The sequence below is a fragment of the Anabas testudineus genome, chromosome 24, assembly GCF_900324465.2.
Source record: "Anabas testudineus chromosome 24, fAnaTes1.2, whole genome shotgun sequence".
NCBI classification, from domain to species: domain Eukaryota; kingdom Metazoa; phylum Chordata; class Actinopteri; order Anabantiformes; family Anabantidae; genus Anabas; species Anabas testudineus.
In genome coordinates this window covers 2843120-2987298 of record NC_046632.1, presented here as the reverse complement: position 1 = coordinate 2987298, position 144179 = coordinate 2843120, and the positions used below count along the sequence as shown (strand labels likewise).

Here is a 144179-nt window from a genome sequence, read left to right as displayed (position 1 = left end):
GTGTGTGTGCACGGCTGTCCGACTGCATCTGTGCCTGTTTGCGTCTGCACAGCGCACCGATTCATCATGCTGTCAAAACCACAGTGTGTGTGCGTCTGAGTCAGTACGAGTGCACGTGTTTGTGTGCACGAGCGGCATAATGCCTATCCGGCCGCTGGCTCCAGATTAAATCGTTAAACTCATCGATAGTGCAGATTCCGTGTCTTCCTCAGCTCCAGACAGAGAAATGACAGGTCACACACACACACACACACACACACACACACGCTCTGTACAGGCTGGTGTACAAATGTGTGCCTGTGCGTGTGCGTGCAAGCGTGACGGACACGAATTTGCTGAATAATAAAACAACTGTTGTACAATAACACACACAAACACACACACACACACACACACACCCCGGGGGGAAGAAAATACAGAGAGAAGAGAAGTGGGAGAAGAGTTGTGATGTGATTTGCATTTATAAACTGCAATTGTTTGTCGCACACTTGGTTTCTCAGTGCGAGTTTTTCCTGTGCAAACACTCAGGAAAGAGTAAAAACCACTCATTCCTGCACCAATCGTCACAAATTAGTTTTTCATAAACTGCCTGAGCGCCAGATACTTGTGATACATTAGTCAAAGCCCTCAGTGTTGGTATATGTTGCAGCTATTGTGATGCTGCAGCTAACACTGGGAATACTCCTGAACTTTGAGGCATAGAAAACTGTGCATATTATAAAGTAGTCAGCTGGCACGTTACCAAAGCTGCAGGCTTTTAGAGAACACTGATGCATATGTATGATCTTGTTTGCAGACACCCTTATCTGCGCTGTCGGTACAGTGCTGTCAGTGAATGCATGTATTTCACATTCGACTGCTTTCCCACCGAATTGTCCAGCTGCCCATGTGATAAAGATTCATTCTAATGCCACTCCACCATCTCCATTCAGTACTAATGCTAATACAAGCAAGACACGCTTCAATATATATGTTAGAATGCCAAAGCAATTAAACGTTAAGGCCAATTTATGCTTCCTTGTACAATATGTGTGGTACAGGTACAGTATGTGATGAGTCAGGACTAACCACCTTCTCTATTCCAAATCCCAATGAAGAAACCTCACCACCAACTAAAAGTTTGAGTGGTGTAATTGTAAACTCCAATTTCACTGGTCGGTGGAGGCACATACTGTAATCACAACGTGTTAATTCTAGTTCTTGATGCCGGGGCAATTTAGAGTTCAGCATCTTGCCTAAGGACACCAGTATGGACTGGAGGAGCTGGTGCCTGCTGACCCTGCAATTAGTGAACACTCCTCTCCACCGACGCCCATAAGTATGGACAGCTATCGACACAATAGATTAGCAGTCCATCGCCTGAACCACTCAGCCGCCACATCAATTGTGAACATTAAAATGAGCTGTGTTGCACCATCCACCATATTAAAACCCTTATGTCAGAGGACAAATTGCTTGACTAGACCAGTATAAGACACACTGATTGTACTGTGCAAACTTAATTCCACATTTTCAATCAACCAAGTGGTTTGCTAGCTGACATCCCATAGTGGGCAAACAGAGACTAGTTCAGATTGGCAAGGTGTGAGACCAAAAGAAAAGAACTACTCTGGCAAGAGACTAGAGAAGCTGAGCTTTACTGTATGTATAGCTGGGAGCTGATGAGGTAACAGGTGTGTAGGTGGGCAGGGCATGTCTGACAGCGGGGGAGGGAAAACAGGTGTGCGGCGAAAAGGGAGGAAGTCAGGACAGTTAGATGGGCAACATAATTAGACATATGGCCGAACTGTGACAGAAGTGATGCACAATGATGAACAAAATACCAGGGTGGAGTAAACACAGCAATAGAGAACGGTGAGAATGATGCTCCAGGAGCTACTGTGACTGACAACTGAGCCAAAGAAAAGAGCTGCCGGAAGGACGTGTCTATTTGTCAAGGCTGACAGTGCGCAGTATTTATGGGTGGTGAAGTGGGCTATATAAGAAACACTCCATCTCACGCGTCCTCTCGCTCTCCCAAATGCATTTTTTTTTTTTGGTGTTTGTGTGTATCAACAAGCAACATTCTCAACCTTTCTGACATTCCTACTTCCTGGTTCTACTTCTGGAAGCAGGGATGAATCATCTTTCAGGATGGACACAGCTATATTAATGTTTGTACATCATCATCATCAGAGCTCATCAGACAAACACAGTAGGTGTACATTTAGATCAGAGGCAAATTGTTTCTTCAGTATCAAGAAAAGGATTTGATTAGACTATTTCTGCCTCAGGCACACACACACACACACACACACACACACACACACACACACACACACACACACACACACACACACACACACACACACACAACTTTTCTGCTCATGCTGCAGATTTTCATATCCAAATGAGCTTGACTAGAACAAATACCCGCTTAGAAAGAAAATCACACTAATTGTCTGAAAGTTACATTTAGATGCTTGAATTTCTGCTAAAATGAAATCAAAGCTGAAAATGTTCCTATTAATTATTTGTATTTTTATAAAATACAAAAAATAACATTTTTAATTACGATGCAGCTCAGCTGTGTACGTTTGTGGAGCATCTCTTCATGCCATCTCCTGCCATCCAATACCAGCTGAGCTCCCCAGATGAGTTGTACGTCAACAATCATTTCATCAGCGCTTTTCAAGCGCTATTTATGGAACCAATATCTCGCCCGCTCGCTGTCGCTTTCCCCTGCTCTATCCCAGTTTCTCTGTTTGGGTTTTCTTGTGTCTGTTTTCCAACCTCCTCCCCGTTCCGCCAGCAGCACACGAGGCAGCCTTGATTGCGACGCTGCACAAAGAGCACAGATGTTGAAATTGTCAGAAACTTTTTCCGTCGAGTGGAAATGAAATTTGACCAATTTGAGGAAAAAGGCTGCTTTGATGAAGGGACTGGATGGGGAACCAATCATGTCTAATTTCGCTAATGAGGCTCTTCACCAGCAGTGTTAAGTAGGGCATACAGCGCTTGGGAATGCGTGCGTATAAAGGGAAATAACAGTGCTGGAAATTCTTGGCAGTGTCACAGTTCATTCATTTAGTCATTCTCTGTGTGCCTTGCCATTCCTCTAAATCTACCACTTCAGGTCCTGCAGCTTGCTGCCCTGCAGTAACCCCAGCTCTTCCTGCCTTTTCTGTCACCTCCTTCTTCGTGCCCACCTGCACGCCTTCTCCTCATTCCCTCATTAGCCCGTCAGTCCACGCAGCCCACTTGTCTTCGTGCCATTCAGCTTTGCTTCTTGGTGTTTGGATCCTGCCTGTTTTGTGGACTTAACCTTTTTGACTTGTTCACTCGGTGTTGTTGCCTGGACGTTGCTGACCTCAGCCAGCTTGTTGACTTTGTTCTCTGAACCTTTACGCAGTGTCTCTGAGTCGGGCACTGCGGTGGGCTTCTGAACCATGTAGAATTGAATTAGCATGGAAAATTAATGTTTTAGATTCTCAACTGTAAGAGTTTTTAAATCACATAGATTTTCTCTGTGTTGTGTAAGAACAAACTAAACAATAACCAGTAGATATGACCTTCCTGTATGAACTGCTCAGTTAAAGACCAGCTAGCTACCAATTGAACCTGCTCCAGTTTCCTCCTTGTATCTTGGCGTGAGCTCCCTGCAAAAACAGATGCTTGATGAGAATCAATATGGCGCTGCCCTGACATGGTGCTCTCAATTCAGGCAGATTATTGTTTATGTGTTAACAGACAGAGAGACAGAACCAAACACAGAGAAGAGTCTTTATAATTATGACCAGTAATACAAACTCCCAGAGCTCTGATTTCTCAATTTGCAAGCAATAACACCGCTGCATCCTCTAGAGATGAAATAACTTTAAGTCTCTTCCCGACAACTGATTTCGAGTGGAGTTATCAAAGTGAGCAGATTTTCTTTCTCATCTGTTAGAAGCTTTGTATCCTTGAGCCACAACCCTTGTGCTGCACACAAGTGAAAGAGGTCATAACTTTTCTGACTTTCCCTGCCATGTGTTTTATAGCCCACTTTTTTGAATCTAGTTTAATTTATAACAGTGTAGTGTAGTTCATAGATAAATTTAGCTGGGTATCATCTGCATAGAAATGGAAATTTGGACTGTTTCTTAGTAGTATTGCCTATAGGAAACTTCAATATATCAGTCCCAATGTAGTTAATAAATATGAATTCATATTCATATATCTTGATCAAAAGGGGTAAAACATCTTTGTGCAGTCCTGATGGGGTTTAAAACACATGCTGAATACTGTAATTAGCTCAATTCACATGGGTTTTGGTTTTGGACAGATTTGATTTTTATCCTGTTATACTGTCATTTACTGTCTGATTTAGACTCAAGCAAAGTTCTTGTGCATCATCTGTTCTGTGGCACATCCCTTTGTCTTAAAGCCTGAAACTGACTCACTCTTTTACTCAGATGTGGATGCTCAACAGTAATACACAGTGTAAAAAGGGTTATAAACCTTTCCTACGTTCCTGTATAGGTAATTTCATCCATACCTTTACCCATCATTATGCAACATCCACCTAATACAGCTTGGGAGGCAAAGATAAAAGGTTATTGATCATCTGTAATATGGGTTTTCTAACTGCCTGAAAAGAAAAAACTAAATGAGGATGGGAGTCAGCATGAGCTGTTGGTTCATATTATTAGAACGTGCAAAGACGAGAGAATAAAAAAACGAAGACAGAGAGAAATAAAATGAAACACGGAGAGTGAGAGGAGATCTGCAACAGAGAAGAAAATCAGTAAGAAGAAGAAGAAAGAAGAATTAAAACAGTTACAATCTGCTTAGTTCTTTTCTGCAGAGGACACCAGAACACCGTGTGCATCCAGTACATCTGCACAGACAGACGCCACATACACACTCACACACATTCACACAATGTGTAAGTAAAGACCAGCATCAGCATTCTCCCACAGATACAGATGGTTGAGGTCAGCATGCATGTCATAGTTCATTCAGAGGATCATCACCTGCACTCTGCTGCACACCAGTGATAAGACGCACACACACACACACACACACACACACTCACACACACAGAGTAAAAGAGATTTTCAAGTAAGCACATATATTTCATAGCTGCAGTGGACGTCACAGGATGCAAATGCTAATCTCACTTCTGCTACTATTTAAACATGAACCGTACATGCTGGGAGAGCATGTTTCAAGTCAGATAATGTCAGACACACACAGCAATGTCCAAACATGTACAGTAAGAAAATGCAAACATCTTTATCAACTGGCTTCATCCACAGTGCAGCAGGTTTTTCATTCAATTTCAGTTTCATTTAATGTATTTGGCACCAAATCACAACAAAAATGGTCTCAAGACAGACGTAATACATAATCAGATGAAGACCTTTTTGGAATTGAGAGAACACTGCATGAGGAGAGGAGAAGACAGGCCCAGGGTGGGCGGCCATCTGCCTCGACCAGCGTGGGTGAGCGCAAGTGCAGTGAAAATGGAGAGAGAAATGAAGAGCGACAGACAGCTTGTGGAAGTCAGCACTTTCAGCTCAACACCTCGCTGGGCTCAAACACACAAAAAAAGCATTTTTGCATCACGCTCATTTCATTAAATTTAAAAGACTGAACACTCCACTTTTCTAAATACTGTAATCTGTCAATTTGCAAGTACTTAATTTTTTATCTCCTCTGCTGAATGACAGATGTGATTAACTGGAGATTCAAATATAATCTCACAGCAAATGTATTTACATGTCTAGGATTTGTGATATGTGGGCTTTAGAGGCAGTTGGCTCAGATGAACATTTAAACTGAAGAATGGGAACAATATGTACCTTAGAATCTCTTGTGAATGTTTTCATTGATACCATGTACTGTATAGTATTACTAAAATGAACAGTGTGATGTGTAAGTGTATAGTGCACTGAAATGATGATTTACCTTCCCAAAGTTACTTGAATAACAACAATATGGTGGGTAAACGGTACCATAAAAATCCTAGGCATAACATTTAACAACATTTAAATCTATTCTTAAAATTTAAGTTGGTAATTCACTCACCCTTCAGTGAAAATAAAATTCCAAACACAGATTAGCAGTGACCAGTGTGACTGCATTGATTTAAACGACTGCATACTTTCTAATCACCTTGTGTTACCGGGAGGGAGCCTTCCCTAAAAGGAGTGATTAGGAGGGACAGAGATGTGATAAAATTGTTGTTGGTGCTGGTAGATAAGCTGTCAGTGTGTCAGCAGGAGTTTCGCTGTGCATGACAAGCATTCACATTCCTGGTAATTGATTATGACACTGTATATGGGAAAACAGCCAAAAATTGCAGCTTTTGCAGTGGGTGGCTGTTATTTTCAAACAGCTATACATTGACAACATGTGATTCACACAGAGATGGCTGAGCTTTTGGAAGATGTAACCAGTTTATATCTATCTTTGTACATGCCAAACGATTATCCTCACTAAATGACCCAGGTAAATAGGAGGTGATAACTAAATTTAATTTAATACAATGCAGTTCAATTTAATTATTTTACATAATGCCCATCACGACAACTATCATCTCAAGGCAATGTGCAACTGCAAACAACTCCAAAATTCCCTTAAACAGAAGAAACCTCCAGTAGACCCAGACTCAGGGTGGGCGGCCATCTGCCTCGACCCACTGAGTGAGTGGAAAAAGAGACAAGAACAGCAGGCAATGAAAGACGGCATCAAGAAGCAGAGGACAAAACACATTGTCTCTACAAAACCTTGAGTCCATGTCTGACTACAGTATCTGCGTCTTTTCTACTGAATGGGCCCATTGCAGCAGCTGGGGGTTAATTGCCTTGCTTCAGGGTACCTTCAACGGTGCACTTGCACTTTACTTCACTTTGCCTCACAGGTTTCAGTAGGGATTACAACTGGCACCCTTCCCACTGCGAGTCACAACTTCTCTTTCCTTTTCTACGACTGTACCTCTCCCTGAATCCACTGTGGACCTCATCATTCTGCAGTGTGTTTTCTTCTGGAGATGATCCATCCCTGGCACAGCTGACACATGTTTTCAAGGACACTGCCTGTTGGGTAATAAAGGAGCAAAAGTCCCCATTCTTAATGGCACACGCCGCTCAATCATAGGAAGACCAAACTGCAATTGAAAAGCCATCGCATACTCATCCAGTGGCAGGAACTGTCTTTTTACTCAACAATCCCCAGTGATTAGAGCCTATTATCCAGCTAAAATATAAACACGTATCCTTAGACAGGCTTTTCCTTTCTTGTGATTGTGATGCCAAATCTTGAATGTAAATAAGTGGGGCACTGCATAACACGTGCGACTGAAAATAAATAGCACTTTAGATTTTGATTTAGGTTTTGTACATTTCCACCTTCAGGCTATCTGTTATTAACTATTTTCCATAGTTATATAGAAAAGTGGTAAAACTACAGGTGGTATTGTACATCTAATGTTATTTCTAATGATGTGTCATGTTTACATTAGGTACTCTAGATGTCCTCTGAATTAACAGCTGTTCATAACTTCCTTCTTTTCTTCCAGTGGGTTAGTTAAGAAATTTCCTATAGGAAACAGCTGGATCCTCAGAGGTCCCTCATAATATTAATAGTAACAGCAGTGATGGTGTGGTAGTTAGCATTGTGGATAAGGAGCTCCAGGGATTCAGGGTCCAGTGTCTTGCCCAGTGACAGTTTTACACATGGCCAGGAACAAATTCCCCAAGGGGGTCAATACAGAATGTCGGGATCATTATTCATTATTATTAACTGGGAATCAACCACCAACACCAGGGTTTGTGGAAAGCAATCCACTGATGTCATAACCTAGTCATTCAGTATATTCAGGTAGTCAGCTGACCTCATTCTTTGACCAAATAACATTGTTGAACCTAGACCTGATCAACAATCTCCTTAGATGTTTTCTTTGCTTAATGCATGCCGATGATTTGAACCTTCTGAAACAGATTAAATAATAATAAAAAATAAAATGATCAAATATAAAAGAGTAATCCATGCAGTAATTGTCCAAAGGGAGGCTCTTACCTGTTTGCTTAGTGGATTTCTCTCCATCTCTCTCTCTCTTTTTTGTTAGTGTCGCAGTCAGCGGCGTGTGTCAGATATCCGAGCATGCCGACTCCTACAGGGTTCCCTTGAGCTGTCTGGCCGTGCTAGAGAAAGCAGAGAGGACACCTTAATCGATTCTTTTGCGACTCGTATTTGCTGCAGAGTGTTCCTGCCATCTTGAGAGGCCCTCTGTGTGTGTGTGTGAGTGTGTGTGAGCCTGACAAATTGTATGTTTGCATTTCCAAAATGTGCTAAGCCACACAAATAGCTGATAGTATATCTACTACAAATGATGAAAGTCCAAATCAAGTGAAGTAGTGAGTTTTGGAATATTTAATATATGTGTGTCCATTCATTAACCCTTAGACAGAACATGTTTACACAGTTGGACAGACAATGATATACTAATTTAGTCTGCTAGTGGCAGAAGAAGAGCCCTGTTCATATCAGCAGTTCTTGCATGAGGTCCCGATGTTGTCGAGCTTGGTGCACTTTAAATGCCAGTATTCAAAGTGATAACATTTGCTCAACAAAAAAGTTGCTGAAGTAAACTTTTCAGCTTCTTAAATAATAATATCTAAGGTGCACTCAGTGACACTGTAGAATATCAATATGCATGTGCTGGTGTGTGTGTGTGTGTGTGTGTGTGTGTGTGTGTGTGTGTGTGTGTGTGTGTGTGTGTGTGTGTGTGTGTGTGTGTGTGTGTGTGTGTGTGTGTGGACAACCTCCTCTGTCTATGCCTGCTCTTCCAGTATGTACATGAACTTTGCTCGTCTTTGCCCATTTCCTCATGCTCAGCTGGCCAGCACCAACACCAACAACCTTGGCCTCACCAGAGGCCCTAATGTAAACACCTTCATCAGCAAAAACACAGAGACAACCATGACATATGCATATTAATGAACCATGAGTCAACATTAGCGTTGCATAGCTCAGTAGGTTGAACACTGACTCATGGGTTCAGAGAGGACCTTTATTTCCGCTGCCCCTCACTGATTCATCAAAGTCTATTCAAATGTAGTTTCTTATTATTCATGTTCATGGTCGCTTAGTCATTTTGGACAATGCTTTGTATTGCTATTGAACAGTTTTGGATGAGCCTTGAGTCAATGCATCAATTTAAAAAAAAAAATGTCTCTAAGGTGTTGCTGACAAATCATGTTTGCAAGAATAAAATGGACAAACAGATAGAGAACTTAAAACACAATGCCTCCAGCCACGGTTGTCGCCGGTGCAGAGGCGTAAAAACAAATATGGTTACTAATATACAATAATTAGCATTGTAAATCAGTGACAGCTAAGGTTTGATTTCAGAGGTTGAGGACAGAGGTTGTTTGGTGCACAGGGAGATTTATTCCTCTTTTGGATCACACTCAGCTGCTGCTGCAACTGTGTCTTTTTAAGTAAAAGCATCAGCAATGACTGACGTATAAATTAATGGAGGTCGTAGTCAGGCCACAACTCTCAGTTAAAGCATTCCCTCCCTCTTTCAAGGTGAATGCTACTAATGCTCAGCGCCTGATTGTTTCTTGCATTAAAAGTTATGTTTCCGTTTCTGCAAAAAAATGAATGGGATCCGAAAAGGTTGAGTGTGATCTCATCAAAATCAAATGTCAAACATGGGATGAAAGTTCAGACGGTGACACCTCTTCTTTTAAAGTCCCACATTCTGCACATCTCTTTGTTCGTATTCTCCAGCAACACATGGGCCTTTACAACATTCTTGCCCCTTGCTATTTTAGCCGTCTGGCACCAAGTGGAAGGCAGCAGAATGTATTTTAATACAAATAATAAAGAAAAATGTATAAGTTTTTATTGTTATGGTTGTTTGCACACAGACAAAACAGCAAAATGACTCTTCAGATGATTTATTTGTTCATTTTCACACAAAGTGGCACAGTGAAATAATGTCAATAAATGACCAAGACCAACACCACGTGACCACGGGGCCATTTAACACACAGGGCCAGATAAACTCACTGTTAACACAGCCAAATTGTATTACACAGTACTTCTCTGACGTCTCCTTCCAGACAGCCACAGCTTCCTTCCTGACTCTTCACTCGAGTCAGTGTAAAGGGGTCAGGGAGGGTTAACAGCCTTCAGCAACACTAGAAATAAGTCAGGCTATTGGTTGCGTGAGAAGTAGGACTTTTCCATCTGATCACAGTAATAAGGCAATATAAAGGTATCCTTACAGTTGTTGTTTTGACTGGTCTTGATATAAAAGTCCATATTGTCAGAGACAAAGACCTTCAGAACGTACTAAAATAATATCATGATCCTATCCAATTAATGTTCATTATAAAGCATTAGAAGTGATGCTTAATGCATTTGCAGTGTTAACAGATTGTTCATGTGTCTGAACGGGGACAGTCATTTCTGTGGTTAACAGCTGCCGGCTGCTAATTACTATGGCGAAGTAGATTGAAGGATCCATCTCATACTGCTGATGCAGGTGGCCGGGACTGACAGTGCAGATCGACAGCAGACAGGTAATTCAGCCGGATGAGGTAGTTAATAAAGCTTGTAAAGTGCCATATATGAAGAGCTGCTCCTGGGCTTCGCCAACGTGGCCGAGGTTGTTTTGCCCGACCAATGAAGTGTGAAAATGATCATTAAGGTGTTCAACCCCCTACATTTCTCGCTATTCTTCCATCTTTGTCACTCCTCGTTCGTTCTTTCCTTTTTTCTTTCTGTTATTTTCTCTTCTCTTCTGGATCACTCTCTCTCTCTGTGCCTCTGTGTAAATAACTGTCCATTTCTGTCTCATCCTTTCTCCATCCGTCTCTCTCCTTGTCTAAAAATAGACAGCATCTGGATAATAGCCCGCTTCCGCTTCCCTCCCCTTCACCTGATTTATGCCGGCAACCAAACAGTTAGGAGCCCAATAATCATTTCATGCTTGGTCAACTGGCGAATGGAGCATGATGCCATCCCATGGTAGCAAGGTCAGGTGAAGTTGATTAGCAGCAGGTGAGCGGGGTCACTCTGTGAGAGGTCACCTAAAGGCTAGTTTTGCTGACAGTAGATACAGTAGATAAAATTGTCAGGCCGTTAAAGTGGAACCACTAAACAATGGGTCAGTACATTTTTATTTGAAACAAACTGAAATTTGAACAGACATAATCCTTTTTGGAGCTCAGCCAATAAAGGAAGGGGTCAAAGAGCATTTGCAAGCACAATCAATGTTTCACACTCACTGTATTTGGTTATAGTGGTTTTGGCTTTATGTTTATTTTGTGATTGCTAGTGGAGCATGTAGAAGCCAAAGAGCCAGAGATTTAGGTCAGGTAAAGCTCCAATGATTCAAGATTCAAGATTTCAAAAAACTTTATTAATCCTAGAGGGAAATTGTTTAATTGATCAGTCAGGTTTTAGAGTAAGCAACAAATTTCTGCCTAGCCTAATTAGCAGTGTTCAATGTAAACTAGACCAACCCAAATGAAACCAGAGGAAAACCCAAGCCCAACAGTAACAGGATAAAAACTGTTAGCAAATGACACCACAGTCACATGCAACATGAGTAGACATGAATATTTTCTGACATAAAGAGCCACATGCTGTATAAAAGCATTTATTTGTGCCTAACGTGCTGATTAATGTTATGACGGCTACTCTTAAAACCCTCTGGATCATACGCCCCTACGCAGCTCACTGTGTCCGAGTAGCCGAACAGCGTGAGTGATGTAGTGTTCACTTAAAATCCACTGGTGCAGTGAGTTGTGAATACAGGAGCAGGGAACTGTCTAGTAATATATTGACAGGAGAAACCTACACATGGTTCAACTGGCCCAGTCAATTCTCTGGAGAAAAGCATGTGGCAGAATTGAGTTCAAAGGTCAAAGGGATACCTAACTTGTGACGGGCACTCCTGTTGATGGTGAGTGAAAGTCTTTTCACATCTCATGTACAGTTTAGCAAAATACGTTCTGGAATCAGCGAACACCAAGAGTTTCATAAGAGCTTTGTTCAAACTTACATGACTTTAGATTCAAGAAGAGTGCATAAGATGCATAAAATACATAAGAAATGTAAGCTCCATTTGCTGTGTATTGCAGAATGACGTATTGAGTTTTTAGTGCTGAGAAAGACTGCTGACCTGGATTACTTCCCTACATACTTTTTTTTTTCACGTATCCATGGACAAAAACATTACAGAACACAAATACACTGCACTGTGCTGTGGGCACCAGACCATGCAGGATGTGTACATTTGGCACCGGAGTGACTTTAGAACACAGGAGTTAAACAAAGACGATGATACAGCATGTTAATGAAAACATTAAACTAGAAAACTGTCTTTTGGCCAAACAAACCTGCAGTTATTAGCAGTATTATGCAGTGCTCTATTCAAGAAGCTGCAGCTCACAAAAACTCCAAAACATATTCAGTGCTAACGAGACCTTGAATTTCAAATGAATGAGCCTCTTTCAGAGAGAGAAGCATTCAACGCGCCGAGTGAATGACAGTGCAGACGTCATGTTAAACAGGCTGTTTGCAGGTTATTTTACAAAGGAGAAGTTAATATGTTCTCGAAGGCTTGAATAGCACGCTCAATCAAAGGTGAAGGTGAAATTGCTGCTTTCTGCGTCTGCAGATCACTCAGGTGTCGTTTGAAATGATAGCATTTTTGGTGCTATCACTTAAGTGCTCCGCTTTAGTGCTTCAAGACTGACATCCCATAAGTACATACGTATTACCAAGATCACAGGCACAGATTGCAGGGATCCATATTCTCTGCACGGTGAGTGTGTATGTACCTGGTTAGCAGCTGGTTGGCATTACAGCAGAGCAGCTGTCCTGGAAACTGTGGCCCGTGCTCAGGAGGAGCCGAGCTGTTGAAATGTCCTTGAGCAACAGAGGCCTAAGCTGACCGAGTGCTCTGACCCCTTAGAATATGGGAGAACCAAAAACGAGAAGTATCATACACTCTCACTTCAAATCTGGGTCTAATTCACATGTTTGCTTCAGTGATCCCCAGGCAGCAGTGAACATTTGAGGCACAGTGACAGCTGTCATTCACACAAATACACGTCGGAGCTGAAAGTGGAAGGTTTTTCTGAAGGACGGCGACTAGAGGCAGTTCAGTACTTGATATGTGCTTCATCAAGGCACCTGAGACACAGTCTAGACGATTACCCCCAGTGGATGTCTGGTACAGATTTAGGTTGTTTTGCTCTGTTTCCAGACATCTGGGTCGCCCATTAATAGACACTGTCCTTATTTTGAATTCTCAGCAGGGAGATGTGATTCCCAGTCACAACCTCTAAACTCTGTGTGACCTAGAAAACAGGCCATCAGAGGTGACTCCACAAAGTTTTTCAAAATAGAAATCTGGCTTTGTTTCACAAAACCCAAATGACTCCATGTGTCATGGATGAAATCTGTAAAAATATACAAAAAACAAAACAAGGGTGAAAACCTGTGATGAATGTGTCTGCAGAAGAAACCGCCATGCTACTGTACTGTGATCTATTTAGCCACATGGCCTTGGCAATATATTGGCAAACCATTGGCATTTTATTAGGCAAGGAGAAAGCCGTACATTAGTTCTGTGCAGAAACGCTGCTGGGTGAAATCATTGGAAATATAATTTTGGTCAGATGAGTTCCTTTTAACTAAAAGGTGTAATTAAACATAATGGTGACGTAACACACTTACATTCAGAAATTATTCAGTACTTCTAATTCTGTTATGTTGTAGTTTGGTGCTACGGTTGTTCAAATGATTTTTTTTCCTCATTAATCTTCACTCAGCACCCCATAATGATGAAGTCAAAACAAACTTTTAGAAATGCCTTTGAATTTATTTAAAAATAAAGCTTGGCACGGAAAGTTTAATTAACATTAAAAAGATATGTGTTGGCAAAAATAAAACATTTCTGTCTCACTTTATTCTAAATCACTTCTTTTATTCTATTATAAGAAATGGACATTATAGCTTTTAATTAGTTTAATCAACATTTACAATAAAATGTTGTTAATCCATCCGGGCATGATCTACTTTCTACATGTCCCTGAGCACCAACACAATTATAACAGTAAGAAATAAGGGATTACAACATGTAGAACAAGTACATAGAAGACACAAGAGCTGCTTGGGGGCATGGGGGAGGTCATCTTGAATCCATTTTAATGACCTGTGTGAAATGCAATGGTGTGTGTAAAGGGGTGAGCGTGACTCCTTCCAGTTCCACAGCTTTAAACACATTCACAGAGTTGCCAAGGATCACTTTTGTATTTTATACACATGATGAGTAACTTTTAATGAATTAAACCAGGACAATAGCTTTGACTGTGGACAGGATTTGATAGATACTCTTAAAATAATGTTTTACCCATTTTACTGGAGTCATGTTTGGTGGTTTATATTATGCAGTTGCTGTTTATAATATCATAACATATCTTCATGGAAAATACTTATGTTTTCTGTAAACAAAGTATCATGTACGAATGTATCTTAAATATGCATTTGGGGAATATTAATCATAATTTTTATCAATTTAACCGTTTGTTTCTTTGGCAGAAATTCTTATCTTTTAGGGAGGAATTAACTGATCTAAAATAATCTGCTGTATTATATACATTGGGGAGCAACAGAGACATTGAATTGAATTTAAGTTCACAGATTTATTGCTACAACTACAAAGTATGTAGATAAGCATAATGTACAACACAAAGACACTAAGCATTGGGTCTGCTAATCCAGGATCTGACATAGCGTATTCGTCTGTGCCAAGTGATGAAAACTATGGACACTGTAGTTGTCAGTTATGTGGATTATTTTAGACGAATTTAAAATAATTGCACCAAACACTGAACTCTAAAAACGTCAGATGATGTTTTTTTATTCTTTAGAATGTGAAGGAATACAGTCTGTGATATATTAGTTTAAGAAAGAAAAGCAGTAAAACATGAGAGTAAGGTACGCTGCATACTGTAGCTGTTGATGAGGTCTCTGAGGAGCATTAATGCTACTCAAGAAACTGATCTAATTATTCTGTATCACAGCTAAGCCATTGATTCAATCAACAGGATTGGTGGTGATTGATTTAATTAGTGTTTGCTTAATGCCTGGCAAGCAAGCTTCCATATAAATAGGTGCTTTGTTTTTGCAGCTGCAGGTATTTTTGTTAATTTAATGAGCGATGCCTCTGACACTGGAGATGTTCCCAGGCTTTGATCTGGTTGATTTTCAAGGAATCTACTTCTACTAGTGCTGGTTTAGACTAAAGGTGGTGGTTTGAAGTGCAGGCGAGACAGAGCTAATACCAAGTTATGGACTAAAGATAAATAACTGGTAGATGATTTAAAACTCCAAAAATGTAAATAATGTAATGTAAAAAAACTAAAGCAATTAATAAGTGATGTTTTAGATATTCCAGTGTTCATGTTCCCCAGATGATGAACCTAAAGACTGTTGTCAGATTGGTGCAAAATGTGGACAATTTCATTTTCCCTAGCTGAAAAAGTTCAATGCATTTTTGTGATGCATTCTCCAGATATTATATTATTTTTTATAATAACAACATCATAAATAAAAAGCGATTGAATATCTGATTCAATAAAATGTACAAATATATGTATGTATATATATTAAACTGCCAAAAATCTTTCACATTGTAATTTTTAGCAGGCATTCTATGTCTGAAAGGCTCATCATGATGGATCAGATCAGTTTTATTTGAGCAGATTTCATATATACGTAACAGAGATTTCTGCCTCGACCCTAATACAATGTAGGTGAATTGCATTCTGTCTGCTGCTGCTCGCGGTATTGAAAGATGACTTTATTCCTTGCCTTACAGTGTAATAATAAATGTTCAAAGGCAGGAACTCAGATGTATAGCCGCTCTGCCCTGCAGCTATTTTAGAAAGTGTTGATAGTGTAATATCTGCTGTGGGGAGCTGAGAGTGACGGGGAATGTGCTCTTATTCCTGTTTAGTTGTTAAAGGTTTCTTCTTTATCGTGTTTCAACATCATTTACATCTAGTCTTTTGGCACTGTTGTCTAAAGTGACTTAAAAACCAAGCAATATAGCGAATGCAGATAGAATACACTGAAAGTAAAGTTCCTAAATATTACTAGATATAAATTCTGTACATGCCCTTTTTTTACACCATGGAGGAAGTTCACATACAGAAAATCTGAGAAGTATTTGAAGACTACATGTTCATCCATTTTGCCTGAAATGGAAGAAAAGAGAGAGTTCTGTGATTTTCCAACGTGGCAGAAGATGGTTTATTAAATGGTGGTTCCATTTGCAGTGGCATCGGTTTTGCTGCATAATTGATTAAGCGTGAAAAGATAATATCTATAACAAATTTCTCACTATTCAATAATTACTAGAAATATGTCATTTCACAGGGCAAATGTTGACCTCACCATGGTGCTAATGGAAAAATCAGTGGGTCAAAGTCATTAGGAGACATCTTCAGGGACCATGAATGTCATGTCACATAATATTTTACAGTTCATAAGGTAGATCTTGAGATATCTCATGAGATAACTGCCATCAACATTTAGTCTTGACCACACTGTCTCCTACATAATATGTTTATACATTCACACAAACATCTGCTAGGTCATTATACTCATCTTGTGCCTTCATAGAGTTTCAGATTTGGCATTGTGTAACATTCAGAATATGTCCACGTATTTGTATTACATCATCAAAAAGACTGGAGAAGAATGGACCTCGAAGTTGAACTGGCCTCACATAATGTTGTTTTTCAGTCTCTGTTGATAGACTCTTTGGATTTAACTTTGACAGTTACCAACATATATTCCAAATGCAAATGTTTATTCCTATACTGTGGTCATTCCTGATGCAATGGCTCTGTTATTTCAGGAATATTTTAGACATATCAGGCTGTTATGTCAGCTCCACTTTTTTATTTGTAAGGGTAATCTCATGTTTTTGATCTCGAGTTTCGAGACAGATCTCCAGCTGCCCACATTTCTTTTTGATTCTATCCTATTAAAATGGAAGAATGTGAATCATATATAACACTGAAATGTGCTCTCTTTGAAGAAACTGCTGTTCAGCCTGTTTGAATGAATCACCCAGTTTAAACCAACAAAAGCTCATTTCTGCAAAGTTTATTGACAATTTCAAGAGAAACACTGATGCCTCAGAGTCATTATAGCAAACAGCGTAACTTACTAATTAGTCCTGATTGAAACACTTCAGGCTGGAATCTTTTGATCACATTATCAGTCTGTGTGTATGTACTGTATGTGCACCTGCATCCTGACATCTGTATCAAGAGTTTAATAATGCAGCCCCAGCAGAATAGCTACATGAAGGCTGTAGCTGCAATGGCTATGTTAGCTACAATGCCAGCTATTAATGCCTAATCACTGAGAGAAGAAGACAGATCATTTATTAATGTGTGTGTTAACACACTACAAGTTCTGTCATAGGAATGAAAACCTCTCTTTTCTGTTTCTCTTTTTAGTTCTGCAGGTGAACATCATCCCACCATGTCCTTCTACCATGACAGAGCCTAATGAGTCACCTCATTATCACCAATATCTGCCTCACAACATTTACTACGGCTAGAGATGTTCTGCAAAGTGTCATATTCAATGTGGAAAAACACCTAAATCCCCGGATTAAAGCTGTTTGGCAGCTAAACAATAGGTGCATATGGTGCACTGTGACCTCAAATCTTATTGTGTAGCTAATAATGATTTTAAAATAGTATTTGTCAATGTACAGAGGCAGTAAAAAGGTTTTTAAAACAAATAATGAGGACTAGCTGGAGGTTTTAGAGATACAGAAAGGCCAAGCAAAAACTGGTAACAGTGTAGGTCCCCAGAAAAACAAGAAGAACTATCTGGCATAGAGCATGTGGAATAGGCTGGTTTAGAAATGGACAACATCAGATGCATCTAGTGGCTGCGTGTTGAAAAAGACAGTTCTGCAGCATTATGACAACTGTCTGCAATGATATGAACAGCCTTTATAGCATGACGGCCACGCTATTTGGCCGCTTATTTATCAAAAATGTTCTTGCTCCCTGAAAACTACATTTTATTTTTGGAGCCAAAATCTAACTCACAGTTAATCAAAATCTCAACAACAGTTGACAAACAGCTAGGGGTGCTGTCAAATGATTGCAGAAGACGGTGCAACAACATTGTGGAATTATTCAGCAGTATGCAATTTTAAAAATTCAGAGCTCTATTGACTTTATCATTTTTGAGTCTTTTTTAATTCTCGTTTTTACCTGTAGGGCTGCTGGGCAGTGATAGAACATCAAGACAAGACTGTTGCAGAATGTGAGTTTAATCTGGGAGTTGGGTTTATTTTACTGATGAGTTACTGGAAAGTGCATGATCATAGAGGATAGATGCAATTCATTTTATATAGCTCTTACTCAATAGTACTCAATAGGTGAGTAAAAGTACAACATCAAAGTCTTTACTAATAACTTCAAATCAATTTGTCAAATCAAAATTTGTCAAATCAAAAATCAAATCAAATTGATCATAATGACAGTTTTGAAATAAAGTAAATTACTATCATAATGTGTTTTTTTGACATCCAAAGCACACAGTAATCCTGTGTCTGTTGTTTGCTGATGAAGTCTAACTGATCATTGTAAAACAATTTTGCAATTACGTGCAATTACAAGTACAAATACTCTACTAAGTATTTCTGATTTCTCTGGACATTAATCTAGCAACTGATTGAAAAGTATTTTATACACAGTTGAACTTGATGCTGTTGATAATATGACGTAGTCTGCAGAAATCTAAAATGTTCAGACCTTGTTAAGTTTGATTCCTGTGGAAATTCAAGAAGAAAACAACTTTTAGAAAACACATGTAACAGCAATTAGCAAGTAAAAAGTGAATTCTAGCCACGATTTGTACTTTATACTTGTACTTGTTAATCAATAATAATAAATACTCATATTTTCTATTAGGAATCTGCATCTGCACAGTAACTGTCAGTCTGTGGACATCCTATGTAATTGTTTTAACATTAACATAATTACATTACATTTGCTACAAAATTAATTGTGGTTGCACCTGAGTTTCATAGGAAGGTAGTTTTCAGGAGACAGGGTTGCTGAAAGTAAAGGTAATAAACTGGAAATCCTCAAGTGAAGTACTTTAAAATTGTATGTTAATTGCAGTGGTGGGGAGAAACCAAGTTCATTTACTTCAGTTCTGTACTTAAATCCGATTTTAAAGTGCAGAGTGAGCTCAGCATGAGTATGTTAAACACAGCAGCAACATTTAGTTCAATAAATAACAGAACCTCGTTATTTACTGTCTCTCATAAGGCAGCTTAAGCAGAGGGGAGGTGTGTGACAATGCTCGGGGTAGATATTGTAAGAGCTTGTACTTTTGAGATGCTATATTAGAATTCCTTCGCCTGCCTCCCTGAAACTGTGCCATTGAAATCGCCAATTTGGCTTGGTTCAGTGCACACAGTAATAGCCATTCTCCATCGATGGCACTGCGCTTTGATTGCGCTGTCAACTTGTCATTATTCCTTTTCATAAAGCAAGCGGCAATTCGAGCTTAAGCCAGCTCACTTATATGAGAACGTCTTTGACGTGCTGTCTCACTGTCTCCTCCATTTGCTTTTATTCTCCTTGTGATTTAATGAGGATCGTTTGTACAAGCAAACAAAAGTTGCGCTCGCTCCTGTGCTGACATTGCTGTCACTTCCAAATCATCTTTTTGTTCTCTTGGCATCTTTAGACTCTCTAAATATAGACTACGATACTCTGAGGACTGTGTGAAGGCATTGATGTCTCATACAGCTTTTAATGCAGTGATATTAGAGCTGAAACTAGATTTTCTCTTCATCGGGCCAATTAAAAACACAAATATCAGGATTAAATGCGCAGTAAGGTCTTGCAAAGACAGCATTTGTCTCTAGTATTATTAGAGTTTTACAACATTTACACAGTCCACAGTGTCTTCCTTCTCTGCCATGTAAACCCTGCTGCCTTCCTGCGGTGATGTGCATAAGCCCTTCTGCCCTGCAGTGAAGCCTTTAAAAACATGCTGTTCTCAGATACAAGCACCTGCTGTCTGTGAGGCCTGACATTCATGTTGGGGAGATGGATTTGGGTAATGGTCCAGCAACAGTCTGGGCATTAAGCTATTGCTTAATGGGAAAGAGAACAGGACCCAGAACTCCCACAGACGTTTGAATGGAAGGAGGGGATTTTTCAAATCATTCTTGTGATCATTTCACTGACGCTGAAAAACATTCAGTGATATTGAAAAGGAAATAAAGGCTGCATAACACTATGAAAATGCCAGGGAGATAAAAATGACAGGAGGTGTTTTCACATTATCCCTTTATCTCTGCGTGTTCAAGCTGAGATGATTCCAGCGTGGGGGTCATCACTGACCGTACAAGCAGTAGAAGTGCTGCATGCATGCCAGATTTGCTGCCTGTAGAAAAAGAGGGGGATGCAGCTTGGAGGTATGACAATTTCATTATGTGTTAGACCAGTCACAGAGACAGCATTCATGATCTGATATGACTCAAGCAACATGGTCGTGTGTCCGTGTGCGTGGTTGGGTTGAGTCTCGGTATAGCTTGGAACCATCAGGCAGGTGTCAGGTGTCAACATGTGTGTTCATGAGTCTACAGCAGGTAAGACATTGAACTAGCAGGGTGCCTGTGACTGACACCACAAAGGGAGCCGCTGCTTTCTAAAAACAACATAGCTGCAAGCCTGAAGTTTGCCAAAGAGCACACTGACACTCCACAGCAGTATTATATTGAAGCGCCTGGTTGAGGCTTATTGCCGCCAAGAGGGAGGAGGTCAACTAGCTATTAGTTTCAAAGGTTCATATACTTTTTACTGTCACTATGAGGTTTATATGGTTGTTCTCAATAAAGACATGAAATATCAGAATTGTTTTGTGTTATTATTTTAGGCCCATCAATACTGTCATGCAGAAAAGCATGAAATTTTAAAAGGTTCACATACTTTTTCTTGCACTATATGAATATGGACTACTGTTTGGATTCTTGCATTAATAGACAGGAGACTTCACCTGAAACAGGAAATCAATGTACAGACACTGTCGTTTTATACAGTGAGCATGTCAACTACTTTACCCATCTAGCAGCTCATCAGTGGGTTTTACATTCATTATATAATATGACACTCTATGACTCTAAGTATACAGAAATGCTTTTGAGACATCTTACTTTCTGTGTATATACGTGTGGGCTTGCTCTCTGGTGTAATATGGCAACGCTTTGGGTCACCAGCTGAATCTTTGCTTCACACAAAGCCCTGTTTCCCTCCACTGAACTGTGAAGTACAGCAATTTATTTTTACTAGAGCCTGATGGCTCATCAATGGGTGTGAAGATAGCGGCTGGGCTATGATACATGGGCTTTCCCTTCGCTCACCTTGGGGTCTCCTTTTCTGCTCCATATCATTACAAGAGCTTCTACATTATCACAGCAGGAAAATGGAACAGAGTTTGTCACAATATGGTTGAAGAGAATAAGAATTAAAAACAGTTTTCCAGCTGCAAAACTGAAACGTGTTCAGTATCAGCTGCTGCATTGCATGTATAATGTCCTTGTGCCATGTAGGCCTGGTGTTTTTGGTTTGTTTGCTACCCTTTATTAATATGCATGTTTTCCTGTGGGACTGTGGCGTTTAAGTTTCAATGGGTTCTTGTTTTGCTGCCCCGATTTCAGAGGAGGGACCTTGTGGGACTGAGGCTGCAGAAGCAAAAATCAATAGCTTTTCAAGCAATAACATTTTACCAGTGACAAAAACATTCATCAAGCAAAACTACTCAGTGAGTGAACCTCGATGTATATTACTCTTTAAACCTGCTAATGTGTTGTGTTATAAACGTAGCCAGTGATAAGCCAGGAAAGTAAAATGCCGCTTTACGTTGTCACCATTGGTAACTTTATGGAGCCCACAGGAATCACACTTGGGTGTGGATGTACTTGCTGTATGTGCCCTATTTATGTGAGAATGGAATTTAATGAGCATTAGAGGCTCTCTGGGGACGTGAGTTGCAGTAAATGTAGAGGCAATGCCGACGGCCCCAGTCTGCAGTAGTACAGACATCTTTGACAGTAAAGCTTCAACACTGATGCAACAGATATGAATGGTCATGTTATACATACAGTAATAGGGTCAGTATGCTGAACACTGGAAAACGCGGGAAAGAGGAGACACAGAGCACCTCATAACACATATCTTGTCAAATCAGTGCAGGAAGCAGAGAAATCTGACTTTTAGTCCCTCGTGTGACTCAGTGTGCAAACATGGCAGTGAAAGCCTGTAGGTACAGTCTTTCACTGCCATGAGCCCACAGTTCATCTTCTTTAACGTTCACTGCTGACGTATTTAAAATGATTTATTTCTCCAGTGATTTCAGAGTTTAACTAAGACATATAGAAGATATTCTCACAGTTAGGGTTAGGGTGAATGGGCCTAAATTTAGTTCAAATGTAATTATGATACAACAGCAAATGCTATTTTACAGTAAGTTTCTGTAAAAACTCTTATATTCCTTAATACCCTGTATGTTCTCCCAGTGATTTTACAGCCCTGTGGTAGAATTACAGATTTGCACCAATGTAAAATCATCTGTAAAATGTAAATAAATACTATAAAAATAAGCAGATGTACAGTAACACAAGAATACCAGTCGTGGTACAACCACTGAACTGCTAAAAAAAAAACAACATTAACAAAAAAGAAAAGATATAAAATAAAACTATGGTCTATGGTTGCAATGTTTAAGCTGTTAAATCAGTGTATAAATTGTTTGAGTGCAGTGTATTGTAGTGAGTAAATTTTATTTAAAAACTAAATTGCTTTGATATGTGTTTTTGGAAGCATAGATATACTATAGTTAATGGTAAAAAGTGTTTTTTATACTGCTGTAAAATAATGTTATATTAAAAGCTGTTTCAAAACTGTAAAAAAAAAAGATTTTAAAAGTGTAAAATTAGACACAGCTTAATTTTAAAGAACATCTATTTAACACAGCAGATTTACTGTATTTCCCTGTATATCCTCTTAGAAAGAAAAAGATGGTAAATATCTAACAAAATCTAAAGTTTTGATTAAAGATTTGGTTAAAGTTAAAGGATTTAGGCATAACTAATATAAAAAAAAACATCATAAGTCCTGGAAGTGGAAGTAAACTCTGCTTTCTTGCATCTTTTCAAAATCTCATTTCAAAATAAACCTTCAAAAATCATTTATTTACTGTAATACTAAACCAGATTGGCTCCGAGTAAATACCACTGCAGATAGCACTAAAGACTTCTCATTACTGTAGTCTCACATTCAGGAATTAATCTCATCAATATTTTCCTTCAGCAAGAGAGAACACACTGGTGTAGTTCCCTGAAAACAAATCAGAGCTGTTAGCTGAGGTCTTCATTACAACTGCTCTACAGACACTTGATTGTTCCTTTTTTTTTTTTTTTTTTTTTTTTTTTAATGAGAGCAGTTGAGAACACTGCTAATTACACTCAGTGTTACTGTAAAGCAATGGAAAGCACATTAGAGGGAGGCAAATTCCTGAATGTGTGTGTGTGTTCTTGTGCGTCGTGTGCCCATTTGTTTGCCAGTGTCACAGTCTATTGACCCACACGTCAGGCAGCTTGTCCTGTAACAGTAGAGTTGAAATATCGATTCTGTCAGCAGCCCATATGTCCTTGAACGCAAATTCTTAGGATGCATCTTCGCATTTGAGCGTCACCCTAATGTGAATGCATATACTGTTTGTCTGTTGTTCCCGCGTGTCACTGTTATTATGCTCAACAACTTTATAGCGGTCATGCGGAGGGTCAAGGGCAGCTATAATAAATGTTTTAGCGTTGCTGCTCTTTCCCAGTAACTTGGCATTGAATAATACGAAGGCTCTGCATTGTGTGGACGACATGTTTGAGTCGACAGCTATACGGCTGACCTTCAGATGAGCACTGGCCAGTGTGATTCATATAAGCCACCACTCTGAACTAAAGACCAATGTAGAGTTGTCCTGAAAAGGGCACTTTGAGAGTCCATTTGTGATATGAGCTGACACTGCTACACTACGCTCTGGCTTTAGTTTATATTTAAAGAAGAGGTCACAACACATCTGATTGGAAATACAAGTCAGATGCTAATGTGGACCCTTCTACCACCGGGCTGCTCGCAGTAATAGTTCGAACAACATGTCGGGAATGCGGCATATGGACACGTTATACAGCCGAAGCTTTGGTTTGATTAGCATTTGCCATTGTTATCATCATGAAAATAAAGGCTGGATAAATTTATGATGCATTTAGAAGAAGCCTTAATTGTTGGGAAGAAAAGGCAGCTCAACAGCCAAAACAACAACCTTTCACATAAAGAATTATTCAGTATCATTTGGTCATCATCTTCTACATGAGTGTGTTTCCCACTCCATTATTCCCGGGCCGAGTGTTCTCCCTCTGCTGCAAAGTCACAGGAGCAAGTTCCAGCTTCGGTTCAGATAAAACCTCAAACAATGGCTACCATCTGTCCTTCTCTTATTATAGGAGAGCATATGTTAATGTAGCTACTGTGCAGCCTTCATATGGTGCTGCTAAGTCAAGGACAAAATTGAATTGCTCCAGGATATTGCATCTTCCCGTATGCTGGGCTTTTCGGCTACTTTATGCGCCCTCATGCCTGTTTTCTCTTTGTATCTTCCACCGGTCTTGGTCGGAAACATTCCTGAGTAATAACAAAACCCTCCTATTTCCTTATCTGTTGTTCATTAATGACTTTCACTATTATTCATGCAGTATATTATATCACAATATGTAGGATGTTGTGTGATGGCTGATGGAATGTTACTAGATTAAGATTGCTGTCCTGGCATCCTCACCTTTTTTCTACTGTATGGCTTCTCTTCAGACACACCCATGTTAGGACTCGTCAATCCTTTGCTGCACTGTATAGAGTGTAAAGGTTTTTAGTTTGGTCATGCAGATGCAGAGTGATTATTGCAAGTTAACATGACATAAAGAAATACAAATGCACTGTGTCTCATAAGACTTCATATACAGTGACATCCCTCCTGAACTGTGAATGAATTGTGTCACTCACTGTATAACTACACCAGCACAGCTCCTGCAGCACCGTTGAGTTTGCTGCTGGTGGACAAAAGCTTTTCAGTTGTGATTCTTGTTATATAACCCAGTTGCTCCTCAGTGACTCATGTTCTTAGTAATGTTTGGTACGTTGCAGAAATCAGTAAGAAGGGTCCACTTTGAATTGCTTTGGTAAAGAGATAAATGCCTGAGAATGTAATGAATTCATTTCCCAACCTGTGAGCTCATCCCGAGCTCATGCACTGTTCATGATGCTGCATTTTTTTCCCCCACAAATGGCGAAAACCACTCTGCAGGGTCCCTACAGCTAGGCTTTAAAGCTCAGCCTGCCTTTAGATCCAGAGACACAGACATGGAGATGGGTGCGTGGGTGCATCTCATTCTTTAGATGTAAGTTAGGGACTGAAACTGTCTATATTTTAGCCACAAAACAGAACAAAAAGCGAAATCATGTTTAGATCGGTTCTAATGGAGAATCAAACAATGGTGATATAATAATCTGTTCTTGTATAAAACTGATTATTTGTTTCCTAATTTCGCTCCTCGAGGGTTGTTTAAAAATGGAAGAACACAGCAGAGATGACAAAGCAATTAACCCCTTAATAAGCCCATCTGTGCACACTGCTCACATCAGACATCTGAGTGCTGGAACAATATATTTGCACTGATTGAGTTGTTTTTGGAATATTGTAAACATGAAAATGTTGTATAGATTCATAATTATTATTGTTTGATATAAATAGTCTAATGATCTTTATAATTATAACTACTACAGGAACTCTGAAAAGAGTTTCAGAAGCGGCTTTTTCATTTACATGACAGTTAGAAGCCCAGATTATTTTAATGCATGTAAAAGTACTCAGTGTCAGTCGAGGTGCAAATACCATAAGTGATGACAATGGCTCACGGAGAGTCACTCTCACTCTTTAAACACACAGTTTTTTTTCTTTTTTCCAACTGAAGTAGTGAACTGAAGAGCCAGGCGGGAGCTTGTGTGAAGTCAGAGCCTGATTAAGTTTTGGTGCAACATTGAAAGTGTGACACACACAATGAAACACACACTGAGATGAAAAGAGGGTATACACACATTTGCGCTAGCGCTTCCACACTCACACATGTGGCTGCACAGTGTAGTGGTACAGTAACTTTGCCGCCCTCCATGCCTACCTACCTATTCCTCCAGCGGGGGTCCTTATGCTTACCCTGCCTTTGCCTCGAATCTGTTATCTCACTAACTTCTATTTCACTTAAGTTGCTTTGAATAAAAGCATCTGCCAAATGACTAAAATGTAAATGCCTACGAGCACTGCATAGACAAAGACAGAGATGCTCACAGTGCAGAGCTGTTTGAAATGCATTGAAGCTGCCCTGCAATGTTCTGGTGTGTTGTGAATTCCACTGTGGGGCTGTGTGCTGTCCTCCAGCAGAACACTCAGATTTATCCAAAGCCTCAGCTTTTCGGTGCATTTTCAAACAGGTTTGTTTGCCTGCATAACTAAGGCTAATATTCCCTCAATCAGCATTTTATTCTCTGTCTCAAGGGCTGAGTAAAAGGATGACCTAGTTTCTGATCTGTGGTCTAAAAACTCAATCATCAAAATTACAGTAGTGGAAACAGAAACGAAAAGAGAGGACTCTTCATACTGACAACATCACATTGACTAAGTGTAGTGTAAATAGCATCCTGTGAGTATTTTTGATTAACCACATAGGGTCACAAAAAGGGACGCTGGACAAAGTCTTCAGCTTCATCAAATTACCACAAGCCCTAAAACAGCTTGAGAATATCACACAATGAATTCCACAAAGAAGCACATTTGTTCTCCAAGTGTCTTCACTTGAAGGTATTACCTCACACTTAACTCCTCTTCTGATGAGGGGGAAAATCAGAGCCTGCGTCCCGTTCAGGTGCTGGAAACTAAGTAGATGATGAGAGGTACTTCTGCCTGAGAGGCACAGAGAGCCGCGCGGGGAAATACTGTACATAACTAAGTAAAGTAAAGGTGGTGTGTGGTGGAGACAACGTGTGAGAGGCAGTGTTGGTTGGAGACGAGACTACTCAGGTAGCCCTTTGACATTTTTTGTTACAATGTTTGACATAACGTTTAATGTAAGCTGTCAGCTGAAAAGAGACATAAGCTGCTTCAGACATGCACTGGAACCCATCTAGACAATTACCATGTGAGAGTCTGATGACCGGGAAATTACCCAGCCTTATTACTGCAAGACCTCTACTACAAATATCAGAAAGTGATGTTATGCCACATGGTCTACATAAGTGACCCCGCCCCTCAGAAATCAAGCCGAGTCTCTCCCCATGTGAGAACACGTCTGACCTGGACAATCTCTACACATGACAGCAACATATCTTAATCCATTTTCTCTTAATTTCTTTAAAAATGTGTCAAATCGTATTTGAAGGCTTTCAACATTAGCTAACATGAAAGCAGGAAACAGCTGAGTTTGTTTACATTTTGAATAATTTGCTACAATCGTGATTATAACTGAGAAAAAATATCATAGAAATTAATTCATTTTGTAAAACAAGCCAACTCATGACAGTATCTTTTCATGTATTCAATTAGCTAATGATGTTCAAGATCATTTTTTTAAATGATGTTGAACAAGTTCACTGACAAGTGCAGTGATGTGACTTGGGATTCCATCATATTTACTACTTTTATTTTTTCTACCAGTGGACCTGTCACTATGCAGGCCTAGCTACAAATCTAATTACTTAGTATTGTCTGACAGCCATGGGTAGAGTTAGTCATCCACTTCACAGCCTTTCTCTTTCCACAAAGAAGACTGATTAATGGGGAAACTGGTCTTTTTTCCATTGTGTCACTGTCTTTATTCATTTCATTGCTTTGTTTCTTTTCTTACTTCGGCTTACTGACTCTTCAGATCTATTCGGTCTATCTCACAGACCATCTCTCTGTTCTTTTATCTGCATCTGTCTGGGGACAAACTTGAAGAGATGTGAGCTCTGATCAGCCGACTATTTCTTATGCCCAGAAATAATCTATGACGTTACAGGAAGACCTTTCTGTGCAGACAAACCTGCCAATCACTTGCCAAAGTTCGTGAAGTTCAGCCTGGTTAGCCTAAACATCATCGCTGTCCCTGGTAAATTGCCAAAAAAGTATTATTACAAATTATCTTTATTCATTGATTCTTTTAGTTCATAGTTAATTTGTTTTTGGAATCATAGTGGTAGAAATGAATTTGAGATAGTGCTGAAATAGAAACAAAACAAATTCCTGGATCAATAAAAAAACTGGCCACAGACACACATGGTAAAGTGGAAGTAATACATTTTCCTTCTTTTCTCCATCATCATCCCCTACAGAATATAAATCCAAGGCAGACACCATACACACCATTTACTATCTCATTTCTTTCAGTATAACACTCCACACAAGCCCCGTAACAGCAACATGCCAGAAAATAAATCCCATAATTGTGGCGAACGTATGGAATAGAAACATCAGATGAATGGTCTATCTGACACAGGAACAATACACATGAAGAATATCAATAAGCAATTCATGTACTTGGATGAAAAGGTTTTCAGGGAGGTAGTTTGGATGGTGAGTGGCAAGTACAGATGGTGTTGTGGATATAAATGCAACTTTGATAGACTTTCATTCCATTCCCATAAGGATGCACTGCATGACACATTGTTCATCTTCCAACAAACAACTGTGCAAGCTGCTATTATCCAACACCAGTCTACACTAATACTAGCTACTTAGCATGTTAAAATACTCATGTTTTAAAAGGCAGGAGTGTTGATCAGAAAGCATCTGATGGCTGGGATAGAAAACAGAATAGGAGCCTGGGAGCTTTGGGATCTCAATGGGGTACTGTGCAGAGACTAAGGCTATGCCAAGCCCTAAGGCTCATTCGTTTGTAGGAGAAGTAACATTAAAATTTCAGTGTGGGGAGATGTAGAGTTCTCCTTTTGAGAGCAAGGCCTGCATAAAATGTGGTGTGATGGGAACAGGTATGCAGAAAAAAAAAAGTGTAGTAGGGGTGTAGTTGGGTGCATATGTACATACCATATATAGTTTGGATTCCTATCATGCAATATGCATATACTAGTACCTGGTACACCGTTATTTTTTATTGTACTCAGCATCATATCTCATAAGGAACAAGACAACAAAACTAAACAGAAGGAATTAGATTGGATGATGCACTGTTTGAGACAGAAAACCAGGACAGAGAAAGAAGGATGTGACATGCAACAAAAGTCCCAACCAGGAATCAAACCATCAGTATCGCAATTTCAGTTACAGTTACAGTATGAACTACAAAATATTTTGACTTCTAATGTTTGGTTAAATGAGACATCACTAAAATACAGGATAATGAGTTGTGATTTGTCAGTGGGAGCTTTTACTGGCAATTATGTACCTTTACGTAGCTGAAACACCTAAACTGAAATTGTAATTATGTTTAAGTGGCAAACAATCATTATGCTGTGATGCTGATATTTTGGTAGATACAAACATGTTGCCTGTTAGTTGATACAGTGGCCAAAAAAAAAAGGTATGTGAACCTTTTGGAATTTCATGTTTTTCTGTTTTTCATGTTTTTTCTAATTTGTCATAAAATGTGATCTGAGCTTTATCTAAGTCAAGAGTATTAACAAATAAAATGTCCCTAAAGTAATGAACACCATAAAATTCTAATCTTGTCTAATCATGTCTGTATTGATAACAACCAAAAAATAGTTTGTACTTACTTTACAATTTATTTCAACACAAAAACACACATTATTGCGGCTTAGTTGTATAGGAATTAAATTTGTAGGAGACTCGGTTGGTTAATTGACTGCATCGGTCAACAGCTGTTACAAGAAGTCTATTGTCCTCCAGCATCAGAAGAACACTCAAGGTCACTTTATTGGCTGTACCAGTGGAGGTGCCCACTCAGATGCAGGGGGAAGCCAGATAAACGAATTCTTCTCAGCTAGATGCTGATAGTAACCTGCATGGATTCTTGAGTGCCACAAAATGGAGAAGAGCAATCCAAGAGAAAGCAATGCAAATATCAACGGGGAGTGTGGAACAGTGTATGAATGTGTTTGTATTAAGAGAGAGGAAAAGAAGTACATTTGCAAGTTGGATACTCCCTAAGAAGAGCCTACAGGCCGGTAGCACTCACTCCAATCATTATGAAGTGTTTTGGGAGAGTGGTGCTGGCCCACATCAAAAACAGTATGCCAGGCACATTGGACCCCCTGCAATATGCATACCGACCCAACAGGTCTACTTCAGATGCTATTGCCGCAGCCCTCCTCTTTTCCCTCTCCCACCTGGAAGATAAGTACACTTAGATCAGGATGCTCCTTATCAACGGCAGTTCTGCCTTCAATACAGTCGTCCCTTGTAAGCTCAATCACAAACTGTTAATACTTGTACTACACCCCACACTCTGTGACTGGCTCCTAGACTTCCTGACTGGCAGACCATGGTCTGTCAGGATTGGAAATAAGGCTTCAGCCACTACCATAACAAACATCGGCACCCCACAGCGTTGTGTTCTCAGTCCCATCCTCTACACGCTGTTCACACATGACTGTGTTGCCTCCCACAAGGACAACATCGTTCTGAAGTTCGCTGATGACACAGCAGTGATAGGAAAGATCACTGGCGGGGACGAAGCAGCCTACAGGAGGGAAGTGGACAGTCTGGTGGCATGGTGTGAGGACAACAATCTCACCCTCAACATGGACAAGACAAAGGAGATGAACTCACCAACCACTGTTTACTGTATCTGAGAGCTTGAAGTGGAAAGGGTGAGCAGCTTTAAATACCTGGGCGTCAACATCAGTGAGGACCTCACCTGGGCACTAAACACCACCCAGCTGGTCAAGAAGGCACAACAAAGACTGTAATTCCCAAGAAGGATGTGGACGTTTAGCATGTCTCCCAAGATCCCCAACAGCTTTTACAGCTGTGTTGTGGAGAGCGTCCTTACGAGCTGCATTACTGTGTGGTACGGCAACACTACTGTGGCAGACCGTAAACGTCTGCAGAGAGGGGTGAAGACTGCTGAGAAGATCATCAGAACTCCACTGCCCTCTCTGCAGACCATTTACCATCGGAGAGTTCACAGGAGAGCTGCTACCATCCTCAAAGACCCCACACATCCCCAACACTGACTGTTGACACTTCTCCCCTCAGGACAAAGGTACAGGAGTGTGACATGCAGGACTTCCAGACTCAGCAACTCCTTCTTTCCCTCAGCCATCAGACTCTTAAATGGATAACATTACACAATCATAGGAATCTCATGCTGCTACTACCTCATTGCCATCTGTTAATATGCTGCTACCATTATGTCATTGCCATGCTAATGATTCATCTGCTGTTGCTGCACTACTTGCACACTCTATTTATTTTTAGTAATATTACTCTATTTTATTTACATATCTTGTTCTATTTCTAAGTTGTATATTGTATTCTTTAAGTTTCTAAGGCATTCATGTGGACGGCAAAGAAAGAATGTCATTCTACAAGGAAATTTGTTTCTTCACTGTGCATATGACAATAAAGACTTTGAATCTTTCAACCCTGAATCTGTGTCTTCCTTGATGTCATTTGGGTACAACTGTACTTGGACACTATGGATGTAGTGATTTGGTTCTAGGGTACAAGAAAAATGTAGGAATAGGCCACTAGGAACCTGTCTCTAGAGTTAATACTCCAAGTCAAATAGACCAAATGCAGCATGCAGACAGCATGTGCTGATCAAAAGAAATATTATTCCTCATTTTCTGGAATGTTCAATTGTATCAACTGTGTGAAAGTCAGTACTGTACCCTGGTGAGCTGATGCATTAAGATGTTGCAATAATAGATACAGGTGTTTTATGATTCACATACCATCTGTGCTGCCTCTCAGAGCCCTGGCTGGGAGTACCTGGAGCCGGGGGCAGAAGACCAAAAGACGTTGTCCTCAAGGTTGTGGGATCCAAGACCAATGACAGACTGGATCCCATCCTCTTGAACGGACTTACGACCAAAGTAAATTTGGCAATTGAGCAATCCACCTGCTTTGCCAAGTTGAGGTCACGCTTTCCCTTTGATGTTGATTCCAAATGGAAGTTTCAATCAATCTTAGGAACAGCAGGACAATAGCTACAAGTGCAGTAGTTGTAGTTACAGTCAAGTGTAAACGTACCATTGTGTACTCTCTTTATTGCAAGGTACTGGAAGGATTAGTTCAGATGCTGCCTTTCTGAATATCCTTCCTACCTCCTCATACATACGTACATACAGCATACTCAATATCTCTTAATCTGTTTTCATCAATTTTCATCTACTTAAATGCCCTCCTGATGTGACTAACAGCATGTACAATCGAACATCTCCAGGTGATGCAAAGTGCAGCAGTACCACTCATTCAACCAGATGGGACACAGAATCAAAGATCTGACAATCTCCTTCAAAGTAGTTGACTTAATGGCATTTCCCTGCCTGAATACCATCATCCAGGTCTACAACCGATCTGAGAGGTAGCAGTGGTTCCTGTACACACAGCAAAAAACTAGATATTTTTATTTTTTAGCACTCCAAAACTAAATCACTACATGTTCCAAGTTACCCACACGGCAAATTATGATTTCTATAAGTAGACTTAATATAATTATTTAATTACTATTTAAATGCACATACAGTATCAACTATACATAATATTTTAGGTAGTATTTCTGCTAACATCAGACAAAAACTTAGCTTTAGCCAAAAAAAAAAAAAAAAAAAATCAATAGAGCCTTTGACAAAAGTCAGGCCTGCAGATGCTCTTCTCCTTTTATCGGTACCATCAATCATCCATTGTTGCTTGCTCGCTCTCTCCTCGTCCTCGTTTGTCTCTCTACCTTAATCTCCTCATCTTTTTTCTATTGCGGAAGCCTCGCGAATTGTATGAATTTAATTAGAGTATTTTAATATCCCTGCTGTAAATATAGAATTGGTGCATTCCCCTGCACTTATAGCAATCATTGGTATGGTGGCATTTTGTCAGCTTCTTCAACTGTTTTACAATAGTTTATTGTACATACCCAATTTAAACATACTTACATACATTATTACACAGTAAAGTATGACTGATTTAGTGACCTGCCTCCTTAAGCTTTCTTAAAGTTAAGTTCATTGGTATTCTGCAGAGTGAACATGAAGTCCTAGGAGGCTACGATCCCACTGTTTTGTTTTGTTTTGTTTTTTGTTGGTGAAGTCCTTGGGTAGGGCAATTGCGAGCCCAGATGTACATGGTCCTCAGTCTGTTGTCATCAGTGTTACGGTGCATGAAGTTGGTTGATTACATCTGGCCTTTCTCCACCACATTCTTTTATAGTTGTTCTGTTGAGACTACTATCATCCTCTGCCACCAGTGTGCCATCCATTTCTATGGGGAACAGAGTGTTCATCTATCTTTGACACCTTTGATTCCAGCTGAGCTGCACTTAAGCATTGTGCAGTCATGGTTTAAGGATTCATAGTCATCATCATTAGCATTCATTTTATCGTTTCCATTGCCTTGTGTATGGAGCCAGTGGCCAATCTTCCTAAAGGAAAAATAGTAAGTTTGTGTCTTTAGACTCATATTGTTCTATTGCAGCTGATCCTCTACCATCCTATTATCCATCCATCCATTATCTTGACTGCTTGTCCTGTCAAGGGTCACAGCAAAGCTGGAGGCAGCCTACGCCCTGGACAAGTCGCCAGTCCATCGCAGGGATGAAATACAGACACAGACACATCATTCACACCCTCAACCAAACCTAACATGCATGTCTTTGCAGGTGGGAGGAAGCTAGAGTACCCAGAGAGAACATTCAAACTCCACGCATAAAGGCGTGGATTTGAATTGAGAGCAACCGTAACAAAGCAAAACTATTTCCCTCTGGGATTACTAAAGTTTTTTTAATCTTGAATCTTGCTAACAGTTCTTACACTTTAAGTCCAAGTCTCTATTTCTACTGCTTTTGAAGGCTGTTAGGGTGAATGGTGGTGATGCATTATTAAAATCCCCAGAAAGAGGACCATATGGGAGGGTCTGTGTTTACAGCTTAGCTGAGACCCTTTCCTGCTCCCTCAGTGTAAAACAGTGACGCTTAGTCAGCCCCTTATCAGTATTTGACACCCTGGGAGCAGAAGTATTTGACTCCACAGCAATGTCAACCAGAAGACATCTCTTAGAATAGCACCAAAATGGCAGATGCTGTGTTGGAGCTGTCTTTATATCAACAGTCATAAATATTTAGTTACAGTGGAAGCATCATGGTTGATGACTGCATCTGGCAGGGTAAGTGAAAAGATAAAATAAGCAACAAAATAAATATTTCAACCAATGATACATGTGACTAACATTGTTAAACGGTCATTGAAGTATTCAAAGTCTTGCTGACACACCCTGTCATGCTCCCTAGGCAGATGTCTTTTGGCTCAACACAGTATATTACCTCATTGCTCTAGGCTTCACTGAGTTAATATTGCAGTTGATTGAGATCCCATGTGTCTCGTACAGATTAAAAAAGGTACCCCTAGGGGTCAGTATGAAATACCATGGGACTTCGCAAAGTGTCACTATTTGATGCCCTACGAATGAGAACATTATTGCTGAGACAGGTGGCACCACATCAAAAGTTGGGATATAATCCTTTATCACAATAGCAAGTGAAAACTCTTTACCACAAATCATGCAACAAAAGTACGCGGAAAAATCAGTCATGGTACGTTGTGCGTTGATTTAATATAATGCTGACACAAATAAAGGACATGATGTGAACAGATGAAAAGGCAGCGGAGCAGGAGACAGTCAGCTGTGGGTAATCCGTACTGTATTACTGTGATCCCTGCGGACAGAAAGCAAGACAGATTTGTTTCTCTGTTGAATCAATGGCTCAGTCTCCCATAGCACTTTCCCTCTCATTTATCTTCCTGACTTTGATTTCATTGTTGGAACAGAGTGGAGGATGCCTCCTCATGAATGTTGGAGCTGTGCAGTTTTATCACTCATTCATCTCTGTTGGGTTCTCTGATACTTTGTCTTCGTGTTTTCTTAGTGAAAATGTCATGGTATTAAGCTGTGACAACTCAAATAGTTCCCTTCGGATTTGTTTGTGATCTAAATTACTATATTGATCGTGCTTGGCTTCTGCATACAGAGCATGCAAACAAAATCACTTTTCTTTGTTGATGAAGAAAAAAATGTTTCTGATTTATGCAAAGTGTGACGCAATGAGCACTAGACCTCAGCTCCTTCTGACTTGTCTTTGTGTCGATATTCTACTATTGGGTGGGAGAAAAGATCAACACTTCAGCTTTTATTTCCAGGTGTTTACATCTGCATGCAATAAACATATCAGAAGATAGCAACTCTTTTTTCATATGACCAAAAGTATTGGAAAATGTGACTGACAGCTGTGTTTTGTTGCCCAGGTATGTCCTATTACATTGATTATTCAGACTTTAAATAGCACTGAATGTCTATGTTCAGTTTCAGATTTAGGTTTTGCCTGTAAAAAAAACATCTGCGGATTTATTCTTAAACAAGAATTTACAGGAAACGTATTCATTAAATTTTAAAGAGGCAGTGTGCTGCAACCTCTAGTTTCTGCACTAGTTTGTGATTAAAGATTTTATTATTGGATTTACTCTAAATCCAAATTCTTTCTCTGTCAAGAATTGTTTCACCACCCCCCACTATGTCCTTCCTGTCGTTTAACACTGGCATCATGTTATTTAAAATACGTCAGCAAACAGTTACTCAGCAGACAATGAAAACATTAGCATGTAGATGTAATGTAGAGTCATTTTCCCAGTCACCTGCTCTGTTTAGGTCTTCACCAATATTGGACAAAATAGATGCTCAGTGAGGGCTGGAATCAACTGACATTGTAATTTCCTACTGTGCTATTCTCCTTCATTTGTCAAATACAGTAATAAGCTCCACCAGGGAGTGCCCTAAGTATTCAGTCTAATCTTTACCTTTTTGCTAATGACCAAGAGGAATTATTGTAATTACTTGGGGGGGATCATCACTCCATATTATAACCAGTAAGTGTTACCTGCCAGCTGTACCCCCACACAGTAAAGGTCATTACATGCACAGAATTAATCTTCATCCTCTTGAGAGGCTGTTCGTCTTTTTTAAACCACAAGATACAGCACTTCATGCACAGCCGTTACCCACCCTGCAGGGAGCTGGATACAGTTTATTTGAATACAATGTTGTTTTATTAACTGTCATTTTTTTATTACTTGTTCAGTTTCCTCCTGCCCATGCTGAAGTCAAGAATGATCTTTTGACTGCTGTGAGGAAAACAAAGACTTAATGCAACACAAGCTTTTATCTTACCATACAGCGTGAGGGTACCTGTAGCCAACTACTCACAATCCTGCCAATTGGACTATTGTAATTTTCAACACAAGCAACAAACCATGAAAGACGAAATCATATGTCCTAAAAACAACTGATCAATTGCCGAATATGTCAGTGTAGGTGTCAGTAGGTGGCTGAAAAACAATTCTAGAAGAGCAAAAGAATTAGCGTGATTCAAAACAGTAAACTTGCAGGCGCCAACATTATGAGCTAAGTTATGATAGAAAGCACTGTAGAGACCGTGCATTCGTTGGCAGCAGGTGAACTGCACAGGTTAAGCAAATGGTGTGGACAGGTGAGTGTTCTGTTGTGATGGGTTTCACAGTTCTCCAGACCACCTAAGTCCAGAGACAGCAAGCAGCATGAGTAAGTAAAGGTTTGATTAGCAAAACAGTAGAAGGTTAATATGGCGTAAAGATCTGACCAGTGGTTGAAAGATCTGTCTAAACAGTAACAGAAGAGTAGACGAGAGAATGCAGAGTGAAAGAGTGAATTTTCATTCTACATGGCAGAAAGTGAAGGTGATTGGGAAATTTGAATAGTACAAATTTCATGGTTTTCTGCATTAATTGGTCATAAAATGTGATCTGATCTTCATCTAAGTCAAGAGTATTAGCAAATATAATGTGCCTAAAATAATAACACAGAAACAACCATAAAAACCTCACAGTTTGAGTGGAAAAAGTAAGCTATGCCTCACCAAAAGAAGCTTTCAGAGGATCTATGATCAAGAATTGTTGATTTACATAAAGCTGGAAACAGTTACAAGGTGATGCCAAAGACTTTAGAAATCCAACCAGTAATTTATTCCAAGAGTTCACATATTTTTTCCACTAGCACTATGAGGTTTTTATAGTTGTTCTTAAAAAAGACATGAAAGAGCAGCATTTTATTTGTTATTATTTTAGGCACATAATATTTGTTAATACTCATGACTTAGATGAAGATCAAATCTTTACACCATACTACAAATATGACCTAAGCTGGAATTATTTGAGTTGTTTTCGGGTTTCTTTTACTAATTCCATTTTACTAATTCTGTTTTATAAATCTATCTATTATGCTTTGGTTTGGTTGCATAAACACCTGGATATCAATTACACATTATTGTATAAAATCCCATTCAATTTATTGTGTTGATAAAATGCATATTCAAACGTTCAGTGTCACTTGCTTCATGCAGCAGTATTATTAACTGAAACACTGGAATAATTTAAAATGGAAAACGCTGTGGTTAACTTTCTTTTTTTGAATGTGAAATGAATGTTCAATGCATGAGTGGAAAGATGGTGTAGATACGTTGAATGCTCAAAGGAACTGAATAGGGAATCAGTGACGCGTTGCAGCTTTGCACATATCAGTTTCAGAGGAACAGGTGCAATAAGCTGTGACCACAATTTTCCAGATGAGAAATAAGATTGTAAGGCTCAGTGAATGACGCATTTCTGATTGAGAGCATTTCCAATCAGTGCATGTAATGAGAAGAGTATTTATAGCAAATCAACCTTTAGATGGCCACTGTGAAAGCAGCCAGCTGTCAATCAAAGTCACCCAGAGCCTGACACACCAAGCCTCACAAGCCATCACATGTCAGAAGCCTCTTTCTTCAGATGCATTTTTCAATTTAGGGAAGAATTGTAAGAATATTTCAAAAGACTTGATACTAAATCACTTATTGTGATATTTATTTAGCACTTCTGTTAAGTCACTAGTTGTCCAAATAAATGTCACTGGTCTGTGTTACGGGACCCCCGACCACCAGGGGCAGTAGAGGGCAAATTGCAGCTTGAATTGGTTTGATATCCTAAAATTTCCATCAAAATATCTGATCTGGTACTACAACATTCACTTAACGACTATGTTAATAAACTATATTATACTACTATAACTTTATTGTTGGGCTTCAGAACTCACCACTCTTGACTATTAGAGAAGAATGTGGTTTAACCCTTTAAAGAGAGAAGTGTGTCATGATGTGTTACTCTAAAAGCCTAAACAAAACCATGATGAGGCACTCTCTGATAACGTTGATCCTTCCATCACTAAAAACAGCCTAGTAGAAAAAAACTGCTGGACAGAGGACTATTAATAATCTAAACACACACACACACACACACACACATATATATATATATATATATATATATATATATATATATATATATATATATATATATATTTAGTTTGTTTCAATGGGCTTGGGGCACGTGAGGGGTGATTGCTTTGATACATGACCTCACCATTTGAAAAATTCAGGGCTTCACCCCCCGTTCATGTTCAAAAGCAGTCCTCTTTTCATCCTCTGTACAATCGAAGAAGAAGCCGGATGGAGATAGCCAGATAGATGGCTGCATAAAAAGAGAGAGACCTGCATTAGTCAATGGGTAATGGATCCGAGCTGCCCACTCAGCACTGGCTGATACATCAGAGTAGTCACTCTGCCATTATATAAAACATGCATAAATAAATGAACAAAAGCCATTAAGGTGATTTGACTTGCAAATAAATGTTATTAAAGATACTGCTCCTCTCTGGTAGCAATATTTCAGTGACGCTGCTAACCTTGTGCGATTTATCAAACTGCCCGACGAAAATATCCGACTGTTGTTTTATCAACATTTAAACAACAGTTACAGGGCAACTAGCAGAACTAATGGAGAGTCTTGTGCCAGTGCTAGCTTAGGTTGTATATTGTAGCTTTTTTTCCCCCACTCCATGATATTATTAATGAGCTAGATTATTTATTAGATATTATGGATTAATAAAGATGTTAATATTAGGTCTGCATGTATCAGCTGCAACATTAGTGATATATGCACAAGAATGCAGCAACAATTACAACTCAGTAATACAATTTTGTGTTGATGTGGGTTACTTAGTTAACTGCCCAGTTTATTTAAGGTCTGAGCACTTAGATTTCTGCAGAAATCGTATTTATCAAGTCAATTAGAGCAGTACCTTTAAGTACTTTTTTCTACATGCTTGCACTTTTGCTTGACTATTGACTTTATGTGCGTCTGCCACCTCTGATTACTTATTGAACTTTAACATTTAGCAGTTTCAAGACAAACCTTTTGGCACCACTATCACTTCTCAATATTCTCATACAAAACGATAGCACTGCTTCACATCTTGCCAGCGCCCGCTCTGCAGCACGCCTCCTCTTTATTTCTTTAATGTGTATTTTTCCTAATGCTGGTGTACTTGTAGACACCTTGTACAGGTACTGTTATCCCAGGCTTAGTTCGGTCTGCTGTTTACAAATGCGCTGAGATCCACAGTGTGGAGAGAGCTGTCAGTCTGCAAACTGGGAGCGTTAAGCTCTGATTTGCAGAAAGCTGCTTCTCTTTAATGCCATAAACAGCCTGCTTAAGTTCACTCTCTGGCAGCTCCTTTGATCTGCGCTCTGACATACACCAGGTTTCAGACAATTACTTTTGCACCCTGATCCCTCACAGGTGATATATTATCAGCAGAAAATCAGGTTACTGAAGTCTATTTTTGTGGAACAGTTTCACTCTACTCTAGGAATTATAGGGAGTACTGTTGATTTGTTTTTGCTTCTCCGTTTCCTTCATTCTTGTTGCCTACCTTCCTTCCCTATGCTCCACTGTCATTCTGAGAAGATCATTAAAGTGCCACACCGAGTCTCAACATCACGACTTTGTCGGCGAGGTCTGAGGACGATGTGTCGCCATGGCAACCCACACATAATCCCGCAAATATTCACAGACAGTATGCAAACACACACTCGCATGCCATCTGCTCGTGTGCGTGCGTGGGTGTGTGCGTAAGTGCAAGCCCTGGTGCAGCGTTCCCACTTGGTTTACGGTATGTGCGTGCACTGCTCATGCACGTGAGGTTATGTGAAAAGCTAACACGGAGACGGAAACATAAGTGAGAGCAGAGAAAAAAGGAGGAAAGCCAACAACTGTCCTGAAAGATCTTTTGAATATGTGTGTGGTAGTGGGTGTAGAAAGAGACAGGTGTGACTGGAAGGTCACTTAACAAGCTAAAGATCTACTCTAAACAATACTAAGCTGAAACATCTGAGACCACTACAGTACGTGAAAGTGTGTTTTATGAATAGAGGACACAAATGCTTTAGTTTGATGCAATCCTAATGTAGCTTAACATAAATTTTACTTTAAACTGTGCTTCCAATACATTTATATTAACAACTAATAAATATGAAAAGGATCAATCATGGTGACAACTCATAGAAAATACAGAAAACTGCTGTTCGATGTAGCTTTAACCCACCTGTAAACCAACCTGGCAGCTTTCATACAATAAGTTGCAAACTGAATGACCCATATGCCGACTGACTGTATACGACCCACAGAACTGTTTTTTAAAAGTGCGCCCCCACAGCAGCAGGAGTCTGTTGAAATTACACCCATTGTGTAGAAAGACTGAAGAATGTGGATTACTCAAGTTAGCTTAATGACAATAAAGGGGAACTGAAGTAAATTATTAAATTGACCAAACTTCAGCAAGGCTCCGTTTGACCTAAATGCTAAAACAATGTCTTCTTTACATTCTGAAGATCTAAAACCAAATCTGCAACAACATGTGCGTCAACATGCTGCATTGTTGCATGAACAGGGAAAATGAGGACAAATGAACATTGCAGCAGAAAATCAAATTCTGTTTCTTTTAGGGCTAATATTAAGAGCATTACATATCTGAAAACCACAGAAGTCTGCCTTGAAAACAATGAACACTTTTGCTTATCTTAGTTAACAGATGGAAATGCTGCTTCAATTGGCACGCCCTGCTGTCGTACAGTAGATGATGGCCAACCTCTTTGCACAGGCTTTCACGATAGCAGTATAGAAACGCTGACTGAAGTGTCATTCTTTCTCCAGGGTCATGTATTTTTTAAAGTCGAACTCACTCGCTCTCTGTCATGCCTGTGCACTCGCACAGTGAGCAGGGGGAGACAGTAAAATGAAAAGAGAGAGAGCTGGCGGCGAGAGGCAGCCATCTTGGACTTGGTTAAAAGCGTAATCCTGGTCACGCTGTATCAGCAGCAGAGAAGAGATAAGAGAGTTAGGGAATGCCTGGGCTGGGAAGCCCCTTTGCACAGAGAGAGAGAGAGAGAGAGAGAGAGAGAGAGAGAGAGAGAGAAAGAGATGCTGGATATGGATACTGCAGATACTGCTGTATCCAAATGAAAAGCCTGGGTAAGGTGAGATAGCACATAGAGTGTTAGAATAATAAAGAAAGAGTATGATGCTGGCGGTGTCAGCTTTCAATTTTTTACAAAATGCTTTAGAAATAATAATAATATAAAAATAGTTTTATATCATTTTCTTAATCTATGCCTGGCTACAAAATGTTATTGTAGAGGCCTGCAGAGAGTTCCTTTCTGACATGCAGTCAGACAATCGTAGATTTGTTGGGATGCTCTTTTGCTCTTTTGATTGATGAATTTTTCCTTCACTCTGTTATTAGTTCCTAAATAAGCCTGTATGTTGGTGTTAGCATGTTTCCATCTATCTCATCAGCACAAACACTTTATACACTTTCACATTACCATTCTCTGTCAAACATCACACAGGAGGGCGAAAAAGCAGCTCATTCTGTGGAAATAAACTCAGCTCTACTTTAACATACAGCCATGTCACTCTGGACTAGTTTGGAGAAAAAACAGCGAGCATGAGTCATGTCAAAATGCCCACCTTCTGTCAGTACAGTAAGATTTCTGTATCGATGAGCTGACCAAGGCCAAGAACTGCCTGAACACGGACAGCATGGTTTATACAGACACCTGTGAAAAGAGTGCAGGTCATAGGAGGTTTAATAAAGAAACCCGCCTGTGGCCACAGTGCCTGGAATGGATAATCAGCTCAGTGTTTACTCTGCAGCATCTTTGGGTCGAACATTTTAACGTTGGTGTGACACCGATGAACTGCACCCTTTTAGGATGTGATTCCAGATGCACGAGTTGTCATACACTTTTTAATCTGTATATCATTAGAGTTCATTATGTTGTAAACCGTCTCAAGGGACAGTAGAGGCTGTGGTGTACGAGTAGTGAAACCATTAAGTGGGCATTAAGTGTGTATGTAGGGCACACACACCCTAATACACACAGGTAAAAATACAAATGGTTGACATGAATGACAAAGTTCTGTGATTGCTCTTGAAATTCTCAGCTGCCACCACAGGAAACGCGTGTGAAAAACGCCAAAGGAGCCTGTGATCATTATTATTTTCACTCCTTCTAATTCAGGAATCTGCGGCAAGTCTCTTCTATTCAATTTTTACCCACATTCTGCCCCTTTCATCTTCCTGCAGCTCTTTTTTTACTTCCTCTCATTTAAACGGTGCCAAAGTGCAGCACTGCAACCTGAAGCGAACAGAGAGGGGAGATGTGTTAATGGTGTTTGGCGTTGTTTTCATATTCCTGTCTGAATTAGAGCAGTTTACCTGTCATTTGAAATTAGCCTGTGTACAGCTGAGAGCTCCAGCCAAGTAGTCTCCTACTGTTAGATGTACAGTTTGTTCTAGCAGGAGCTGGGCTTTGTAGAGTCTGCCCACGCAGCAGTGACACACATGTTGTTAGTTGACCAACAGAGATCTGTGACTTCTCTTGAGGTAGATAAAGCCAAATGAGAACCCCATGAAGAATTGATGCAGTATCCACACGTAATGTTCAACTATAGACGTTGACAACCGGTTTAGTCTTTTATGTTTTCTATATTTCCTCAAGCATATATTGTCTTTTATGTAAAGTTTTTGTACATAAAATTCTTGTGTCAGTTCAAATGAGCCAGTGACACCAGCACACAGGCTGTTAGGACTGTGACGCAACAATGTTGGGCCATCGAGCCAGTCTAGTTAGGTTGATTTGGTGTCCTGCACTGTTGGCACTGTTAGAATACTTGTCTGTGACTTGTTTGTTTGACTTGTTGAAGGTTGGCATTAAAGACCTATAGTAGTTTATAAAGTTATTAGTAATAAGAAACCAGCAAAAACAATTAGTGGCCTGTGCACATGACAGTGTTGATATACAGCCTGATGATTACCTTTGGAATTTTGATGCGATGGGATTTATCAGATGCTTTGTGAGAAACTAACCACAACCAGCAGTGTGGATGCTACTTAGTATTTCTGATTCATAAGGAACTTGTACAGGTGTAGGGACACAGGCTCAGTCTCAATGCTACAGACCCACTTCAGACCCATTTGTGTTAAATGAGAAAGGGTGTCACTTTGCCAAATACTGCAGCCCAGGGTAGAATGGGGGGTCTAGGAATGAAGGGAGCAGTCTATAGCTCTTGTACTGTCTTCAGCCTCCAATAGCTGTGTTTATCTGAGGCAACAACAAGGCGTGCAGTTGGCAGAGTGGGAGGTGCAGCTTGTGAAAACTGCATGTTGAATAATTGATTGTCAACGTAAGACACAGATGCAGAAGAAAAGGAGGAGGAGAGGAATGGGAGATAGAGCTGGGGGAAGGAAGGAAGCTACTGGAACAGACCGATAAATAAATCCACACAGTGCCTACAGTAAAGCCTCCAGTAAACACTCCAGCATCCAGTTCCATTCACTTTTCCTTCCATCATTTCTTCCTGAACTTATTTAGAAAATGAGAAAGGGTGTAACGCTAGGTATGAGGGGAGCAGGCTATAGCTCTTGTACTGTCTTCAGCCTCTAGTAGCTGTGTTTATCTGAGGCAACAACAAGGCGTGCAGTTGGCAGAGTCTCTCTCATATCTCTATGAGAGATGCACTGGACGAATGAATCGAAACATTCTGATAACACCCTGAACGGTCAATTGCATCGGCTGTTTAGAAATCTACTGGCTCAGGGTGAGAAGGGTCGCTGTAAAAGCCACTAGAATCCTTCAGGGACTGTGTAAATGCAACACAGCTTGCAAAAGGGAAATAAATTATGAAAGATGTCTCCTGAAATTGGGTTTTGGATAAAAGTGCAGGTGGATTAGTTTGAAGAGTGTGATGACGTTAACTGTGCAGCTCCAGTTTTTTCCCATTTGCTGGCTGCGAGTAGAGAAGTTGGCGGATTAACACGCAGCATCTGAACACATTTGTGCAGATGAATATTTTAGCAGTCCCGCCGAAAGATCTCTGTAATGTATTTTGTATGTATTTTTGTGCAGTGAGGGCGAGATAAACAAACAAACGTGTAGAGATGTTTTTAAGGGGCAGTGGCTCAATTGTCCCAAGGCCAGTTTCTAAATTTGACAATATGAAAAAACACATGCAAACATACACGCAAAAGGTTGTGTTCATTTTGGGATAGGCATATTACTGTACACACAGTACAATGTTCTATTTGAATATGCTGAAAATATACATGTCTTTATGTGAATGCATTTAACTAGACTTCAGCTCTGTCCTGTTCATCCATACACCCTATGTACATATCCCTGTTAAAGTGTATGGAACTAGCCTGACAAGATCAAAAACACAATAAGTGTGACTGACATTCCTGCTTAAAAGCCAGTATTGTATTGACAGCAATGAGCCAAACAATCCCAGAGTTTAATTTCCCTGAGAGGCTGCGCTCATGAAAAGGAGACGTCCCATAAAACTACACTCATCAATTAAGTGAATACATAAACAACACCGCACCATATATAACTGAGCTGACACTAAGCAGAGAGCTTCTGCAAACTAATGGAGTTGAGCGAGAGCTTTATCCGGGAGGCTTTTCCCTGAGAGGGAACCGGCAGACAAGAGTCCAACATCACTCACAGACAACAGGCCTGGGAATTCAGAGTACACGGGCACTGTATCATTTAACAACACAGTACCATTAATGGTATGAGTCACTTAAAGTGATAGCTGCGTTGTTAATGGCCTCTACCAAGAAAAAGAAAGAATGATCAACAAAGAGAGTTTTGACATTTTTCATTAATATTTGTTTTGGGGAATAAAATCTATATTCTTTTATTTTTATTGTTAAAGCTCCACGACTCAACTTTATAATAATGATAATGACATATTTTATTGATGCATTCAATGTGATATGTAGAGACTAATAGCTGTTACTGTTACCCCAATGCATCTCCACTTGGGTTTATGTAGCATTTTAACTCCCTGCTTTTTTTATACAAACTTAAAATATCAAAATGTCATCAACTTTATTTCCAGTCTCAATATGCAGCAATAATGAAGAAAAATAGCTCTGTATGGCACACAAAGTTAATAACTAGCTGGTGAACATGGTGGAGCATTTAACTGCTGAAGAGTCAGATATTTCTCTCATTGCTTTAGGTTTTCCACAAGCTCCGCTCTCATCAATCATGTCTCCAGCTGCAGCACTTATCTGTTTTCAGGAACAAAAGCTCTGATAAATCCACTGGATGTTTCCTGCCAAGCGCCACGTGCTAAAATGCATAGACTGTATGCAGAGATGGATGGCACAACACTTCCAACCACACCACACAAAAGTGTTAAAGCATCGTGAACGCAGGAGCTGCCGTCTTTGTTTTTGTGATGCATTTATTAAATACATTCAACAATTCAATTCTGTCCTCTGTAGTGGGAATCATTTGCTTCATTTACTAATTCCTCTCATATGACATGCCACACGTTAAAGGCCTGTCGTTCATATCAAACTCACCTCCAAAAATCAAGTGTAGCTTTGTTTATTTTGAGGCATTCAGAGACTGACTTGCTGTTGTTCTTAGGACAACGGCCTTGCTCAAAATCCAGGGGTGCTTGAGCTTGAAGCAGCAAAGCATCCCCACACCATTACACTACCACGACTGTGCTTGACCAAAGGCATGATGTTCCGACAGCTGACAGCCATGTTTCGTTTCCCTGAGATACAACAAGAGCCCTGTTTTCCTAAAGCCTGGAAGATGCTTCCAGCGGACAGAGGTATGCAGGCTCCTCTGCATGTTTGCAACTGTAGACATGTCAAACAGGAAAGACGATTGATGACATTCTACTGATGCTAGCAGATACAAAGTTTTAGAGAGCTATGGCAACAACACTTGTCTTTTTGATCTGACCCTCGAGCCAGTTTCATACGGACTGTTACAGATGTCACTGGTCACAGTGACCATCTTGTTGGTTAAATATATTGTGCAGTCTGGATGCAGCATTTGAAGTTCATCACTTTAACAAATAAAATCTTGATATGTGTGTTTTCTGCAGAGGACAGAGGACAGAGGGCATAACCTCCTTAGCAAGTGAGTCCACAACAATCTAATTATTCTCACTTGTTTGATTCCCGTTCTCGTTGTTACTCTTCAACACTGTAGTAGGTGTTGTGTCTTGACAGCAGCACACAGCTGATGTCAAGAAAGCAGGCAAGGCCACATGATTAATCTGAAGACTTTATTGATGTACTGTTTATTGACAATGAGGTCCAAATCATGTGAGTAATTCTTCAACCACAACCTCTGGACATACAAATAGAACTGACGTGTCATATTTCAATAGGAATCAATGTGTGTGATTGAACCAGACTGAGAAATGACACACGCCACAGCCTGATCACACACTGGGGCATGTGTGTACCTATTTTCTGCTCCACTGTGATTTGTAAATCATTAATAAAGTACAGTGGGAGGCTGGGCAGTTTACTTTGACTGCTGCTGAAATTACGTATTTGACAGTGACAAATCTGTGTGTCCCCACACGGAGGGATGGATATGGGGGGTCATACACTGTAGTAATAGTGGCTTGAAGGTCTGTGCATGTAGAATGTACACGTACAGGTTAACAGATTCGGACAGACCACTTTACTTCAGCTCCCGTTGTCTCTCTTTATCTTCCTGTGTAGGTGAACTGACTGATTTAGCAGGTAATTTCAACTTATTCAAGTGTGCGTTAACATACGTGAGCGCATCCATCTCCTGGTAAACGAGTCTGAGCAAATAAGGGAAACTGCTTTGCAATTCACACACACACACACACACACACACACACACACACACACACACACACACACACACACAGACACACACACACAAAGAGCGAGAGAGAGAAACACACACTCATTAGTCATCCAACAGAGGAAGTGCCTCCACAGCACCCAGACATACAAAAATACACACTGAAGCACACTTAAACACAAAGACTGTAGCTACAGAATTTAATCTGTGTCTGACTAGGGTGAACACATACATCTGAGTTGGTCTCATTATGGATGGATGCTGAGCCGATGTTACTTTGAATACAGCCAGGGCCACATTTGAGTGGCACGGTCCAGTGTAAAGCAACTTTTGCTGTTATTGTAAGCAGTCACATGACCATCATGAGGGGGGGCAGAAGGAGAAAATTAGGACCTAAGCCACCTCAAAACAAAGACAGATGATGACATGTAGCCTCCTGTTCCATTTCAATATGTGAGCCTGTGGTTATGGTTTTAAATAGACAACTAGGCCACTCTCTGGCATGTCTGCAGTATAGTGCATAGTCAAAATAACAAGAGATGATACAAGAGTAAACTGATCTGTCAGTATCAGATCAGAATATTAGAATTGCAGATCATTTCTGGCCACGACCATATCTACTGCCTCCATATTGTCTGCAACCTCTCACGCAGGTCAGGCCGGGGTCAATCGGAGGTGGAAACCGACGAGTTCTGCAGAGGCGCCCATCGAGCGCTGCTTTCCAGATGGTGCAGTTCATTAAAAAAAAAAAAGGAGCGAAGATGTAGGTGAATTTGCGAGGATTAACTCCACAGAGGACTGCGTAGGAACACGCAGGATTGCCAAGCTTCCTCCTCGCGATGCGTCTTTGATCTTTTCTGTGATCAAAGAGAGGAGAGCTGAGAAGAGAGAATGAGGAGAAATGTTGTAATTTAACAGGCTGCAGCGATGAGATAGACGTTGGCTTCATTTTAGCAGTTCATCAACGCAAAATCAATTTGCTGCATCGCCACTTCTGAAGGTCATCCTGGTAAAGTACACAGACCTGAGAATGATTTGTCTTTTTTCCATTTCTGAAGCTAATGTGGGTCAAATCTAAACACACAGACATAACACACATACTTTATATTCATTGTGACTCTCAAATTATCTCCAATGTCCTCCGAATAAAAACCCATAAACCTAAGAAATAAGAGAACTCTTCTATCCAGTAGCACTGTTGCTGCAGTGTAATGTATGGATGGATGTAATACATAGATACAGAGCAAAGTTTCAGAGCAAACCGATTGCAAATGGCTTCTCAGCAAAAGCTGCTATCCTCCAGGAGAGACTTAGATGCTGTGTTTCCTTAATTTTGTGGTGAAGGACATCTGTAGTGAATATCACTAAAGCAAATTTGCTCTGAGCCTTTCATCACTCATCTCAGTTCTACTTTTAGCATCCCCCCCCCCCCCCCCCCCCCCCCCCGTGCATTCCCAAGACAAGATTGATGCATCTTGACTCATCCCATCATGCTGCTTATGACTGCTTTGTCTTATGTCGCGGCTCCCCTGCTGTGCCGATTGTCTCCGGCTTATAGCTGACTACTATACTTTGAAGCTTAATCTTTTACGAGGAAGGGAGAGGATGACACAGAGACTAAAAAAAGTACCCGCTGCCATCCATTTCTGTCATGCCAGTACGTCATCCATAATATAGTGTGGTTAGCATGTGTAAAATAGCTTATTGGAGAGGAGAGCAGGGAACAGGAGAATGTCTGAAGCTATTCTCAGCAAACAGAGCCCTCATATACTCTGTTTGATCATTTACAAGAGAAGAGGCCTGACAGCCTGAGAGAGGTGAATACTGAGAGACACAGGAATTGGTAGAGGAATATACAAAATGAAAGTATGGGTTACTTTAAAATTAGACATCATTTTCACCTTTTTGTTAAATGCAGCAACAAGATGTGGCATGTTTACACTGCATGTTGATTTTTCTTGACCTGCCTACATTAACCTAACAGATTTTTTCTTCTATTACATATTTAACGTGCACTGTCCTTTTGTTATGGTTTTCAGAGTCAAACCTTAATTTCAAGATTTACTCTCAAACATCTCTGCTCGGAGAACCTATAATCAGTGTCTTTACTCTGACAGCCGTGAAAGGACCTAAAAGCTATAATAATTAGGGGAAACCCACAAAGCTAAACGTTGTTAAAAGGCACAGCATGTTCAGGAAAAGGTTGTGCATGTTATTACTCTGAGAATTTAGCAAAACTAGGCGAATTAGTATCACAGCTGTTTTTATAATATTTACACACATTTCTAAGATGTATGTCTCTTACATTTTGGCTAAATTCCGACAACTCCTACAGAAGAGCAACCATGACCAATTTAAAGTCCAATTCAGTCATTCCGAGGCAGAAAACACAGGAGTGATGCTGCACCATTCCACCTTGAAGCAACATGTTCTTTATCCATGACCACTTCGCAATCTTCACTGCTTATTGGTGCTATTTGAAAAGACACCTGTTGCCATAGGGGCGCTGTTTCTCCACAGAGGCCCTATTTGAAGAGATGTTCACATGGGTGGTATGTAAGAGCATAGACAAATGACTGTTACAGTTGTTGCATCTTTATGTGCATTTTATTTCAATTTTATATTAAAAATTCAAGCATATGCTAAATTTTTATATTAAATTTAAATAGATTTTAAAATAAATTGCTGTAATATTTCATGTCAGAAACATCCTTGCTGTTGTTCTCCACTAGGCACTTTCACCACAATCTTTACACTATAAGTCATCCCCTCAGTACACAGATTTATTTGTAGAGTGACATCACTTCGAAGTCCCTCTTTACTCTGTTTGGGTTGACCGCATTTTGGATCAGGTCTAATTGTTCTTGTGTCTGGTCAGGTCAGGTGTCCCTTTTAGTTACTCTATGCATGTTGGGTTTGAATATGTTTTCTATATCCTTTAGGACTGCATTAAAATAAGTTTATTCTTCTGTTGTCATAGTTACAATAATAAATCATCATTACTCATGGGTAATGGTAATTGTTACAAGATATTTGGTTGCAGAGCTTTAAATAAAATGCATTGAACAGTTTTTTCTTGAGGTCTTCTTGATTGTTATTCTCTTTTTTTACTCTGCGCTGTCACTGTCTCATATCCTTGGGCAACTATTTGTTACCTGGTTAGAAGAAAGGAAGTAGCTACTACTTTTTGGATGAACACAGATTTATACATTAAAGCACTTTATTTTGCCCGAGGCAATTTTCCCTGAGACTGAAATGCTTGATAATGAGGTCAGATGAATGGGAAGGGAAGGAGAAAAAAGAGATCTGGTTAACACAGTGATAAAACACTGCCTTCAAAAGGGAAGTGTTGACTGCTTTTGTATCTGACCTAAGAATAACCAAAGTTAATTACAATAAGAGACCATACTAAAATATCTAACACTGCCTACCATTTAATAGCATTAATTAACAGTGATTTGTCGGAAAGCACATCTAAAATAGAGAAATCAAGCAGTTACTTTCTCATCAATATGAGCAGTAATTTGGCAACATCTAGTGGCTGTAGTAAATATGACAGAAGCAAGTGCCAGTTGGTGACATAATGTAAAGGGGGGGGTCAGTGGGAAATACAAAACAGGACCTTGAAACAAGAAACACCAATTTGTGTCCTGATTCAAATCAACAGTGAGTGCTTTCTAATGTTAGTCACTGTTGTTACTTTATCTCAACCCGAACCACAGCGCTTTCACTAAACCTCACCAAGTAGTTTTTTATCCCTTGTAGTTTTTTGTGTGTTTCTCCTTTTTATGCCTAAATATATTGAAGTTGTAGCTCTGCATTAGCACATTTCAAATTAAGATGTCAATAGTAAAAATTTTATTTTGTGTTAACGCCAGAAACATTAGTCATGTTTACGTAAATTGTTCTTTTATTTGTGCATTGCAAATAGCTGAAAGTCTGTTAATTCTGCCAGTACTGCGGATTTGGAATAGGGGTTGAATTATTTTGTACATGGTAACAATCAATGTCAGACATCCACATTCTACTGTAGAGCAGGGACCCACGAAACTACATGTATAGACTGGTGAGAACAGATATCAATTCACTGAATAGCTTTATAACATTCATATTAGGTTGCATTTGCTATTCGTACTCTTATGTCATGGTCTTCATGGAAACGTTTGAGGTAGATCACATTTATATAAAGATTATAAAAATGAATATTACAAAAAAAAGAAAATATAATAAAATCGGTTGCATACTTCATATTTAATTGCAAAAACTTTATTTTGTAAAAGTCATGTCCCTAAAATCATATTGTTAAGTGATTAATTTTAATTAGTTTTCTCAGTGAATAAACCAACAGCCAACACAAAGGAGGAGCATGTGTCTGTGCATTTGACATTGTTGTTGCTTGACTAATCTGTCTTCATTAGCAGAATGGGTCCTGAGTGACTTGTGTCTGTTTGCCCTTTAGCTTGTTGGTGCAGTCTCAGACGCCGGAGAAAAAACACCCCTGATGGCGCTTTACAAAAGAAACTGAGTCAAATTAGGAGGGTAAGTCAAAGTCAAGCATGTACTGGGAGCCCTCGCCTGCATAGAAGATACCAACTGCAACAAATTTGACCGACAAAGGCATTCAGAGGATGAACCAGGGAGGAAAACAAATATAAACTGTGGGAAATAGAAAGGAAGGACAACGTGGCAAAACTTTTTTCCTATAGGAACACTGAAGTAGCACAACTGGCAGCGGCTCCTAAATAAATGAACTCAATTCCCTTGTGCGTCTTTAAAGGGGCAGTTCGCCAGAGCTTATTGTTGCTGCTTTAATGTTGTGTATTGATTAACTGCACATTCACATCAAGGTGAACTCTGAGAGGAGATTACTGTGTTGAAGTGAGCCTCATAGTGTCTGGTTCTCTCCTCTTTTCTGGGAGCTGTGCTGGCTGTGGTGGCTGTATCTGACAGCTGATGTAAAGGATGCTGACTTCGCTGCCATCTTAAGCTGAATTTAAAAAAAGAAAAAGAAAGAGGTGAGATGACGAGAGATACAGACAGAGAGCGGGGGGTTTAAACGCAGAGGAGGGAGAAAGACAAATAAGGATTAAAATGACAGAATAAAACAATGGGAGAGAGAACATAACAGGTAGAACTGTGACAAGAGACTCCAGCATGCAGCTCTTGCTCAGTGTGGAGCAATAGACTTCTGTCTCTCTGTCTCTTTGAGCAAAATGCTGATCCAGCAGCCTGTGCCCTAGATACACAGGCCCTGATTCTAGCTGGCACATTGAGAAAGGCACTGTGCTACGCCTCTTCTTCACTGCTACAACCAGAAAGCTCACAAACTCACAGCCAACAACAAGACTGGATCAAGGCTTTATGAGAAATATGGCCGAGCTCTGAACAGATCTAGTTAAAACAATGGACGCTGAGAGGAGTGCAACAAATTGCACTGTGTGTAGCTGTGAATCTCTCTGCTGGAGCTCAGAGGGGAGGCTGTGACTTTGCAGAGTTTTGCTCACTCAGCCAGTGTTTCGGCAGATCACTGCTGCCTCTGCCAGGCCCCTAATCGAGTTCTCTATAGTGTACTCGCAAAAGTGCAGTTACATGGTACAAAAACAGGACATCAGAATGTGCAGCTGCCGATATGAATCACTCTGATGGATGCACAGTGACTCAGAGGTGTGTTGTGAGGTATACTGCTTTTGCAGTTTGTGTAATGGTAATTCTGAATAGTGAGTGCACAGTAATGCTTAATGTGAGGGTTTCCGTTATAAATACATTATTTCATTTCAAAAATCATTATTAACCCCAATAGTGGAACTTGCTTTGTTGCAGATGCTCTCTGTTTAAAAGGAAATAACCATCACAACACAAATTCATAAATAAATCAATGGAAAAGCTGATAAGAGCAAAGTAAATCTAAGATAAATATATAAAGATGGATAAAGAGGTCTACAACAGTCAGAGGTGGACTATGGTGCAATAAACAGTAAAGCCAGAATTACTTAAGTGAAGATTATAACGGTCAAACGATGGATGTGATGATGCAATAACAGTCACAAGTTCTTGAGTTCTTCCAGTTTAAGTTATAGCCCACCTCCCCCTTACAGAAAGGGAGTAGTTATACAGTTTAATGACCACTGGGAGAAAGGACCTCCTGTGGGGCTCTTATAGTGCAGCGGTTGAGAGTTCATAGTATCCTCCTCTCAGCCGCAACATGTAGAGGGTCTGGCTCCGTGACCAGCACAGAGTTAGCTCTCCTGATTAATACGTTCAGCCTCTTAGTGTCTGTCAGCTTCATGTAGCAGCTCCTTTGTCTCACTGACATTTAGCTTCAGATGGTCTATGATGCTGTGCACCTACTACTGTGTGATGTTTCCACCCTGAAAACATGCAACAAAAGCTGAGTTATCAAAGAACTTCTGAAGATGTCAGGAGTCTGAGTTGTACTTGAAGTCTGAGGTATACGGGGTAAAAGGAAAAAGAGAATGAATTCTAAAAGGACGTCAGCCGTACTCTTGGTGTTTTTATGCTTTTATTTAAGTGGGGACAGTAGATAGATGACAAGAAAAAAAGGGTAGGAGATGAGAAGAATTACAGGCTACATAAGGTCCCCAAGCTGGAAGTGGAAGCAGGTACTTTCATAGTTGGTGTTCATAACCACTCTGCAACATTGTTTTTTCTTTCTTTAACTGAAGAGTACCAACAATTTTGTCCACGTCTGTATTTTTTCTTCAACAAAAACGCAGTTCTTCTGCTATTCTCTAAAAAGATGCTTCTGGGCTATTATTTTATCAAAAAAAAAAAAAAAAAAAAAGCAGAATAAAAATAAACAGAAAGGGAAAAACTAAAACTCTGCGTTGGTGTCAGGTCATTGCTCCACATGTTTCTGCCTCCTGGTATCAATTTTATTCAGGGAATTAGAGTGGATGAGGAGCTGAGATCTGCTGCCTCAGACAGCAGTGTATCGATTGGTGACTCATCTTAAACATACAGGGGCGTTTCTGTAACAGGCCTACAGCAGAGTCCAATACAAAAACCTGTGTACACTCTCAATTTGCATCTGTAGTAACAAGTGGCAGTTTGTCTTTCTACGCTGACATGAAGATCTGTCCAGCACAGTGCCTCTCATCATGATATGAAGCCTGACGAAACGGCCAAAATGATAAATCCCTGAAGCACGAGAGGAATGAAATTAAAGACTGTCATCTAGTGGAGAGAATGAAAATCACATCTGTAGAAACAAGTTAACAATTAGGATGTTAGAATAGTTTGTTTTTTAGTTTGTGCCTAAGAAATTAAATACATTTTCTCAAATACATTACTTAAGTACAATGTTGAGGTACATGTGCTTTTTTTGCAGCATTTACATTTAATGTTTTTTTTTTTACTTCATTACAATTAACTCCACTTTTCAGATGGAAATATTGTATTTTTATTGGGAAGTTTTTTTTTCTACTGACTATGCAAATGCTCATTCTAAATAGAAAATATAATGAACTAATAAACCCTGAGGCAATATTATAGATCTCCAGCTGTTACAACAATGCTACAATTACTAATTGTATAATTATTAATTTAAATAATAATACAAGTAATGTATTTTAATATATTTTTGCTCACCTACTATAGAAATATATATATAATATAGTATAGAATTATTAACAAGGCATGTGTTAAACAAATGTGGACCACACTAACAGCAATTCAATTCCATTCAATTCAATTCAATTCAATTCAATTCAATTCAATTCAATTCAATTCAATTCAATGATATTATATTTATATAGCACAAAATCACAACAGAAATCATCTCAAGGCATTTTACACTGTTTAAGGTTTGAGACCTGACAAAACTGTATACAGAGTTATATTGAAAACCCAACAATTCCATTGGAGGAAGCTCTAGGCGACAGCAAAGAGGAAAAAACTCCCATTAGAGGAAGAAACCTCCAGCAAAACCAGGCTCAGGGTGGGTGGCCATCTGCCTCGACCGGTTGGGGTGAGTGAGAAGGGAAGAGAGAAAAAAACAGCAGGCAACAAAAAACAACTAGATAAAGCATTTCCTGAAGAAAATGCACTGTGAATGCTGAAACGCTGAATCGATTCATGAAGAACTGCTGAAAGTTGATGAAGAGAAACAGGAAGTGTTTTAACAGAGATAAACATATGAAGAAGACAATTAAATTTAAAGTTAAATGTTTAGTTAAAAAAGCTGAAATAAATTTGCTAAAGTTCATAAAACATAGCTGAATTTATCTAAACAGTTAAAGGTAAAGTTAAATGTTAAGTTAAAAGGAGCTTAAATAGATTTGCTGAAGTTTATCTAAACAGTAATTTAGGTAAAGACTGAAACGTTTTAAAACGCTGCTGAAATTAGCTGAAGAGAAACAGGAAGTGTTTTAACAGAGAAACATATGAAGAAGAAGCTAAAACAGCTGAATGTTAAGTTAAAAAAGCTGAAATCGATTTGCTAAAGTTGATAAAACAGCTGAATTTATCTAAACAGTTAAAGGTAAAGTTAAATGTTTAGTTAAAAAAGCTGAAATAAATTTGCTAAAGTTCATAAAACATAGCTGAATTTATCTAAACAGTTAAATTTAAAGTTAAATGTTTAGTTAAAAAAGCTGAAATAAATTTGCTGAAGTTGATAAAACATAGCTGAATTTGTTTAAACAGTAATGTAGATAAAGGCTGAAACGTTTTAAAACGCTGCTGAAATTAGCTGAAGAGAAACAGGAAGTGTTTTAACAGAGATAAACATATGAAGAAGAAGCTAAAACAGCTGAATGTTAACTTAAAAAAAGCTGAAAACGATTTGCTAAAGTTGATAAAACAGCTGAATTTATCTAAAATAGTTAAAAAGTTAAAAGAATAGTTACAGTTTTTGTTCAAAAGAGCTGAAAGTAGAAGAAACTGAAGCATGTTAGCAAAGAGCCGCTAGCATAAACATGCTAACTACACACGAGCCTGTACAAGTGTCTGACGCTGATTTATAAACAGCCCTGATCACGTGACCCGACTCAGCCGTTGCCACGGAGACTGTAGGGGAGAGGCGGGAAACTTCAACTGCCAAGATTTTCACTGGTGAAAACTGATTTGGAGCCCTTACAAACAGGCTTTTTACAGCAAAACTACGATAGGTATCGTCATAAAAAGTTAACTACATGAGAGCCAAGACTTTAATGAATCACTAGTGTGAATTTTATGTTTGAGGACTGAAAATTGTGGCCACAGCAGCGAGAGATCCAAGTGCACCCTCCAGCTTGTCGGACAGAATCTCAGACCGAATTTAACATTGGCGCTAATGGGAGAGCTGAGGGGGACTCCCGTCACTCTGAGGCTCACAGAGAAAAAACGATTTGTCTCTGAGCTGAAATAAATAGATTATCAGAATCAGGACGAGTTTACCTACATTTCTGTGAAGAAATTATTCAGATAGAGTGAAAATTGTGGCCGTGCTGACAGTTTATTGACAAAGATTTCGGTTTTAAAAAATCGGCCTCTCCACTCTAAGCTGTGACGTCATCCACTCTAGCTGCACCAACGTTCCATCATTCACTCCCATTATAAAGTCCAAAATCAGACAAAAACATCAAGTCACAAAAACTGTAATTATGAAAAAACTATAAAAGATATTAAAAAACTGAATGGAAGATTAAAAGAGCAGAAATAGCTGAACATTTTGATACCTGAATGATTTCTGTAGCTGAAAGTATGCTGAAGTAGTTAAAGCTGAAAGAAGAAGAAGTTGAAGAGTTGCTGAAGAGACTCTCCCATAGGAATCCATTATAAAAAATAGTTATTAAAAGTTAAATATTTTAAAAAGTATAAAAGTTATAAAAATTCTGAATGGAAGCACACTTCTCCTTAAAAAGCTGAACATTTTGATACCTGAACGGTTTCTGTAGCTCAAAGTATGAAGGAGTAGTTACGCGCCGAAAAACGTACGGAAGAATAATAATATATACTAGATAAAGCATTTCCTGAAGAAAATGCACTGTGAATGCTGAAACGCTGAATCGATTCATGAAGAACTGCTGAAAGTTGATGAAGAGAAACAGGAAGTGTTTTAACAGAGATAAACATATGAAGAAGAAGCTAAAACAGCTGAATGTTAACTTAAAAAAGCTGAAATAGATTTGCTGAAGTTAATAAAACATAGCTGAATTTATTTAAACAGTAATTTAGATAAAGGCTGAAACGTTTTAAAACGCTGCTGAAATTAGCTGAAGAGAAACAGGAAGTGTTTTAACAGAGATAAACATATGAAGAAGAAGCTAAAACAGCTGAATGTTAACTTAAAAAAAGCTGAAATAGATTTGTTGAAGTTGATAAAACAGCTGAATTTATGTAAAATATAAAAGTTAAAAGAATAGTTACAGTTTTTGTTAAAAAGAGCTGAAAGTAGAAGAAACTGAAGCAGGTTAGCAAAGAGCCGCTAGCATAAACATGCTAACTACACACGAGCCTGACGCTGATTTATAAACAGCCCTGATCACGTGACCCGACACAGCCGTTGCCACGGAGACTGTAGGGGAGAGGCGGGAAACTTCAACTGCCAAGATTTTCCCTCGTGAAAACTGATTTGGAGCCCTTACAAACAGGCTTTTTTCAGCAAAACTACGATAGGTATCGTCATAAAAGGTGAACAACGTGAGAGTCAAGACTTTAATGAACCACTAGTGTGAATTTTATGTTTGAGGACTGAAAATTGTGGTCACAGGAGCGAGAGATCCAAGTGCACTCTTCAGCTTGTCAGACAGAATCTCAGACCGAATTTAACATTGGAGCTAATGGAAGAGCGGAGGGGGACTCCCGTCACTCTGAGGCTCACAGAGAAAAAACGATTTGTCTCAGAGCTGAGATAAATATCTTATCAGGATCAGGACAAGTTTACCTACGTTTCTGTGAAGAAATTATTCAGAAAGAGTGAAAATTGTGGCCGTGCTGACAGTTTATTGACAAAGATTTTGCTTTTGAAAAATCGGCCTCTCCACTCTAAGCTGTGACGTCATCCGCTCTAGCTGCACCAACGTTCCATCATTCACTCCCATTATAAAGTCCAAAATCAGACAAAAACATCAAGTCACAAAAACTGAAATTATAGAAAAACTATAAAAGATATTAAAAAACTGAATGGAAGATTAAAAGAGCAGAAATAGCTGAACATTTTGATACCTGAATGATTTCTGTAGCTGAAAGTATGCTGAAGTAGTTAAAGCTGAAAGAAGAAGAAGTTGAAGAGTTGCTGAAGAGACTCTCCCATAGGAATCCATTATAAAAAATAGTTATTAAAAGTTAAATATTTTAAAAAGTATAAAAGTTATAAAAATTCTGAATGGAAGCACACTTCTCCTTAAAAAGCTGAACATTTTGATACCTGAACGGTTTCTGTAGCTCAAAGTATGAAGGAGTAGTTACGCGCCGAAAAACGTACGGAAGAATAATATATAATATATAATAATAACTAGATAAAGCATTTCCTGAAGAAAATGCACTGTGAATGCTGAAACGCTGAATCGATTCATGAAGAACTGCTGAAAGTTGATGAAGAGAAACAGGAAGTGTTTTAACAGAGATAAACATATGAAGAAGAAGATAAAACAGCTGAATGTTAAGTTAAAACAGCTTAAATAGATTTGCTAAAGTTGATAAAACATAGCTAAATTTATTTAAACAGTAATTTAGATAAAGACTGAAACGTTTTAAAACGCTGCTGAAATTAGCTGAAAAGAAACAGGAAGTGTTTTAACAGAGATAAACATATGAAGAAGAAGCTAAAACAGCTGAATGTTAACTTAAAAAAAGCTGAAAACGATTTGCTAAAGTTGATAAAACATAGCTGAATTTATGTAAAATAGTTAAAAAGTTAAAAGAATAGTTACAGTTTTTGTTAAAAACAGTTGAAAGTAGAAGAAACTGAAGCAGGTTAGCAAAGAGCCGCTAGCATAAACAGGCTAACTACACACGAGCCTGTACAAGTGTCTGACGCTGATTTATAAACAGCCCTGATCACGTGACCCGACACAGCCGTTGCCACGGAGACTGTAGGGGAGAGGCGGGAAACTTCAACTGCCAAGATTTTCACTGGTGAAAACTGATTTGGAGCCCTTACAAACAGGCTTCTTTCAGCAAAACTACAATAGATATCGTCATAAAAACGTAACTACGTGAGAGCCAAGACTTTAATGAACCACTAGTGTGAATTTTATGTTTGAGGACTGAAAATTGTGGTCACAGGAGCGAGAGATCCAAGTGGATCCTTCAGCTTGTCGGACAGAATCTCAGACCGAATTTAACATTGGCGCTAGTGGGAGAGCGGAGGGGGACTCCCGTCACTCTGAGGCTCACAGAGGAAAAACGATTTGTCTGTGAGATTAGGTAAATATCTTATCAGAATCAGGACAGGTTTATCTACGTTTCTGTGAAGAAATTATTCAGATAGAGTGAAAATTGCGGCCGTGCTGACAGTTTATTGACAAAGATTTCGGTTCACAAAAATCGGCCTCTCCACTCTAAGCTGTGACGTCATCCACTCTAGCTGCACCAACGTTCCATCATTCACTCCCATTATAAAGTCCAAAATCAGCCAAAAACATCAAGTCACAAAAACTGTAATTATGAAAAAACTATAAAAGATATTAAAAAACTGAATGGAAGATTAAAAGAGCAGAAATAGCTGAACATTTTGATACCTGAATGATTTCTGTAGCTGAAAGTATGCTGAAGTAGTTAAAGCTGAAAGAAGAAGAAGTTGAAGAGTTGCTGAAGAGACTCTCCCATAGGAATCCATTATAAAAAATAGTTATTAAAAGTTAAATATTTTAAAAAGTATAAAAGTTATAAAAATTCTGAATGGAAGCACACTTCTCCTTAAAAAGCTGAACATTTTGATACCTGAACGGTTTCTGTAGCTCAAAGTATGAAGGAGTAGTTACGCGCCGAAAAACGTACGGAAGAATAATATATAATAATAATAAAGATTAGGAAAACAATACTGTGAATGCTCAACAGCATTCACAGTGATAATAAAGATTAGGAAAACAATACTGTGAATGCTCAACAGCATTCACAGTGAATATATAATAAAGATTACAATAACAATACTGTGAATGCTCAACAGCATTCACAGTGATAACAGGCTACAAATACAAACAAAAAAGTTAATACTAAAGTTATAGTATACCTCAACTTAAATCAACAAGTTGTACCACAGTTGCACAGTTGTGTTTTAGTTTGTGTACTTTTGCTGCCTATTTCAGATACCTCAGATGTAGCTGAGGCATCTGAAATATAGAAATAGAGGCATCAGTTGACAAAGTAACAATGGCAGATCAATATGGTGGCTGGGTAAATTATCAAAAGCCCTGGACAACGGAGACCATTGGTAAAGATGTAGAATTTTAACCTTAATGATTCCTAACGCAGACATATTGATTTTGACTTAGAAATGCCATTATACTGCAGCTGCCTAACCCACTTGCTAACGGCAAGGTACCAGTACTAGAATGACAGACAACATTTTTCTTCTTTATGCTTCTTTAATTTGAACATACTTTCTAACATACTTTCAATTGGTTAATTCATATAACACATGCAGTCATATATACTGTATATTACACTGTTAAATGTTTAAGAGTAATTGTGAACAGCTTTTTATGCTGGGGAAACCTTCCCTCTGCAGGATGAGGTGGATAAGCCTTTTACAGTTTCACAACTCTGCTTAACAAGGCATGAATCCATCCCACATCCCCTTCAGTAGGCCATTTTGTAGTATATTTATGGACCCCAACAAAACGCCTCATGGCTCAGCTCTGGATAGTATTACTGTTAGGGGCATCCTTAAAGCCTCACAGCCCTGTGACATAAAACAACAATGTCCCATAAAGATTTAAAATAGCTGGAAAGAAATTAAGGTCAGCACACAATTTCATTTTATTCAACATCGACCGTCAACACTGTTCATGCTGAATATGCCAATGCCTTCCTTACTGCCCTTAAGCTCGTTTTTCATTAAAACCAAAACTAAGATATAACATATGTTAAAGATAATCTACAAAACACACATTATTTTGTGCAATCAATACAGTATCATCTGCATATTAAATCACTATTCTGGCTCATCAATGTGTCAAAAGAGGTAAGAGTAAAGTTTCTCAAAAAACAGTGAAATATTACAAGTAAATCCCCACAAAATAAAAGATTCATAGTACTAGAAGCCTCATTTATCATATGTATTGACACACTGCCTGGGATGGATGACAAAACAAATTGAAGCTGAAACCACTGAAGGTGGATAATAGATATGGTTGTCATGAGCGGTCATATGGTTAAATCACACTGGAGACTCCAGGCATTTAGGCATGGAATGAAAATGTTCTTTGAAATGTCTTTGTTCTGCTTTCCCAATAGACAGAGAAGAAAAAAACTTAACAAAAAACTGTGCACTTGTGTTTTATTAGTGTGCACTGTGCCTGTTACTTCTTTTTCAAAGTGTGTGGCTTGTGTGTGAGTGTGGTGTGTTGGCTCTGCACTGATGCAGCACAGGGGTGCACATAGGTAAAGACTTTGAGCTGTACATCTCTTCACAAAAAATGTAAAAAGATGTAAGAACCTTCATTGCATCCAGCGGTATCATATATTATAGTGGTAGTAATGCACCATTTATGGTTTGGCCACACTTCATTACTTTTCACAGCAGGTGTCCCTACTGAACACTGTGTTAAATGGAGCTTCTAGTAATGAATCATTTGGTGAAGCATTTGTCTCTGAAGCCTCATTGCAAGAAAGCTTTGTTTGGTCATCACTACCTACAGTATAAAGACAAACAATAAACTTTTTCACGTAATGGCATATTTACATTCACCCATTTTGCAGCTGCTCTTGTCCAAAGTCTGGAGTCACAATTGAGATATAAAAACAAACAGAAGCTGTGCGGTTTAGGCACCCAATTGCCAGGCAGCAGTGCTGGGGATTATGGACCTGAATCTGTGTTCGGAAAGCATTGTTAAGATGGAGTGATTTATTACGCTGTCACCGTTGTGACAAAGTAAATAGAGAGGAAGAGAAAAAAATCCAAATTAGTTGAAATCATTGAGATGATGTTGAGATGTTGAGACCTGAAAGTAGTAATCAGTGAAATTTAAAAGACGTTTAAAAGTCCACTTGTGAGATGCCACTAAGATACAACACTCAGTTGTTCTGACTTTCCTTTACATTTTGATTTTATCCAGTGAGGTACAAAGCAAAAAACATCTAAATCATGGAGATGAACTTTAAAGTAAAGTGCTCTATAAAGAGCTGTTTCAGTTTCATGGGTATAAGCGCAAGGTTCTTTTCAATTAAATTTAAATTGAGGCAGCTGAGCCTGTAGAGGTAGGTAGGTTGTTCCACAATCGTAGGACCACAGAGCTGAAAGATTTTTCCTGGGATTTTTTGAGGTGAGGTGAGGTGAGGTACCCACAGTGAGTGTGAGGAATTGGAGACCAGGATGAGTTCAGGTAAGGCGGTGCTGTTGAGTTCACCACTTTGTAGACAAAGGTCAGGGCTTTGAACCTGATGTGGGCAGCTACAGGAAGTGCAGAGATCTGAAAAGTGGCGTAACGTGTCTCTTTTGGCTGATAAAAAAATGAATTTGTTAAAGATGGTATTTAGACCTACAGTATCGCACTATGATGACCAAATAAACAACAATATAAAGGCCAGTACACTCTTCACTCAGGCGTGATGATCTGCTTGATTAGAAGTCTATCTTGTCTACCAATCAGAGAAGACCACTTCAACACTGTCTGGACAAACCATGCCTATGTGAAGAAGGCAACAGAAACATACATTCAAATTGATTAGAAGTCACCACTGTTATTTATATTATAGTATGGCTTTGTTCATATTGTTAATTCCAGAGGCAGGGGCGTTATTCGTATGGGAGGCATATTGTATTTAATTCTTGTAAGAAATATTTTTATAATATTTTATAATGATAACAATATTTTTATTGTTATCTTCTTATGCTAGCTAATCAACTTACTTTATTTTATTCCAATGAATTCACGTCTATGTCTTGTGAAGATGACAGTGTTAAACTCAAAGTGGTCCCGACTTGATTACTGTGTTTCTAAATGCATAATTGTGGGGAGCTATTTATTTGGCTTCCCTTAATGGCTGATAAAAGTCTGAGAGACTAAAAGATTGTGAATCAATAAACATTATAGCACAATTGACAGTGTGCAGGAGTGGTTTTTGGCCAGCTGGTACAGTATTTTCCTCCAACACAACCTTTGCACATTCAGGTGTGCTGAGAATAAAACATTGAATAGATACACTACATGTAATATACTACTTTTTAGTTTTAAATTGTCATATTGGTGAATTGGCTTGAGTAGGTAAATCAACCTTACTTAACATTTGTCATCACAGTTTCATGTGAGAAAGCAGAAACACAGGTACAGCACAGTATTTTCTCTGGTGTGCACACTGTAAAACCAAAGCACCGTCAGCACTTTTTACTGTTTCTTTAATGCAGTTTCAGATGACCGCATTTGCAATTTCATTGTTATTGGGCCTTACAATGTCATTATTCAAGATAGGCTAAGTTGGTTTTCTCTGGTATTATGCATTCCTCAATAGAATCTGCATATCAGTTTTGCACAGACACGCTGCAGCTTTACATGCAGTCCTTGTATGTGGATGCAGAGACTTTAGTTATTTGTGGTAATTTTCTTTAGAACAACAGCCACTAGCAGGCTGGGAAATGGTTTCAACATACTCTGCGTTTGACTTCACCTCTGGTCACTTATTCTCTTTGCATGCAAACACTGTATCAACTGTTTTTCATCTGCTTTTCCTTTTTAGATTAGACTATTAAATACTTATTATGGATGAAGTGAAAGTGTCAGTACATAGATCATATACTGTATGAGATAAACCTAGTACACACGTATTACTCTAAATAATCTTACAAACACACTCTTCATCTCTGTCTCCAGCAATAGTTTTGCTGGTGCCTGTGGTTTTGGGGGTTCGAGTGGGAAGCAGTTCGAGGCTCTATACTTATTTGCCAGAGTACACTTGCACTCCAAGTACAGATTTTCAGAAGGGGCTTGGAGAACAGGTGTGTGTTTGCATGCTCTGTGTGATTTACTGTATGTGTTTCTGTTCTTACTGATATACTGTATATAGAATATTAACGCTGTTTTCTAGCCGAATCTAGGCCCTAATTGGCAGGCATAGAAGTGCAGAAGAAACATTTTTTGTAATTGGCGGCAAGTTAGTGAGTAGCATCACATGGACTGAAAGCATGCACTCTGGCCCCGGTTTTCCAAACCTGTACATGCAGGCTGGGTTCCAGACTGACCTGTTACCTTCAATTATCTCTAAATTTAAACTAGACCCTAACTGACTGGTGTTAAACAGTTAAACAGTGTTAAACTGACTTTAAAACCCTGCCAGGATACAGGTTATGTACAAGCAAAGAGTTGCATACAGACATGTAACACACTAAAGGGGAACATAAGAAGTCTGTCACCCTACCCAACTTGACATGATCCCAGACTTTTGACAGTTTCTGATTTTCTTCAGTCACTTAATCATGTCTGCACTAATCACAACACAGATTTGTCCATATCAGAGAACAACCAAACATGCAGAGCATGGCGGCTCTGCTGTAGCTAATACTGCAACTGTTTATTAGTCATTACTAACAGACACTTGATTTATTGAATTACAAGTATGTGTAAAGTATGTGTTGAACCTGTATCATCAGGACTATTTTGGGACAGCGCTTATCCTATGCCACATATTGACATTGAAACCTATTCATGAATGAGCAAGTTTCTATTTGTTCAAAGAAGCTACAAGGGTTTCTTTACAGAAAGCTTCTGGACTAGTTGTGAATGACTGGCATAGATTAGAGGTGATTTGAAATGGAACATAGTCCTGTCCCAATGAACAGCACCAACCATGACTGTGCCATTTCACAACCTTCAATGATAATATGATAAGGGAGAAAAGAATTTCAATGTATTAACATGCACTTGTGTCACAAACCCAATGTCTAAAAGTAAGAGCAACAAGTCAGCCTCCAATCGTGATATAGTCTTTAAAAAGGGAGCAACTTGCTTTTACCGAGGTAGATTTCTCCAGAAGAGTGCATGTGCAGATGGCTGAATTAGGAGGGATTATTATGGATCGATGCCACCTAGTCTGCCTAAAGTCCAAATGATTGTGGTATTAACACAAAAGTGCCTTGTAGAAATCTAATAAGTTTTTACTTTTTATTTAGAGCAGTTTGAGCTGTGTACAAGCTGTGGCTCCCTTCACTTTCTTTTTTTCTCTTACCTCTGTTAATCCGCCATATCGGGGTGCTCTGTCTTGAAATTGTTTTTGCACAGGGTTTCTGCAGTGTTGACCAAACTGAATATAGCACTTTTATACCACAAAGAATAACATACAGTATAACACTAGAATGGAAGATAAGGCCTATAACGTGACTCTGTGTCACATCTTTGTCAGTACTTCTGAGCTACATATACTGTAACAGTAAGGCCTAATACAAATAATAATAAATTCTATAAAATAAATTCTATTTGCTGTGTAAAGTTTCTACAGTAGTGACATTGTTTGCTAAAGATTTGATGGGGCTGACTGAAACACAATGAAAAAAATTGAACAATGATCCTCATAAATTGTTGTAGTTCATAGATGTACTGTACATCCAACAACAATCACACCTACTGCCTATAGCAAGTGAACAAGACCTCTACTAAGTCTCTTTTTAATGCCTGCTAAGACTTGTTAGGTGCTTTTGTCATTAAAGCCAACCAGCACTGCAGAAAAGATGCTAACAGCTGGCTTCCAATCATCCAGCTGCTTCACCTCCCGGATCTCCTCTTGTTTGTCTAGGAGCTTCTTTTTGTCTGCATAGGACACACTGCCAATAAAGACATGACAACACTCCGTCTTACTTTTTCTTCTTCTAAATTTGTTTTCAATTAGATTTTTAACATTAATTCTTTGAGGTTGATCTCAGCTGTCCACTGACTAATAATTATTAATAAAAGTACTTTGTGGAGTATAATGTTACACATAATAATAATACTAAATATTCTAACAGTTTTCAACTCACTATGTTTTGGTAGAATGTTGGAGAGGAATGAATGTATCTGCGTTGATGTGCGTCCTTGTCCTGAAAGACAAAGCAGTTAAGTGTAAAGAGTTTGGCTGTAAAAAGTTATAAAGAGATAAAAATGTAAATTGAAGACATGTCATATGTAAAATGTGGAGCTGGAGGCTTCAGTTCCTTTTCACCTCAATGATAAGAAGGAAACTTGCACCATCTACTGGAAAAACATTTCATGTTCCTCTTGTTCCTGGTTCTGAGCGACACTGTCAGTTTTTGTGACAAACTACTTCCTTGTTGCTCAGAAGCAACTTACTATTGTAATTAAACCTGTTACTATCTCTCATTAATATTGACAATTACAGTAATCTCTATACTATATTTGACAAATCGACAGGTTTGTACTAATAAAAAACTGTAAAGATGAAGTGTCACCCACCCATATGTGCAGCAAGGTAATGTTGAGCCTAACTTGTGGAAGTCAGGGCTGTACTCAGGGGAGCAGTAGGGCCTGGCCCCAATTACTGCATGGCAGGGGAAAGAACCTGTAAGATAGAATTAGATGGTTATGCTCTGCTAATACTTATAACTCATCCCAAAAGTCATTATTATGGTCATGAACCCTGATCAAATAAATTTAAGGAACGTTTTGAAAACACATATCATTTCAGTGGGAAAAAAATCACATCACAATCAATACAGTCACTTTAAGATTTGGGAAGTTCACAATCCATGAAATGGATGAAATCACTTACCTGACTTATGTTCTGTCATAATCCTGAAGTCCTCAGCGGTTTGACACAGAAAATCCTGAACAAGAATGATTTCCTCTGCTTGGACTGTGGGACCTCGGGGCTGGTTGAGGCAGGAGGTCAACATTCTTCCATCCTGCTCCTTTCTCTCCATGAGATCACTTAAAATGAAAAGATATTCTCTTGAATCCAAACAAACTTTAAGTTTCCACCACATTCTATTATGTATTTAAAGTGGCTTTAACTGTATATTACAAATAACAATGTATAAAAAAGATAGTGAATTTTGGATTTCCTATGATGACTCCAAAATGAATGCTGCTCCATATCAGCATGACGTAAACCTTATACTCGAAGTTAAACAACTGCATAATTAATTTGTCCCAACCTTCTATGCAAAACTGCAAAAATGTTAAACTGACTTGGAACATCTAAACTCTAGTTCAGCTAATTGTCATCGTGATGCTGACCAGTGACCAACACTTAATACTCAATATTGAACTAGTCTGAGGTGTGAACAGTAAGTGCTGCTGCTGAGCTCAGCAAAGCTCTCCCTTTGAGAAATAACAATTAAACTATAATGAAGAAACAGCTTAATTGGACAACGAGGATTATTAGTTGCTATGCAACACCATCTCAAATGCTGTGCGAGAACTGAGCACACTGTGGCCTTGGCACCTTTCCAAACTAAAAATTTGAGGCCATGCCAGTTTCTGGTAATGCTGCTTCCAGGAAAGAGCTCTAAACAGGCGAACACTGACACTGATAGCTTGACAGGGATATAAATGAATTCCCATGGCAGCGGATACTGATGGTCCACTCTTCACAAATATCGAGGCTCAGGCACAACCCTGAGATGTTGTTTAAAGAGGAGGTCACTTTCACTCCTCAGTTGAGCAAACGTTCAGTAGATTTTCTGCAGGAACGTGGGCTGTATCAGTGTAGCATGTGCGCCATTCTGGACCATGACGTGATAGCTTATCCAGGATAATAAGTGTTCATATCAAGTGTAGTTGCCACCTCACCTTGATGCAAAATCAGTGGTGATACAGCACTGTATGTACTGCATCACTGCTGAGCTGTTTGTTTTCATATGTTTCTCTGTATGTGCTCTTTCACTATTTGCAGTGCAGAATTCTTAGTCTGTCTCTGTCTGTCTTTTCCGTGCACAAAACACCACGGTGGTGACTGCTGTCATCATGTTGCATGTGACAGTGAGGTCTAATATATTTGCTCGTGCTTGAACTGGCTGGTAAATGTTGTGTTTGCACTGTGCTCTGCTCACTATTACTATTATTTCTTTTATTATTGTTGTTGTTGCTATGGTTAATATCATTACTATCTTTACTAATGTAAGTGTTTTAGTTATAATGACTATATTAATTTGTTACTATTAACCCCCCCCCCCCCCCCCCCTTTTTTTTTGTACTATGTTTAGGTGTCTCCTTCACTCTGTCCCCTCTTTCACCTGTCCGATCCTGAAGTTGATAACATATAAATGTGCAAACTGGACCATATTACAATAAATACAGGTCACCAGTCAAGAGGAGTCAACTACACCTTAATTACACCTGGATAAAAACACATACTCCACTTGACAAATCAAACCTGTCCAGCACAAAAAAGGCATCCAGCACTCCATGCTGCACTGCCGGACAGGACATGGAAAACAAAACAGAGCTCATGTGTGTCTCTCACTGACACTGACACAGTGACTTCTTGAAACTGCATAAAGTGGCCGTCGGTGCTGTCATATCATCACATACAGAGGATAATGGTGAAGAGTAACACTGTGACAGGCGAGTAGTTCAGTGTCACGCTGACAAAGATGAGTCCTGAGGTGACTTAGCTGAACTCAGTGTGTGTGTGTGTGTGTGTGTGTGTGTGTGTGTGTGTGTGTGATGCACTGCAGCCACTTTCTGTAACACCACAGGACAGCTGAGCGACAGGTTTAAGTGCTCTTGACCACTTGTTAGCATGAATAACAGGTTAGTGGACACATACATGTCACAAATGTAACATTAGAGTGGGAGATTTCACTTTGTAGGAACAGTTCATTTCAGGTTGACTCGGTAACATGAGCTACATCTTTTGGCAATACGCCTAATCAGGTTAAAAAAGTCCAACAACTGGAATCATGTCTAATGATAAGAAGTGGGTCGTTAACACTGCTGAATTGTTGCTAATGTTAAGTTAGCTAACTAGTTACTTACTCGGTTGTCTCCGGTGTGTGTGGTGCGCCGTTTAAAGGCGTTAGTACGACTATTAAAAAACACTCTCAGATGTATTATTAGTTATTATTTGCAGTAAAACTACCTTTTACTAGAACGACGATTATGTCACAAAAAGCTTAGTTCATTCAAGAGGAGCTAACGCCAGCTGTTACACCATTAACTAGCTAACGTTAGCTGTCACCATCAGTCGCGCCAGCTGTTGCTAGGCGACACGTGTCAAGTTCCGCTGATAGTTGTGGAAACCGGATATCACTTCGAACTTTCAAAATAAGACTTCCGCTAAGGACTCGCACGTTTTCTCTACTCTTGTCTTTTTCTGTACATTTTTTCATGTTTACTGCAGCCAAATAAAAACGAACTGTATGATTATTTACCATAGCATAATTTGAGCGAAGTCCAAAAAGTGTTGCAACTGTCCTCACTGACAGATCTATGAAAAAGTACATGATGATGTTTTCATGATGATATGCAGTATGTCAGATGTAGTGCTGTGTGTTCTTTCCAAATAGAGAAACATGTGATTTAAACTCTTTTCAGCTGAGCTCTAGTGTGAGAAGTCGACAAATAGATGTGATGGGAAGATATGTGAGTGTAATGACTTGAATGTAATCAAACTCTCCTTGAGACGCAGACGCTATTCAAACAGAAAACACCATGAACTAAGTAGAAAACAGGAATGTAGCAGGAATGTATCACCTTTGTATAAAAGACGCTGCAACTAGTCTTCCGGCGAGCAGACACATGCAACTGTGGTGCTGTGTGCTCCATTGCTGCAAGAGTGAAACTTTGCCTTAAGTCAACTATTCTTGATCATAGATCCTCTGAAAGCTCCTTTTGGTGAAGCATGGCTCACATAAGCATTTTCTTCTTGTTAGAGTGTTTTTTGTCATTTGAAGTAGCTCTAGTCTACACCTCCAAACTAATTTGCTAAATCTATGGTTATACCTATTTTGTGTTATTATTTTAGATGCATTATATTTGTTAATATTCAACACATCTTGACTTAGATGAGGATCAGATCACATTTTATTACTAATCAATGCAGAAAACCATGAAATTCTAAAAGATTAATAAAGTTTCTATTGTCACTGCATGTTAACTCTGACTTCAGGGGCAGTTCATGAAAGCGTCACACGGTGGCGCCAGTCTCCCAGTTTAAATCCAGACTGCTGTAGTGCAGTGAGCATCAGTCCAAGCAGACGGTCCAGCTTGTTTTAATAAATGACATAAACTGTATTTTTGATGTCGTTCTTCCTCATTCTCTATTACCACTTGCTGACTTGCCTGCTCCTGCATCATTTCCTGAGCCACACCATCATTCAGCTCATTCTGTGTTCGGTAAAATTCTTATATCAGACATGAAAACGCATCATTTCACTGAACCCAGGAGCTGAGGGAAAGTTGAAAATGCTAAGAAAGATCCTGCACCCAGGTGACCATAAAAAGCGCAAAGATGGAAACGTGGACACGCAGGCACACGGTGCGATGCGCTTTTAAATCCACCTGTTCACGCGTCTCCGTGCGCTCCGCTCGCTGACGGTGTTGGTCTGACGGAGACACAGCAGCCCGTCGTTATTAACGCCTTGTTCATGAGGCGGCGAGGAGCTCCTCTCCCCCCACCCGCCCCCCAGCAGCACCGCGGCGCACACACACACACACACACACACACACACACACAGCGTGGAGGGGCTCCATGTGCCGCTGCCTGGATGGATTACCTAATTCACCTCTCCGGGATGGTTTTGCGCAGAACCTGCTCGCGTCAGTTTCGTGGGGAAAACCCCGCTGCCTTCCTCGACACTGTGGTCACGTCGAGCGCGCTGATTTAAGAGCTGCGTTTTGGACTTGAAGTCACATTTGGCTCTGCCCGGTGGACGCACGGCGCATTTTCCCATTTCTTCTTTTTGTCATTCGTAATTCTCCCTGCAACAATTTGTGCCAAACATTGTGAGGGGTGAAGTCATGGTGCCGGTACCGCCTTGAGAACTTTCTTCCTCCCTGTTCCTCACCTCCTCCTCTGTGTGTTGTACATGTTTGTCCGTGGGATCGCGCTTCTCTGGGAAATTATCCACCGCTTCCCTTTTCAATTATGTTCACTTTTGCTGCCTTCTGCTACATGCTGTCTCTGGTCCTCTGTGTGTCCCTGATCTTCTTTGCAATATGGCACGTAAGTACCTCATGCTGTAGATCTGGTGGGTTCTCACGTTTGTCTTTTATTTTATTATTTTATCGGTGTGTGTGTGTGTGTGTGTGTGTGTGTGTGTGTGTGTGTGTGTGTGTGCATATCGGACGCGCAGGTGTGATGTTTGTGCGTAATAGCACAAGGCGGCGGAGATGCCCTACCTCCACTGCGTAATAGCACAAACACCCCACTCCCAGCCCTGAGCTGAGCCTTCACACATTTCAAATGCAGCTTCCACACCGTTTCGGACCGTATAGCCTCCTCCTTTGTTTGCTTCAGCACGACAGGTGCGCACCTGTATCTTCACCTCCTGCTCCTTCAGTCAGACGTGCAGCCAAGCGTTTGTCGCCAGCTTGCTCCGTTTTTGTCTGCTCCACAGTTGGTGCTGACCCAATTTGATATGCGGGCGCGCTCCCAGCCCTGTTCAGCACCGGAGATCAATTGAACAGCCTATCATCCAGATCAATTAGGAAATGTTTTGCAGAGTGTGATCTTCCCGCTCTGCTCCCTCTGCTTCTAATCAAGTCTCAGCTCTGCTATCCACCAGTGCCAATGTGACTAACCGCATTGTGATATTTGAATAATCTAATTATTTGCTCCCTGAGCAACATCTCCATCATGCAGAGCCTTATGTAAAGACAGATTTGGGTCAGGTCTCCCAGCTTATTGCCCTGGGTCTGGATTTTTGCATGGAAACAAAAACAGACCTGATGCACTTGGGATGACTGATCCTCTGGCAATTAAAGCTAATAGACAGTCTGCCTATCTGTCAGACAGTGGCCCATGTGTCTGCTCACAGAGCAGAAATAAGGAGAGCAGCACAGTGAGAGTGCAGATACTCGTGTTAGGAGTGCTTTAGATGCACAGCATCTTTATGATGCAACTTCACCGAGAAAGCAAAGCACATCTGTCCTGGTTCATGATAACAGGGACAGCAACCAGTCCCCTCCGCTGTGTCTGCCATGTACTGTACATCCAGCACCGGTGTAAGGATGAGAGTGAAAAACATCATTCTGGAGCTTCAGCAATAATCCACATCCCACCAGGGATTTTCCATTCGGCTCAAGATGGCAGAAAACAGTGGAGATGCCTCCTTTTACTGATTCCTGTTCACGGTGACATGCAGACATGCAGCAATAATAACATGGGGCTGCATACCGCAAGGAAACATAATTAGGAAGAAGCTGTGAGGTGGGAATATGTGGAGCTACGGAAGCACATTAGCACCAACCACCTGCCAAACGCTGGGAAACGCTGCCTGGAACAGTTTCGCTTCTGTCACTCATGAGGGCAGGCGACCTTCTCTCTGGGTTTGGTTTCCCCCTTAATTTCATCTGGGTTTCAAAGAACTGCTTAAAAACAGCGAACCCCGCCGTCACAGTGGCCGCTTGACCAAAAGGTTACATGTACTGCCCCGAGCAGCAGCTGCAGCAGCAGCAAGAGCAGCAGCAGCAGCAGCGCATTGCTAAAAAGAGCAAGCGTGCTGAGTCAAACTACCCAGGGTGAAATCAAACTATAAATAAAATAAGCCAGTGTAAATGAACATAAAAGGACAGAGGTTATGAAACAGTCCAACATAGAGAAAAAAAAAACAATGGAAGTCAAATGAGTAATGAGCCGCTCTGACTCACACGCATTACCAGTCCTGTCAGCACATCACATGACAAACGACTGCCCACAGATGGTCTCTGATGTCATTAATTGGCCATAATCAATCAAAGCATGTGTTAGCTTCAAAGTCTGCATCTTATCCCTGTCTTTGCTCATTTTCAGGATTGTATTTGATCTTTTGTGAACTTGTTTGGAAGTAGGAACTCGAACCGAACACCGGCTATCTGTAAAATATCTGTGATCATTAATCACGGCTTTCTTACCAGCCCCGCACTGTCTCAGGGTTAATGCAGGCCAGGTCAAGTAAAGAGGAAGGATCAGTACAAGAGTGCAGTGTGTTGTGAAGTTCATTAAAGTCACTGTATGATGTGGAGGTAACAAAGTGACTTTTAACTATGGTGAAACACTACTGATACGTTTGTTGAATAGTTGTACCACAGCACGGTAAGGGGAGAATAACCAATGTTAGAAAAAACCCACTGTGTACTGAAGAAGCTGTATGCTTTCTATTTAATATGGTGATTACATTAACAACTTTGAAATTGTGTTGTTATTATTATTATTTTTATTATTACCTGGCGACTATAGCTCCCTGCTAGATGGTCTGGGGTCTTCCTGAGTCATTGTAGAACACAGAGGAGGACTGAAAAGGCTGGTTTATGAACACGCGGTGGGCCTGGTTATCTTATGCTTCCACAATAGCTATAATGGACAGAGTGACAGCTCAAAGTGATCAGTAAGACGTCACTAGAGTCAGTTCTTCATTGAAGGGTTGGACCCGATGCTGCAGAAGCAAGGGAGCAATGTTTGCAACAGCCACTAGCATTCAGAGAAGCCCAGTAGAAGCCAAGGCACGTGTCCTTGTTCGGACAAATTGCAGATTCTGGTCTTTCATGAAGACATATTTTTCCAGTAGGAATAATAATGCCTCAGTAAAGCATGTCACAGTATTGTAGCATGTCACACACACAGGATATAACGACTCTTGGAGCAGATCTCTTCTAAGCAGTTAACCAGCAATCGAAAAAATCAATCTGTTGAGCACATAAAACCCAACGCTGCAGACCCATGGGAATCCTCTCGTGAGCCACAGCAAAGGCTTTTTAATGAACATACGCTGTGAGCTGAGACGTTCCCCCCAAAACTCCATGGCTCTGCTTCAGTGGCCCGACCCCGCTCGAGTGACTCTCCTCCCATGTAGCCACAGCCCTTAATGTGCTCTAAGTGTCATTAAAGCTGGGGGGCGAGCCAGACGCTTCTACGGTGCACATCTCATAGATGGGAAAGTCCCGTGGGGCAGAGATGATGTAGAGGCTGTCGTGGCAGCGTGGCAGAGGGCAAGATGTCAAATTGACATCATTTACTCTCCCGGTTAGGGGTTTCCATTAAAATGTGGCAGGTCTGGTATTTAGAGTATAGAAGGCTGGAAAACTCGAATGGAACACGGACCACGATTCATTGTTTAACTTCAACAAACCCATATAGCAATCAATTAACGGGGCATCGACATTTAAAAGTGTAGTGTTATACATAGAAATGAGTTTTCACAACCTGGCAACCCAAAGCATTTTTTTTATTGAAGGTTTCTAAGTGGTCAATAAATCCCGGCCGTATTCTGACACTGTTAGGAGAGTTATTTACTACGTAATCACTGTCACAACATTACAATGATTTTGTTCACTGCCAAATGAATTCCTGTTTATTGAATATACCCTTATTATTTTAGTTGATATAGTGCTATGATGCATATTCACACATACAGTTACTGTTCATGTTCCTTCAATCTAAGTGATACTCCAAGCTTAGTCTGCATTATGTAGTTTTCCAGCAGAGGAGTCAGGGGTCATAAGCCAACCAGTCCTCTTCCCATATAAATTCGCTCCATGCACCAAAATGGCAGCTGCCGTCTCTTACAATAGAACCAAAATGGCTGATGGTGGAATACTTATTTTCACCCTCAAAAAATGCTGGACTACAACTGGGCAAACAAAGCAGACCTTCATTTCAGGTCTCCATTGTTTTCGGTCCTACAAATTCTACGTCCACCCTCCACCCTAACCACCTCTCTACGATTCACTTTCCAAGTAAAAGTATCATTTCATTCATTTAAAAAATATGTTTCGTCAAAACATAACAACGTTATTTTAACACTATGTTTGCTACAAAAAGTTGTAGTTTACTTTTATAGAAGGGAATATTCAGAGGACGGAGTTGCACACGTGCTGTCTGCTTCTGTCTCTGCTGACGTCTGTATGGTTTTGCTGGGTACAGGCAAAGTCAAAAAGAGTTCTAGTGTAAAGTGGAGTGAGGCAGTATCTGCTGAAAAAGTGACAGCATATGCAAGAGATGATGGAGGAAATGTGGGGGGGGCAGAGACACTCACTGACAGGGTGGAAACTGTGGCAGATTGGTCTGGATAGATGACTGTAACAGAGTACAAAGGTGATGCTCAGACATGAAGAAGAGGCGTGCGGCAGATGCAAAGTTGAGAGCGGATGGCGACGCAGATAAGAAGCGATCGAATGGAGACAGACGGAGAAAAGAAATCTGTGCATAAAGGGTTGAAGCTTCCTAAGGGAGTGAGGGACAGATCGTGCTCTTCTAGGAGAGTGCGACAAATATACAAATGCAGAAATAGACGAAGAGACTGTGACTGAAAATAAGACAGAGACAACATATTCAGAGTTGAAACTGAGAAGTGCGGATGTTTTCTGCTCCTGCGTTGATGACAGCAGCGTGTTTCCGAACCATGGGACCGGGGCATGTTTACCACTGCGTTGCATCACCTCTTCCTTTTAACGACACCCTGCAAGCGCTTGGGAGCAACTGAGGAGACCAGTTGCTTTAGTTAGGAAGGCAAAAAACAAACAAACAAACAAACCAACAAACAAAACATTTGTGCTTGATACTGGATTTCTGCTGCTCAACAGTTCAATCATTTCCAATATTTCTATTTACATTCAACACAACAGCATCGCCATAAAGTGAAATGACGGAACTAACAGCTGAATTCAGGTCCTCCGGGTTTCGACTTCCAGTTTGCAGGAGCACGGTGTACAAACAGCACAGCAGCTCAAGGTGCCCTGATAAGACATCAGAGGAAAGAGATGTATATGTTATACACCGTACTGTATTTTCACGGACAAACAACCGGTCGACTGGGCTTTCTGCCACCAGACACTGGAGGCTAATGAACGCCGCTATCAGGATATACAGTAGCTAGGTTGGTTCAGCATTGATCCACATGTTCATTAACCCCTGCTGGCTCCTCATCCATCATTGTGACTCCAATGTTTCTATTGTTCCATTACACTGGAGGATTATACGGCCAATTCCTATCCTCTCTCCTTTGCCTTTCCAGTTTTATTTCTGCTTTTGAAACATAACTGAGTAGGCCTTTTTATGTTTACTTTCATTATAAACTTTATCATTAAAGATGTGAATGATAAGCAGGTATCGTCAACCTACAGGCACTGACAAGAATCATTGGGATGATAGTACTTGATGAGTAAGTTGCAGATAAACAGGTACAATTATCATCACTAGCACTTTCCATATAACAATCATATGTCTTTTACCTGCACATGTGAGCGCATTTGTAAACAAATTACTACTGAAGTCATACATTTAGCAGTAGCTTAGCATTACTCAGCCAGACAGGGGCTCTGAAATGACTGTAAGTCTAATATTAGTAACTGTTTAGAGCTTGTTGTGTTTACTCGAGCCAGTTATGGAGAAACAGAAACAGCAGCGTTTTCATATTATTGCTAAGTTATCACATTAGTTACATTTGACATTGAATAATCAACAGTTCTGTCTAAATTTAAATAGAAAAGTGAGGATTTACTGGCCCTATAAAGGAAAAAAATCCTTTCTAGTACTGCCTTTTTGTACTTCTACTTCTGTTTTTATATGTCAAACTAAATTAGACCTCCACAATACTGTTTCTCCAGCAGCCTGTAAGGTTAAGCAAGGACACGCTACTGGAAGCAACGTTTCCATAGTAATCTAAGTTCTGCCACCTAATTTTTTTTTAGGACAAATGCAAATATTGTCCTGCAGTAATGCCACTGCAGCATCATTTCTCTGGCCGGTCAGTCGGCGAAGATCACCCCAGTCTGTTAGATATACACAAATTCATTGTTGTTGATGGGTTAATAACCAGCCGCTGCAGCTGCACGTGTGTCCGTGCATGCATAACAAATAGGAATATATAGGAAAAGAGAGAGAGAGAGTTGTTTTGTTTGATCTCACCACTGTGAAGAGATGGGTTAACTGCTGTAGAAGTGCCTATTAGCATCAGGGAAACTGCCTTCTCCAGCTGCCCCCCCCCTGCCAAGGTGTTCAGCACAGATATAAGCCGACAATGACGGGAGCATGTTACTGATTAAAACACAAGCCAGCTCGCAGCCAGCGCGGATGGCAGGTGACCTCTGGGAAGTGCGCGGGAGAGGGGATGTTTTGATTTTCAGTATAATTCCCAGAGGAGGTTAAACAGACCTGAACAGGCAGAGGATGAGAGCCATTCAGTGTTGAATTGTTAGTTTGAAACGAGAAAAAGCAGCGAATGGAGCAGGTTTCCTTCCTCACTCTGCTAAAACAAACAAGAAAAAACGAGCTCAATATGTGAAGCAGGCGATCCTTTCTTTGGGTGAGAATCCTTGCATATGGACTTCTCTGTACGCCATCCAAAACTATGCTGGGCGCTGCCAAGCATTTCGATTGCCTCTTCACTTCCTGAACATTTGATTATTAATCCTGCTGTTTCTGGAAATAAAATAAACATGAATGACAAGCAAATAAAACCCAACCCAGGCTTGCTTACATACACACCTCATCTGAAACAGTATGATTTAATAGGACGATAATTGATTCTCCGTCTTGGCGCAACATCTCTTTTCATCTTTGCTTCACTGTAGTCCAGCACTGCTCAAGTCCTCAATTGGCTGCACGCATATTAGGTGTATTAGGGCCCCGGCTTCATTGGGTTCTAAATTGTGCATCAGAGGCTGGTGAGGAATGGTTGTGCAGAAAATCTACCCATATTCAGTGAGTTTAAAATCCCAATGAATAATTGAGACAAGATGCTGAATAATTAAAGTGGACCTTGTAGTCTTTCACATTAGAGTGGTGCTTCCTTTGATTACTGTTGTTGTTTTTAATCTTGTTATTTCCATAAGAATGCCTGAAGGCTGCAGGGAGGGAAAATAGTGTTTTTGGTTGGTCATAGCTTCAACCAACTGAGAGACGCTAGGAACTAGCACCCATTCATTTCCAGTCACTAAAGCACAACAAATTAGGCTACTACCGTCTCCTTCCCCCCCATTTGCAGACACACGCAGCAAGGTGTCAGTCCACTCGCTTTCACAATCTGCATTAAAACACAGTTTATGCAGACTTCTGTGTGCCAAGACAGGAGCAGAGGGGTGCCAGTTTTGTTGGCCGGCTCTGCCAGCCAAGCTTCACTTCAAAGCGGTCTGCTGAAGTGAAGATCCGCATCAAAATAGAACTGGATTTGCAAAAACAGAATCCATAGTTAATGCCAACAGATTTCTGCTGGGATCACCCTAAGCTTTGGTGCTCAGGTTGGACTAAGTGGTCAATAACTAATAATGTGTTTTATAGTGGATTTTCCTGATATGCATAACACCGAGAGGTATTTTATCAAGACTTCTTATTACCTAACTTTCAAATGTGTCTGCATAGAAAGCAATGAACAACAGTTTGCCAGATATCAGTTTGGTCCTAGACTAAGGGGGACATAAAGAGGACATAATAAGGACATAAAGTGACTGGAAATCCTGGACATTTCCTTGAATAGCCCTGTTGTTGATGCTGGTGATGACCATCGGACATAGTATAAGAATTGTTTGCAGTGATAATAATTGAATGGCCTCACAGTAGACAGCCTCCAGTGATTTAATGGCGGTAACAGCAGCATACGCAGACAGGACATCTCCATCATCTAGTGTTAACATTATCAGTGTGTATTATGGGTTTTCTGTTTCAGAGGTTTGGGGTAATGACTGGAGAATCATGGATGTACTCAGCCTAAGTTACCTTGTCACTTGCATAGAGCAGAAGTACGTTGACTTTCATAAGAAGCCTGTTGAACCTGTTCAGGGATCTGATTAGGACATCTCATAGACAGCCCCCTGTGAAAGTACACTGGGTGTCCAACTTGGAGGAGAACCTGCGACAGACTCTGAACATGCTGGAGGCATTAAGTATCCCATCTGGCTCAGCAATGCCTCAAGATCCCTCAGGGAGAAGGACATCTGGGCTACCTTGCTTAGTGTGCTGCTGCTCTGACTCCCACCCAAATTAGAGGCATAAAAAGGATGTATGAAAGGATGGATATTATGGCCTCATCACCCGTTATCCTTTGCTTTATCCAACTTTACATTCATTGCATTCATATCCCTACATCACTGTAATTATGTGAAGCACAGTACTCCCATGGTTAATCAGAAAGGACACCAAAAAATCCAAGCTTAACAAAATCTGTACGATCCTTTATCCTGACAGCCACTGACAGGATCCAGTCCATAGTAATCACCTCGTGTGTCGCACGTGAGGATGTACAGGTTGTGCACTTTTATGTGTTTGTGTCTTTGCACAGCTTCTGTCCTAATGCATTTTTCTTATATGCATGGATTTAAGCACTATGAAGACTAGTGTGAGTATAGCATCTGTGCATTCCCCTTGCCTATTAGGCCTCGGGGAAGGAGAAACACACACACTAAGGCAATGAGGATCAATGTGGGGATCCACTGGGGAAATAACGTGTTAAGCGTGGCCTGTCAGTACAGGAGGGAGCCCAGGGACGTCACTCCCGTCTGTCTCTCTGATGTTAATTCTACATATCGGGCCAATAGGTCCATGTACAAATACACACTCCTCTGCTTCCTGTTTCTTGCTCTTATACACACACATTGCGTAGGTAACACTTATGTACTATGCAAACTGTAATGCAATATTTCTTACTGTGTGCACACACAAACGTAGTGATATACTAATGCTACTCTTACATCTTACAGTTCTCCCATGGTGCACACACACCGGAGACACACTAAGTAGCTCATATGCAGATTGTTTGACTGGCATACTCATATCTCTTCCTCTCTCATATTCACATTTCCCTCCTGAGGCCCAACTAGTCGAGCAATGACATCTGTCTTAGCTGTGCAATTCCACTGCATTGCAGTCCGTGCAACATCAATTGGACTGATGCATAGTTTCCCTACTGCTCATTATTACATGACATTCGGATTACTACCATCCCTGTAGCACCCGCTGCAGCAGGGGTAGGCAGCAGGACCAAATGATATCACTCCGAGGGGTTCTAATTTCTAAGTCTGTTAAATGTCGCGCTGCTAGGCAGTTCTGATGTAACATTTTAACTACAGCAGATCATGTTAATGATGATGACGATGAAGCGCTGGTTCTGAAATGGAGGATCTCTGCTACAGAGTTCAAGCAGCATATACTGTTAATGTCAGTGACTGATGTTACAGTACAGCAAGTGGACGGGTTTGTTCTACATATGATGCAGAAATTTGAGACCCATGTTGAACATGTATTCTTAAAGGGTAAGGGGTTTTCTGCAGCCCACCTTTACATGTGTAAATCACTATATCATGTGCATTGTGCATGCTGGTGGAGAGACGTAATGATTGGAAATATTGTGAATGAGGAATGTCTTTCTGTATTTCCCCTCTGTTAGACTGGTTATATAGTTATCATTCTTTTCTCTTTGTCTCTCTCAGATAACAGCTTTTGACGAGCTCCAGGCTGACTTCAAGGTGCCAATCGATCAGGGAAATCCACTCCACGCGGTAGTTGTTCTTTCTTTCTTTTTTTATATATTATTCATTTTCTACTACCAAACATTTTCCCTACATTTTGATTATTATTGTTTGTTTATATATGAATGGCACCGTAGGAAAATATAGAAAATTACTGCAATCAGTTTGCTGCCAGGGGCCACAGATATTAAAACTCTCTCTCCATTCATTTTGAACCAAGCAGCTGGCAACATACTAGTTTTGTACGCCTTCCTCTCCTAATTTCCTGGCTGACAAGTAGACTCCAGTTATATGTAGGACTTCAGCTAATGATCAGCTTTAACAAATCCCATATATGGAAAAGTTTTTCTTTCAAAAATGCATAAAACAAACTTGAACCTTTAGTTTTCACTGATGAATTTAACAGTATTATGTAAATAATTAAATTGATGGTCTCAACTTACTTAAAAATGTATGTTGCAGTTTTGCAAGTGGTGATACTTATTTTGCCTCAAACTACAATTTTAGTACCAAAGTAATTAAATTCAATTGAATTCAATTGTATTTGTGTAGCGACAATCACAACAGAAGTAACACCTTACAAAATATAACTGTAGACAGATTTATATAGAAAACCCAACAACCCCTCTTGACCATAGTTTTGTGCATAAATGATTTAGATAAAGAAATTGTTTTTGTTTCTAAGCATAATCAAAACTTGCTACAGCCACAATCGTAACAATTTTTATCATTTATCTATAGTAACTAAGCGTCACAAACATATCAAGGTTATGTTAAGCTAAAAGATAAAATGAGTACATCTTGGAATGGTCTTGTGACAACACACAATGTCTCAGACAATCAGTTGACATTGTTGTGCATCTTTAATGACTCTTCCCATTTAGCATTGGTATTGGGACACCAAATGGAAAGCATTCATATGTGACACTGTAAGATGAGAACAAACTGAAAAGTATGTGTTTTATATGAATCCACCTTGAACTCCCACAAGACTTTGCAGCACTAAAAGCCAATTCAGGTTTTAATGCCTCTGTCCTGTCCACTTAACACAAGTCAAATGGTGTGGCAAGGTACTGTATGTTCTGATTTTACAACCAAAGATTGTACACTTCATACAATACTTGGTGCTGTAACAGAGAACAGTAGACTCTAGACATTCCTATTCATTTTAATTTATCCCTGGTATTGCTCAACTCTCTCAGGCTAATAAACAACTCAGATGTTCAGTGAATATTAAATAAATGTCGTGCTTCTTCCAAATCCTGTAGTAAATATATCAGAAAATATAATTATATATTTTCTGGTGTAGTTTGAGCCCTTTCTCACTAAAACTTCTCACTCAGAGGAAACAAACAAATATTTTCTGCATCATCACTCTTCAAAATTGCCACAACAGCAATCAGGAGTAGTCGTGGAGAAACATGTACATTAGTGTTGGCCTGCGTTGGAAAGCTGCCCCCGGCGAAGTTGTTTTAGGATGAATTCCAGCCCTCTAAATCCTTTTCCCTCGAGTCTTTTGGGCTTTTACTAACACAGTTGGCTCTTAATAATGCATGGTGCTACAGTACAGCAAGAACAGTTGGTTTGGAGGTGACTTTGACTTAAGAGCTCTGGACTGTATAGCTTCTCTGGAGAATTTACCTCTATACAATCTTGGAAGTCTACTCATCCCAAGCACGAGAGAGGCTGGAGAAGGATGAGAGATGGCGACAGGAAGAGTGGGAGATGGGTGAATGAGGATTTCGTTAGAGGTGAAATCAAAAAAAAAAATTCAGCTTAAATAGCATTTTCAAGTGCCTGAAAACAGTCCATAAGACCAGATTTCTCCACTCAGTGTCACTTTCATATATTGTCATATTTGCATATCATTATGCAATGCAGATATAAAAAATCCAGTCAGGGAAGAAGTACAAAAGGTTCTTTTTTTCTTGCCTCTCTCAAATTTTCTAATCCCATCCTCCCCCTTTGCCTTTTCACTCTTACATGAAATTCATCAGTGCCGCTCAAAACGGCTTAATTTCTCTATTACCAGATACTTTCATTACATGTGTTGTGTAGGTCGTAGGTACTCTTAAAGTTTTCTACTTAGTTCTCACAGGCTTTAGTGGTCTGAAACAAACACTTGTGTTTGATGTCTGTGCGTTAGGGAACAACCTGCATGAGTCAAATTTAGCAAAACCTCACCCAATGTAACAGAAAACATGTACCACAATGGATGCATAATGTGCAGGTAGCTTGAAGTCCAATTCAGTGACCGTAATAGTTCCAAGGACTAAGCTCTGCTTAGTATTTATTGCTATTATGAACTTGAAGTTATGAACTGATTTCTAACTTACAATTATTTGCTTGAAACATTTATTCTACAAGTGCAATTATGTTTATATTATTTATTATGTTATAATAATCCTAAATTTTCAGCTGTTTAACTGAACCCAAATGTGACTTCTAGATTTCTGTCTGAATCCACTCCAAACCCTGGGGTACCAGTGGGTCCTGTCATGTTCAGTTTGTGCGTACCCTCTCGTTCGACGGCCATGAAAGATATTTTCAGTCTTGCTAAGAAGCCACCAAACCTCTGTTGCAGCTAATGAGAAATTCTTCTCCCTATTGTGCTACATGTGTTTTTAGTGGTTACTAGCAGGGCTTTTGTCAAGTGACATCCATCTTGCTTTAGAACAGTTTTTCATGGGGTGTTTCCATGTCTTCTTTTTTTTTGTAATCCAGCTGCTTGAAAGATTCACAGTAACCAGTCATAATTCTCTTTTATTCTCTCTCTTATACACACACAAATAGGCACGAATGTACACACACAATTGAACCATATGATCTGTCTCTCACAAGCTCTGTTGCATAATGTCTCCCACCCTGCTTTCCTGTTTGCTTCTCTGTCTTTCTTGAAACAAGGCAGTCTAATTAGCAGTTTCTGTCAGCCTGCTCCCTAGAGGAGGTACCTAATGTTGTGTAGACCATACACACACACGTGCACAAAGAGTTGTAGTTTCTCTGCCTATCCTTACTCTTGTACCCACAATTGCAAAAAACTGTATGTTAAACTCTTTCACTGTCTTCAAGCCCTTGTCTCTGTTATCCATCCATACTGCACATGCACACTCATCAGTGCTAGTGAGGACTATTTCAGATACAAAGAGTTCATGCTGTAGTTGGTGATGCTTCAAATATGTTTTTTATTTTTTTAATTAATAGGAATTAATTTTTAAGTTTTTCCTCTTTGATGTTTTAGGTAAATTTCTGACACTTTTTATTTCCATACCTATTGTTTTTTCAAACCAGGGTTTGAATTACACTGTAGCTTTTCGAATGCTTCGGACTTCAGGAGCCAAGAAAGAATAAGCAAGAATGAGTCTATGATTTCTTAGCGTATTTGGTTTTGTAGTACCTTTGTCATTCTTTTGAAAAATCACTAGGGGAGTGATGAATGAATGTCTTGAGTTTCCGTCAGTCGTTGAGAATTGCTGAGCTGCCACACATACATGTTTAATATGCAAAGGCGCATAAATCAGCACATGAAAGATACCCATGAGCCTCAGAAAGAATTCTGTATGTGCCAATCAATCATGTTTATGTCATGGCTTGAATTGAGAAATCTGATGAGTGGCATCGCAGCGATAAACTAATGTGCAAAGTAGCTGGGGAAAGTCTGGAATCACAAGTAGACAGCACTTAGTGTAAATGGCCAGCAAGGCGGATTGTGATTCATTAACTCATGAATGCTGAGGTGGTCTGGGACCCATTTGACCATATACATTTTGCGATGTAAATGCTGATATGACCTGATGGATCCCCAACAAGGGTGTTACAGTAAGAACATGCCATCAGAGGGCTGCATGACCCTTCGTCCCCACCTGTCCAACAGCCTCTACACCCTGGCTGGACACCGAGCAAGGTGCAGCCATCTCTCTGGCGCGTTGACAGTCTGACCGTACAGGAGTGATCCAATCACCCAAGATGTAACTTGGAGCCAAGTGTAAACAGATAGAGAAAAGCAGAGTAGGCCCCGAATCAACAGGGGAAGAGCAGCAGAAGTCAAGGGAGAATGCCAGGGACAGTATTCACATGAAAAACCTGGGAACAGGTGAGCTGACAGGAAGCAGTAGCAGTATTCAAAGTAGATAGAGTTGATGTGGAACACGAAGCAAGGGCAGGGCAAGACTTTCAAGAGCAGCTCCCTACCTCCCCATTAATTGGAACTCCTCTTCAAACCCCTTCAGTTGTTGTGTCTCTGACTATGCACAACACTACTACTGCTGCTGTTCTAACTGCCACAACCTTCTCTCTATGTGATTTCAGCATTTGAACTCCAAACAAAAATGTATCTTTCAATTTACCAGCTGACTAAAACTGTCCAGATTTCTTTAGTAGTAGCAGGAGTTTCAACATTTCGACTTTATTTAAACTTTATTTAAAACACATACATCCATTCAATACTCACACATCATCAGGTGATTCAAAGTCTTTCTGCATTTCCATTCTAACTAATATCAGTATGGTAACTGCCACTTGAAATTTCCAACTACCACTTCACCTGTTCATTCAACAGCAAGAGTTACATATTGGCCATCAAGAGTTCCTGTTCAAAGTACACTACAAAAGTTGGGGACAACCATCTACCAGCCTCAGCCTCTAAAATTCGTGTGACACTAATATGAGGCTACAGCAGAATCAGTTGGAGTGGTTAACTTTGTCCTAGAAATACACAAATGTCAGGACGTATCCCTTCAATGTAAGAAAACAGTCAAGGTATTAGATACCACAATGAATCACAACTACAGACGTTGTGCACTTGATTACTAACTCTCAGCTGGTCAGCGTAGTGGTAAGATCAGGACTGTGGTTCAGCTGTAGCCTACCTCCAGTGAGGATCTTTAGGTAAGACCTCACGCTTACCCTTCCTTTGCCTTGTACCTCACTTGTAAGTCGCTTTAGATAAAAGCATCTGACCAGATGTAATGTGAATGTAAACAAGTACTTTACTCTAGTAGTAGGAACAAATACTTTATTCCCAGTCTCTGACTACAGTGTAGTAATGCCACAAGGAAATTACTTAATGGTCAGTATAAACAATAATCCATAATTCTTTTGTAATTATGTGTTAATGTAATTCTTCTTCTTGTTAATACTGGTCATTAAAAGTTGCATTTCTAATACATTTCCAATGTAGGTGAACTAGGACAAAATTGTTAATAAGCCCAAAGTCCTCACTCACTCATAGCATATTTTAAAGATTTGCTCAAGTTTAATAGTGTCAGACAACTTTGAATTAGCACTTTGTGCTAAATTAGTTCGAGGCCCTCTTGTAACTCAAAGAACAAATGGGCAAAGCCGTATAGGAATTGACTGAAAAAGTTAAATGAAGAAGTGAGATAACATGGCACCTAATGGTCGTTCATGTTTGTGTTTGTGTTGTGTAAGGTCTAGCACAACAGCATTTAACATTTAACTGCAAAATCAATTAACTTCCCAACTTAAGTTCAAGATTCACTAGAGTCTGCGGGGAAATTTATTCCACCGCATTTAAACACCCTTTGCACTAGTGGAACATAAACGTTATGAACACCTTCATCCTCTTCATCTGTAGGGGTTCATTCTTCCATCATGCTTATACAGGGCAATTCTGTGTAAATGAGAATTTGCTCTTAATTGGTCTGCCCGATTGAATGGCTTGGTTGGTCTGCTTAACCCAATCCCCACCACCTCCCAACATTGTGTACACTAGTCCACCTTTCCTTCCCTTTGATGCAGCACTTCTCAAGGAAGACTAGACAGAGTTAGCAAGTGTTGCTTTTTAAAGCAGTTGCATGTCTTTGTTCAAACCCGTGGTACAGGAGGGATTTGGTCCAGTCCATGATGAGATGCATAGTCTAAACTAGAAATAGATAATAGCTGCAGTATGTAGAGAACTGTCTATCAGACTGGGCCTTTCATGCCTGTTGTGCCAAATGTTTTAGTATGGCTTCTGGTGTAGGTCATACCAAGGACAGAAGGACGGTTTAAAGTCTAGAACATGAAAGAGCTCTTGAGCTCGCTGCAGGAAACTGTCTTTCTATCTGCTGTTATGAATACAAAGTCTTACCCCAACCACATTTTTCCACTGGCCTTTCTCTGAATAGTGTATTCCCCTTTTTTTCCTCATCCTGCCACACACACAGCCCTTCAAAACATTTGCAACTTAAAATGGCTTTTATCACCTAGACACACACACACACATATATAAATGCAATACATTAATAAATGCTACAAAAGGGCACAGCCCTCTTTCTCATACTGCCGTTCACTTGTTTCCTGCACTCCCTGTCTCTCTTGTTATAGTGGTGTTAGCAGCCTACCACCCAGAAACACCTGGTTTCATTATTTAGAGAACAAGCTAAAGTGAAAGCTTTTCATGGAGAACCCTCTGTTACAGCCTGCACCTCTTAAAATAGGATTTAAATATGTATGTTAACATCCTCATTGATGCATATTTTAGGAAGTGATACACAAGCCCACAGGACTCTAATCTTCAAACAAATCAAACAGCAGTTTTAGAGCACAATCCAGTTGCTTATTTACTGTACGTATTCACATTTGGGATGTGGCTTTGATCACATGCAACTCTAAGATTCACTATTATTTAGCTGTTTTGGTCCCTATAAACTCAACAACAAAGACATCTGGTTCTTTACCTGATTAGTGCACAACTAGCTAGTTGCTTACTTTCTGTTTGGTGCTGCAGCAGAATGCGTGCAGTCATCTGAGAGTAGATTTCACAGGAGACAGCAGCCTCCTGCTGCAGGAAACAGAGGAGAGCGTTGAACTGGAACTAAAATAATGAAGATGCATGTCAAAGGGTCAACGTAAGCGATCACTTATTTGATCCTTTCAAGTACTTCAGGCTTGGTGTTTTTATAAATGGCTTTTGCTTGTCCTGAATTTCAATCTAAATAGAAAGGATGTGATTTGACACATGCCACATGTTTAAGGGTTTAAATAAGTGGCCTTTTAACAACCACTGCAGGTGCTAGACATCTTCAAATGGTTATATGTACTGTACATATTAGTATTTTTTTTGCTGCCAGTGCAAATTAAATTATCATTAATACAAATAACCATTTCTTGTGTGGTTACTACAGTAAAGATCAACTGAGATGTGGACACACTGGTCTGATGTTCTGTATAAGATTATTTTGATATGCATTTTTCCCTCCAGTGGAGTCTCAGATGCTAATCTTTGCAATCAGCTTACGAGAAGAAGAGATCACATCAAACTGACTGTCCAGAAGCACAAACAGATTTATAAGCAGCAACCCAAGTTCTGCATTGCCCCCTGTGGAGCAGGCAGCGGTGCCACTCTAGTCATGATTGCATCCATATAGGAATGAGTTAATATTTGATGATGATATTAAAAGCTTGGTGAAATGATGGGTGTTAGAGTCAGCATTGTGGCAAGTGCTGATTTAAGCATTTTACAGCTTGAAACGCAATGTTGGATTTTATATTACCACATAATGACAACTTCAGTTCTTAATCTCCTCAAGAGAAATTGTATAGATGAATTTTGACCTGCCCTGAATCCCGCATTGAATCTCAGAAGAATCTATGATAGTTCTAGTAGTGCCGCAACTGATCTAAAATTTAAACTGAAAACAAAGAAGGTCAGCTAAATGATCAAGATGAATGAAAATACACAATACAACTTGCTGCTGGATTGAAGTATTAGTTACATGCTCATATGTTTACAATATATGAGTAGCTTTCTGGAATAAGAGCATCCGGCCAGTTTTTCAGCTACTTTCCTTCCGAACACAGACACACCTGTACTTCAAAAGCTACTTCTATTTCATCTTTCATTAAACGTCAGCATACTCAGCTGACTGAGTCATGAAAAAATGATGTGTGAGTCCCAGAACTTAAGATTTTCCACCGTTTCTTTCTTACAGAGGGAGAGACTGCGAAACATCGAGAGGATCTGCAACCTGCTGAGGAAGGTGAGAACAAAAGGAGAAATTACATGGGCATGTTTTCTTTGAAATAATATCTCAATGAGAAAGGTAACCTACAAAACAATGCATTTTTCAAGAAAAAAAATCAAACTATTTACAGATGACACCATAGTTTCACCTCACATCTTTAAAGAATGTTCTTTTGGCATGTATCTATAATGTCCAACCCCAACTTGCTCATATTTATACGCTCTAAATGTTGTACTCTACGCCTAACAGCAGTCTTCACTTCAGTTTCCCTAATGGCAAAGCCATTCCTTGTACCCTGTAATCTGGTTTCACTAGTGTATTTTTAATTATTGTAAAATCAATTCTTCCTTTGTCATCTTACTTTGTCATTCCATTGCTTTATTTTGGAAAGGGTAATAGACTTTGAGATACTGTGTGCTGTGCTCTTTAGAGCCAGGCCGTCTGTTTCAGTGTGTTTGTGTGTTTGCCTTGAGGACTCAGCATGAGGATGAAAAGAGGCCTCCTCCCAGCTCCAATGTGACATCTGTTTCATCCTCCACCTCTCTGAAACTCACACTGTGTCCGCATGTTTTATGCATGTGTGCCTGTAAAGTGTGCGCGTGTGTGTCTGTTTATGCTGGAGGTTCATTGGTTGAACAGCTGATCTTGGTTATCAGTTTTGTCAACTCTGGCCCTCAGGCTCTTCACTGGCCCCTGGAGGAAAGCCTATATTACAGAAGCAGTCCCTATATTGCAAAAACAAACACATTTTTATGAACACACAAAGCAAAATATATACATGCACACACACACACACAAATCTAGAAGCACTGTCCTTGGAGCTGTGACCTACTGTGCAAGGGATCATTGGAGGTGATGTGCAGATGTGAAATCAACATATCATCAAAATGTGCAGCAGCTCAGGAAATGTACAGGAGTTATATTTAGCAGTAACAGATTTGTAGTTTTGGAGTCCACATTCACAGCCTAAACCTCAAGTCTGACAGAAAAAAACTGTCTTGTTGTTCCAGTTGTGTAGTCACAGGCTACATTTTTCAGCATGGCACTTAGCAGCTAGATAGATATCTAGTGGAGCTAGGTAATGGAGCTAGCTCTCTAGATTGTGTTATAACCTTCTGCTGCCTGTGATTATGACTATAGACTTTGAATGACATGGCTTTCGTCATTAGTTTTGCTCTTACTTTGGTTTTTATGTTTATGGCTGTGACACATAACGTATAATGGGTGTAACACCAGGTCCAGGGATGATTGATTGGACTGTGCTGGCTGAGCATTATAATGAAGCTATTGGATTCCTGAATTCATGAGATGTAGTGGTTATATACAATGCCAAGAAGAAATATGTGAACCTTTTATAATTTTATGGTTTTCTTCATTCATTTGTCACATAATGTGATCTGATCTTCATCTAAGTCAAGAGTATTAACAAATGGGGAAGGGTTACAAAGTGATGTCAAAGACTGTGAGGAGTAACGCCTCAAGATCTGAATCAGCTGTGTACCTTCATCTTAAGGTCAAAGAACACTCATTTGAGGATAATGATGTTCACATATTGAACAGAGAATTGGTTTGAGAGGGATGATTGAAGCCTTGCATGTGAAAATCAACACCCCTTCACTCAAAAAAGGTGGAGGCCTTAGACACAACCTGTCTTCTGTTTATCATGCTCCCCTTTCATCCATCCCCAGAAGGGTCAGGCCCAACTCACACCTGCACCAGGTTGGACACACCTAATGACCCACTTTAGGGGATAAGAGGGGTTGGCAGAGGTGTGACCATTATATTGAAATGTTTCAACCTAACAAGAGGGAAGTCCAGTTGCCATGACTCAACCTCCAGATAACTGCACCTGGACGACTGAGAATCTTCACAAGACTTAGATGAAGATCAGATCACATTTTATGACAAATTAATGCAGAAATTCCAAAAGGTTTACATACTTTTTCTTGCCACTGTTTCTATCCTAATATGTTCTCTGTTAATATTAATGTGGGCAGTGAAGAGTGGTCACAGTACAGCTATCATCGTCACAGCCAAGTGTCGCAGATTGTACCACATATCCAGCAGTAGTCTGAGCAATAAGCATGAAAGCTTCACCCACCACAGCCAGGCAGAGCAGCTGCAGCTGTGCTCACAGCCAGTGGCTGTGTGCTGTCAGAGCTAAGCCTTTTGAAAGGAAGAAAGAGCAATAAATGCATCATGTAAAATGTCACATTAACTCTACTTTCTGTAGTATCTGCAGAGCATAAACGTCAGTGTTTTATTGATTACTAGTCAAAGGTTCAAACACATCTTCTGATTCAGTTGTTTGTCTTTGATTCTATTTTTTTTCTACTGGGTAAATTATGAATAGTGAACTGACAGACGACAAAGCATAAAAAAAAATATGTTCAATATTTTAGATTCCTCAAAGCAGCTACAGTTCACTTTAATGACAAAATTCAAATGTTTGCAATTGCATTTACAGTATTAAACTAGTGGTCATGAGGATCACCCAAAAGCAAGAGAAAGAAAAGGCAAGGAAAATAATCAGCGTGTTCAAACAGCCTGCCAAACCATTATTGTAACCACAGGCTAGTTACTGTTGCAAGCTAAAGGCTATCAGAGAATCAGTAAATAGAGACATTCTTGCTTAATTTATATTCAACATGAAACATAGTTTTAAAGCTAACCGACTGTCTGTCTAAACTTAACCATATTATAACAATATTGCCTCCTTAATAAGAAAAGAATGGTACCTCAGCCACCATAATGGCGCAATTTTAAAAGATGCCTGCTGCCAAAGGGGCGCTATTTCACTATATCTCATTAGGCGTTTAGATTAAAGGACTTGTCGTTGCCTACATTTTGTAACCCCGTCAGGCAAATTACAGGTTTTTTTTCAATTGCTAAAAGGCATTGGTCAAACCTAAAGTCACATTGTCAAATCTCTTCACACAGTCAGCAAAACAAAAGTCTTTTCATTGCTTTTGCACAAAATACATTTAGTGACCACAGTTACCAAAATTCATAAACATTATACTTTTGCAGCCACATTGTTTAAATGCTAACAAACTTTGTTAAAAACTTAAAAACTCAATCAAAAGAGAATTGAATTCAGTCTATTATGTATATGTAGAAAACCCAATAATCCCACTTCAGTGGCACTAGTAAAGACAGTGGGCCTCCAGCAAAACCTGGCTTAAGGTGGGCGGACACCTGCCTCGACCGGCTGGGGTGAACGTAAAGAGAAAAGAACAGAAGGCAACAAATAAACAGCAATGACAACATCAGCAAAAACAAATGATGGGATGGCTTCTGAATGCTCTTTTTGGAAATATGGAAAAAGTGAGAAGAGTGGCAGGGAGAGGGAGAAGAGGAAGGAAAGGAAAACCAAGAGCTGTGATGAGATAAAGGCCACAATTATTGACCATGTGGTGAATCATGGACTCTCTTTAAGGGAGGCCGGTTTAAGGGTGCAACCAAACTCACAGTGTACAACAGAATCCATAAATGGAAGTGAAGCATATTGCTGCCGCTGTCGTTTCATTCTTCTTACAATATACAATACAAAATAAAACAAATAGGTACATGCACTGTGCAGCCAGCACAGTCACAGCATGGTGGTCCTGACTGATTTGGTTAAAAGCTTTGGGTGTATTTTTTATGTTGGCACACCTGGTTTGGTAGTTTTTACTGCTGGTTCACATACAGTACACATGAAGGCATGTGAGCGGACGGTCTCAGAGGAGCATGTTGCGTTCTGATGGGTTTTGGATTGCTGCAAATCCATGCAGATGAAAATTGCTTGAAGGGATGTACTATGTGTGTGTGTGTGTGTGTGTGTGTGTGTGTCTTTGCTATTTATCAAGTATGCAGTTTTGGGGCTTGAAGCAAGGCAGCATGGTGTCACAACAACAGAGCAAACCTGACTGTACTCATTAGCTCCCTCCCATTATTTCTGGGCCCGTCTCGCCTCTTTCCTTCTCTCTGCTCCTCCGTTTCAATTTCTCTTGCATTCTCTTTTCTCTCTCTCTTATCCCTCCCTCACTCTCCACCCTCTGTAGCTGTAGTAATGAATAGGTGACGGGGAACGAGCAAATAATTGTTATTTCTGGCGTGCTGCTTTTCGCTTGTGTCATCTCATCATTTATATCTAGAATGCTTTACTGTTAAAGCTACCTTTGCGACCCAATAACTATGTTATTGTAGAAATGTAATATATGCACACTATTTGAGTTTTCACAGACTCTATGTTGAAACTAGTCACATACAGTATCCAATTCTGTCTTTATTGTGTGACTTATGTTAATGAATAGAGGAAGTCATGTCAGAATCATGTGACTGCTATAAATACAGTGAGGCTGAAAACAGTAAACAGATCAGACTTTACTCAGTAAATTGTCAAAATGTGCCATCTCTGATGATATGATAAGATGGCCTGTAGAATAGTATGAAATAAAATTTGACATAATAGTTACATTCTAATTAATCCTGGTTCTATGCTGGGGACAAAATAAAAATTTGAGATGTTCTTCTGAATTCTTTTACTGAGTGATGGCTACAGGTGTTTAATAAAGCTGTAAACTTAAGTAAAGTGGACTTAATGATGATCTGAAAAACCCAGATTAACACTAGAATGGGGAAACATTATTAGTGAGTCTCGTTCATTTAAACAAACTCCAAACTCTGTTTTAATCTTAGAAGCTTTTTATTTGAATTTGTAATATGTAGATTTAGATAATCAGTCCCCCACATGTAAAACCACTTTAAGTTGTATATAAGCAAACTCTAGATTAGAAATCAAATCATTATCTCCACTGTAACACTGTATCACAATATGAACTTTTAAGTTAGGAAGATCTGGTTAAATTTGCTGATATCATATTAGTTTACATGATACTTAGTGGTCTCGTTCTCCCCAGGGTTGTCTGAGTGTGTGAATGAAGGTAATAGTGGGAGCACTAGGGCAGTTAGCAGAGGTGACTGCATTATACCGTGCAGGAAAAGCCCATGTGGTCATCTTGCTCTTATCATTAGTTGTTAGCATATCTCTATTGGATAATGTACTTTCAGTATAATGATAATGAAATTTGTAGTATTTGAGTGTCAGTGGATTTATTCTTTTGTTTGTTTATGCTTTAGAATGATTTTTAACTATGTTGTTTATGTGTGGCATCGCATGACGTGCATCCATTGATGACGTGAAGATAAGGGCTTTGTTTGATGTTATGAAGCAGGTTCATGCTTTAGACCTTAACTGTGGGTGCAAAGGCCCAAAGGCAGCAAGGAATGTATCCTCCTAATGAATATTGTCTGTGAATCCACAGCCTAATGCATCTTTTTCCCCTGTGCCATATAGCTCCACTGATCAATGAGCCATTGTTCCTCCTGGTGACATGTTCCTCCATTACCATGAACACAAAACTGTAGTTTGTTTTGACTCAATCCCAAACAGTAACAACTGCTGCTCCAAATAGTCAGTGGACCACCAAATGTGTTATAAATCCACAGCACAGTACTCAGCAATACATTTTTTCTTCCAGTAGTAGTAATATTTAATTTAAAAAAAATAGTTTCCAGCAGTGTTAGGAAATTACTGAGCCTTTAAAAAATAAATGATAGATGTTTGACCCATTTCTTACATCTTCAGTAGGAACCATTAGATTTGGTGATGACAGCCAAAGAGAAGGTTAGATGTCAGCAGCCAGGTAGCACTCAACAGCAAAACACAGCAACACAAGCAGTAGTTTGAAAACAATGTGATGTGTAATTTAATCTAGCAACGGCAAACCGAACAGGCAAGGCTCTGCCATAAAAACAAAAAACAAAGGTCCAGAAGTATTAACAAGATAGGACACATAGCAAACAATGCACAACAGACAATGGACCTGTTTGCACTGCAGGGACTTTACCAGGGAACCAGGGACATTTTGAGAAACTTAATTCATCTACCTGCATATACAACAGAGAAACCATGGTCTAAATTACTTTAAGAGGCTGTGGTCCAACCCCTGAAAGACGCCCTTGGTCAGGGGGTAGTTTGTACTTTCCAGGAACTACTGGGTCTGTTCAACAGTGCTGAACATCAATGGATAAATGAAGTACAGCATTTAACACACCAGACTCGCTTGCCACAGAAATCAGGATGGATTAGCCCAAGAAATTGTAGAAGCAGTAAACTGATGATGAATAATGCATAATGGCCGACTGTCATGCTTTTGACATGTCAACCGTCTAGCGCAGTTAATATTCATTAGACCTTGGCCCTGCTGTGGAATTTACTAGATAGAGCCTTTAACTTTTACACTACAGAAGGTTCATGGACTAGTTCTCAGGATACAAGAGTACCAGGAACTTTGCAGTCATAATGTGGACTAGTATACTCTAAATATCCCATGGAAGGTGATTCCTAACAGTAGAGAATGTGTTTCTTTATAATAACTTAATAACAATATTTCTAAAACATCGTCATAAGTCTAATAATCACATAATAAAACCATTTTCAGCTTTTAGTAAAATAATCTCTGCCTCCTTCATTTTTTGCATGACAATGATAAATAATTGGCGTTATAGTCTAGTCAACAGAATATTCATAGTAATTTCAGCTTCAGAACAAAATGAACGCATACATTTCTGTGTGTGCTCCCAAAAAGAAAAATTATGCAGCACACAGTAAGTAAACCAAAACAACACCATCCAGTCTGATGCTGATTAAAGACCATACATGTGTGATTTCTTCTGCTGATCCCCTATCCAGGAACTGTGCAAGTTCTCTGTCTTATTCTGTCAGAATAATGAGCTTATATGCAAACTACTTCCAACCTTTTCCTTGATCCCACACACCGTTACGAGGAAAGACCTAGGAGGTGGAGAGCAAAGTCGAGAATCGAATGGAGCAAAAGGTAGGAGATAACAGGGAGAAAATGCAGGTGGGGGTGGTGCTGAGGGAAAAAAAATTAAGAGAGGGAATAGGAAGGTCGTGAGAGAAGAAAAAGACATGGGGGAGGGGGAGTCTTTGACAAGAAAATAGCAACTACTGTTAAGCTGAGCAAGAAATGAATATTAATAGTGATGTGAATATGTTAGACTGGAAGAAGAGCTGATTTCCAGGGAACCTTGTCTGAGATTATGTTGTCTTCTACAGAGGAATGGGTCAATAAATTACTGAAAATTCATCCACAAAACATCTCAAATCATAGTTCTTGATGTTGCCAATTATTTTCTACAGAGTAAAACTAAGTTAAAGGAACTCCAATCAAATGATTATCCATAGCTGCTGAGTGTGTAAATGAACAGTTTGCTAGTCTATCATATGAGAAGTTAACGAAATGTCAACACTCATTTCCTACTGTTCATACTGTAGATGCATGTTGACCCAAAACAAATAAGGAGGAAACTTTTGAACATTTGTTCATGTACAAATGAAGTCTGCAAAGAAAGTATTAAAGACAGACCTTGTGTTTATAATTATATTAGTTTGATTCCATTATTTATGAGCCCACAAATATAGATGTGTGAGTTGTTAATGCCACAATTTAGCCAAATCCCTTGAATTAAAGCTGTAAGTCTTGACTTCACTCATGTTATGCCCCGTTAGATGTTGTCTCCATTCAAAAGCCATTTTTAGGACGTCGTCATTCATAATTCCATGTGGAAAATTAAGTGCATTGCTCTCAACATACATCTTTCCACAATCTACTTTGGATTAGTGCCACTGAATGCAGCATTCCTGAACTGGAGCACTGCAGTATCACAACATGAATTCTCTCCAAGAATATCAACTGAGCCGGTCAGCCTGCCTGCTGGAAGTTAACTCACTGTAGATTCAAGCCCAGGGCAAAACGGCGCTCAATGCATTCTGAACACTTCATAACTATTCATGAGGATTGCTTGGTTAACCGCTCATCTGGCATGTGGTGAGACAACTTTGAAAGTTTCTGTCTACTGCATCACATGATAGGTGGATTAGCATTTCTGCATAGCATGGGTTCACCACTTATGAATATGACATACTGTTATATTGATTTAATCACATATGAATCCATCATCTGCACCTGCATATATTTCTCACATTTATTATGTTTGTCATATTCACTAGTATAGGAAGGAAACAGGTAGCATATACACATACAAATACACATTTATTTCCAGAAAGATGTTTATTGTTAAGTACATTTCCACATTTGTCCTGGTGCATTGGTGCACTGAAGCAGGGTTATATACCACCTGAGCAATATAGACAGTGTAGAGGTATATCTGGAGACTCTGTATAATATACAGTACAATTTGGTAAAGAGAAGGCACAGTAACAAAGGAGCAGCAGAGCAAAAGTAGCATTAATGTGGCTCACTGGTAGTGGACAGTTGGGCCAGTATATGTATGTGTCAGTTGGTCGTCCTGGGTCTTGTTCATAGGCCCAATAGCAATTGGAAGAAATTGTTTTAAACAGTGTATGTCCAGGGTTCTTTAGGGGTAAAGTCCATGCGATCCTGGGAAGAACTGTTCTGATTTCCAGGCGATGAAACAGTGATGCTTTGACAAGTACTTTTATGTCTCATAGTGACCTAAGGTACCCTTTTGCATCTGGATATTATGAACAGGGATGTTAATCACCACTGCTGCTCCCAGGGCGTCAAATACTGAAACTAAAGAGTACCTTTAACATCACTGTGAGATGACATGAGAGTTAGCAAAGTGTTACTACTTTACTTAAAGCAGTTTGAAATTCACCCACAAATCACAAACATTGCCAAACATTTACTATGGAAATAAACTGACTAACTTACTAGCTGATGAACATAGTTGAGCAATAAACAGCCTCATATTTTGTCTGAGGTGTTAGTAGAGACCAAAACAGAGCTAAAGGAAAGTGAATGATGCCAGAAACTCCAGTTAAATGCTAATGCATAGCTGCTGAGTGGGTATATAAATAATGCTCTGTTTGCTAGTCATATCAATAGAGAAGGTAATGAAATGACGACAGTCATTTGTTTCAACAAATTTAGTCACATATGATCCATATAACTGATAGGTGTGAGCACGCCCCCTTGTAGGGAGGAATATGGCGCACCAGTAATGTGCACACATTTGTATTAACTGGAGGTTTAAGCAGAACTCAACATATAAAAATGTGGTTAGGAATCTGTGAACCTGAATCAAATTAAAGCAGATGAGCTGGACACACTATCCTGACCTGCTTCTGAGGCTCTGCTCCTGTCTCTTCCCTACTCATCACTCTTTTCCCTCCCATGAGCCCCCGCAGGTCAGTGTCTCTCTCGCTCTCATTGTAGGAAAGTTTCTCTTTTTCAAAAGTCCCTGTAACCTCAACCCGCAGGCTGCGAGAAACTTTTGCCGCACACCTTGGAGACTGGTCCTAATTTGACACTGCGGATTGAGAAACGCGATTCACGCCAGGTATTTATGAACTGTAAAAGCACAGAAGGGGTTTCTCTATTGTTTCCATCCCTCCTAAATGTTGGTGATGTAAAGGTGAAGCTTGCTCCACAATCCAATTACGGTCAATCAAATTAGAGGGTAGAAAGGCGTTAGGTGAGATGGGATGGAAAATGAAGAAGGTCCCTTGTGGTACCCATGATGCTTTTGAAGTTTCAGTACAAAGGTTCTCTTTGCCTCCTTCCCTCCACAGCCCCCCGTCCCGCTTCTCTCTGTGACTCATTGTCTGTGTCCGTCATGCATCTCACACACTCCGTCTGTTTCTGATCATCTCTTTTTTATGCTCCCCTGTGTGTAGGCACGCATGCACAAGCATAATATGTGTCACACATACGTGTGTGTGTGTGTGTGTGTGTGTGTGTGTGCACGCTATAGGACTGCTTTTACATATTTATAGTACATAGAAACCTGCCAGCTGGGCGTGCAGGTAATGTAGTGTGTGCAAGGTGTATTGTATGATGTGGGGCCACTGAGGGCCTGTCCTGCATACTTTGATAAAACTCTGTGAGGTTTGCCAAGACACAGGACACAAAGGGAAGCTGGCTGCACTGCACAGATGGTTGTTCTGTTTGGGGGATTATAGCGCTGAATGGTTAGGTGTACGTTCACTTTTTGGCTTGGTTTAGTTTAGTTGGTGGAGTTTAGGTACAGGTCGGGATTAGGGAACGGGCTGGAGTTTGGGTAAGAGAGTCATAATGTCAACAAGTGTTCTATCTAAAAACCCTGTAGGTATTTTTAATAAGCGAGTAGAGAGAACGAGACATGGGATGGGTCTTCTCTCATTTTTCAGTGGATTGTTTCATTGCTACAAACAGTAAATATTCATTAGCATTCAGTAGCATTGCACATTTCTCCTTTTTCCTCCTAGTGACCTGGTGGACGTTCAAGTGAACTCTGTTTTTGAAGATAACATAACAGTGACCATGCTTGGTCAATGGATGGATGCATATGGATACAGTTACAAAAAGTTAGATTCAATGAGCAAACCTACGCCTATACTACATGAAGGCTCCTGGGGTGTTTGGGGTAATGGAAACATTTGAGACCTACCTTACCTAAGTAGCTGGCGTTCATAATGCTGTGATTTCAATTGAATATATACAGTTGGTTGTTTTGCATACTGAAAATGCTTCACCTGAGACTATTGTTCTATTCTTAGAGCAAGAAACATTGAAGCAACCAAGTTTCATTATGGCTGCACACTGGCGACAGTCGTGGCTGGAGGCGTAATGTTATTGTGTTGTGTAAATGTTGTTCTTGAATGGCAAATTTCAGGAACACCTTGAGGAAGTATTTTCAGATTTGCCACAAACATCCATTTGGACTCGAGGATGAACTCATATTTTGACGGATAAAGATCAAGGGCATCATGTCAATAATTTATCTCAGAAGCACCTGGTAGGGACATTGATTCAGCAAGATAAATAGGGAGGTTGCACCAAATCTTGTAAAGAATATGGAAGAATCTATAGGGTTGTTAACTTGTCTAAGCCTATTACAAATCGTGAAGAGTATCTCAGATAGTACTATACTATACTATACTATACTACACTGTACTATACTGTACTCAGCAGTATTTTCCTTTGTGTGGTCTCTGTGTGCTTTTTGTCTACATTTATGCGAATAAATGGGAAAGAAAACATCATGCACCCTTAACTAAAGTGGCAAATTGTGCACATACACACATAGACAAGGACAGCAGCTGTGCTCTGTCTCCTTGCCACTGCTGTCACTGACCTCAGAGACCAGGCTGTGGATATGTTTAGTCTGGAAACAATAGAGGTGGCAGCAGTAACCATTCTGGAACTAGCTACATTCAGCCAACATGTGAGTTTGTCTCTGTGTGTGCATCTGGCAGACCGTATGACTTCTGACCTGGGCAAGTTCTACATCCAAAGCTGACACCTGGCATATGGGGGGATAGGTATGTGTGTTATGGTGTGTAATCATGCATGAATGTGTTTGCCAGGGGAATAATACATTTTTGTTTACGCCAATCAGCCACATTAAACATTAAAAGCTCTCGGTGGTGGGAATGTTGTGGTGCACAGAGGTCAGGGTGGGAAAAATGTAATGCTGGCCACACAGTGTATGACAGCTTGCCGTGCATGGGGCAGCGCAGCTGCTGACTGGAATGACCATGCTGACCCCTGACCTCCACAACAGCAACTTCCCTGAGCAAGACACTGAATCCTAGCCATCTCCAGCTCTGCAGGGGCTGCTGCTGCTGCCTACTGGAGAAAAATACACATTTCTTATAGGTATCCAAGAGTCCCGAGATATCATTACATTATTTATAACATTGTTTATAGTTCATTTGTCCTAATTATTATGATTAGTCAATACATTATTATAGCAGAAACACTGATACACGGTGATGACAAACAGTTTCAATGCAGGGAAAAGATGTTTCCCTGATGGAGGCATAGCTGCATTACTGCTGCACCATTGCTCCATTCCTAAAGCAATTGCTTGGAAAATTTCAACAGTATTCACTTCATAGTCATTCTCAGTCACAAGCAGGGGCACTGTTAGGATATCTAGCCCTTTGAAACAATGTTGCTCTGGCCCCGCTTAATTACTGTAATTTGTACATCCCAGTTGAATCTTTAGAAACTGCCTTCAGCAGCGTGCCTCTATAATCATTGTCACTTTTTAGCCAGTTAGCAGCAGCATTAGATTCAATGAAAAGTGGTTGCATGTTATTCAAGAGGCTCTTGCAATAGGGAGCCAGTAAGAACTTGTACAGTTGGGGTTTCCTCATTCAGAAACAGACAGAAACATAATAATTCAAGAAACAATTGAGTTCGCTTTTCTTATAATACTGATTGATATAGCTATTTTTAACTTCAAATAACAATTGAAGTATTTCTATTCAGTATCTCTTTAAGTGCTATAACATGCCCGCTCTGCATCCTGGAAGATCAAACTGAATTATGACAGTCCCATTCACTTTTTTTATTAACTGTAATGGTGATTTCTGTCCAACCTTAAAGGGCAGTTTCACTGATTTTCATCTTGCTGCCCATGGTTCTAGTTTGAGGAGTTCATAAATATGAATGGTGCTGCACTGCTGCGGTTTTTCAGGTCAGATGATGTCATCTGGCTGCTCAAATGATTGAAGTAGTTGTCTTGGCGGACCTGCACCACCTGAACCCCACCAGATGACACCATCTTAACAGGAGAGGAAAACACCTGCAGATGATGTCACAGGGTGGACTTTTCTGGCTAGAAGCACAGCGATATAAATAGCATTTAATAACATTTAATAGCATTTAATAGCATTTAATAGCATTGGTATAGATGTATTTAGAATTTATTCATAGCAAATGCAATGATATAGATAGATAGATAGATAGATAGATAGATAGATAGATAGATAGATAGATAGATAGATAGATAGATAGATAGATAGATAGATAGATAGATAGATAGATATGATTAATGGCACTTTTGTCCAGTGTTTCTTATTTCCCCCCCTCATTAAATGTTAATATTGAGTCCTAATGTCTTGTGTGATCATGTGAATCATTCCCTCAGGCAGTGACTTTCTTGGCATATGTGCTGCCTCCATGTTTGCCATTCATTCTAGGCACAAATTTAAAGCCTCAATCCCAGCACCAAAGCTCAGGACCTCCAGCTCTTATTCAATAGGGCTATTCTCTAACGTTTTAATGGAACAGACCAGACCATTTAATGTTGTGTGGGACTAAAATAGGTAAAATTATGATTTTATTTACAAACCAACAATATGATACAAGTCTCTTTTGAGTACATCAGCACTATGGATGGAGTGCAACGCAACATATGTACAACTTCTACAAAAGCAGTATGAGTCTAATGTTATCAGTAAGCATTAAATGAACTTAGTATCAACTACGATTAATAATGCTGATTCTTTCTGGAAGAGCCAAATCTGTGGTCCACGATGCTGGGTCTAACTTGGATGTTGGATTGGATTGGAAAGCTTAAAGATAAAGCCTGTGCTGCTGTTAGAACTACATAAGAAATCCTCACTTGATAGTGATTTATTAGACACAAAGAAAACGGGAGGATCCCAGCGGCCGTGATGGCTTCTTATTCGCTTCTGTCAAAAACATTTATACCAGGAACTTGTACAATTAACTTATCTCACGGTGAGACTCTGACCCTGTCACATGCTTTCAACAAGACATGATAGTGTGTGTCTGTGTGTGTGTGTCGGAAGGATATTCATCTGAGCAGTCCTTCATTACAAAATGACAAATACTGCTTTTTAACACTCTTACTTGCTCTTACTCTTAGAAAATTACATCCAAAAAAGTAAAACTGGAAAGTTGTTATGATTGGAATAAATCTTTGAATTTATTTCTACTTGTGCCCCAGTGACCATCATGTCCTTCCAGCTGAAGGCCATACTGCATATGTCACAAACCGGAGCCTATGAGCTCTTTTCAAAATATACAGAGTCCCGTGGCAGCTGTCCTCACCAAGCCATGCGAAAAGAAAATTTCATCACGTATTGCAGAAACAAGACTCTTACAATTTCATGCCTATCATGCCTGCCTTCAGGGTGAAAGGGCATCAGCAGATTGCTTTATTTATGCTGAATAAGAGGAGCCTTTGATGTTTCAGCTCAAGGGAAAGTGATCTTTCAGCAGCACAGCAATCAATGAAAGCAGCCCTTGAGTATGGAATACATTACTGCAAGTGTCAATATTAGAGTGACTTAGCAACTACAGTGTAATATTTCAGTTTATTTCTGTATGTTTAAATGAACAATATTGCTTTGAGAGTTCATTTATTTCAGTTGTTCGTATGATTACTTCAGTTTTCAGTGCCCACAGAGATGCCTTTCATTGTGGAGTTGGCATGTTCTCCCTTAACTGTGCAAATTTATTATTATTATGATTACTATTATTATTATTTATTTACTTATATATATATACTTTAATTCATTTGAGCTTATTTGTGGTTAAGTGTTCCCCACACAACAGAAGTCTAGTTATTAAGGCTTCGTTTCATCTGAATCCTGTTTGCACAGCGATCTGAACCACGTGGATACCTGCTCTACAGCTTCTCCGAGGAATATGAATCATTTAAAGGCCGTAAAATATGTACAATTATTTTTTATTTTTGCCAAGCTTAATTACAGTTGCCTGTTCTGTTGGGGCTTGAGATTTTAATTCACAACTGGGTCTCAAGCAAGTAAGGAAAAACTGCAGCAGCTTATATGAACAAGAAGCTGCATCGAGAGTGAAAGAGATATAGAGTTATGTTTCCTGGTTGGAAAGGTGCATCTGTAGTGGGCTTACTCACTTTCTGTAGTGAAACATAGTTGTCTGTTTGCCTGAGTTTGCTAGCACTTCTACATTTGTGTATTTCTTTGGGATCACTCACATAATCTGCCTCAGTCAGTTAGATTTAATTCCAGTGTAACAGTGTGGAAATGTGATTATTGGTTGTGTTTTTGTGTTGTTTGTTGCATTATGGGAAATGTGGGACCCAGTCTTTTTAGAATTCAGCTCATAATTTAAAAGCTTTCAGCCTCATTAATAATACATTTGGAGCCTTTTTGTCATTTGTGAGTGCATTTTAATGTGATACTATGATTTATCAGAAATCAAGGTGATATCTTTATATGTAAAGCAGCAAATCATAACATTACATTTCATTAGGAGAGTTCACAGCCACCCTTTACTGCTCAGGTATGTACGTTCTTACTTGCTGCTGCTCTGCAAGCTGCACAACTATGGGTGACAAACCAAGACTCAGTGTGATCATGGTGAGATGAGGAGCAGCAAAATGAGTTTAAAACGGGTGTGATCACTCATGCACATGCAGAAGCCCGCGCATTTGTCTTTGTCCTTTTCTCATTATTCTCTATTTATTTATATCCCTCATTAGCTGTGCGTGTTGGTCGTGACCTGATGTTTTTACCATTCGCGCCTCAGAGCAGAACTGCCTGAAAAGTCACTTTTAAAAAGCTCTTTGGCCTCTTTTTCAGCTGTGAGTGAGCACACTCCGCGGTGGGTAGCCTCTCTAATTGGACCTGGAGAGGTTGAGGCAGCCCTGCCAAGTTCCACTTGGGCTCCGAAAAGGAGCGTGGGTAGAAGCTCTCATTTACCATGTTGGACGGTGATTTGCAGTAAGAGGTCTGGGAGCTGTTTGCCTCAGCACAGGGGTAATGAGAGGGGGGAAAGACCACGTGAAAGTGAAAAAGCAGAAAACACTTATTTCTGGAGGGAGTGATGGTGGATAAAAATGGAGGAAGCAAAAACAGGCAGGAAGTTAAAGGACTTTACCATTATCTACCATCATTAATTCTTTTACTTTTTAAATCCTTTTTGCTTTTTGCTATTGAAAGGCAGCAATAAAAAAACATTACTAAATCTATTGTGTATGAACGGTTTTTCAGTTTACAACAATATCCCATGGTCAGCGAGTACCAGTGTGTTTAATTTCAAGTTTTTAATCAGTGTGTTTAATTTCAAGTTATTAATTAAGGTAGAACCAGGCTGATCACCTAGTGGCTCCACTTTTATATTTAACACACAGTTATATAAATAGTATCAATCTATGAACAAGAACAAATTTTATTTTAAAACCAATCTTTTCACCTATCTTACTTCCCCTAGCATAGATTCTCCTGTGATGCCAGAAAGACACCAGGAGCAGCACATTAAGCTCTGTGGATTATTTCCATGTGGTTGGAGTGGACTGCTTAAATTCTGTACATGCACTCCAGCCAATCAGAGAATAATATCACTGAAAAAAACATCAGATAACACTTAAATTAGTTAAGCAAGGACAACTTAATTTAATTAGGTTAATCCAACCTATGAGTTGGATCAACTCAAAATATTCAAGTTGATTTAAATCACTCATTTAGGTGTTACCTGTTATATAGAGTGTACACCTGTTCTGTTTTCTAACTATCTACAACATCTGCTAAATCCTTCTGGTGTTATTATTGCTTTGATTATTCCCAAGGCCTTCTTTCATCTTTCTTTGGTGCTTTTATAGTTCTTTCTGAATGAATACATATTATAAAACAAAATTGCAAATTTATATAATAATACAAAATTTTGAGTTGTTCAGCAAAGTAAGCGTTACAGTAAATTACTAATCTTATGGATATGAATCTTGCATTTTGCGGTGTGTAGTAGTTGCCTTAAATTACATCTTAAACAGCTTGAAAACAGCCTGCAACTACTACAATCTACTGTATGATGAACATATTTAATACAGAATAGTACTGTACAGACTAGTACTGTATAATAATCATTTGCATGCCTTATGTGCCTGTTTGCATTCACTCCCAGCTCTGAAATAAAAGAAGGATCATAGTAAAACATAAACTCCATCACTGTGTTTGTATGGTCCAATATAATTAGACAGTGATAAAATGTAACTAATTTCAACACAGCTGTTCATACAAATTGGTCCAAATGCTCAGCAGACCTTAACTGAATAGTTTCTGGTCAGGCAAGATTGGCTGTATTTACAGTGCAAATAGGACTGCTAGGACGTGCTTTTTGCTGAAATACGAAATAGCTGAAAGGAGCTTGGTCCACAGCAGACCTTGAAGGGTTTACACAGCCTCCCTTAAACATCCACCACACGGTTTTAGTGCCAATGTGGCTTTTCTCAAAGACCAAGCATGTGCCTTTCAAATATTACTGCCCACAGATGTACCAACAGAGCTCAGCTTTTCTTTCAGTGACAACTCTAATATCAACCTAACATAGGCATGTTTTGTTCCATACTGCCGTTGTGTGTTTTTGTCTATGGAGAGTGTCTTATCTCTTTTTTTTTTTTTTTTTTGCTCTGCTGTCCAAAACAATTGTTCTTGGTGTCTGTGCCACCTCTCAACAACTGTTTCTCAAGGAGGTCTAATGAAGGAACAACCTCTCTTTAGAACAAATTTATATATTATTATTTTCAAACCATCTTCATGCATTTTGTAATTTCCCAAATGTTAAGCTATGTGGGAATTAGATGGAATTTACAAAATCATGCAAACACGACATGCCCATAACATTGTTGTAGACCATGTCTGTACCTTCATCTGAGTGCTGTCAGACAATATATGTTAGGAATTTGAACAAGAAGGGGACAGAAAATGAGGAATGTAAAGCTCAAAGTGACTATTTGCTTTTTAATGAGCTTTTTATCTGTGTCTGTGTGTGTGTGCGTCTCATCCGTGAGCTGCATGCATACAGAACTGGTGTGTATGCGGTCTATTCACAGCGTCCCCGCTGTATGTGTGAAAGCAAATAGATATATTTAGGTTTTGTCTTTGCAGCAGTTTTCTAGTCTCCTGCTGTTGAAGAGCTATTCACTAAAATTGTGTTTTTCTGTTATTAGGAGGCGTGTAGCCATCTGAATAATGCATCCTGAACACTGCACACACAGTAACATTCCAGACCAGGCAGCACTAAATGGCACAGTAATGCGTCGCCCTGTACGCTGTTAAATATATATGAGCAAAGAAGTGGCTTTCTTAGTGAATAACATTAACTACAGTGGTTAGGACATTTGGGTTATTCAGGTGTTCACAGAGGTTTGCAGGGTAAGCAGTTTTAGCCACGCAGTCTGACTGGCCACATTTGACCCAAGCTTGTTTCACTGGTTGCGTGCTAACTCCAGTGGTAGCCAATGATAATACATGTCAAGTCTGGGATGAGCATCTGCAACACTATCAGGCCCTAGGAAGCACCAACATCTGCTGCTCTGCTCAACGCTTGAAATAAAAAGCTTTCAGAGCTTTATTTAGAGCCTCATTTAAGAACAAGCTTGCTAAAATGAGCTTTGACATAACGCAGCTTTTTCTTTAACACAGTTTTCATGTAGACCGTGATGAAAGTTTTTTTTTTGTCAGATTATAAACATTGCAAGAGAAAATAGGTTCTCCAACAGCCCATTAAATGAATGGGGGCAACTGTGGACTGTCTGGTAAGTTTATGTCCGTCAGCCTTTCTTTTAGCTCTGTTTTGGTCTCCACCACCTACTGGGTAAAAAGAAGTTTTGTTCTTACAAGGTTTCCTACAGTAAATGACTTCTAATGTGTCTACATAGAAAGTGTAGTGTGAACAGCTCTTTAGTCCTACAAAGTGAACGTCAGCCCCTCACAGACCAATAGACTGTGGGGTCATGTTTACGCAGTAGAAGTTTATTACAGTCGGACTCACTTATTTCTACATTCTTTGTCCTATCATATAACCCAGTGAGTGAAGAATAAATCTGTGAAAATGTGTGTACATTTTTCAAGTGTTTTGCAAAAATGTAGGATTTCACATGGTAGCAAGCATGAGATGTCTTCAGAGATTTTGTTCTTTTCAGTGTGCTTCCTTACTGTACTCTATTTCATCTTACACGCTTCTTATCTAGATTTCCTGTACCTCCTTTTCTTCTTACTTCAAAAGCTTTTCCTCTTTTTTTAAGTATAGTATCATAGCGATAAGGACTTACGTAGGAAATACTGGTTGACCAGACAAGAAAGAGAATTGAAGCAACACACACTTTACACACACACATCCAAAATATACAGAGTCATGATTCCACCTTGTCACAATGTGTGGCATGTCTTTCTAGGCCAGTCACAATGTGCAAACTATTGCATAAGTGAGTTTGTTTTTTAGAACTTAATGTGCAGCATTATGTGTGACCATATCATTTACACATGCTTTCTTGTAAGCGTATTAAGATAGCATAATATAACCTTGTGTTTAACTTTTGCTATGAGGTGATTCTAGTCATCAGCTTTTAAATGGAATTTAAAGCTACACTTGAATGTTGTTGTTTTTTTTTTATTTTAACTCTTTAAATGTGTAACAGAGTGAATAACTGTAAAACTCTCAATTCAGTCTGAATATCAACACAGTTCTGTAATAACTCTGTGACATATGTTTCAGTTTATTGTTTTAGGTTTGTGGCTTGTAGCTTTAAAGTTGTGAAGACATTCAGCCTCACAGCTGTTATCAACTTTGCCTCAAGGAGACACAGGAAACATTCAGCAAAACCTCTGTGATAAATCAAATGTCCACTATCTGTCTCACATGTCATTTAATTTTCGCTGGGAACTATTCAAAAAATATTTAATAGGTTTAACAAATACATTGATAATATTAATATATCAATAAAAACAACAATATGCGCAGCGTTACTTAAGTTTTTTATGGTTGTGTTTAGATTTTCAAAGCACTTGGTTAAGGTTGGGGAAAGATTGTGATCTAGCTTAGTAGATTGTAATGTCAGATACAATGGATATCTATATCTGCATAGCTTTAAATTGTTCTTTTTACAGTTAACCATGCATTTACCAAAAATTCAAGTATAAGCTTCTTTTACCTGTCCACAATTGATAAATTAAATTAAATTAAATTAAAGTGTGCCATGAAAGTTAAAGAGATGGGTGCACATATTCTTACCCTCTCTGTTTGCCAGGAGGTGGCCTTACATCCCGCATTCGGAGGGCCAAACCCTCCAGTTATTCTGATAATGATGGAGTCCTGCCATCAGTGTGCACTGCCCACTGTGAAGCTAAGCTTTCCTTAATCTAGTTGGGGGCATGAAGCCATTTGGAATGCACGCTGATAGACAGATTTGTGGTGGCTTAATATAGGCGAGACTACAGATTTGAATGTTAATGATGATGCTTGATGTGTTTTCTTCCACCTGTGGGCATTTAATGATAATGTGGCATCTGCTAACAAACTGCCCATTAGTATTGTTTAATATAGTTCTGCTTCATTTGTGTAGTTCTAATATAACAGCAAATTACATTTATGCAATATCTGTATTTCATAACACTGATCCGCAATGCAGTATGGTAGCATTCTTTAGCATTATATCCGTGATTCAAGTCTGAATAATCAGTCGCTCTAATCTCTCTGACTCATCCTCCTCTTCCTCCTGCTTGTGTGTCCTTCTCCTGTAGTTGGTGCTACCAGAGTATTCCATTCATGGGCTCTTCTGTATCATGTTCCTGTGTGCCCAGGAATGGCTGACTGTGGGCCTCAACATCCCCTTGCTCTTCTATAACACGTGGAGGTAACTATCCAATCCATCGCATCGGCTGTCTGCGTGTGTGTGTGTGTGTGTGTGTGTGTGTGTAGACCTACAGATGTGTGCTTTGCCAACAATTTGCTTGAGTTTGATCTGTAGCTTAATCATTTAGAGTTTCACATACATTCCATAGTGCTGCTGTAAATAAGTGTGTATTATTTCATGCACAATGCAGTCTCCAACTTTTTCCTTATTTTATTGTGTTTGATTGTCAATAGCTTAAAACCACCAGCCTTACCATTGTAGGAAATTGAGAAAAAAATGTGCCAAAGTTAAACTGTAGGGTAGAAAAAGCAGGGGAGTGAAATCACTATGTTCAGAGAAATCAACACACATTGCTGTTTCATAACAATACACGTGTACAGAAGAGCATTAGATTATCATCAGTGGCTATTTTTTTGGCTTAGTTAAGATTAGTCTTGCATACCTCGTGGAGACAAATCCTCCACATTCTGTTTCTGTGCAATTAAATTGCAACTATGATGATGTTTAAATGGAAACATAATCACTGATATTGTTCTGAGAAAACATATGCTTTGAAGCAGCAACAGCAACAAAATTTAAATAAGACAGCCGCGTTGGTGTGGATGATGGGCATACAAAGTGCACGACTCTCAGTCACTGACAGACTTTTTCCACCAAGCCAGTTAAAGGGTTGTTTCCAAGGGAGTAATTAAGTTTGAAGCAAGAAAATTGGTTCTAGAGTGGCAACACCTAGTTTAGTAAAGTTGTAAAAGTACAGATAAAAATTTAATCACTTAATATGTTTGTTGAAGTGTTGTTGATACCAATTAAATTGATGGTATGTAGCTCACTAAGGGCTAGTTAGAATATAACTGCATACAGAATTATATGGAAAACCCACTAGGCAGTCACAACGAGCAGAGCAAATGTGACCAGTTGTGTTTGGATGACATTGTACGTTCACAAAGTAAAGTGCAAATGTTTGTACAGTTTACACATTGTATTTTTTGTTGTGCTTGGCATTACCTTTGCTGTGAGAGCTGGCGTCCATTCAGGCGAAACATTGACATAAAGGTGTGGAAAAGCAAAACTATTCTTAGAAAGTTTGCTCTAAACCAACATGAGCACCAATGTCATGTTGGTCAAAAAAGGTTATAAGAATTTGATATCCTTCCAATGCTACACTAAGAATGATAGTGGACATGCTAAACTATTTCCTAGAATAGCTTGGGCACTATAGTTTTTGCCAAATGTTACACAAACGTAACACAATCCGCAGTTGTTTGGACTGTTTGGACATCCATTTGATGCACTAATGAATAGTTACTGCGGTAGAATTGTGCATGTAGTGTCAAGTCAAATAAATAACAGTGCAGCGTGTGTTCATGGTAATGAAGGAACACGTCAGCCAGTATAACAGTGTGTCTCACTGATGTGTTTTTAATAGCTGGACAACAATAGAGCTCTGAGGCACAGAGAAATAAGATAACAGGTTTAGGTTACATACACTTTGTAATTTTTTTTTTACTTAAGCTTATTTTTTCTTCCTTTGTAAGTAACCTTTCAGTTATCAGTGAAAAGGCAAGGAGGAAGTGTTGTGGATTTCCCCTACAGGAACTTAGACAGAAGTGAACTTAACCCTCTTGGTTTAGGAAAAGTGGAGGACGTGATAGTGCAGTTCTTCAGAGATGATGATAAAAAATGAGAAAAGCCTTCCGTGTGGGCCGCCTGACTTGTTTTTCTTTATCACTTTCTTCTAGTGCAGTGACTTGCTGAGCTGAACAGCCAATCTAACCCTAACCCTGAAACAGATGAAAAACCACCAACAGGGGTCCAACTAGTGCCGATGCACCATCCTCACTATTCATATGTTTGACTGCATTTTGCAGATGTGTAGCATTACATTTTGAGAACAGTCGCCAAGAGTGTTCTGAAGGAAATGTGTGGTTAATTGTTGTGTATCAGCTTCCCGAGCCCAGAAAAAAGCAGCATCTCAAAAATGGGTCACAAGTTAGTGATCTTCAGAGTTCTTCTGCTTCTCTTTGTCTGTTTTTATCTTGTGCTGCTTGTTCTTCCCCCTGGTTGTTCTTTGGACGTAGACTGCTGGTTTAAGTTCGTGTGCTCAGCTGGTTGAAGTGTGCAGACTGAGAGGAGCACAGAGTCAAAGAGAGAAAAACATCTTGGCGTCTCATTAATTGGAGACTGTGCCAGATGCCCACTGGCTACAGATGCTGCTTCCTGCACAGCTGAGAGATGAGAAGACAAGGAAAAGAAGAGACAGGAAAGACAGAGATGGAGGAGGGTGGACAATGGAGGCGAAGGAGTAGCAGGAGGCAGGGAGGGGGTTGAATGACGGGAGAAAGATATTGACAAGGTGATTCAGAGGAGAGTGGGACAAGGAGGAAGGGGGGCACTGAAGTACGATCACAGCAACATGCTAGATATGGCTTGGTGTGTAGGTGGGTGTGAATGCTGCACTTGACTTTTCTACTTAAAGCACAGAAAAATTACATTTGACGTTTGTTTTTATAAGAAATAATGGCCTGGCGCATCTGAAAAGTCTTTTTCATTGGAACTTTTTCACTGGAGTAAGTTTGTGAACCTTAATTTGGACTCTTCTGAGCTGGGATGCAAACCAGCCTGTGGTATATAATATCCAGTGTGAATCATGGCAAACATGCCAATTAAAAACATTGAGGTGTATATCAGGAAATATGCTTATTCTGAATACAGAGCGCAGGTTTTACTCCAGTGTACCACTTTTCTTTTTTTTTTCATGTAAACTAGAGGTTTCAAACTGTGAAGTGTGCCTCCCAAGGGACACATGGGAAAGAGGGGAGGCAGAGTTGCACAGAGGGACTGTGTGCAGACACTGTATGCAGTGTGAGATTTAAAGGTCAGGTTCATGCTAGTGTTCTAAGAACAATAGCAAGTTAGTTGCACTTTTCCTCGCTTAATTGCAGTCCCTCTTGTCATAAAACAGTAAACATCTGTACAAAGAGACGTCAAACAGATAGTTAGTGCCAGCATGACTCACATATCATGAGGATACCTCTGACAGCCACCACATTTAAATGTACATAAAACATCTGAAAACTATGTGCTTTAGAGCTCTAGAGGTTGCCTGAGCAACCATGTCTCCAAAAAATGATGTTCCTACGCAACTAAACAGAAATTACAAATATGATTTGAACAAAATGTAATCACTGGATGGATTATGTTCCTGTGCAACACATTTCTTAAATGAATGATGCACTACATCTATAATCAGTAAACGTGTTTAGAAACTTCATGAGAAACAATTAGGCCTACTTCTAGTAGTGTACTGGTTGTTGATGCAAGTCATAGAGTCTGTATCTGGAGAAATGCTGTGAAGGTGATGATGAGATGAGAGAAGCAGCTGAACTACATGTACGAGTGCACTCCAACTTGTCATTGGTTGTTAGTTGCTGATGGTGTACACAGCGATGATGATGATGATGAAGTAATGATGCCCTGACATACAAAACAGACACTAAACACAACAACACAAAATGTTTTTTAATAACATTTTTATAATCACTGTTAAAATGTTGTTGCTTAGATGGGAGTTCAACTCTGTTTTTAGGAGAGTTGAACTTCCTCTGAACACTAGAGAATTGTCAGACTTTGGAAACTCCTGGTCCAGAATAAAAGGGACTTGGTTCCACTTATACATGTTCATTTTGATTTTCAGCACCACAAACTACCAGCAAAGCTAGTTACTGTGACACATTAAGCTGACGATCGGCTGACGATCGGCCGTCGGCCGGCGTCAGGCCGAGTGTCCGTCAGCCTACACGGCACTAGTCAGACCCTTGCTGGCAGCATGTTGACTTGGCTTGGAGAGACTGGTTAGAGTTGGACAGGGACACAGAGTCCTTTTCCTTTTACTTTGACAAACACACACCAACACTAACAGTGGACACGGTCTTCTAAATATGGTACAGTAGATAAGGGAATAGAACCTTAGATGTAGGAGTCAACGTGTACAGTATATGCTCTGCTGCATCACCCTCTCAGACAAATACCAACCCTCACATGAACACCTGAACCAGAACCAGATGCTCTGCTCATGGCCCCACAGCAGTGCTTAGCACTGGGCAGCAGCACTTGCATCAGCCGTTCTGCTGTTGTAAAGCTGGTGGTGAAAGACCGTTGCTGTTCACAGCCTGGCTTCCAGCTGGGCGTAGTGCAGAGTGGAACAGAAAAGAGAGAGCTCAAATGAGCCTTTTTAGTTTTAGGGCAGGAGAAGCTGTTGTAAAAAGACACCGTATAAAGTGGATTTGCACTTTTCTAACTTGATAAATGATATAATATTGTTGTAGTGAAATCCCAGAATAAGATATAAAGGCCAAAATAAGCATAATATGACCTCTAAGTAAGTAATTGTTTTGGCCCTCTGTGTTCTGTATCAGCTGTCACGTTGGTGCACAGGCGCACCCTGATGTCTCTGTTTACCATCAGACAGACTCTTTGTTAAAAGAGCAACATGCAAACAGACTGGGTGCCTGGCTTTAGTAGAGAACCTCCACTTGTGTGCCGATGTAACTGATTACTCCACTCACGGGGGACATTTCATTGTTTATTAAAAAAAGATGTTTGCCGGCCTAAGAACTTGTGCAATATGTGAATGTGGGGGTGTGAGAAAGGCTGACTGTGTAGTGCTGCGGTGTCTTAAAATGCTTTGGTTGCCATCTGAATCTTTTACAAGTGTGTAGGTGTGTCTGTGTTTTGCTTCACATTCTCTCAAAGAGTCCACATTGAGCGTCACTGACAAAACGCAAGAAGCTGCTCTTGTTTAGTTTTGTTCAGCGCACAGATATTGTTTTGTTCTTATGAAGCTAATTGTATTTTGCTGATTGTGTACCATTTGCAAACCTCCTTTTGACCACCAGTCATTTGCACATGCATGTTTTCCTTAAATAGGAATTGCCTGAGTCGCTCGTATGAACCCCCTCTGTCACACTTAGAACATCCAGATGCATTATTGAATACTCCAGACATGCATGTGTCATAACACAAAACAAGAGTTAGAATTTGTGAATGTACATTGTAATTATCCAACAAGAACAACCAATGTACATGAATGAACGCACCGTTTAAACGTGCATAACCCATTGTTAGCCTGCACTGACAGAACAGGCTACATGCATCATGATGATAGCTTCATGGTTGGACATCCTACAAATGATAAACAGAAAACAAATATTAAAAAACGCACAGTTTGAATATTGGGCTTCATCACGGAAAAAAGTAACCAGAAGCTAATCATCTTAATGCAACTGGTCTGTTGCATTAGTATGTGTAGTAACCCATTGTTCCAGAATCCCGCTCATGTGTATCAGCACTGGGGCTCAGCACAGGGAAATTTCAACCTATAAATAAGCTACTGTGGTCATATTCAGCTCTCTCTCACAAAGCATTAGACAGCAGGTGGAATTCATTCTCCTTTGCAGTGACTTTGTTTCTTTGGAGTACTCATTGTACTGTATATAAATCAGCAACATGTTTTGCATGTTGTCCTGTTTTAAGAGAGAGAGCTGTTTGTGTTTCCATATATTGGTTATGCAAAAAGCATAGTGAGTGGATTCAGAAACCAGTGCTGATACCTTTAGAACAGCGTAACAAACCTGGGTGAAATATATTTAATCAATCAATCCAATGATCAAATATTTAATGATACAAGACAAGTCAAACCAGCTGCTCCTTATTGGGGTGTTACGCCAATTGACTGCTTTACTTTAGCATTTGGTGTTGCTACACCTGCCAAGTGCTCCATTGTATGATATATGGTACTAGACCAGTCATCAGGCTGCTCTAATACAAATTGTTTTCCAGCTGACCAGCACTATAAAGTGTTTCAGTATGCTACACTACTGGGACTCACACTCTCATACTGTATGGTAATCCCATACTGCATATTAGTTATTGTTCAAGCAAGATTCAAACCTTCTTTCAAATCGCATGAGAAAATAAGCAATGAAAAGGATTTAGCAAACGGTCCGTTATCACAACTATCAGCCACTCCAGTATTTCACCCACGTCTACTGCATGATGGCGCCTGCCCACAATTCATCACATCATCTCTTTCCATAACATCTTCTTCCCCATCTCCTCCCATCCTTTCCTCCCTCTTTCCTTCCCCCGCCGCCCTGGGGTCTGGAACGGGTCAACTACCCGCCGTGTGGTCTTTGCCTTTTGTGGTAGGTACTTCCATTCCCCAACGGACACTAAGGAGCTGCTCTACGACCCGGCATCCGTGATGAATGGCGACACACTAAAGTTCTGCCTGAAAGAGGCCTGGTGCAAGCTGTCGTTCTTTGTCCTCTCCTTCTTCTACTATCTCTACTGGTAAGCATGCAACAGACAGTGTGGGAAGACAATTGGATTACATTAATCTGATTACAATAGTTGGTTGAAAAAACTATGAAACTGAACAGAAGCTCCTCAAAAAAAACGTTGTTTTTGTAGGGAAACGGTGAAAATATGAAACAAGATGTGAAAATTAACACTTTATTTTGAAATTTTCACATTTGATTCCAAATCTATTTCTACTATATGGTCATTTAACATGGTTTGATTTTCCAGTGCTGATGAAAACGTGCAAATCATTGAATAAAGTACCAATTTCTCTGGCAATCGCATGCAACTTATTTAATTCTGTAGGTTTGGTCATGTCTACTTGTCGAGGTACTACTGCTAATTCATGCAATGTTAAGAGAAGTTGATTCTTTACTTCACTGACAAGCACTGCAAGTAGAGTGGAGAACACCTATGCATTGGTTAACATGTCCATTATTCTGTGTTTTTATGCTTATATAGGTAATTCTTTCAAAGCAAGTATTTAAAGTGTGAATGAAATTGCTTTTAACCTCATTCTTACCTGTGTTTTTGCTAGATATTCTGATGTTGTGTGATAATAATGCTCCCGTGTTCCTGTCCATGTCTAACAATGCTGTTAATAATCACACTGGATTCTTGTTCCATGTGTCATGTGGGTGCTGCAGTGTGTGGAACCTGGAAATATCCCTCTAATAGGTCTTATCAATGGAAACACTTAAAGGTACAATCCTTATATTTTTTTAACCTTTTATTCAAGGGTATTACAGACGTTGAATAGCATATCCTGAAAGGAATTTGCATATGGCCACCCCAGTGTTTGATAAATTTACTTGACCATAAAGGCTGAGTTTGCCTTCATTTATTAATATGCCATATTGTATATGCCTGCTGTGGCTATATGGGTTTCGGCTTTAATCTCAGTTTAAGATTTTTGATGACCGATTCCTTGACAACTCAGAAAGGATTGCAACTTTAACATGGAGTTGTTCTTAGATTTGTGTGATAATGCTGAGATCAAACATTTAACAGGTGCTGTAAGACACCATCCTTGTAGGCAAATCTGGTGCTATTAATACTGAATGTTTATCAAAGCAATACCACACAGATAGAAAAGCAACATCATGAGCAATGATCATAATTTTGTCTCCTTAATTTCCCATGCAACTAAACTGTAAACACATTTATTAGGGGAAAACATGTAGTTGTGAGAAAACTTGTAAAGAAACTGGCCAGATTAACTTTGGTTTTGTTTAGGCACCATGTCACATATCTTACCACGTAGTTAATAGTATGCCTCCAGCCAAGTTTCCCATCCGGCCCACACTCTCAGGTGGTGTCTTCTCACAGAAAGTGTTTTCTTTTTATTAGGAAAGTTAAGTTTGTTGAAAACCAATATATTTGTTGTCATTTGACAACAGTCTGCTACAGTTTATTGAGACAACATCTGGAACCAGTAAAGGTAAAGGTGGTCCAGACAACCAAATTAACAACAACAGCGTTAGGAGGGAGAAGGGGGGCAGTAATAGAACTTCATGTCATTTCTTCATGAAAATTGTATAATCTTGTATCAATGGAGCCTCAGAATAAAATGTAAACCCTAATTTAAACATATAGTCATGCTAGTTGAAAATGTTATTTATGTGATTATGTTTTTCATGAAAACAAGTATGTGATTACAGTTTAGTTGTATAGAAACATAAGATTGTAAAGCAACATATATTTGGTATATTTGTTTGGTTTTGATACAACAACTTGTACTGTTAACCTTTACAGTGCATTTACCAGAGAGATGAGCTCTTGCTTTTTGTTCATTTTTGCATTTTTACTAGACATTTTTCTGGATGCATTTTTTAATAATCATCAAACAGATAAAGTTAATTCAATTATCTACTGACAGACAAAACATTCTTTAAACTACAAGTTACATGAGGAATGCTCACTATGGTATGAGAGTGTCAGGATTTTTCTAACCGTGTGCCACTCTCCAGCATATTAGGACTTTAGTTTGCTCCCTCCTGGCATGAGATAGTAGCAGAAAAAGAAAAAAAGTGGCTATTGATTTATGCTCACATTCCATTCATTGTCATACCAGCGCCCACATCGACGAGCAGATGCAGGCTCAACAACCTTTCAGGATGACTTGAAAGGAATATTCTGGGTTTCAGCCCATGAACTATAACATGTATACATGTATAATTGACACGCTTTTGTTTGTTTTGCATATCAGATGTCTTCAACTTCCACACATTCATTTAGCTTTAAAGTGGTTATGTACCAGACAAGATTAAATGAGGCCCTACAGTCATTCAACAATTATTATTTCATGGGTTCTCTGTATTTTATTTTTTGAGGACTATGTCCTGGAGATGGCATTCTTACCCTGTCATGGACACCGGGTGTCTATATCTATAAGCGGAGTGTTCATCTTCGGAGCGTTCATTTAAACCATCTTGCTTCTCCATCTCACCACATCTCATCCTTTTTTAGCTCATGTTGGATTGATCTGTTGAGACCACTGACGGCAGCAGCAGCAGCAGAAGAAGAAGTGAGGTACTTCTCTAAAAAGCAGGGTGATGGCTCATTCACTTCTAATTCAACTGAATGTGTTCTTCACTGTGGTTAATACACATATACTATATTAACAACGCTGTGATGTTTAGAACTACAGTTGATAAAAAATAACTAGAATCAAGACTTTACTGTAGGTTGTACAGTTTTCCTTTGACACATCGAAAATAACCATTCTCTCTGTAAGTGTTCATGTTCACGGGGAGTGTCTCCTCCACAAAGTGACCAGCCAGTTATAGAACAGTATGACATGGTACTGCTGACACCACTATGGGATGGTAGAGTATCTGAACCAGGTTGAGTGTGATTGAATTCATTGTGATTCATGTGGAAGGCTTCTGCAGTTCTGCTGTAAGGACTAGAATATTTATTGGTTGGAAACTTTCAATTCCATGCTCAGTTCCTGCGACCTCCTGACCACATGTCCAAGTATCCTTGAACACGATGTAGCTCCATCATCTATGTTCAGCCATCAAACAACAATTTAGTCGTAGTAATACTACTGTAGTGTAAAGTTTTATTGTGCAATTTATTGGGAATCAAACTAGTGATAGCATGAGAATAGAATAAATTCACAGAGCTACAAAACTAATCTACAGAAAACCTTTGTCAGCACCTGTCCACGCTTTGGAACACATTTCTAAAGTATTTCTGTATAAAATATTTCATATTTCTGAGAACTTCTGTAACAGTAAATATAAAATGTTGTTTTGATAAATATACTGTATACAAGTGGTTGAATTGGAAGTGAAGCAGCCTGAGTTCTGCTCCGTGGGGCTTGTTTGTGTTTTCTTACCTTGGCCTCCCCTGAATCCAAACACACTCCAGAGCTACCCCTCACACTCACCATCTGTAACCTAAAGACCCTTCTCACAGTCACAATAAATCTTACTAGCACAAACACACACACACACACACAGGCACAAAATCCCACGTATGCACATAATGAAATTGTGCATGCTGTCACAGACACGCAGCTGAGCACACGCTCTCCATTCGAGTGCTCACCTCCACACCTGGGTGACAGCGCGTTTTCAATTCATTTTGGTTTCTCACTGGAGCTGATCTGGTGCAGATGTCGCACTGGAACTATTCTATAACTCTTGATTTTTGTCTAATACAGCAGGAGGAGGGAGTCAGAGGCTCAGAGGGCATTGAGGAGACAAGTACCTTGCTGATTTTTTGAGAGGCCAATATAATATTTCAGTAAACATATCAAGAATTAACAACCAGTATCAGATCATTCTTTCAATCTGTGCTGTTTTATTTGACCTCTGACCTCCATCCTCTGTCTTCCCTTTCTCCTCCTGAAGCTGTTGTTTCCGTCACAGGGATGCTGTGTGGAATGTGATACACTATGGTGACAAAAATATTCCCCATGCAATTGTTTTCTATATAACATTTATTTATTCCACTTGTTGTTCTCCTGGAATGAAACCTGGCTTTTCTATTTGCTCTTACACACACACACACACACACACACACACACACACACACACACACACACACACACAGTAAACCTGGGAAGTCATGAAGTCACCAGATGATGATTCATACTACATGAAAAAAGGTGTTTATCATTGATGGTTATGCTTGTGGTAATTAAACAGGATCTGGTGGCTGTAGCTTGTAGCTAAAGCTAAGCAGGTTTTTTTTGTTACCAAACATAAGCGTGTAGGATTTGATTTTATAACATTAGCCATTGAACGGCATGACAACATGCAAAGCAGGAGGCTTTGTTGGCTTTATGTAAATAATACAATAATAACCAACCTGAGAGCGTGCGGCGGATGCTGTGGACACAGAGTGGTATTAGAAGATTACAGAGCAGGTTAGTGTGTCTGTCTGGATGTGATCCAGCTCACACATAACATGCATGGTAGCATGCACTCTAATAACTGGTAGTAATTGGATGCTAGCTCGTTAACACACATTCCTGTGCTATACGGTGTCATATGACAAGCTCAGAAATAATCCACATTTGTTCTATTGTTCCGACTTAATTGGACTTGGACAGATGTATAAAACCATTCCTGGTCAAATAGCTCTTGGTTTTAGTCGTGACCTTTACCTGTTAAAACTCTTTTTATTGTTAAAAAGGAAAGACTTATTATTGGGCATAGCAAATACATGCAATTTCAATAACCAAATTAAGCTTGCATTTTAGGAGGCTGCAGTTAAAGCCTGGGAAAACATATGAAAAAAGAAGAAACCAACAAAGCATTGACAACCATATGTCATGTTTGATTTACTTTAATTGACTTTAAAACCGTTCCACTCAAAAATGAAGTCACCTGATGCCAAAAGCTGTTCTGTTCCTCGTTTCCTCAAATATATGCTCTCCTATGGTTTTGTCTTACTCTCTTTCTCTTTCGCTGTGTCTGTGAGTCAACCCAGTGAACTTACCGCCTTCTCACCAGCAGAGATTAAACAGAGGCGTTAGGTGCCCTCAGAAGCCTCTGGGATGAATACAAATGTTTGGAGTCATTAGTTACTGTCAGCGAGGTGCTGATCTGTACTTGTCAAGTCACAGCTCAGCGAGATACGTGTCGAATCCTCAGTCTGTGATTTTTTTGCTGTTGTTCCATGCAATCCTCTATTGTGCCTTTTCATTTTCAGGAGAACATAACAGAGAATGGACAGATGATCACATGCTATGTTGACCACTCTGCGATGCTCACCAGTGTTGTGATGAACCAAAAACACGTTTTACTCCAGTCAAATCACTTTGCAGCAATGTTTGTTTCGCAGCTTCTTTTACACATGTTCATTGCATTACATGATGCTCATCAGCTTCTGCTTTTTATTTTGCGTTCCAGTGGCAACTTCTCCAGAGCTGCACTCATGTATAGGCAAATAAAAAGGGACAAACATGCCAGGAAGGATTGTTGTTGGGTTCATGGTTAAAATCCTATTAAATATGTATTAAACCTTATATTATACATTCTAGTTATTCTGGTTTTAAATGCACATCTTGCACCCCCGACCTGCAAGGGTTCATCTAAGTGATAATAATAAAGACCGTACTGTACCTCAGCTCGAAGCGAAAAGAGAATCCTAAAGGTGCTTATGCTTATGTTAACTTACTTGTACCTGTGATTGACATCTGCTGCCACTGTATCCTATTTATATTTTTATTAGTCACTTATACTAATAATGAACCCTTTTTTATGTCCTATCTGAGTGAAGAAACTGATAAATCATTAGTTTTTCCCAAAAGCCGAAGCTTTCTTATGTTTTCAGCTCTTAACCTTTCTCAGCTTGGGGACACTCGCCTTCAGTGGCTGTTCTAGTAATGTGTTATTGGTGGCGTGTTTGGAATATTAGTTAAAATATTAGTCTCAATCAAAATCCTGATTTTAGAAGATAGATTCTACAGACAGTTCTTATCATAAACCAGGTACCTGCCACCTTTCCGACTCTGAGGCTGCTGTATTTGTCGCACAATTTAACGTGGACCCAATGCGAAGCAGGATTACTGACAGAGCAGCAGGTACAGTAGCTGGCCGCCTTCATGGAATAAACATTTGGCCTTTAGAAAAAACCAATGGGACATGTGAACACAGCTAAAGCCTGAAAAAAGCAGATGATGACAAAGAAGCTTCAAGAGGGAGATCACATCAAACGTGTGCTGTCAAAAACCCAGATAAGTCCTCCTCTAAGGTCTCGCCTTTCAAGTAACCAAACAGACAGACTCCCCGTTTAATCTGCAGCCAGTGGAGATAGCAGGATTGAGATGAATCAGCAGGAGAACTAACTATGGATCAATCAAACGTTTGAACGTGAAGTGTCATTTTTGCTTTGTCACCTTCTGCCTCGTCTCACGTCCCTTTTCCTGTTTCTTCTTCTTGTGTTTCAGTATGATCTACTCCTTGGTTACCTCATAACAACTGATTTTTATCAGCAAATGCAGAGAAATAGAAGCGACTGTGGAAATGATACACCACACTGGCGTAGTGTGAGTCTAGAACTGAAAGACCGGAAATTTAGAAGTGTTTTTTTTTTTTTTTCTATGGGGGATCGATGGGGTTGAAGCTCATGTTCTGCTTCACCCTCCGAAGGAAAGGATACGTGTTATATTGACTGTATATAAAGAGTGAAGACTAAATCTGCTGTTTACAGTTACACAGGTCATAGCGAGACCCAAGTTAATCACTGCCTGGCCACGTTTGGACCACACACGTGCACACACACACACACACATAAACGCATCCACAGCCTCTCCTGGAGCGCTACCGTACTCACTGTACAGTGCTGGTAGCCCAGAGGACGAAGAGCACAGTAACGTTTGCACAGTTTGTCTCAGGCACGGCACGGTGAAGGACTGTCCAGCCCAGCGCCGCTCACCGACCCTCAATCATTCCTCGTCAGTGTCTCGCCACTCTGTAGCTTCTCCGGTGAGTCAGAAACCAGGGAATAATGGACGAGTGGATGCATGGATGGATGGGTCACACTGTACAGAAAAGAGAAACGAGCTCTGGAGGCAGCACCAGGGCAGAGAATTCTCTTTATTTTTCCCTCTGGACGGCACACGCAGCCCCACGGCCTGCGGACCTGTCTTTCTCTCTAACATTACGTGAATGGCTTTCGTGACGTGTGCATTTTGGTGTAATCTTTTAACGAAACGCATTTCTAATTGATCTACTGCAAAGGTATTCTATACAGCAAATGCCTTTTTAGTGTCGTCCTAGTGTCATTCTATCGTGGGAAACTTTTCTAAAACTGAAATATTTAAAAAAACGGAACCTGTCGAAGCTTTTCTAGTAGACGAGCACACATTCTTTGCACAAATAGTGTCTTTGATCTTGCACAATATTTGCAATATTTGGCTATATGTTAGAGATATGTTAAGATAGTCTAGCCACACGGGTGAAGGTCTTCCAACAGGTAAAGAACCATCCAGCCCTTTTTGAAGATGGGGAGACAATGTGAAACTTTTTCTAGCTGTATTTACACCATGGACCAAATGTTGTCTTTCAGTATTTGAATTAATTTGTTACTGTCTATTTGTGAGATACTCATGGCTTGCCTCTATGCTCTCTTAAAGACATGTTATTTTCTATTGTAGCCACAAACACAATAGCACAATACGACTAGTGAAAAAAGCAGAGGATAGAAAAGGTGCCTAGCATTAAACATGTCTTTCTATCGGATTTGATTCAGAGCAATTGTAGCAGATGTTTTGTGAGGACCTGTCTGAGGGGTTCGACTGTGTTGAGATGCCATTATGATTCCCAGAAAGAGAGGGGTTCCCTTCCATAGGCAGGTCAGAAGTCGTCATCCCTGCAACTGTGAAGGACTTCAGTCTTGCTCACAGACGTTTCTGCAGCGCAGGAGATTGAACCTGCAACCTCCATGTGTAGCACCGACCGCTTCTTCTAGATCTTCACCGTCATCCTCTCTTGGAAAGCTCACTTTTCGTAAGGCAAAACTCAAGGAGCCGATAGGAATGCCCAATTCTTGTTGTTTTCTCTTACTTTAATGCTTCATTTCTTTCCTTACTGTGTATGTGACTAACCGTTGAATTCAGATACTGTTTATGAAATAAAGTATTTTAAAATCTAAGGCTTGATCTCTCAGTGTGCTTCAACTCATCATGTCGTAAGATCTAATATACAGGTTTATAAAATTGGCACAAGGGAACCTGACAGTTATCTATAATGATGCTTTGTCCTCGTATCTGATGCTAAAAGTCACTTGACTACAATAATAACATATATTTAAGTCAGTGTTTGACACCTAGCAGAATAATAGGAAAAAACTCCATTTACCAGGAAAATGACCCTAAACATTGAAGTAAATTTACTACAGACACAAAATGTCTTTTCAAGGGACCCACTTTCGAAGTCCTTGAATTCAATTCACACCACATAACCCCTAAAATATGGTTGAACTGGGCCATCCTCAACAGCTCTGTTTCAAAGGTTCACTTACTTTTTCCACCAGCATGGTAAGGGTTGACTGGGCGTGTTTCATATTGACAGGGGATTATAAATTGTCATTTATTGTTAGCTTAGGCACAATGTTCTAAAAAGATTAGATCACATTTGCTGACAAATAACCTTGGAAAAACTGAATCATTCCAAAACGTTTATCTTTGTACTGTACGTAAAAGTACCACAAATACATGCAGTCCCTATTTTTCATCCCACACACTGCTGACCTTTTGGCACCTCATCATGTCTGTGTATGTGTGCAGACTGGCAGTGATGTGTTTGGATTTGCCCCCCTCCCCCCCGTACCTCATCCTCTCACCTCCCTCTGTTTCTGTTCTCGTCCCCCAAATCCTCACCAACATCCGGCTCTCCTCTTAAAGCTGTGAAATGACATTGAGCCCTTGTCCTGCAGCTCTGGCACACTGTGCTCAGCCGTCTGGAACCCGAGGTTTGTCTGTAAAACTCTGTTTCTTCAACTTATCACAGCAAGAGAGCCCATTTTAATCTCACTCTGTATGGGACTGAAGCTCTCTGATGCATATTGCTACTTTCTCCACGTGAAGGCCCAGCAGAAAGAGGCTCTGTAACTCACGTTGAGTCAAACACATAGTTTTCCAGCTGCGAATATAGAACGGTGAGTCAGCTTTTGTAGATATGTGACAGGCAGAGCTACAGGCCATCTAGTTTCTTCAATGTGAAACCAAGCCCTGAGATTCTGCAGCTTTCAATTTCAAACATATTCTTAAGGTCTCTTATGTTATGAGGCGTTCCTTTCTAAATGAGAGGTCATTTAGGTCTTCATACTTCAAAGACGGAGTGGTGCAAATGTCTGGATCTAGCTGGACGCAGGTTAACAAAAAGGCACAATATTAGTAATTTATTAGACACAAACCCTCTAACTCAACAGAATCTCGACTAGGCTTTGTCCTGTGGAATCAGTCTAACAGAGGAAAAAACAGGATGAATGACAGGAAGTGTGACAATTGGTGGTTCTCAATTCCCTCAATTGATTCATAATCAGGGAGCAACATTTGAGGAGCAATACTGTCGCTGAGGATTTTCTTTTTCACTGTAAACTGGTAGGAACAATAGAACATTTTTCTGTTTGACATATATTATTTCCTACTGAAATGAACAGCATTGTCAATGAGATAAGGAAATCTGATGTCTAACAGTAGTAAACAATTCCAGTTGTTTATAATCATTTCTATGAGACTGAATGTCCCCACAGTATGAGTTGAGTGTAATTATAGCCTCCAATATATTTACATCGTTTACCTTTGTTTAAATTTTTTGAGCTGATAATACAATTCTACCAATCAATATACCCACCATCTGGATTGAGTAATTAATGAACAAACACCAATCAATGTCTCGGGCAACAGACATAGCTGCACATTTCCCTAAAAACAAATTTCTGCTTACTTATTATTTTGAATTCAATTATTTAAATGCAAAACACTTTTAACAATAAATTATGATTATGCGTTGTTATTTTATATATGTATATATATATATATATATATATATATATATATATATATAGATTTAAATAGAATTTGGTGATGGATCTTGTCTAGACTGGATGCAGCTGCTCCTACTGTGAGATCCTATAGGCTCTCAGTTATTGAGAGTTTACATTGTTTACTAATGGGGGAACATGCAGCTTTGAAGCCGTGATGATTTGGCTCTGTTACTACTAATTGTACAGGGATCTTACAGCACCACAGAGACTGTGCAGATGCATGTTTATTCCCACTATTCACTGAAATCAATATACAACTGCAAAAGAGCAGCATTTATGCAAATCAAGTCATCAGTGGCACACATATTAAAATAATCGCCTCGAGCAGGAACACGGAAACTTACATAAACTGAAAACGTCATCACCGCATTAACGCTGAAGCAGTTATGGAGGTGAACTACACAATCCTTGATTTAATAGCCAAATGGCCCAGATCCATGCATGGCTGATTAAATGTTATTTGGAAATAATCGTACCCCCCTGGATACATACCTCTTTAATAGGGATTTAGAAAAATGTGACTGGATTGGGCTGATGAGAATAATTTCATGCTTCTTACTCATATAAATCATATGTTTTAATAATAACTATGTTTGTTTCTACAAAATCTTAACTTAAGAAGTGTCACTGGTTCAAGCGTTTCAGATATGATGGAACTGCATAAGGAAATACAAGACGTGAGTTGCTGTCTCAAGCTAAAAGTCTAGACAGATGAAATATAAAGACTAAATTTGAAAACAGCTTGAAACACACTGGTGAGATTACAAAAAAATAAAATGAAACAACAAGTACATATAAATTAGTGATGAGAAATCTCACAATCAATATGTTTTAGGATGCCAGTGAACTTAAAAATAGGACATGCAGTGCAAGTGTTTATGCAGCAAAGTGTTTATGCAGCAAAGTGTTCAGCGGGTTCATGGTAGAACCTATCAGCAACGAACAGTGGAGGATGAAAGAGAGAAAACAATTCTACAAACTACAAAAACCGATAGGTTAATGACTGCTGATGGATAAATATCCATGGGTCACTACTAGTTGGCAGATATTCCACATAACAGGAGAGAGTTGGTGAATTCCTTTAGTTCCCTCTGTTCTTTAACTCATTTTAAGACAACGCATAAATCTAAGAATTGTTGTTTGTATCATGCTTCATCTTGTTTGCTCCCTCAAAAATCTGCCATTCATCTTATATTTGTGTTCAACATCAAAACCTTTGTTCCCTTATTTGCTGACCGAGTCACGTTGTTGTCACTTTTCAAGTTCAATGCCATCTGAACGCTCCCCAGGCAGCTGGTTGTCACAAAAACCTCTGCCATCCACTGTTTTTGTTTTTCTCTCGCCTCCCCTGGAGACTCCTTCATCCTCAGACAAAGAGATGGACAGAGAAGGGTCGGGGTGGCAGATGCAGCTACTGTAAGCATTATGGGATGATGTGTGGTGGTGGTGGCACTGTCCTGTAGAGCTGGACGGGCTGTCTGCCAGTGTCCTGTGCGCTTCAGATGGCCATCCTGTCACAACGCATTACTCACAGCACCTCTATTGAGAGGAGGATGGTTTTACCTGAGTCTACATGAAACAGCAGCCGTACTGTACCAGCAGCTCAGAAACCCTGCAATCGTCTAAAGGGTAAGCAGGTGTGTGGATGGACAGATGGCTGATTTGTCAAACTGAACTTGAAACAGCTCATCCTTGTATGTGTATCGTTCCATCATACCGGGCGACCACAACTGATGGTGCATATTGATACTTGGCTTTTCTGGTGATATCCACTGATCAATGTGAAACAGGAATCAGGTTTCAAAAGCATCTGCACAATGCTTCTATACCTAGCACCACACCATAGCTCCTCAATATCTATCGTAAAGCGGTGAATATCACTAGAGCTAACTTTACCACCCCCTCTCCCATTACCACAATGCATTTCTGCAATGCCAGAGCTGCTGTCAGCTGGCCTCTTTGACTCATGACAATGTCAGTCAAAGTGTGGGAGATGTCCTGTGCCTCCTACTGTACATCATCAGCAGGCTGACAACCAAAGAGCACAATCCACGACCAGTAAAACCTGGTTAATGTGAACTGTCAGTCATCAGAATAACCATTCCAGTGATGCATTCAACTCTCTCTTTAGAAGAAATGTGTGTCTTCCAGCTGAGATGAGTATTCATGAGAGAGTGGATTAATTAGGCATTAGTACAAAAAGAGAGATTAATCTTTTCTCAACGTTATTGATCAACCTGCCAAACCAGAAGAAGAAAAATGAATGAATGAATGGATGGATGGATGTGCAAACAGGGGTTTTCTATTACAAACTAGAATCCCTGGAATCCACCCAACAACATCCCCTATGTTGACAAGATGAGCCTCCTTCCTCTGAAAACATTGAATGTACTGTACATTAATGTTCCTCTGCTATCCATTATTTACTTACAGACAAACATGATCATGAACTGCAGACGTACAGTTATCCTGGCTCGCAGGTGCCTCTGAGACGCCTGGATGGCGTAACAAATGAAACACCTTTTACTTAACTGTGGGTCATAGCACATGCTCACAGTTATAAATGAACATGCAAACGACAGTAATGTGCTGAGAGTGTCTCCAGGCTCCAGGAGCAGTGGCTTATCTAACTTTAAATGGATTCATTATTAAAGTTATTAAAGTTGTAGCAAAAGACTAATGACATTTGAACTTCAGTAACTATGCGACCCAAACCTCACACTAGCTACTGGTTAAAAAGCTTATCCAACAGATTATTACATTGAAAATTACAATTAATTTTTACAATATTCATAACTATGTCATGTATTCAGTGGCTAAACTAGACCCTCGAGTCTCTTGCCTTGCCTAATCCCAACCTTTTTTACCCAGAAACGTCACTGTATTAGTGAGAAGGTGGCCTCTTCTTTATCACACATTTGCCTTTGTAGACTGAACTTTAAAAAGGACTTCCCAGCACAGCAAGGTGGCACATCAAATGACAACCGCCTCCGTAAATGGAAGGCGTGGGGTGCTCACGGCAATTGCTCATATGGGGCGTATAAATGGGCTTTGAGTTAGGAGGACTTGTTTGTCTGCTAACACCTTCCTGATAGGGAAAGTGTCCACAAAATGTGTTATCATTTGATTTGGGGTTTGACTCCCAGCATGTTATCACTGTATAAACTTGTAATCTGTGTGCAAATGCCACTTATTTGCTGTGCAGAAAAGCATTTAAGGTGATAGGTGTAGGTAAAGACGATTATAATAATTAAGTTTCTGCTGCTAAATAAATGGAGCATAGCAACGTTGGATAGTGCTATTTTATATTGTTCTGCTGAGATCTTTTATCAGCATCTATCATCAGCATCATTCGGTACCCAGAGGAGAACTTGTCTTCTTGTTCCTTTTGTTTACTCAACACCAGCATACTGTTGAAAGGTAAGGTCTCGGCAGTGTCGCCGTCTTTGTGAAAGTTGGTGTTTGGCTGGAGCAAAGTGCCAAAAACACCTTTCTGCTTTGCAGTGTTACATCCGTTTTACTGTGAATTGAAGGTGAAAATGTTCATTTTTACCACATTTTCTTTATATAGCAATGTTGAATATTTCCAACAAGCTGCAATTATCAAAATGCCTGGATTTGTTCTTGTCCATGACTCAGTTCTTTCAGGTTTAGCCGATGTTTTTTCTAAGCTTTGTTTGGTTAAACCTACCAGCTCACTAAGTCCATGACTCAAGTTGAGGACATGCATACACATACTGCACATACTGTTTTATTAGCATCTTGATTATGATTTCTGCCGGAACTGATGATATTTTAGTCTGATGCTTGAATGCAACATAATGTGGACACTGATATTATATTTTTACTGGTGTAAGCAGATGAACTGCAGTTTGGACAAGCAGAATAATGGCAGGGTGCAGCTAACACCTGGAGGGTCTTTGGCACTACTTGATAGAATACCTAGAAAGCCTCTGTCTAAAAACAACGCTCCCAGCTACTATTTAAACAATGTGATTAGGAATAGAACTGACTGTAAGCAGTGAAAGCCCACAAGTATAGAGATACAAATATTACTATTACTAGTCCCATGTGATTATACAGTATCTTGGTCAGACACAGGCGCAGGGCTCTCTGTAGGAGGGCTAATTACCAAAGATATGTTCCTCTCATTGACGCTGAGCTGACCTTCAACACTGATGCATTAACCACAAGGCTGGCAGAGCTCACACAAGCTCCCACACACTCTGTGACACACACACACACACACACACACACACACACACACACTGCTGAGAGGAACTGTCTGCTCTCCTAACATGGAGAGTAACTTCAGGGAGCTGTTAGTTCAGGGCCTTTAACTGAGAAACATCTTTAGACATGAAGTCTTTACTGTCTATCTCCTAAGAGCTTGAGGTGCAGCTCTGAATGTGGCGCTCAAGTTCAAGTGTTACAGAACAAACATTTTTGTATGGCAGCAAGTGTGAAAACATCTATTGACATGATGCATTCTTTAGCTCCCTACTGCCCAACTACCTCACTGTAAACTTTACCCCTAACCCTAACCAAAACCTAGTTCTATCCCTAAGCCTAACACCTACTCTAAACCCATTCTCATTGTGAGCACCGGCTATATGTCTTCATTTTAAAATGTCCTCAGTCAAATGGTTAAAAATTCATACTGGTCCTCACAATAAAAAACACATTTTACTAAAACTCCCCAGTGTGTGTGTCTGTGTGTTTTCTGCACTGATCAATATTTCTACAGTTAATTAGGTCACAATGACCTGTACATAGTGCTGGTTTTACCGACTGCAGGCACATTGTCACCACTGTGACCAAACTCACTTCCTGATACAGCGGGCAGCTTATTTAGTGGAACGGCTGGGAAAACCCATTGTACACTACGTGTCCAAAATAGCAGAGAGGCAAGGTTAGTAAAAACAGAGCCAGTAGAGCGATGGTTGTTGTCAGCTGGCCAGAAACACAACTCAGAATGAATGCTAATGTTGCTTTGTGTCTCTTGGATATTGAAACAGTGAACTGTTTGCACACAAATGTCTAAACGTCATGGCTGATTAATTTAATCTGATGACAAATTGAAATGTTGAAATTAGATATTGCAGTGTAGTACATGTTAGCATGATAGGAGATCTAAAGATTGCATTTCTGCTTTAAGACTAGCACTTGACAGAATATCGTAACTATTGCATATATATTCTACATTCTATATACTATATAACTACATTACACTGCAACAAGAAGCGAGTTTAAAGGAGGTTGTTGGGGCAGACATAACATGTAAGACTGTCACAGCACAGACCTGAGTCCCAAATGTGTTTACATTTAGGCAGGAAAGCTCTTTACTTTGGGCTAGAGGAAGACTGTGCTTTTGTTTAAAGGTTAATATATCATTACTGGTGCCAGATCACAATCTTTCCCTAACTTTAACCAAGTGTGGTGAAAGTACACAACTATAAATAAAGTTTAATTGAAACTGGACAATTACAATCATACTCATTTAGACATATACACATTGTCTGGGAACATTTTATGATATAGTCAGTATCAAGGTATTTGTGTCCAGACACCTAACAAGTCAGTACAAGATAGGTCTGATTGTTTTACTGCTACAAGAGACACGTACCAGGTTTTCTGAAGGTTTCAACAAGTCAAATTTGTTTTTAACAAACATGTTAGACCACTTTCACTGCAGGTGAAAACCAAACTTATATGCATACACAAAAAAAATATGAAGGATATGAATAATTTCACAGGTACGTTTAGGACAGTTTGTATAAGTGGCCATATTAAGCGTAATATAGGCTTTCTTTTTTATTCTGGGAAGCAGGCTTCCAGAGCAGGTTGTGAATAGTTGTGAAAAAATGTAAACATCGCTATGTCTGGCATGTAGCTGTATCCGTTGTTGTTTTATGGTTCTATCTTTGGGAGGATAATTCTCCATACAGCCAAGATATGTCTGCAAGATATGTCTGCACAGGTACTTTAACTGGTGCTGGTCACTCCCAGTGTCAGGGCTAAGCCCTGCTGCTGTGATGCTGCTACCACCACCGCTTAGGTCAATGTTTCTCTGGGGCAGCTAGAGTTTAGGTTTCTGTTTGCAACTGTGGTAAGTGCTAAGTTGAGTGTTTACGTGGAGGTTGTGATTCTTGCAGAAACCTTCTCAGGTTAGCTGCCACAGCTGAGCCTGTAGGAGAGATGCTGTATGTATAGGAGCCAAAAACAGATAAGCAGTTATGGACTTGAACAGTCTGACATTACAATATAGGGCATTTTGAAAAATCTCTCAAAAACAAAGCATATTGGCCAGACTGAAACCTCAGGCAGCGTAAAAAAACACATTCACCTCAAGCTTTGGGCCTTTGACTATACTTTTGTGAAGCAATCAAGCATCACTGTTGTTAGTAGTAGTGTAGGTGCACTGAATACACTGCAATCAAAACCTCTGCAGGTTGAGAAGACAGTTTTAGTGGCAACTTAACTGTTGGTGCAAAAGGCATTGCTGTAGGCGGCACTACTTTTTCAAGAGTACACACTCCAGCAAAATAATTATTGCAACACTGAGTAGTATCAATCTGACATTGAAATAATCAACGTAACCTAAACATCATCCTTTATATGATGAACCCTAATTACAACGGTTTCAGGAATTGTGAACTACGGTAACTTTAAAGATATCCAGAACACAAAATGGTCCAGCTTTATTAAACATTCATCTATACTAATCAGCAAATCCAATGTCATTTCTACTGACATTGATAAATCTGTTACTGTGTAATTCTCTAGTCATTCTAACTTCTATCCTCCTCCCATCTCTCTTTAGGCTTTGCCCATCTCTGTATCACTCTGTTCTTCCTCTCTTTTTTTTCTCTCATGCCATCCCCCCACAGGCTCTATGTCTAGCATGCCAGCCTTTCATCTGCCTATGTAGGATACGGACACCATAACTAATGAACAAATGAAGTCTGTGAAACACTAATTTGCATACAGTACATACGTGCAAACATTTGCAGTGACAAATGCACATGAAACGTGAACACACATGAACACAGTGACAGACTTATATTGAGTGTCAAAATTTAATTTCCTGAGTTTTGCATCTTTTTCTACGTAACTTATTTTTGATTTTTGATTTGTGGATATGTGAGTTCTTTATGGCTAATTATTTACAGTGTAAGACAGATCTGAGCACAGTAAAGCAATAGGTTACATGGGATTACGCTAATCTAATCACAGCAAGAATAAAAGGCTAAATGGCTGTGTTCTCACCCTACAGACACCAAATGCAAGATAATGTGTCATTCAGCAATGCTCTCGGTGCTTGTATCAACACGCTGCATGTCTTTGCAAACTAATGAGTAGTCCATAAAACTCCACAGCGCACCTTTAATATTCAAAGTTCAATTATGATGTTAGGAATACAAAACAAATCTTTACACTTTCTACTGCATCAACTTTGTTGACTCATCAAAGTCGGGTGGGAATTTCATTACATCTAGTACAAATGTCCACTAGGACCCATGAATAAATAAATAAAAATATGAGCTAAGTATTTCATTATTATTATCACTATGGAAACTGTAACTTCACTACAATCTAGTTTAGTCTAGTTTTTGAATGGTTTGCTTCTGTGTTTACATTTGCTTCCCCTGAAGTTTTTTATTCACCAGGATGCATAGTAAGCCAACTTTTTGGTTGTGCTTAGACAAATCTGTATTCTGCATCTTACCTGCTTGTCACCTCATCTGTTGGCAGATGGGTTCCACTGTCTTGTGTTTTTTCAACACAGAAAGCACCTTCAAAACATAAGCTCCAAGAATAATGTAAAAAAAAATAAATAAATAAAAACTGAAAGCTACAAAAGCAGCGGACCCATAGCTACAGAGGCTGATCACATCATCTTTTAGAACTGATGTCCAAAAAAAACAAACACCTTCACTGAAATAAATGGACAAAACTTCACCAACAGACGTGACACCTGCCAGTCCCTGGATGATGAACAAAAAGTCACACCACACACTTAAGACTGTAGGTTATTATACAACTTTCTGGAAATTTAAGGAGTGCTACAATACTTGGGCTGTGATTTTGTTTTTTACATTCCATCTCACACAGTGGAGTGAGTTATTTTGTTTATAGATGTGCTGGTAGTGTTCCTTTGGCATTGAGACATGAGTTGTTTTGTCTTTTACATAATTAGGACTGGAAGTAGGGTTGTGTTTAGAGTGCCAGCCTAGGGAAATAGTAGATTGATGTGGTAATAACAATAAGTTGATTTTATGCTACCAGATGCTGAGATAATATCAAGTGGAGTGCCTGGATTTCCTGATGGCTGGAAGTAAGTTAGCCTGTTGAGATGGATGCATGTCTTCAATGTTGCTGTGTAGCCACGTTTGACTGAATACAAAGACACAGCTGTTCTCTATTTCACACTGGGTAGGGGTTCTGCCGATCTCTAGAAGATCTCTAGAGAAAGTTGGGAATGGTACTCTGTTTTACAGTGGCAGACAAGCACTGTTACAAAAGTCGTAGCAAAAATGTTCGGTGGAGGTCCACAAGAGGCAGCTGAATATGCACACACTGCTAGGGCAACTTAATTCATCTTTAAGCCGAGATGTGATTTGATTGAATTTTGGGCAGTAGATTATGAGAGAACCTGTTTGATCAGATGATTAATAGAAACAGCATTTTTAGAGTTTCTCTTTTGGTTTTTATTTATTTTTAATGTTGAAAGAAATTCATTTTAGTCCATCGAAACAGCTTAGTTTTTATTTTATAAACACACACCAGTGACAAATCATCCACCCAAACACCTTCTTACATCACTGTTGTTAATAAATGTAGAGCTTAATTATTTAAAACATATTTGGCATCAGAACAACCTAACTGAAAGTATTAAGATAAACTATTGTTTAGTTACTATAAATAAGTCCAATTACATTTACAGACAATAAAGATAAAGACCAATATAACTTTTAGAAGGAAGTTGATATTTATTCCACCTAATGTAACATTATATGGTCCATGTAGCTTTTCCTACTATTTAAAGTACATTTGTGAGTTGAGACTGATTCTGTGATTTACACATACTGAAGCACAAACTCACACACCCACACACATAAACACAGGGTGCTATTATGAATTACCATGAGTGGAATTATTAGAACTGTGCCTGTCGGGGTTGTGTGAGGATTTATGAGCTATATTTTCTATCACCGTGTTGTTCATATTGTCTTTTTTTTTTTCTGCAGTTAAATACATACTGGATTATTACTTCATCTGCCTCCGTGTTGAGTCAGCTATTGTCTGGATTTGTTCCCGTAGCTGACAATGACACTGTCTGTCCTGTGTGTGTGTGTGTGTGTGTGTGTATGTGTGTGTGTGTGTGTGTGTGTTCATTCGTCCCTGAGCTGATATGTACAGGCCAAACCTGTGTACATTTCCAGGCACACTGGTGCTCAACCGGCAGGCTGCTTGTAAAGTGAAGTACAGCCGCTGGTAAGACAAAAATAACAACACCATTCAGACTCGTACTGTCTATACACACACATACATTCACACGGTGACAACAAAGCTTGGACAGCTCTTAGAAAAGAAACAGCTTATACCACAGTGTCATACTCCTGTGACAGAGACAAAACTGCGAGGAGGAGAGCCTGTATCAAGTGTCCCGCTACCTGCAAAGATGTCTTATAGTAGTTGTGACCCTAGATGCAAATATTTGATGTTTTTCACTGTGACACTGGAACCCAATAAAACCTATATACCAGAAAAATAGACCGGTGTAATCATGTACAAATCAATTCCTAACAAACAGACACACCAACCCCAAATCTGCAAATATAATTTGTAATCCCCACAAAGCTCATCAAATATTTTTGGCCAAATATTATTAAGTATGTTGCAGCTGCAGTACACTTTAAGCACATATTGAGTGTTTCATTTCAAATCCACTGCTGTGGTGCACAGAGCTAAAATATGTACTGTATGTATGTATGGACCTCATTATAGCCTTGTACATTTGCGACCGTTATTCGAAGCTTACAGAAGTGGTGTGGAACAGCTGAGATACACATAGGCACGAGTACAGGATGAGCATGTGAGTTAGACGTCTTAAATGGGCCACCCAAATGGTGATGGCAGTGTGCAAGCTCAGCTGACACAGTGGACGAGTCAGAACACAGCGTCACCTTTAATTCCCTACGTCAGTCGATTTGCTGCCTCATAGGTGAAGCAAGCCACACGTGATGTACTGGAAACTGAATTTCCATTGGGTCTAATACCACAGGTTAACTTTGAACTGATAAGCCTTTAAATATCTGTGTGGATATTACTGTCTCTATTCAGGATGATTTACATGCTTCTTGACAAAGTTATGCAACTTGACAGAAATAAAATTCTTTAACACCAAGGCTTGATAAAACCTTTATAGATACAGACTGAATATGTTCTGAGAGAAAAAATGATTTGGCAGTGTGACACATTAGTTCAAGCTGTTTCAGTAAGTGACCAATTTCAACTTTCCATTTCTGTTCTACAACGCAAATAGAAACATCTTCCTGAATAGTATGTTGTGAGCTTCAGTCTAGATAAAAGGACACCTCATATTGTTAGTGCATATGCCTAGCTTTAATTTTAACAGTCTTTCTATTCTGCATTTCATCATCAGTGTAGCATGTACACTGATGAAACCTGTGTCCCGTGTAGGACCTGCTTACTACTGCAGGTCCAGTCTAGGCAGCAAAGAGCAGAAGATAAGATGAGCTGGGGGCCTTTTAGGTTTAAGTGGAAATTTTGAATTCTGCTTGTGATGGAAAATAAGGCAAGAGTAAAAACATCTTTAGCGTTAAAGAAAGTTTGTTTTTTGCTCCAATCTGTTCGAATCTCTTACAATTTTGTTTAAAGTAACATTGTATCCAAAGTAGCTTTAGCAGTATACCAGCTGCTTTTCAATACGTTGCATTCAGGGACAGTACATAGTGCAGGTGATCCTTAATGTGAGGCATTCAGGGACAGTAAAAAGTGTAGGACACCCATGTTTCGAGAGGTCCCAACCTCGTTTAAAAATTAAAAACAATGATCACTGGCTCAAAATCCATGTGGAGAGTTGTTAGACCCCTACTTCAAACACTTGGAGGAGAAGGTCATTTTACATTAAAATGAATGATTAAGCTCTCAGACATTGTCGGTGTCGGAGACAGCTCAGAGATCTCAATTTCTGTGGGCTGAGTTAGGTTGAGGGTGTTCATTGCAGTGGACTGCTTGGACCATAAATGTCGACGAGTGCTAAAAAAGATTTGGACAAGGGACTAATTTAAGTGAATATTAAAATCTCCCATGGTTAGGTTATCTACGCAGTAAATCACAATGAAACTTAAAATAGGGGCTAGGTGGCCTATAAAAGACCACAATGTGAAACAGTTGAGATAATTTAGCCTGGGTGGAGCCATTGTCATTAGCAATGCTAATGTCTCCAGATATGGCACTGTACATGAACCAGATCTATTTCTCTGCAGGGCCATAAAGAACATTATGCAGACTGACTGTCAGCTCTACCAGACTTCCTGTCTCTATAGCAGAGAAAAAGAAAAACTGGCTTTGCATGGCCAGTTAGCTCTGTCTGTGTTCACGCTACAAGCAGTGGTGACTTGCAACACACACACACACACACCCTCCAGTTGTCCTGTCATATGCTCTGCAGCCTACAGTCTTTGCTCCTCACTCCTCTATTGTTTTTTTTATATATACTGCGAGAGATGCCTCGAATAGACCCCATCGTATTAATAGGTTTGTGAGCCATTCTGAACATGAAAACTAGTCAGTCCCATCAGTTTTTCTCCATGATATTTCAGCAACTGCTTAGTTAATGCTGCATTATAAAATAATAATATATATAGATATCTAGTTACTGCTGTGAGGCAGCAGTGCTAACCACTACACCAACGTGCCACCTTTTGAGTTTCATCGAAGTCAGCAGTATTCATTTACATAAAGCTGGAAAGGGTTACAAAGTGATTTCAAAGACTTTTGAAATTCACCATTCTACAGTTAGTCAATCTACAAATGAAGACACTTTAGGAGCGTGGCTACTCTAACCAGAATTGGGCAGGCAGTCCAAATGACCCCAAGACCACAACAAACACTTATTAATGAGGTAAAGAAACAACCCTGAGCGACAGAAAAAGATTTGAGGACATCATTTAAACTGGCTACAGCTGTGTTGATGAGTATACAGTGGGTAAAACATTGAACTAGCAGTTCTGTGGTGTCCTGTCTATGACAGGACACCACAAAGGAAGCTGCTGCTTACTAAAAAGAACATTGCTAAATGCCTATAGTTTGCCAAAGAGCACATTGACACTCCAAAGTAGGACTGTGTGTAAAGAACACACAGTCCTACATCTATCGTAAAAAGAACACAGCACATCATCATGAAAACATCATCCCATTTTTAAAGTATGGTGGAGGAAACATCATTAATGGGGCCTGTTATAATGCCTGGTCAGCTTGCAGTGATTTAGGGGAAGATGAATTCCCAAGTGTATTAAAAATTCTTTAGGATAATGTGAGAATGTCTGAATGTCAGCTGAAACTCTGTAGAAGTTGTGTGATGCTACAGGATAATGACCCAAAACACACAACAGAATGGCTTCAGAAAAACAAAATCCAGTGGCCAAGTCAGAGAGTGTAGGTAACATTTTGAAATGCATGTGAAAAAATGATCATATTATTATAATATAAAAACAGTAATGCTTTCACATTCTCCTGTATCATTGTCTTATCATTCCTTTAACCTCACATATGTCTCTTCCTGTCATTTTTCTCTTTCAATTTCTTCTCCCGACCAGTCTTATCTGGCCACCCTCTTCTTGCCCTCTCTCTTTCATTCCCATCCTCTTCTCATCTCATCTTATTCTCTCTGCCATTTAATACAAGGAACCCAGTAACAATGGCTCCTCAGAGAGAGCTGCAGATCAATTTCCCTGCCCCCGGTATTGAATGGTATCTTGTTGTTAGGATAATGCATCGCAGTCTGTGACCTTTCTTCTGCCACCCAACCCAGTACTTTGGTAGAAGCTATCACATAGTCCAGCTCTCCATCCTCCACTGCTGTCAATTAAACCAGGCATTGTTACTTTGGTGCAATTACTCATTAATAGTGAGGTTGTATCTTCAGCTATAAAAAGGTAAGGTACCCCAAGAGCCCTGTTATTAATCTGGGTTGGCAGTGTGAATGAGTAATGCTCCGCTTTTTCTCTCTCTTTTTCTTCACAGACTGTTAACCTGAAGTCAACCTGTTCAGTAGACACAAAGATAAGGTGCAGGTTGTTCATGTAAGCTTACAATTGTGCATAAAATGTGTTTTTATAGAGCAGCAGGACTACTGTTTGTAGCATTTGTGATAAATAACTGCTGTAAAAGCAAGCTCTAAAAAGTGCTGGGCAAAATGAAGGCAAGGGTTCTGAAGAGAAATAATATGCATAGACCACATTTATATGATAACATGCTTTTAGAAAAGTGATGTGTCGTGCTTAACATTTAGAATGGAACCATCAGTTTGCATTGAAGTAAATACTGATGTGTAAAGCTGAAGCTTTAAGGTGCTACATGAGGGTTCAGTGTACTGTCTAAATTCGTTCATGGGTAACTAAATGTAAAGTAATGATTAGTGATGCTAGTGGTTCTCAAATAACATTCAGGGGTGATTTTTGTGTATTATTCACAAGCCAAGACCTTGCAGAGACGTAGTTAGAAAGACCTTCCAGCTCCCTTTAGGTTACCACCTTTAAGTTCTTGGCACAGACAAGTAAATACTGTAGAGTATGTATGCAGAAGAATTCTCAGTCCCACTTATTACACTGTCATCAAGCAGACTGTTGATGACTCACTATTAGTCCTTGCAAGCAGAAATATATACAAGAAATACATACACACAGAAAATCACAAATTAAGGGGTGTTTCCTGACAAATGGAGAGAAAGACTTAGCTCCCCCTGTTCTCATTATATCTGCTGCTTATGGGTGTGCATCTCTCACTCAGTGTGTTTCCAATCAGCATCATCACGCATGAACTTACAGATGGCAATACAGGAAAATTAGGAGATGCAAGACTTATCATGCGAGTGTACAAATGCAATCAGACATAAAATGCAGTGTAATATTACCCCAGTTCTAAAAATATATAAAGCAAACTGCACCACTGAACTATTAGGCACACAGTGTACAAATGGAGAATGTTCAACAGCCCCCTCCCCAGGAGTGGCCAACCTAAGATGACACCATGAACAGGGAGTGTTATAGTCAGGGAGGTCATAAGGAACCTCAGGGTAATGTCCAGGAAACTAAAGGCTTCTGCAGTGACTAATATCTGTGTTCCTGATGCCACCATCCAGTGTAACACTGAACAACAATGATGTGCATGGCAGTGTTGCAGAGAGGAAGCTACTACTTTCCAAAAAGAGCATTTCGGGCTGTCTGCTTGCACAAATAAACTCTTCACTTTGAACGGACTGGACAAATGTTCTGAGGACAGATAAGACTGACATAGAACTATTTGGCATGAATAAAAAATGTTAGGTTCGGCAATGACCCCATCTGTGAAACATGGTGGTAGCAGAACCATGATGTGGTCTTGCTTTTATACATATGGACCGAGAGTACTTCAAATTTTAATGGAGCTGTGAATTCTTCAAATAATTCTGTATATATAATATATTACACCAATAAATCCTAGATAGCAGTGGATCTGGAGGGGAGAAAAACTGTTACAATAGTAACTTAGTGTACCTGCTTTTAACTGCACATTAAGAGACAACCTGTCCTCCCTCTTTACTACATAGAGTTCATCTTCATTTAAGTTATGGATACAAAGATAAATAGCACGTTTAAATTAATGTAGTATTTATGCCTTTATATGGACAGAAGTTATTGACCATATTTGCTGCTCCAGAGAGAAAAAGAGATTAAAATAGCAAATCTTGTTTCCTGGATATTTGTTGTGACTTTAGCTCCTCTGGGTTCTGTTATATTCTCATCCTTCCCTTTGGGATGCTTTGTGTGTCGGTGTGTGTGTGTGTGTGTGTGTGTGTGAGTCCATCTGCCTAATTTCAGATTACATATTCTATGTTCATTCTAAAGATGAGATATTTTTAGAATGTTGATAGCAAAGTGGGCTCAAAGGGCCCAAAGTATAAACCCAAAAAATATAAACATTAGATTGTTAATGTCGCCCAGGTGAATCTGGAAGATGAGTCATGACAACTGGACTTCCTTCTTGTTAAGTTTCTTTAGTTAAAGGCTAAAGACTGAAAAAGCTACTTGGAAGGAAGTCCAGTTCCCATAACTCAACTTCCAGATTACATTGTTGACATTCAATTTTTGATCATCACATCATATGAAATCAGTTTGTTCCGAAAAAGGTTTATATCATTTTACATAGCGATGTCAGCCCATACACCAGGAAATAAACAAAAATAGTGGCTTTTTAGGGCTAATTGTTGACAGTTCAGAGAGACATCATTGCCAGAGTGCATTTCCACCACAATTCTGTTTTACCTACTGCTCAATCTCAAACCAAGATAAGTAACTTTTTGAAAAACATTGAAAGGCTTAAATATTAAGAGATAATCTTTTTGGGGTGAAATATATTTCACTGTTCCAACTAAACTATTTTCATCAGAAATTATACAAATGGTAACTTCAGCTAACTCTGTTTTTTTAGCCATTTAGCCATAAGTTTTAGTGATAGATTATTTGGTGAAGAAATAAGAAAAAATAAGAGGTTTCTGCAGTCAGTTCTGTTAAATGGTGTTTTTTATGTCCACTGTTGCTTAGTGCTGCTTAAGTGGGATTTTTTGGTTTTCTACATAACGGTACATATAGTTATACTCTGAACACAATTTATTTGAATTTGTGCTGCTATGTTTATGGCTATGTCATGCAATCTTGACTGTAATTCTGCATCTTTAATCAAAAAAAGCTTTGTTGAAAAATATTAATTGATGATCTTTTTTAGTAAAGAGAATAAATAACATTAGCATAACATTTCAGATGAGAACTATAAGGAAATGTTTAACTTTTTTGTGAACAGAAACTAAATAAAAAGCATGCACATCTTTATTCAAACTTAAAATTTGCAAATTATGTTGTTATAGCCTGTTGAACAATAATAAAAAGTCTCATAGACCTGTGGTAGATTCATTTTTGAATTGGTTCCATGAATTGTGTTAATTGTCAGAGGGTGGTATCTGAAACAAACTTGAGGACACCTGTCAGTAGCCGAAGGATTAGGTAGGGTTTGGGCAAAATTTTAGAAATCATATTTGAGTTTCAGTAGAGTTTGTCAATAAATGTCAACCTTTAGGCTAAATATGTGTAATTGCAGTTCCAAATATGACTACAACAAACAAACACGTTTGTTACTTTGTTGTTTGTTGGTTAGGTCCCTTTTCTTGTTAGTTCCCCGTGTCCCCTTTCTTGGAACGGGAGATAATAAAAAACCTTTTTGTTTGTACTCGTTTCCCCTCGTTTTGTCAGATCACCAGAAGTAGACAGAACTTCAATGATATTGTTTACAATGACAATAAAGGCTATTCTAAGTTACATCTTCTTCTAGCTGTTGGTTAGGCTGTCTCAGAGTTAAACAATAAGATCATTAAACTTTATGATTAAAGTTAGCAGTAAAATCATTGGAACTCAATTAGGCAGTCTGTCTGAGCTATTAACACTGAGACAGTTTCTTGTACTATGTCTATGTATTACTCTATTTATGGACAAAGAATTGCCCTTTAGGGACCATAAGGTTTTTTATTGACTGAAGATATCTTGGCTTAAGATTTTGATTTGACTGACTGACCTTTTGCACTACATAATCTACAGAATCTTCTGATGTGACCGGTTCTTTGATGAAATGGGTGCATGAACTAACTTCATTTACAAACTGAAAATTAGACAAGACAAACCTATGAAAGTGAAGTAAATTCCTTTATTTTTTACAAACAGGTAAGATAATACACCATGATGTAACATGGGGTTATTTTCAGTTTATTTTGTGTTGCTATCAAAACTAATATTAGTTAGTTTTAATATCACTGCTGGCAGTTGACAAGTTTGACCTTCTACAGATTGGCAATTTAACTTCTTCAGAAAAACTTAAGGAACTGAAATGTGACTAAGACTCAAGAATGATATTGCTGGAACCACATGTGGGGTTAGATATGCAAACAGGGTCACAAGAAGGTTGCTAAAAATTATTTTTCTTACTAAAAGCTGCCATTTTATACTGTAGTTTTCCTTTATTGCACAGGTCAGTAGAGATAGAGGCAGCAAATACTGAGTGCTGTGCAACCAATATTTCTAGATGGAATCTAACCAGGGGCTACCAACCACGCATGTGCCTCTAAACCACTAGGCCACCACAGCATTAGAAAACATAAAAAGAGGTACACACGGCATCCAGGCTGGTTAAAGAGCCGAGTTCGAATGAGTTCAAACACCTCAGTGAGTTCTGTTTTGGAGCAACAGCGAACTATCCAAAGAGGACACGTCATACACAAAGGTTGTGCTTCATTATGCAAGCACTTATAAGACTAAACAACAACTCATTTAGGTGGAATTGCGTTTGATAAAAAAGCAGCTTTGTACAGTATCAATCAGCACCTTATTAACAGCCTTTACTTGCTGTACTCACTGCTGCCAATGATGATAACAATACTGCACCTTATAATGGCTGATGTCACAGGTTTGAGCTGGATACAGAACAGAGGGAAAGGCTACTCTTCCAATAACTCTGCATGATAGCTGCTCACACCTCGCTTCCACTGGGATTATAAAGTGTGTGCGCACATGTGTTTGTGTGAGTGTGTAGTGGACGCGTCTCAGCAGGATGCCCATTTAGCTCCCAGTGTGTACTTCCAGTGGCGAAGGAAGACCTTTAGATTAGCTTTAAAGCAGCTTCACATGGTTCCATCGTGTAATTATTAACAACCCCTCAGCGTGAAACACACATACACACACAGGGTCTGTGGTTGGTATGGTAGCAAAGATCGAGTCATCATTAAAAATGACTGGCTTACAGCAGGTAACTAGAATGGTTTGGTAGCAATGCTTTCAGCAAATTGCAAAGACCTATGTGACATTCCAAGCTGGGGGTAAGAGAGCGAGTGACGATGCATCTAGTTAAATCTAGTTACCCTTATACCTACAGCTCAGCTGCTGTTGCATCACTGTGCACCAT

General features: G+C 39.6%; 2 protein-coding genes across 4 annotated transcripts; one reads left to right on the top strand and one right to left on the bottom strand.

The window, feature by feature from the left end:
- Window positions 1-65212: 65212 nt before the first annotated feature.
- On the bottom strand, window positions 65213-69739 carry LOC113149507 (spermatogenesis-associated serine-rich protein 1). 2 transcript variants are annotated; one of them, XM_026341674.1, is made up of 5 exons: window positions 69620-69739; window positions 67307-67464; window positions 66991-67096; window positions 66558-66617; window positions 65213-66362 (listed from the first exon to the last, which is right to left on the bottom strand). In XM_026341674.1, exons 2-5 carry the CDS (start codon window positions 67455-67457, stop codon window positions 66227-66229), a joined length of 453 nt encoding a protein of 150 aa, XP_026197459.1. In that variant the 5' UTR covers window positions 67458-67464; window positions 69620-69739; the 3' UTR covers window positions 65213-66226. The 2 variants fall into 2 exon arrangements, with proteins under 2 accessions (XP_026197459.1, XP_026197458.1); XM_026341673.1 differs by having other exon boundaries at window positions 69517-69723.
- A 1634-nt stretch (window positions 69740-71373) lies between these two features.
- cnih3 (cornichon family AMPA receptor auxiliary protein 3) lies at window positions 71374-122495 on the top strand. 2 transcript variants are annotated; one of them, XM_026341608.1, is made up of 6 exons: window positions 71374-71704; window positions 81100-81168; window positions 89073-89120; window positions 109462-109574; window positions 115782-115925; window positions 122344-122495. In XM_026341608.1, exons 1-6 carry the CDS (start codon window positions 71627-71629, stop codon window positions 122369-122371), a joined length of 480 nt encoding a protein of 159 aa, XP_026197393.1. In that variant the 5' UTR covers window positions 71374-71626; the 3' UTR covers window positions 122372-122495. The 2 variants fall into 2 exon arrangements, with proteins under 2 accessions (XP_026197393.1, XP_026197394.1); XM_026341609.1 differs by lacking the exon at window positions 89073-89120.
- Window positions 122496-144179: the final 21684 nt, after the last annotated feature.

Bases quoted from the DNA above. Each gene is read 5' to 3' on its own strand.
- LOC113149507 (XM_026341674.1), bottom strand. From the start codon at position 67,457: ATGGAGAGAAAGGAGCAGGATGGAAGAATGTTGACCTCCTGCCTCAAC. The intron at 66,618-66,990 runs GTGGGTGACACT...TTTGTCTTTCAG, and splicing joins TTACCTTGCTGCACATATGG to GACAAGGACGCACATCAACG. The intron at 66,363-66,557 runs GTGAGTTGAAAA...CTTTATTGGCAG, and splicing joins CAACATTCTACCAAAACATA to TGTGTCCTATGCAGACAAAA.
- cnih3 (XM_026341608.1), top strand. From the start codon at position 71,627: ATGTTCACTTTTGCTGCCTTCTGCTACATGCTGTCTCTGGTCCTCTGT. The intron at 89,121-109,461 runs GTGAGAACAAAA...CTTCTCCTGTAG, and splicing joins TCTGCAACCTGCTGAGGAAG to TTGGTGCTACCAGAGTATTC. The intron at 115,926-122,343 runs GTAAGCATGCAA...CTTGTGTTTCAG, and splicing joins TTCTTCTACTATCTCTACTG to TATGATCTACTCCTTGGTTA.